The sequence below is a fragment of the Pseudopodoces humilis genome, chromosome 1 (assembly GCF_049639895.1).
Source record: "Pseudopodoces humilis isolate 2021_Gansu_Grassland_sample_001 chromosome 1, ASM4963989v1, whole genome shotgun sequence".
NCBI lineage: Eukaryota > Metazoa > Chordata > Aves > Passeriformes > Paridae > Pseudopodoces > Pseudopodoces humilis.
The window spans coordinates 126,432,885-126,577,063 of record NC_142200.1 but is presented as its reverse complement, the minus strand read 5'-3'; the positions used below and the strand labels follow the sequence as shown (position 1 = coordinate 126,577,063).

The 144,179-nt window shown below is 38.4% G+C and overlaps 2 protein-coding genes across 9 annotated transcripts; one reads left to right on the top strand and one right to left on the bottom strand.

Moving 5' to 3' along the window:
- The first annotated feature begins 10,484 nt into the window (after positions 1–10,484).
- On the top strand, positions 10,485–63,787 carry GLCCI1 (glucocorticoid induced 1). Its single transcript, XM_005518827.3, has 8 exons — positions 10,485–11,016; positions 30,075–30,226; positions 38,063–38,149; positions 45,837–45,953; positions 47,897–48,049; positions 53,972–54,182; positions 59,691–59,811; positions 60,868–63,787. Exons 1-8 carry the CDS (start codon positions 10,569–10,571, stop codon positions 61,214–61,216), a joined length of 1,638 nt encoding a protein of 545 aa, XP_005518884.2. The 5' UTR covers positions 10,485–10,568; the 3' UTR covers positions 61,217–63,787.
- Positions 63,788–70,542: 6,755 nt separating this feature from the next.
- Positions 70,543–142,054, bottom strand: ICA1 (islet cell autoantigen 1). Of its 8 annotated transcripts, none has more exons than XM_088060186.1 (18): positions 141,953–142,054; positions 132,102–132,148; positions 130,300–130,338; positions 127,998–128,169; positions 125,976–126,048; positions 124,784–124,907; positions 122,408–122,606; positions 99,135–99,260; positions 98,854–98,952; positions 92,728–92,822; positions 90,680–90,729; positions 87,143–87,205; positions 86,985–87,026; positions 84,540–84,572; positions 82,968–83,243; positions 78,123–78,218; positions 76,282–76,417; positions 70,543–70,770 (listed from the first exon to the last, which is right to left on the bottom strand). In XM_088060186.1, exons 3-17 carry the CDS (start codon positions 130,314–130,316, stop codon positions 76,296–76,298), a joined length of 1,587 nt encoding a protein of 528 aa, XP_087916312.1. In that variant the 5' UTR covers positions 130,317–130,338; positions 132,102–132,148; positions 141,953–142,054; the 3' UTR covers positions 70,543–70,770; positions 76,282–76,295. The 8 variants fall into 8 exon arrangements, with proteins under 8 accessions (XP_087916312.1, XP_087916321.1, XP_087916305.1 ...); XM_088060195.1 differs by lacking the exon at positions 70,543–70,770 and adding an exon at positions 131,864–131,913 and having other exon boundaries at positions 75,493–76,417; XM_088060179.1 differs by lacking the exon at positions 70,543–70,770 and adding an exon at positions 75,493–75,655.
- Between the last annotated feature and the right edge of the window lie 2,125 nt (positions 142,055–144,179).

Sequence of the window (144,179 nt, the reverse complement as noted above, 5' to 3'; positions counted from 1 at the left end):
TAAATACCATAAAAATGTAGCTTGGAAACAAATCTTTGCAGAATTGCACACTGCTATAATTATCTTTTCACAACCAGGATTTCACCCCTGTTTTTAGGATAGTGATGTAGATAGGCATTTGCATTGCTGCAAGTCAGAGCTGTCTCTATCAGGACAGAAAAAAGGGGATGGAGAAGTATTTATTTTCATACAATGAAAATACATACAATGTATGTGTACATACAATGCCAGACATAATAGGATCACAAGTAACTAATAGGTAAGAAAACAGTTGAAATAAAATTGGTTAGCAAATATTTTGAATTTAATTTCTTAAAGGTGTGAGAATCTCAGACCATTTCTGATCAGCAAATTCTAATTTTATATAAACCAAAAAATTACCAAATACACAAAGCTTGAGCCCACTAGATTGCATAACTTATAAATCACTTCAGAAGAGTTAAGTGTGAAAGGTGATATGAAAGTGTGAGTTGTTAACCACCGTCACAGCTGACTGAGCGTTTTGTTTATTCACTTACCAGATTCTGCTTTGGGAGTCTGTACCACAACTAATTAACCATAGTGCTTATAATTGTATAAACAGAATATATAACAGATCTTTATGATATATAATTAATTCTGCCCGTAAGGAAAGCTTTATAAGTCAAACTATGTGCTGTTGGAGAACTGCCTCTTTATGTTCTCCCTTACAAGGCAGGTATATTTCCCTGCCAGCAGAGCTCTGGGAACATTCTAGAAAATAATGTTCGTTAAGGCCAGCCAGGTGTTTTCCTGCAGACTGACTACTGGGAGCCCCATCTCTGAAGCTGAGGTGGTTGCAGCTGTCTCTGCTCCTTCCTTTATGCAGACTGCAGTGAGAAAAGGCACTTTGGTACAGAAGATTTTCTGGTTTTAAAGATCAGACTCAATTGCTGTTGTCATGCATTAGCTATTTGTTTAATCTTGAGTTTTGTCAGCCTTACTTTTCAGCATTTTTTTGTGTATTAAGTTCCAAGCTAAACTCAATCATTGCTGCAAGACCAGAACAAGAACCCAGACAAACACAAATAATTTGTTTTTGGATTATGATCCATGAATAAGCACCACTCAATATGGTTAGAGGATGGCCGTTGTTCCATCTGCTGTTTGATTGTCCTTCCTGTGTGAAAAAAAAACCCCAACAACAAATGGACACACACGAGTTCAGACACCTGATATATGAAGACCTTTCTTGAAGTGACAGAAAAGACAACATCCATCTCTAGGACCTGTTTGATCAAAGGGGTGAGTCATCCTTACATCAGACCTGGAGCTTTGTGTGTCCCAGGCCAGAGCTGGCTGCAAAATCTTGAAACACCAGGCTTAGGAGAGCTAAAAGTACTGTGAAAGCCTCCCCTAGACTGTTTGCAGAGAAACCCTATCTTTGTAAAATGCTAATCAGAGCCAGCAAATTTCCAAGCATCCCTAGATGAGAAGCTCATCCACCTAGTACTCTGCTGATGGTCTAGTAGGAGATCTATTTCTAAAGACCACTGTGCCTTGGGACATCAGCTCACTCTTTAGACATCTTAAATGTACATAATAACAGAAGTTAATATGAAGATGAGTTGTTTGCTGGAAAGAAAAAAAAAGGAAAGGAAAGAGAAGAAATGAAAGAGTAAGCAAAGAGCAGAAGCCTCCTTGATCTAGCCTTGATCTGGCTGAATGGGAGGCACAGGTTCACATTACACTCCTTTGGAATGATAATCACACCCTTCTTTGAGGCTGACACACCACTGGGAGGATTATCTTTGCAGGGCAGCCCAGATCCTTCTCACTGATAAAGCTGCTGTAACTGAAAAGTATTTGGCAGAACTGTCACCATACACACAAACAGAGGAGCTGAGTCTCCTAACCTCAGAGGCTTGGTATGGGGAGTAGTCTGCATCAGCTCCCATGCCCTCCAGATCAACTCTACAGATCACCTATGTAACTTGGAGAAGAAAACACTGTTTCCTTGGGGAGCTTTGAGGTGGTTTCCAAACCTTTTCAGGTAACGTTTTCAAGGTAACAAGCTTTTCTTCACCCATTGCTTTTCCCACCCACTTCTTCTTCTGTCTCCTTGTGAGATAAGAAGTCACCAAAAAAATTCTTTATTGCTTTTCTTCCCAAAAGAAGATATATTGCTTCTTCTACCCTGCATGATCAACTGCAGTTATTACTCCCTTTTTCTAGACTTCTATGAGTTATGTCACATATCACCATTTTCCCAGATACATTTTCTGTTTAACATTCCTGTCTACTGGTAGAGCCAATACTATACTGGAAGGTCTTGCCCTTGAGACCTTTCATCATGGACTTATTATAAGTGAGCAATTACATTAAAGAGTTCAGTTTCTGCAGGATGGCACTGATTCCCACTGTTTATTGGAATGTTCTATCTCCACCAGTAGTGGTTACATTGTATCTCAAGCACCAGGGAAATAATGCATGTCTACATCTACCTGGCTGGCTAGTAGAAGTTTGAATTTCTTCAAGTAAGGTGTGTGCTTTTTGTCTTTTAAGACTAAAAAGAATCTGAAGCAATTATCCAATAGATGTGCTTCATTGGAGCTGCTCTGATCTCTCAGAGAAAGACCTCTCTTTATGGCCAAATAATGCTTATAGATAGCTTTGCCAAACAATGCTTTTCTTTCCAAGGACCCATAAATCTCAGAGTACTTTTGAGAGTAATAAATGTTGCAATAGTGCTGTTCTTGATTACAGGCAAGACTATAACAGCTCTGACTGGTAGTGATTCCATAATTATATTTGATTACAGACAGGCTCTGTGCAATGCAAGGGGGTTATTTGTTGCCTTCTATCAGTCCTGGATTCCACTGGAGACCAAGAGCGTGCCATGCCAGCATACACAGCTTACTCAGCTGCCTTCCTCAGAGCTTTGTCACTAAAGCATAGCATTTAATAGCAGGACCTGTGATAGCTGGGTGTGCAAAACCCTTTAGGAAACTGTAATTTAGCCACTATGTAGCTACATGAGTGAAGACCACTGCCTAAGAGGATCCTGAATTTCAGCAGCCCCTGAGGACTTGACCTTGCATACTTCGTAGCATGCAAGAGCTAAAGTTACTCCTGCCTTTATGCCAATGACAGTAAGGACCAAAGTGACAATGAGAAATAAACTGTATCTGTAACACTGTCCATGCTTTCTATTACTAAAGAATTTTAAAAAAGGAAAAACTCCATTAAGTCAAATAGCCCTCCCTCTGTCAATGAATAATAAAAAAAATCATGCCTTACAATTTATTCTCCAGTGCTTTGTTTATTTGGTATTAAATGACTCATGGAATAACGTTTCCACCTCTTCCCATGGGAGATTATTCCAGCTGCTGAGGACCTACTATCAGCTCCCTTTCTTTTTTTCTCTTTTAATGATGCTGAAATTTTGCATTCTATTTTAGTTTGGGATGTAAAAGAGACAAGGGAAATTCACATCCCCAAACTGGCTTTAAAATGCAATTAAAGCTGTTGACATGGACTCAGAAATCCAAGGAAACATGCAATTAAAACAGAAATGCATCATATTTTTTACTTAAATACCATGCCACCTCAAAGGAACACTTTTAAGCTAACTGCACACTTCCTTGTTTTTACAGGTTTATTCCTTATTGTTATGTAAATGCACTTTTGTTGTATGTAAATGATCATTAGGCAAACTGTTAAAGCCTGTTTTATAGCTGTCACACAACCAACCACATTTACAAATAAATATTTGTTTCTACAGGCAAATATATTACCTGCTTGGAAATAATAATTATTTCCAGCATTTTGACTCAGTGCTGTGACTCTATTCTGGCCCCACAACCTGTTGTATGCACAGAATGGGACATTCTTATAAAGAATACCTTGTTTATAGAGTAGCATACCCTAAATGTGTCCCTCTAATGCATTTTATAGTTATTATTCTTACCAGGCTGCAAAATCTATTTAAAAAGAGAATATTATCCTGCTTTGAAGATGTTTACCTCCCAGTAGTAGCTGTGGAGTCCACCATGTCACTCAACAGCATCCCATTTGGCTGGTAAAGGAACGATGATGATAAGTTCTAAATAAAATCTAGTGCAGTTTGTTGTGCAAAGAAAGAAAAGTCATGGTGAACAAGGCTTTATTTGTCAGAAACAGTGAAGTAAAATAACTAGAGTGGTAGAAACAACCCAGGCAAGGACTCTCTGAAGTGAAGGTTGAAGTTCCTTAACCCTCAGATTTGCCTTTTAAACCAGTATTGTCAAAATGTACCCTTATTAACACCAGCACAAATCTCACAGCTGTGGTAGGGGCATTCATGCTTAATGCAGTTCAAAAAAAACCAGCACAAAACCAGACGCAGATCAAATTAAGAAATCTTAACAGAAAGATGTCAGGGACTCCACTATCAGGCATTTATTACTGTTTTAATGGATCGTAATGGTTTCAAATCTACCTTGTTAAGGGGATGCTGCTCATTTAAAAAGTTAAATGTCATATAAATCAAAGTACTATACTGTACATTTGTGCTAATATCCTTAGCAAGGTAACTGCTCACATGAAATTGTGCTTCTCCTTTCTTTTATTATATTGGTGTGAATGGTAATAGATATAACAATATCATTATATTCAAATTGCTACCAGCATTTGCTTACTGTTTCTACCTTTTCCATTAAAGATACTATTGCTGTGCACAATATACACTACCTAAGTACTCTGAAAACACATTTTTTTCCTCACAGATGGTTCTATGATGCAGCATGAAGCTATTGGAAGGAATAATTACTTTTATTATGTCAACACGAAGTGTTGCATTATTTTGCTATTATTATTATTATTATTACTATTATTAATAATAATAATAATTTTTAGACAAGAGACTGGCAAGAGAAATTATAGTAAAGAATTGCCAGAAGTGTCATTGCATTTGACATGGCAGGTTATCAGAATACCAGCCATTTTATCTGTGTTTCAATCAGTTTCACTTTGGAGAACAGCAACAACACATACTTGTCCAAAGGTGTCCTCATACCAAATGCCTAAAAATGGAAAATAGGGAAAATAGACCCGCAAAATCCCTCAGCTCTTCATTTGAAAGGACTTGGACTTAGTCCCAGCTGGGCAAATCAGACTTTTTTCGAGATGATAAACTGGGGAAGGGAGATGGAGATGGTGGTTGAGTCAAGTAACCAAACTCAGATTAGTACTGTAGGGCAGGATTGCTGCCTGGAGAAAACTCAGCTTCCCAAGGCATACGGTCTGACATGGTTAACTTGCTAGCTAAAGGAGAGTGTTGAATGGAATTACCTGTACCAATGAATAGAAAGAAAAACTGCAGACTAAATGCAGAGCTGGAAGGAAGGCTTGGTGATTTTTGCTGTGTGTTGAATGTTCGCCTTTATGTTAAAGCAGATGCCTAAGGGATACATAATTCAAAAGTCCAAAGTGGTTGGCCTATTTTCCTGAAGAAGAGAATGTAGCAGTAGGTCTGATTCCACATGAGATAAGACTTTGTTATAACAAAGGTAATGTTAATGGGCAGGTTCTGGTTTAAGTGAGTTATTCAGTATCACAAAAAGACTTCTGACAGATAGGAAAAGAAAGACAATTATCCAAAATGGTATTCAATTTTCTTAAGGGAAAATCTTACAGCTGGCTCTTATTCTCTAGTTTCCTGGCTTGTTCATTATGCAGTCCTCACTCCTAGTGACAATCCTTTGCACTGAATGAAATAATGTTAACAATAGCATTTGACTAAAAAGAAAGTACTATAGTACCTTCTGGCTGAAATTTGATTGTAAACTTGATTCTGAAATTTTCCAGCTTGTGAGAATTCATAAATACTAAATTTGACCTAGTATAAGTACTGTTGGACCATAGGTCTACCAGCCCTTTACTTAATGCACTTTCCCCATATCCAGGAAAAAAAGACATGAGAAAAAGAAATCTAACACTTGACCACATGCTTGACCCTAAAGTGGATGATCTGCATTGTTAACGTAAGTCCTCAGGAGTGGGTTTCCTTTTGTTGGAAAGGTAACTTTTGTTGGAAGATAACCCGAGCACCTAGAGACTTGAAAGTGATCATGAGTTGGAAGTCTCTAGTAAGAGACTAGTAAGAGACTAGCAAGAGACTAGTAAGAGACTAGTAAGAGACTAGCAAGAGACTAGTAAGAGACTAGTAAGAGACTAGTAAGGCCAGCAAAGCCAGCAGTGGGGAAAATTATGTTGTATCAGCAGCTCTGGAGAATTCAAGGGCTCAAATGGATGGTAAGTCCTAAAAGGCCGAGTATAGAGAGTGCTTGGCTGATCTGAGGGGATCATACCTGTGCCACTGAACATTTGGGAGCTGTGAGAAGATGGAGTGTCATTGATGAAGGCAGTGTCTCTGTCAAAAATCCTTATAATAAAAATACTTCCTTTTTTTTTTCCCTCATTACTGCCTTATTCTAGCTAGAACTTTGAAGGCAAAACAGGCCAAAAACTAAACCAACATCTCCACAGCTTGAGACATATTTTCTAGGAAAACAGGCTACTACTGCTTCAGCAGAGCTGCTCAGCTCCAGATAGCAGTTGCATTTCACATGGGGGCCCTTACTACGGGTGATGTTTCCATTCCTGCCTAGAGATGCTCCAAGTCCACAGAGGCAAGCCTCAGTTTTGTCTTGTGAGAGCTGCAGTTTGGGTCATTAGGGGTTGTTCTAGATTTTGGCCACAGATAATGCTTTCTGGTCATCCTCTCTTTCAGAATGTTGCTGTGATATAAGTACATCTTCTTGTTATTTCTCTCTTCCCAAATGTAATATTCCCAACTGTATTTCATTACAAATAAGTGAAACACAGGGAATGGACCTGAACATACATGAAGATAAATGCACCCTTTCTCATTACTGTTTTGTATTAGATGCTGTGTGAATACCTCAGAGGCAGTCACAAAGAACTTGATTCTAAGTTGGAGAGAGATTAGAACTTGATTCTAAGTTGGAATGGAGAAAGGGCAGCAAAGAAAACATAGGCAGAGGGAGATAAGAGTGACATAAAAATAATGAAACAAGCAGGTAGATACACTGGGAGCAGAGTATTGATGGCCCTATGCCCTAGTAGGAGCCTAGAAACAAAAGGTATGTCCATATTTGAAGAGTTTGCCCTCTCTAAAACCTTCAACTAGGAACAAAATAAGGATTAGGCTTGCATAGTGTCTAATGACTGCTTAAAACTTCTCTGTTTCCATGTCTCATGGCACTCATGTATTTACATGATCTGTTTCTGACCTTAAGAGATGAACCCATTATCAACTGATAATAGTAGGAGAGAGGTAACTTTGCTTCACTCTTGCCTGCTACTGCTATGCTCCTTGAGTTCACTCCCTTGCTGTTGTGCTCTTGCTGTGATGCGTAATTTCCACTGCTCTAAGGATGCCTCTCCCAGAAGCTGTGTTAACAATGTCCCTGTCTCCCAGAAGGATTTAAGTTTCAGAAATACCTGTTACCTCCAGTATAAACTCCCTTAAGCACATGCCAGCTGACAAGGTAGTTCCTTCAAGTGGAAAAGGGAAGTAAGAAATGCCTTTAACATGGCTTTTGGAAAGTTGAAAAGGGTATTTAAGGCAAGCATGGGTTTTTGAAAGATATGAAGATTCTGATAGGAGCTCAGTTTTTACTTCACTTTCCCTGTAATATCTTATTGATATTATAGAGCAATGGTATTCCCTGAGGAAAGTACTCTGGAACCTAGATAAAAAACAGTGAAAAATTTAATAGTTGGTATCCTGCTTTAGAATACAAAAGAATACTCTCTTCATCTTTGCTGAAATCACTGTTTCCTAGGGACATGGCATGGTGTTGTAACATGTATGTTAACTCTAGCCTAGAAGGAATTAGGATGGAAATAACTTTTTGGGAATTCTCCCCAGTACAGCTGTTGATGTGCCTGGTAACAGTTTGATTGAAAGCAGTCCCAGTGGATCTTTTCTTCTCTGGCTGCTGTGAAAGCGAGTGAAGTGATGATTCAGTTTGGACTGTATGGCTGTGGCACTGTCCTCAGCTTGTTTGGAAAGGAGGACTTGCTACTGATATTTTATGCTGACATACCCTGTGGTTTGGGGGGTGTGTGTGTGTTCTTGTTTTGGGGCTGGTGGGATTTTCTTTGTCAGACATTTACCTTGTCTTTATGCATCTATTCTTCCTATCCAAATACCTTGCTTGTTTGATGTGCAAGGACGTGGAAATTGTAAAATTTGACAATTGTTATATAGTATGTAAACAGACAAATTCAAAAATTATACTAGCTCATCCTTATTTTAGTCTGACATAACCCTTAGCATTGGCAATAGCTGGAATGTATCAGCTATTGTTAGTCAAAGGTGTACTTTCTTTCTCAGCTGACACCAGATGATTTTTGGTCTGTAAGACACTACTGTACCAGCAATGTTATCTGACAAAGGTACAGATATAAGAGAACATGCTTACTGTTTAAAACACTACTGATATTACTGTTTGGCAGATGGCTACTACAGGTGAATGCATTCCAGTCATTTTGAGCCCAGTGCAGTGAAGCAAAAAAAAATGAACTAGATGGACTTCATAGCTGTCATTAAGCACAGTGCAAAATCCTTGGGGGAAAAAGTCTCTACAGCCCAGTTTTAGAAACAAATTTGGCTCATGATAGCAGAAAACAAAAAGACTGGACTAATGGAAAAATACATGGTTGCTGATTTTTCTTAAAATTAATTTATACGAATGGCTCTGTTGACTGAGCACATGTTCACGTGGATGTGCGGTGTATTATTCCAACCCTTTCTGTAACATAACCACGGTGACTGTGTCACATGGTGCTAGTGCAAACAAAGTCTCGCTAACAGACCATGAATAGAAGCATTTTCCGAGAATACGGTTTCTCATTGGGACTATCGACTGATTCCTGTGCTACCAAGGGGATAAAGACAGCCATGGACAGCTTTGAAAGTATTTAAGTGCAGTAATCTGAAGTGTGCAAAACAAAAATGAGTGTTGGTTATATAATCAAAAATGGTACAAGGGATATAGTTAATTCTGTAGCACTTTTGATTACTGATTGGTAGGTGGTATCTAAAGTAAGAAAGTATATCTTGTTAAATATTCTATGTATATTCCATGTTGTTTTTGTTCTCCTAATGTTTGAATCTGAGAGGCCATCACAGAGCCGACTTCCTCCACATAGCAAGCCTCCCTGCATTTTCCTTCCTTCTCCATTAGCATCCTATTTTTATCAGATCCAAAATAAGCACTGTTTTCTTGATGGACTCTGCTCAACTTATCTTTCTGATTTTACAGTCATTTATTTTCTTAGCTGTTAAGCTACTCATCCTAACCTTCGTTTTTTTCTCTCATTGTCTCAATTCATCTAATGGCAGCTCTTTTTTTCTAGAACAAAAGCACTTTCTAAAAATATCACTGTAAAACTTTTTATTTTTCTCTTAACATTCTCCAATAACTGCTTTTTTTGATGTATATTAGGAAAAAAACCAAAATTCTATGTACACTTGTAGGAGATGATAAAACCACACTTATCTAGACTTTGAAGAGCAACTCGTTTTTTTAACAAAAGTAAAAATATTGTCAAGGTTCGATGGACGTGAACAGACTTTGTTGCGAGAAGTTCTGGCTGTTTCTGAGCCTTCCCTGCATGGGAGTGGAGTAAGCGGGAAGAGGCCGACAGTCTTCTGGGAATAGGGACAGCGCAAGATTTGGTCCAGAGCTCTGGCTCTCTTAAGCCAGTGTTAAAAGTAAAGTCCATTTGGAACTCAGGAGCGCCTCTTGGCCCTTTGCCCGGCGCACCCCGGGGCTGTTCTCCCTGCGCTCCCCGGACAGGCACCGCATCCCGGCGCGCCCGTGCCCGCCCCCGCCGCCGCCACATCCCACTTCCCCCGGCCCGCCTCCCCGCCGCCGGCCACGCCCCCGCCGCGCCGCCCGCTCCCATTGGCTGAGAGCGATGAGCGGCGGGGCCCCTGGCCAATGGACCCCGCGCTGGTGCAGCGGTGGCGCCCAATGGGCTCGCGCGCCCCCCGCCCCTGCTCGTCGCGGCCGGGCGCCGGGGCTGCGCGGTGCCATTCGGAGGGCGGGCGGCGTGGGGAGCGGATGGTGCTGGTGGCGGCTCCAGGGCTCCGGCGGGGACAGGGGCTGGAGCAAGACCTGGCTGCAAGCGCCTCCCCCCCTCCCCGTCCTTTCCGCTCCGGCTGCGTGTCCCCTCGTCGTGCCCTGCCGCCGACCGCCCTGAGCCCGCAGCGCTGTACGATGTGAGCGGCCGCTGGGCTCGGCAGCGCCCCCGGTGCTCTCGACGCTGGGGCGGGCAGCGATGGCCAGAGCCTGGCGTGGAAGCAGCAGCCGCGGTCGCCGATAGGAAGCGCCGGGGGCAGCTGGGCAGGCGGCGCGGAGGCTCCCTAGGGCCGTGCAGCGCTTGTCCCGCCCCCCCCCCTCCCTCCACCCCTCCCTTCCCCCCCCCCCCCCCCCCCCCTCCGCGGCCGGTGCATGCGGGGCGCTGGGGGCCGAGCTCGGGTCCCCCGCAGCCACCGGAGCGAGTGACCCGCGGGGGTTTTGTGCATCCCCGCCATGTCCTCGTCCAGCTCCTCGCAAACCCCCCCGTCCCACCACCAGCCCCCGCCGCAGAGGATGAGGCGCGGCGCCGCCGGGTCCCCCCCCCCCGGCACGGCCGGGGGCCCCGGTAACGGCGCCGGGGGAGGCTCGGCGGGGACCAGCCGGCTGCTCCAGCCTATCCGAGCGACCGTCCCGTACCAGCTCCTGCGGGGCAACCAGCACAGCCCGACCCGGTCCCCCTCCGCCTCGGTGGGCAGCAACACGGGGCCGGGGGGCGGCGGGGGGGGTCGCGGCGGAGGCAGCCCCCCACCCCCGCCCAGCGCGACGCCGCCGCTGGCGGCGGCCAGCGGCGGAGCGGAGCCGGGCAGGGTGAAGGGCAGGCAGCGGCGGTCGCCGGAGAGCGGCGGCAGCAGGAGGAGCAGCTCACCTGAGAGACGGAGCCCCAGCTCCCCGGTGTACAGAGGTAAAGCACTGGGAGAAAGCCGATCTCACTTCCCTGCCCCACGGGGGTGCTGGCCGGGCTGGGGCCGCCCAGCCTCCGGGCACCCTGGGCTCTCTTTTCCGCTGTCGGACTGCGCCCTGCCTCTCCCCCGGGCCAGCTGGGGTGGGACACCGGGGGACTCTGGGACCGACGGGAGGAGCCCCGCCGGAGCCTTAGGGAGCGGGTCGGGGGGCGAGGGTGAGCCCTAAATCCCCCCTAGGGCAGGTGTCGTGCCCGGGTTTGCACTGCCAGGAAAGGGGGGGGGGAAAGCACTTCGTTCTGCTACCCTCCAGCGGGATGGGGGGAGGCGACCCCTGAAATGTCATCCTCCTTCTCGGGCAAGGTGAGGATCCTGCTTGGGAAAAACGCCCCCGCGCCGGCCTCGGGAGGAGCGGAGCGGGGTCGAGCCCAGGGGCCGCCGGCGTCTCCCCTCCCCGGGGGAGAAGCAGTCTTGGGCTCCGGCGGCGGTGCTCTTGCCGCTTCTAGCACTGCGCTCGGGCTCTGGCAGCGGAGGTGTGTAATAGGGAAGGGAGCCTAAAATTAACCCGCTTCCCTGTCTCCAGCTGTAACTGTCTAGTAGGGGTGATAATGATTTAGATTCATATCTGGGGTGTCACAACCCAGTTCTGAAGTGTGTGTTAAAACCAAGCCTCAAATGCTCTTCCTTTCTGCAGAGCTCGGTTTCTTAAGAGACTTGCATTTTTGTAAGATCGTAGGTTAAAAAGATGTGATGTTTCCAAGCGCAGGCTCCAAAACAAGGAAATTCCCGTATTGAGGTGCTTGAAAACAAGTCTCTCTCCTTGTGATATTTAGTACTGAATCCTTGAGACAGTAAAAAACTCTGCGAACCAAAACCTGCTACTAACCAACCCTCAGTGTAGCCAAAATAGGCCTGTAAAGTTTAAAATGTAAAATTGATTCCCAGAAAGTCCAACTTAACCTGTGTCAGGTTGTCTGTTAAATTATTGAATGTGTTAAAGTGGCAGTGGCCATCTTACCTCCCCCACTCCTTTCTGCCTTCCCCCATCATTCGAGCAGTTGAATGAATTGGACTAAATGCACTTTTTATGTTGTCCTGCTGTAGCTATCAGGTATCGCACATCATCTCTTTCTGGGAATGCTTTCTGTGGTTCAATACCACTTGCTTTTTCTGTCTCTTCCATAAGTCTTACTGTTTGTGATTTCTGTGGCAAATTGTGGTCTGTGTTGAGTGTCAGCATGTGTTGTAGCACTGGAATCTTACCTTCTTTCCTCTTTAGTTTTTATTTGTAGTAAACCCTTGCTGTCTGTAGTATTTGCAACTTGGGCAGATCTGTCATCAGAATTGTCCTAGGTCAGGGGCAGCATTTTACAAATGAGCAAAATGTCGCTGCCAGTTACAAATGAAGTTAATTTGCCCTATGCATCTGCTTATGCAGATGACCTAATTGGTCGTGTTATAATCTGAAGAGACATTGTAATGTGTTTTTCAAGAAGACACTATTTCTGCAGAGGGTTTGGCATGCTTGAAAATGGAACTGAGCTTCTGTGGTTTTGATTCATTCAAGCTTTATTTAAAATTTTAAAGACAGTATTTTTCTGACTGTGTGAAGCACTAAATGTAGATTTCCCTTTTCCGTATTAAACCTTTGGAAAATGCTAATGGGAAACTAGGAAAAAACGAAATATCTGTGTGTATGAGTAGTGATGGTGCTCATGATGAGCAGTAAATTACTTAATTATGGTAACCCGGAGGAAAACATTGTAGTGGTGCAGTGTATAGAGTCTACGCTTAAGGTGTATTGAAGAGGGAGGAATATGGACAGTTACCTGCAAACCATAAAAATACTGCAGAGCTGTGAAATACTTCATTAATGTGTATGCATTTTTTATTGGAGGGGAAATTTTAATTTTGGAGAGTGGTTTCAGTCTTCTTCATCTGTGGGCTATTTTAGTCTTGATAAATCAGACTATAAATTAGTAGTGAATGACTTTTCTGTCATTAAACTTGTTTGAGCTTGCCTCCTGGTGAACTGCGTCAGCAGCACACAGAGCTTGATTTGGTTTAATGAGTGCAGTGTATAAAATCATAAACAGTCCATCGAGAAATGCACCCTGTAATCTGTATGCACTGCAAAGAATTCGTTCCCCCTCCTCCAGGTCAAGCCAGCTGCTGCTGCAGAAGCTGACATCCTTTAGCAAATCCTGAATGAATGAATGAAAACAACGTGATCGCCCTAATAATGACCACAATTGCACACGTCAACAGCTTTATTTTACAGAAATACAGGCACCATTTTCTAGCGGGTGAGAGTAATAAGATACTCTATTTCTTCAGTCTTGCAAATGAAAAAAGGTTACCAAACCTCCCCTTAGTTTGCACACCCCCCCAAAAAACTTGAGCTCTTTTTACACAATTTGGAATATAGGTCCATGCCATGGGGCAGTATTTTGTCTTTGTTTCCCTGCTTGTTCTCAGCATTTTAGTACATGACATGTGGACACTAAAAACATGTTTGTAATCTATATAGTGATAATAGTATATAGAAAATTGATTGATGAACTAGGGGACTATTGCAGTAATAATGGAGGACTTGAAAAAATTTAAATGTTCCATTTTCAGACATGGACCATTTTGCTGTGGCTTGCTAAACAATGCTACTCCAGCTATTTATAGTTGTTATCAGTATGCAGGTCTTGGGGAAGTGGCTTGATTAAGTTTTTTTGTCAGTTTTTCAAAGCCATTTCCCTCCCACTGCTGTAAAATGTGAGTTTAGGCTCTAGGTTTAATCCTGTTGTTTTTCTCACCAGTCCAGGAGATGTGTTTGTCTTTGGCTCTGCAGTCTGACTTGGATTGTTTCACGAATATGCTTGTTCTGGAGCTGCTTATGATTCCGATGGATAGATGTTATTCTCTTAAGACACCTGTCCCTTCCCTAACTCCTTTCAGCCTTTTTTGGTATAGATGCCTTGAACTGGCTATCCTACTAAGCCATTTTGCGTGGATTTTAGTGATTTGCTAGAGGTTCTTTAATGAAGGAGATTTTTGTGAAAACACTCCAGCTTTGAGCCTGTACAGGTCAGAGCAACTACCATTGCAGGCACTGACATCATTACTACATGAATGAAAGCAGCACGGTCTGTTTTTTCTCCCATCATCATGTTTTCTACCCCTTCTTTCTAGTATACTGTAAAGGTTTTTGTTCTGTAGCAGCACCCTGTGTTTTTAGGACTGAAACTTTGAATAATATGATATTTTTCTTTTAAGCAAATTTGAGGATTTTTTAGTTGTTTGGAAACCATCAATACCAACAGTATTTGATTAGTACTGTTACTGAATGGGTGAGAAATTGTGACTGTTAAATGTATATTTTTAAGGTGCTGGAAGAAGAGGGGTAAAACCTGATATCATAGGATAATCTGCAGTGTGCAAGTCTACACCTTTCCTCTTTCTTGAAATGTGTTCATTCCTTACTTGTAGATATTTTTTATAGTGTGTGTTCATGTTTTGGAGAGCTGGCAGTGGAAAAAGCATCTGTTTGAATATAACAACACGTGATTTTCTTAGAGGGAATATATCTGTTAGATCTCTGAGTGCATAAAAGTAATGTCAACAGAATCTGAAGCTATGTGGTTTATGACAAAGGATATTCCGGTAATAATCCAGAAAAGCCAAACCCTTGGACATGTCAGCTAAAACTTGCTACTTGTCTGTGGACGCATCTTTTAAAGAAAAAAGCAAGTTGTTTTCCTCCTTGCCTTACCTGGATAAAATCAGAAGTTTCTGCTGTTATGTAAAGTAGCTTGTATAAATATGAGAGTGTGTTTCCTGTTTAGTTTCTTTTTTTCATGATATATTAATATTTTGTATAAAGGAGGGTGTATCCTTCTCTGTGATTCGAACTCAACACTGCTCTCACCAAATACTTTGATTTTTTTCAGTGTTAACCCTGGTGGTACTGTAATATTATGCTCCTATATTTTTCTAACTTTCACTTAGACATTTTATAGTACAAACTTTTTTCTATTCCATTTCCAAATTTTAAAGGCAAACATTAGTTTTAAGGACATATGAAAAATACTGTATTCAATTTGGCTGTTAAAGGTTCCCAGTGTCTTTTACTTCCCAAAATAACTCCTGAAGATTTGCCAGTGTAAGTGAGAGAAAGAAGTTGCAAAAGATGAAAAACAACTGCATAACCCAGTTCAGTGTAAGAAGTACATATATCTACTTTAGGCTAGTGGAATGAGGAGTGGAGTAAAACAAGAAGTATTGTTGACCTATAGACTTGTAAGGGATATCAATATTAAAAAAACACCCAAAATTTGTACTTCAAAAGGTAGAACTATTTTAATATCCTGGATTCCAACCATCCAATATTTTGGCATCATAAGCATTTATACCAGAGATCAAGAGGATCTTTCCTTTATTTCTAGCAAATGTAGGTAAGGAAGTAATTTTTGTGACGCTTCCTATTTCCTGATCCCTTAATAATAGCAGTATTTCCATAATTGTATGGTCAAAACAGTTTTGCTCCAGCTTTGTCCCTCTCTCTTCCCAAAATAACTTTCATTGGAATATAATATGATGACATAAAAGACGCTGGCTAAATTTGTTCCAGTTGTCCTGAGCTCAGAGCCTTTTTAGTTACATGTTTTAACATGACTGTAAATAAGAATGGTGTATTAGATGTCTTTAATGAATAATGCTTTATGAAACAAGTTAATTGAGCTCCTTTCAGGTGTTAAACTACAGGAAGGAAAAATAGGAAGGTATTTTCTCTGTTCAACTTGAATAATATTGTAGCAAGGCTTTAGCTTTGAAGACAGAACCTCCCTATTGCATGGAAAAAAAACAGCTTAAGAAGTATATGATTTTACCTGTTTTAAATCTCTACTTGACCTTTAATTCTTATTCTTTGGACATAAGCAAGTATTAGTGTGTTACATACAGCCGAAGTGAGGTTACTTGCCAACGTCTGTGTATAGTAAAATAGTAACAAATACTGAATTTGGTTTCTGAAATTTGTGGTTCCTGTGTTTTGTTGTTTTCATTCCCATGGTGGTGGGGTGAATGGAGGTTCTTAAAATGTATTTAAAAATGCAGGGAGGGTAGATCAATGGAGTGAATCTTAGAATCTTATAAAAAGGGCAGTGTTCACCAGGTCTAGACTGCTATATTGCAAAAATTCACAATAGAAAGCCAGTTATTTTTAAAATGGGTTGTGTGTTGCTACTCTATATCATTATGAAAAAAATAATAAAAATAACCAATGCAGTAATTCTGAAGTTTTAGTTAAGTCTTGACTTGAAAGCAGTAGTTGTAACAATGCGAAACGGATTGGAAATAGAATATATGCTCCTCAGTGTTTCAGTTTAAGTGACTATATGAAATACATTTTAATACCAGTTAATTAATTATCTTAATCTGAAGAAGAAAATAATTTTTTTAACCTCCAGTGAAAAATGAAAGTTCCTGTTTAAATCAGGAGACAGTTACTTCAGTAGAGAACAGTGTTGCCAGCACCTGACAAAATAGGTAGTTCTTCATGGATTTCACATATGTTCTCGTGAAGTTGTTAAAATAGTAGAGTTTAAACATCAACTAGCATTTTTAAGTAAGTATCTTTTATTGATGAAAAAAATGACCCTGTATTAAACATACATAACTGGAAAATTTTTCTTGAGAATTTAACTGTTAATGATCATCATCTTGCTTTAGTGTTAGTATTTAAATACATGTTTATGTTAGTCTTTCAGTCTAGCGGTCTCCCATGTAAATCTGTAGTGCTTAAACAATGGCTTAAGGCATTTTCAGGCAAGTAAAATGTTATTTACATCTCATCATTAGAAGGGATACATCACAGCAACTTGTCAGCCTGAAATTATGCCCTTTTCCTTTGTGTCACCATTTTTAATGTTTGGGTAATTGCAGAATGAAGAGCATTGGAGATCAGGGTGAAGGAAAATGGGTGTTTGTACTTAATAATCTAATTCTGAGTAATGATTTTCAATGTGCATTCACTTCCCCAAAATTAGATAGTCCTTCAGTTATGCTTTATTTTTTTTCCCCATCTGATTTGACTCCGAAGCTCATTACTATACACATTACTATACAACTATACATTACTATACAACTAGTTTTGGAGATTAAATGCTAAAGTGTAGAAATAGTCCCGAAAGGGATCAGAGATTTCTGCAGTGAGCAATACCACACAGGTACCATGACATAGTATCATGACACAGTGTGTAATAGCAATCCTTTGGAATGGCGAGTCGGGCTCTGGTTCTTACCTTTCTGAAGCTGAGATCCTATCCATGGGAGCCCTCATCCATCGTTGAAACTGAAAAACATGCGCTCTCAGGAATTCTTCCCAGCTGTGTGAGTCTGGGCTTAGAACCAGAGCTGTTCTGTTACGTGGCCCCCTTGGATTGCCTGGTGATAGCTTTGTTCAGACAATGTCTCCTGTTAGTAGGACAGAGGAAGGCATGTAGCTCCTGGAAGTCTGGCTTGGAAGGAAACACAGCCAGGCCAAGGATGGTTGTGTTGGGGTGTGCCCTCTCAGCCTGCTCTCTCAGGCCTTGTAATACAATGATGATGCTGATAATAATAATGTTTTGCATTGTAATACAATAATAATGTCTCTGCCCTGGATGTCTTCATTTCACTTCTCCTCCTTTAGTATATGCACTTCCTAGCTGCTGCTGCTGCTGATTCTTGCCAAACTATTCACCCTGTTAGATTAGTTTTCTCTGACAGGGAATAAAAACACCCAGAAGGTGTGAGTGTCTACACTCAAGCAGTTTTCTGCACAAAAAAATTGTAAATGGGAGATTAACCTAAACAGTTGGTGTTAGGTCAGTGAAGATGGTTGTGATGAGAGGTTTTAATTTTTTGTAATAGTAGATTTCTTAATTAGCTTTCCATATTTGATCTTGTTGCTTTGCAGATTGTGTATACTTCCCAGTAGGTCATAAAATGTTACGGACTTGAGATTTTAAACCTTAGTGCAAGGTACTGTATGGTTAGACCTCCTTATTGAGTGTTGCATATGCCCCAGTGATAAATGATGCCGCAGATGTTGGTATTTCTAAGGACTTGACTTCCACTGTTGCTGGTGTTAAGCTGAGAAATAGCTGTTTGCAGTGGATATTCTCAAATACAAATGAGTGATAACAGCATTAGTTCTTATATGCCATTTGTTTTGCACAACTTGAAACTATGCATTACTCAAACTATGCATTGTTTCCTCTTTAGGAAGAAAGTGTCTCGTATTTTGCTCGTAAGAGCAGTAGATAGTAGTCATGATTTTTGAATAATGTAGTATCCTCTCTAGAATATTTTCTTCTCAATCTACTGTGAGATAATCTAAACAAGAATAATAATTTAAGTGTCTCTTTCCTTGAACACAGTACAAGTTACCTGTTTGAAGAAGGCTACCTTCAGCCTACTTTCCTGTGCTCTTGCCACCAGGCATTAAGCAGTATTGTAAATGTGCTTCTGAATTTCAGGAGTTAACACTTATTTCTATCAGGTCATGGCAAGATCACTGGCATTCATACTTGAATTTGAAACTAATTTCTGTAGCTAAATTAATTTTTATATTATAAGTATTAATCTGTTTTTTAGAAATGTTTTGTGTAACAGTAATTACTCAGTCGTGAGACAATTAAATGTATGGCAATGTGGGTATGCTTATATTATGTGCCTTTTAATCTCAGGTGTTTTGGTGTATAGTGCCTATTTTGGAGTTCTGAAAGAAATAATTAGTAAAGGTTGGCTAGCTGGTTTACCTGGGTATCTACATTTTTTAAAAGTCTTCATGGTTAGGAAAAAAACACAACGATTTTAATGTCAATCCTTAGGCTGCAGTACCAAAAAAAATTCAAAACTCTAATAATTGTTTGACATTTGTCAGCATTTGGAAACCAGGGTATCATTCAGAAATAATGTGGTCTTACCAGGAAACAAGTTTTGGCTATTCAATGTTCAATTACTAGCTAATTCAATTAATTGCAGTCTGTGGAAATTACCCTGTAAATACAAACCCCACTTCAAATTATGTCATGCAGTCAGAGGTTGGCTATTGGGGAGCAGATTACCTAAATGCAGGTATAAAATCCCAGGTTTGTGAGCATATAGTTCTCAGGGTTAACAGTGCAATTGCTTTTCTTAGATGAAGTGCTGTACCCATGCTGGATCAGAAATGTTGCTGGATAAATCTTGAAAATTTTACACTGTGTTCCCATAACTCAGGCTACAGAGACAGCATGTAGGAACCAGCTTTACAAGAGCTATAAATTTCTGCAGGTATTTAACACGATCTCAGTACCACTCCTTTTGCACACCATGGCAGAGCTCCCTAGCCCAGTAGGACTAGAAGATGGTGGTGACTATAGTAGGTATCAGAGTAGTGCTGTCTGTGCTCTGGGAAGGTTTGGTGAGGGTCACATATGGAGTCAAATTCAGTGCTGAGTGTCAGGTAGTTGTTCTTTCTGGAGTCTAGAGCCCTGGAAAGTACATTATGAAAACCAAGTGGCTTTGCAGCATTGACTCTGAACTAGATGTTACACCTCCATATTCAGCATATATTATTCTAAATCTTTGTTACATTTGATATCTTAACTTTCTGCTTTTCAAAGCAATGAAGATTTGAGCTGCTCACTGAAAGTTAAACCCAGATTTACACTGAGTGTCCCGGAACAGACTTTGACCAGTGCGACTCTAAAAATACCAGCTAACTGCTGAAGAATGCAGAATGAGACTTAGGTTTACATAGTAGCTGGGAAGCTGCCAGGTTAAAGGAGAAGCTGTCTTCACAGAAGCAAGTTTCTGTTCAAGGTCTTAAAATCTTCATTCTTAACTGATAGCTGTGTTTGCTTAATTGTGGCAATTGATAGTGGAATGCCACACTTCCTTTCTCTCATACTCAAATTCCTCTGCTGTTTCACCGTGAGTGGCTCCTTTGTTGTACCTGATACCCTGCCTTTAATAATCATCTTTGCGATGTTTTCTTCACCTACAAAGAAACCATAAAATACATTTGAAATACTTGCTGTTCTTTTCAAAGGGAACAGGAAAAAGGCCTAATCTGGAAGAGAAAAATTTCTCATGGACAAAAATGTAATTAACTCATGTAATGTGTATTTGAGAAATATCCATACAAGGAAGAGACTGGAGACACATACTCAAATGTAGGATATTGTCCACATGGAAGATCCATATAAACTTCGGGTGTTGCTGTAGAAAGAGAGGGTCATGGTTTCAAAACAACTTGTTTAGGAAAGTGTGTAGTTCATATATTATTTAAAATATTTTGTAAAACTGTTATATAGATCTACCTTAATTTCTTCCCAAGAAGGAACTAGGCTATTTATTTAGATGGTTGGAGACTCATGATTTTGTTTAGAAGTGTGTATAGCCAATAATATAAAGGATGCAGGGAGATCTTCTGACTGCAAGGTTTATAGTAGAAACTTAGACTGGCCACATTGAAGGTAGGAATTACCAACTGTAACAACTCAAAATTTGGGAGAAGCAGAAAAAATGTGTGTGCTGGTGCTGCACATAAAATAAATGTTAGATCTAGCCTTTGTTTAGTCATGCAAATTTGCATGCATATACAGCAAAAAAAATCCTATATAGAGGTTTCTTTAAAATTTGTGAATTTGAAGTAAAGTAGCTTGAAAATTTGACTAAACGGGGTTTCTCTGCCTTGAATACAAAGACAATCTGTTTCAATAAAAAATGTTAATACTATTGGAGTCTTTTAGATGTCAGAAAAGTTCAAGGATGTGATCTGCTTGCATGGACACACCTTGAAAAGGCTGCTTGGAATAATCAGAGAGCCTGCAAGAAACAGCAGGAAGAACTGAGGAAAGAATGTCATGTTACCAATCAAAACGTGAACCTTAGCTGAGAATTGTTAAAACATGAACAGACTAGGACTTTGTATGCTTCAAGACAGATAATAGAAACATGGAGATTGAAAAATGAGGAAAAAGTTGTAATCATTTGTTATAAAGAAAAAAAGATCTGAAACTGGCTAACATGTATGGTTTCAAAGTCAGCTCCAAGGAGTAGTAGCTACAGTCTCAGAGGAAATAACACAGATATTTATTCAATACTTTGCACTCACCAGAAAAAAGTCTTAAGAAATCACTTTCCATAAGGATGGTGATTTTCAACCCAGAAAGATGAAAAAAACCTGAAATTGCAAGGGACGAGGATAATTTGGAATTAGGAATTACCAAGACTGTGATAAATACAGGTTGCATATTTCAGTAAAGTCAATTTAGAGATCTCCATTGCAGGATTCTAGAAAAGCCTACTCTGAAGTTGATGCCTTCAGATTTCTGAGGCAGTCTTGTTAGTAGGAGTGACATCATTTGAGAATAGATACCTCCTGAGTATAGCAGGTACATCATCGTCAATGCTGATGTTTAAAACATGTTGTGTGCAGTTCTAGAGTACAAAGAACTATTGGTGAAACTTTTGAAGAATTTTGAAGGGATGGTGGAAACCAGGGAGAGATGTTAAAGTGCAAAATGAGCTTTCCAAGTGGTGTCATGCTAACCTGGTTGTTTTGATGAGAAAACTGCTCTCCTTAGATGGGAAGTAGATCTTATCTGTTTAGGCAAATTTTGAAATTAGGGTGATGAAACCATTGATGAATATTGAGAGGTTTAATTAGCACACAGGAAGATTATGCAAAAAGAGTTTAAGAACCATGGGAATTGAAGTAATAAATTTAAAATCTAGATTTAAAAGTAAAAAGTGGAAGTTAACATATGTGGGGTTGTACTTGATGAGAGTATCTTTTCCTCAAAGGAAGAGCATCTAATTTGAAAATTCTGTAGGGTGGAGTTGGATGATGGTGAGATCTCTAAACTGCCAACATGAAGTAACTAAAGAACTTGTGGGCACAGGTCTGGTCTTACATGAAGAGCAGTCAGCCACACAGGGGCTGCTGAGGCATTAAATGGGGTACTGCACACCCTTTTGGTGCTCCCCAGTTCAAGTATAGTAAAGTCAAACTGGAGCTGACTCAGAGAAGGACTCACAGGTTAGGAGTTTAACTGTGTGATGCTAGAAGAAACATGAATTAAAATACAATTGTTTTGTCAGAATCCAGGTGAGCAAGCAAGGCAGGGAATGAGTGGGTGGATTGGTTTGAGAGTGTAAATACTTATATATTAAACTGTAAGAAGACTTGAAACCATCGGGACAAAAAAAGTTCCTGGGTGATTTTTCCAATAGGAATTGTGAGGGCAAATACCTGCTGTAAGATGGACTTTGTTTTGAAGTGATTATGTGTTGTGTCAATGATAGCTGTGAAGTGGGCTCCAAATTTAGGAAGTTGTTTCTAGGCCTTTGTTTCTATGTCTTAACTGATAATAAAAAGATAATTTATTTAATCATCGAAGTTGAGCACTTTCATTTAGGGAATCAATTTTTATCTGGTTTTTCATTTCTATGTTTCAATTTTTTTTTCCAGAAAAATTTATTGTTCTCGTTTAGTATAATTTGCTCTAGCTAGAGAATGCTTTCTATCTCTAATAATTGGTGATCATTATGATGGCATTGTATAGCTTCTGTGCATTGATTATAGCTCTTTGTGTATTTTGATTATGAAGATGGTGAGTTGTGCCTTCTGATTTGTTTTACTCATTATTATGTCCAGCTGCATTTTGATGGAAAGAAGAATTAAAGGTTTATAAAACCTTCACTTTCTATATCTTATACACATCTTATAACAACAACAAACAAATCCATTCAGATCATTAAGTTTATTTGAAAAAAGTGTTCTTCAATTACTGAATCAACTCTGTCTGTTTATAATGACCTTCAGTATTTTAATTATTAATATACTGGGAGAAAAAATAACACCCCAAGCTTTAGTGCTGTTCTTGGTTTCCAGTTTGGTTCCCAGTATTGGATACATAGAATAGATGATTCAGCAGATCTAAATTAATGAACTAAAAGGAGGGAAATTCACTGTATCTGCTGAAGTACCCAGCAGTTAGTGGATGGTTGTTTCAGTGCTTTTTCCCAAGTACTTAGCTGCTGAGCTCAAATCGAATTTGTCTTAACTTTCTAGTACAAACACTTTTTAGATACTTCATTAAATGATACTAAGTTTAGGTATTTGTGTATTATTTAAATTTGAAGTAATACTTTTACAAAAAAAATTATATCCTAAAAGCATGAAATACATAAAAACCTTAAAGGTTTGGAATTTGGGGTTTTTTACCTACTTGTCATCCTGCTAGAAGAGTGCAAGTGTGTAGGTTACATATGTTGAACAAAGCAGGCTTTTGTGACATTAAATCCTTCAGGTCCTATACATGCCAGCAGTAATCCTCGTTAGAAGAATAGTTTAGTTTTAGCGGGCTGAAACTTTCTGCCATATGGTTTGTTTACTTTTCTTTTGGCGATTAGAGCGTTCTTTCTGTGTTTGATCTCTAAGGATAATGTTGATTTTAAACAGGGGAGTTTTGCTGTGAACAAAATCTGACTTCTGAAAGATATTCATAGTCACATTTTACTTGACCTGTGGTTGAGGGGAATAAGGGATATGAGGCAGAGACCTTGCAGAGATATGCATAGGCAACTAGGACTTTCAGCCAACTGTAGATCCAGTGAAATACGCCTAGAATTCATCCATGTGTTCAACTTCCTCTTGTATCCATACTAGCCTTGCCACTGTGCCTTCCTGTGTGGTTAGGTGAGCAGAGCTGTATGTCCTTGAGAGTTGTGCATGAAACCTCTGTTATGGAAGGAAATGCCTTAACCTATGGGTTGGATTCGGTGAGTAAGCAGAAGATCTCTTCCCTTTCTAGATGACTTAGTCATAGCTATAAAAGATAACTCAATATAGTTGATTCCTAAATCCCTTACTGTGGGACAGTGTGTGTACAGTTTTCCTTTGATGGAACAAGCTGGTTTGGTTTTATGTTGTTTTCCCAGTATAGGTGATGTCCTATCTTGATAGACTTCTGCTTCTTGCAGTTCAGTCTGAATTCTCATAAACATTGTCAAACATTTGTCAAAACCAAATCTGCCCTGACTACCAGGCTCTAAAATGATCTGTGTGGAAGACTGGCTCCTCCTTTTTTGTTTTTTCTTTTTCCTCCCTGAGGAATTCTGGATGTAGAAAGCGCATGGACCTGGACCTCTGAAAAGATCTTTGCTCTCAAGAAGTAGCCTGCTTTCTGCTTGTTCAGTTTTGGTTGTTGAAGCCTTGGTTAGATTATGGTGCTGCTCTGTGCTGACTTTTTTTCCCCTTCAATTAGGATAGTGAGAGGAAATTAGAGTGGATTGTGTCTCTCTTTAGAATAGTAACTTCAGAATGTCATCCCTCTTCATTTTCAGTCATTCTCTCACTTGATTTCTAAAGATAGAAACTGGGGAATAATTTCTGAAGTTGATACAACCGGGCCAAAATCAGTGTGGTGCACATAGTGAAAACACATTTTAGGGAGCTGAATGTAAAGTACTTTAGAGATGTATCAGAAAGTAACTTTAAAAGACTGTCTCTTCTTATATTCTCTTAGAATTATCATTTTGGTAGCAAAACACAGTACTGCCTTTTAAATGTTTGAAAACACTAGTATTTTGTTTTGTTTTAAGCTATTAAAGAGATTAGGCTATTTAATTTGAAATTATGAAGGAAAAGTGCGGTAATTTCACGGTTTTTCTTTTCAATTACATAAAAGGATGCTGTGGGGTTTTTTTAAGATCCTACTTAAAATCTTATTTTTTGTTATTTTGTATGAGCAGTACATGGCGAACAGCATGCTCTTTGTTGCTCTGCACCTTTCTGAACTATTAATGCAGTCATGCAGCCAGTTAACAGATTGGGTCAGAAACAAGTCTGTCAGTCACTGGCAACTGGGAAATGTCTTTTGAGCCAATAGATCTCTCTGCTTCTCTGGAGTAAAACTTCAGGGGACCCCAAATCCCTTGTTAATCTTTTTCATGAGAGATTTTGGCTCCAATTACAAGAGAAAAGCCTTCTTGAGAATGAAGATTGAAATATTTTTTTAGAGTGGCCTCTAAATCCCCATTATTCAGTCTTTTTCCTGGCAAAGTCATAGAGACAAGTTCTGCAAATTAAACGTGCACCAGTTCGACCGTCTACCTACATAATCAGAGCAGGAAAGACTAATCAGATACACATTCAGGTATCAGTACAGTGTCATTATATACTTGCTTAAAAAGCAAACAAAAAAATAAAAAAAAACCTCCCTTGACCAGACTCTTCAGAGACGGAGTCCTCTTGAATCCAGAAGTCTGCTTTTTTGGTACTCAGGCAGTCACTGTCCAAAGTAAGCAAGAGAAAAGGTATCCCTTTTTCATGCTTTTACGAGGTGTAACAGGAGAGAGGACTTTTAAGTAGGTGAAGGACAGTCATCAGTAGCTGCTGTGGGAAATGTGACCTAAGTGATGTCAGGCCATCATTCTTATGGGTCACTGTGGGCCACCATTCCTTCATATTCAGCTTTTCATTTCTAGTTTTTCATCCTAAACTGCATTCCCACATAATTCATTATTTAAGAAGCATTCACACAGACACTTCTGCATCTCATTGGGTTAGTAGATTGTTGTAAATTTGCTGTCATATCTGGTAGGAATGTCCTAGAAATATTTGATGCTATTTTATGGTGGTATATGCAGTCTCTGAATATCCTTTGGGCCAGACTGTTTGAACTCTGACTTCGTGGCTCTTGAAAATAGCCTTAAGCAGACTAGGATATCCATCAGAGGGAGTCTTCCCAAGAGTATTTTTGGAGAAAATGCTTTTGGAGTTGGTATTTATTTCCTAGATAAAATCTGAAATTCTTTAGGAATGGATGAGTCCTAAGCTTGGGACTCATTTCACTAGTAGCTGGTGACCAAAAGGTTGTGCAGGGTGCTAGCAACTAAACTAGAAAGAAATGACATCTCATAGAAATTTATTGTGGAATTTAGTACTGATATTTCATGGTGTCTCGAGTTATTAGTTTAAGAAGAACTGTAGAGAAAAGAAATCAAGAATGTTGTCGAACCTTTTGACAGCACAGTGTCATGATTAGCTGACATCAATAATGAGGTGACAACATTAATACTCCTAGTTTTGGAGAACAATGAATTTTATTTTTATTTCATGTTTTTCAGTCAGTTTGAGAGGAGTTGGTGCTGTCTGACATTCTTAGGATAATTTAAGTCCTTCAAAATCAGTTATATCTATGCGAGTATGTGAATGGAAAAGTTCTGCCCAAATTTTAACTGGATTTGCTAGCTGTTGAAAGAAACATGGGAAGAGAAGATGTTGACAGATGAGCTCTGGTGGATTGAGCTAAACCAGTTTTTTTAGTATTAGCAGTGCTAGCTATCAGTCTTGCTGTTCTGTTGCAGGTGATTTTCCTCATTGCACATGTGGCACAAAGCTATTTAAGCTAAAAATGGACTGTGAACATGGCTTTCAGATTATGTGCAGGTTAGCTGCCTCTATCCTAGATGGGAAGGCAAGCTCTTCATTTTAGAGCTGCAGCAGATGGTTTTATTTGAGCCCCATGTCCCTTTCAAAAGAGCTGTTGTGTTAGGCTCTTGCTGTCAGAGAAAAAACTGTCAGAAAAAAAACCCTTTTTCAGTCAGTCTAGGTGGTATAACTAGAATTCTCTTTGCTCTCAATGCAGCATGCAGAATCGTGATTTCATGCAGGTTATTTTAGTTGATTCCTGCTGGGAGGTATGATCATGCCGAATTTTGCCAGCTGTAGTATTCAGGTGGACCTTTGTGACATTTTGTGTAACATTTGTAACTAGAATGGTGTAGCAATTTGTCCTAAATACATGCCATTAAAACTTGTTGCACATTTTAAATAACACATAAAATCACAGGATATTCTGAGTTGGAAGGGACTCACAAGGATCATTGAGTCCCACCCTTAAGAGAACAGCCAATACAGGGATCAAACCCACAACCTGGGCATTATTATCGTCATGCTCAACCAAGCCAACCTCGGTGGTCATGAGGTATCTTGCCTTGCTGCAAGTGTATGTCTTGCTTTTCTAATTTCTAGATAACTTCCTCAGGTAGTGTTACACTGCTTATATGCTGTGATCTTAAGTTTGCTTATTCTGGAGGTAGAGCTTAGTTTCATATGAGATGTCTCGCTTGTCACTGACTAAGACAACAGAATCCTTTGATTTAGCACTGCAGTAAAATCCATTCATACTTGCAGAGGATAGTGTCAGATGCGTTTTAGTGTGAAACTTGGATAAAATCAGTCTATAACTTTACAGATTTCTTAATATTGTTGAAGCCTTTCTGAATGCTGAAGTCTGACAGCTATCTTCAGGAGCTGTTGAAGCACTTCAGGTATTTTGATTCTCAGAGAAAACTGGAGCATGAGGTTTCCAGCCAGCGAAAGTGATTTGGGCTGGGGAAGGATATTCATGATAGTAGCATCAATATCTCATTGATAATGAAAATTTGGGAAGAAGTGTTATATAGTAGCTCCCTAGAGTAGTGGGAATCCAGACATATGATGAAGTGAGAAAAGCAAGAAATAAACCCTGAGAGCAGTTCTGATATTTAAACTGATCTGATCTGCCACTGTTGGGGTCCAGTCCAGTGATGCTCTCCAGGGCATCCCATCATGTTTGAGTACATTACTGTACATGACACTTTGTCAAATGCTAATTTGCAGAAGTTCCTTCAAATGTCGTGCTTATAGAGCCCTTCTCCTTCATTTTTTACGATCTAATAATGCATCATAAAAGATGAGGAGCCAAAACTGTTACTGAACAGGCCACAGGGCTGCTACTGTTCTAGCACTCCTGGTGGTTTTTGCCCCTTACGTTGTGCCAATTCTGCCGTAATGGGGAAAACCCTCTGTTTATGACTTTATGGGGTTGCACTTTAGTTTTCATTATGTTTAATTCAGTGAATTATTTTGCCAAGTGGATTCACACATCTATGCATGCCATCTCAAAGAAGATGGAAGGAGCGCAGGTATGGTGGAATAGGGATGGCATTAAATCCATCTCAAAAGAGATGGAAGGAGCACAGAGGTGAAATAGGGATGACATTAAACTAGTGTTAACTTGAATTGGTTTATGTAGTTGAGAAGTTGTTTGTTTCCTGGAATTCAGAGAAACATTGATGAATGTGATTTGGAAACCACATATTGAACTTTTTCTTCTCTCAGCTTTAAGGCTTGACAGTGTCTTGCAGTCCACTTCCAAGGTGCCTGTGGAAAAACAGAACTAGTAATTTTTGGTGGTTTTTGTTTCTCTTCAGTTTTAATGGTATCATTTTAGTTACTAATGTTGGGATTTCTGTTGCCTTTCCCCTGGGTGTAGAACAAGTTACAACTTCAGCTAATTGTCTGGTTGTATATATTTTGTTGTGTACTTTGGGCTTGTGTTTTCTTGGGATTAGTCATTACTTCATCGTCTTCAAATATTGTCTTGAGCATTGCTTCTGACTTGTTTTAAAAGGTGTTTTTTGAGGAACTTCCAAAACTTGGGTTGAGAGAGTAGCATAGTGCCATAGCATGACAGGGAAGGTTGGAGGAATTCTTTGTAGCCATTTACCCATGAGGTACACTTGTGTTTCCATGCAAATGTAAACACTAGTTTAATTTTTAAAATTTGTCATCTCTGTTTTGGATTTCAGGCTTCTTTTAATAGTTCAAGGATCTTTCTTAAAATGCAGATTTGTCACAATTGGAATCCTATAAGGATGGATCTGTTTGAAATAGTAGGGATTTGATTTATAGATATGGCAGTGAAAATAATTATAGTATGAAAGGCAGCATGATATATTATGTCATGTCCAATTCACAGCATTATTTAAGACTCTTCACCTAAAATGGGTAGCTAATGCAGTGTTTCATCAGGTCTATATTTGTGTAAAATGGTCTGTTTTATCATTATTGTCTTCATATATCATACTATAACCATACTGTATTAGTGCAAGCTATAGCCTAATTGTACTGAATGCTGTAAATCACATTGATGATGGACTCTGCCTTTAGAGATCCATCAGTTCTAGGTGATACACAAATAGAAAATACTTGTGGAGGCCAGTGGCCATGTTTGGACTCGGAAGTCTGCCAGCAAGTCTGCTCTCACATTCTGAGCAGTGAGTAGGCTTTAGGTGGGTCAGATCAGTGCATAGCACGTGACTAACTTGGAAGTTATCTCACTTGTGAATTCCTTTTAGTAGGGATGAGTGAAACAGACAGTAGCTGCCTTGTAGGGCTTAGGTTGGCTAATGTGAAGTCTAGAAAATGAGTATATGAAGTAATTTTGCCTGAAGAACAAAGCAAAGACAATCCAGAGAGCATGCCGTAAAACCCTTCTTTCCCACATCAATCTCGTGAATCACCCTGCACTTTGCTCTCCAAATGAAATGCAAGAAAAAGTGTTCCATGATCTGGGTGTATGGTGAGAGAAGTACAGGGAGGAGTTAAGGACTGCAGGCACAATGATGAATGAAAGCAAACAAGGCAGGTGCTCTGGTTGGAGTCGCACTCTCAGCTTGCTGAGGCCTGCAGTGGGATCTTGTAAATAATATGAAATTGATTTAAGTTATGAAATAATATGGAAAAGAGAATAAAGTGGATATGTGTCCTCTTAACAACCACAATTTATGCCATGATTTGTATTTTAGTATTTAGAAGGCTGAGCAAGCTGACTTCAAAAGTGCTATGCTGTATTTTCTATTTCTGCATGTCTGACTTTCCTCAGTTGCATCATCACTGTATTTAAATTTGCTTGATGTTTTTTGCTGATGTAAATACATAGCATAAGTAGCCCAGCTCTTTGCAGGTATGAATACCTGAAGCATTGGGGTTTTTGTAACTGTTAAATTTTCCCTTTTCTATTTGTTTTTCTCTTTTGTCTTACGTATTTTTGCTTTGATGTGATGGCATTCTTTTCACCTTGGCATTTAGACAAAACATATTTCTGATATGTTCTTGCCGTTATGTGTCATAGCTAGCTTTTAACATTTCACGTCAAATTTAGCCTGACTTTATTGTTGATTTTGTTCTGGTTTTCTACAGTGGACAGGCCAAAATCCCAGCAAATCAGAACTTCTGGTACCATAAGGCGAACTTCTTCTTTGGACACAATAACAGGACCTTACCTCACAGGACAGTGGCCACGTGATCCCCATGTACACTACCCTTCATGTATGAAAGATAAATCTACTCAGGTAAAAGCTGTAAAACAAGACAACAAAGATGTTTCATATAATTGATGTCTACTCAATTTAATTCTGAACAAATGTGGATTCACTTTATTAGATATGAAACCCTAAAATAAGTTACAGTAGTCTTTTTTTAATTGGTGCTAATGCAGTAACATGGTATGCGACGATAATATTTTTATGCTTTTAGAAAACAGTTGTTAAAAATAATTTTCTCATTGTGGGCAGATCTATTGAGGCTAAATAAGCAGATATCAATCTCAGCCTTTTATCTGGTTTATTTTGAAGCTGCTATATTCAAAATTGTGCTGTTACTTAAGAAAAGGAGTCTGTATAGCAGTAGCTAACAAACTAAAGATTTTGCTAAATCATTGTAATAAATCTGTCAGTTTCAAAAAACTCTGTGTGTGTGGGGCTGAGGGAAGGCCACTGAGATTATTCATGGCCTGATACTCTTGTGATAGCCTTAGATTCTCTTTAGGGGTCTGTCCTTAGCAGGACCCTCTGGCAGTCTGCTGGGGCATTCTACTGCTCCAGTGCTCTGACTAGAAAGGTGAATGTTCTTTCTTGCCTGCTTCCTCTTTGTGCTGGAGCTTGTTGCCCACAAAGATGATCATTGTCAAACATATTAAAAATACATAATTGTATGTATTGTACCCCTCCCCAGTTATTATCAAAGGAGCTGCATTCTTGTTTTTTTCAGTAGTGCTTTTGGGGTTTGGAATAAGCCATCTGAGTTTGTCTTCCAATCTGAATTGGAAACTAGAAGAAACTAGCTTTCTGTTATATTTTCAAACTAACAGGCCATGTAGGTTTGGTTGTTAAATCAGTTGCTTATTTCTTGTGCCATGATTCTGATCCATAGTTATCATGGGTCTTGAAATAGATTCTATGATTATAGTCTTCTGTGTAAGACTGAGTTTTTCAGGACAAGTTAGAATGTATATAGAAGTTTCGTCATCTCTAAAATATGGTGTCATGCAACACAGGAAGCCCTTTGATTGGGTAAAGATAAGCACAGAATGCTTAGAGAATTAAAAATAAAAAAAGGGTCTGTATGTTTCAGGAGTCTTATTTAATGAATTTGAGAAACTGATGATTAAAATGTTCCAAGAAAATTTTTAGAAACTGTAATGAGGACCCTTTGGAAAAGGCTGTCTTCATATCCTGCTTATTTTGAAATGAGACAGTTTTAGCCAAAAAACAGCAGTCATATTTACTATCACAAAAGATCTACCTAAAAAGCGCTTAAGCCTGGATTTATTTTCAAGATGCCTTCATTTCACAGTTCTATGACTTTAAGGTTTTTGTGTTTTGAAAGCATAATTTCCATTCAGGAGATTTTCAGTAGCATGCTTTGTAGTTACTGTATTTCCTAACCACTCTCTCAAAATACATATCCATATCAAACTTTACAAATACCCTTATGAATAGAAAATTTAGAGTATTTAAACATTCACAAACAAAGCTTTTAACTGGTTACGGAAAAGATAAACAAACTATTCTATAAATATTTGAGCTCCAAGTATTTGGCAGTAAAATTGCTTTCCTAGTGAGCTTAAGTAAGTGTTCAGGTTATGTGAATGTTCGGCTGTCTCCCTTTACCTCATTCAGAAACTAAAAATGGAGTTTTACCTTTTCAGCATAATCAAGAGTAAAAGATAGGAAAAGCGCAATGAAGTATTATTTCAAAGGGGTAGGAGCAGGGAGATCTGAAGGTTTGCATTTGTGGATATCTTCCAGCAAGGAATTATATCAGCTGACTTTTTATTCAAATGGTGCCAGACTCGAACATTTATCAGTGCTTAGGTTGAGTCACTACTTTGGGACTATGAATATGTAAAATGGAACAAGTGTATTGATACGCCTTGATAGTGATTTCCAGTTGGAGGGCTTTTTTTGTTTGGTGGTTTTTGTTTGTTTTTTACCCCCAAATAAAATGCTCACTAGGGAGGCTTGTCATATGTTTTGGTGTGTGTCTGGGATTTTGTTGTTTGAGCTCTGTGTAGTTTGAAGTATATCTCATTTCAAGAACTAAGGATGAGTTCCAAGTTGTTGATAGGATTCATGCATAGCAAATTAAGTTAAATAAAAAGAAGTTAATGAAAATCAATAAATGATTTTTCTGTATGAGTATGTTTAATTGGAGAAAAAATTATCTCTTATTTTACTTCTAAATTCCTGAACAATGCTGTCAGTATAACTTACATTGCAGGTGGAATAATTATTTCTCTTTCAAGGGTATATTTTGTTCCTAATTAAATGTTAATCTAAAATCCAAATTTTGTGCTGTTTGGTTGAGGTGGTGATTATGGTTGTTCCAAGTTTCTTAGAATTCTTTTTTTTTAAAAAAAGGGGGTTTTTCGTCTTCATGGTGGTCAGATGAACCTTTAATGAGCTTTATTCCAAGTCCTTGTTTCCACTTAAATTCTTTCAACTTGTATATAATACTCGTGAACAAAATGTTTCTTCATAATAATAGAAGGGAGGGAGCAGAATTTTGTTTGGTTTAGTTTCTCTCGTGTCTTGGAGAATAGGAACTACAGTTCTTACTTCTTTGTGCCTCTTACTTGCCCCAAGTGTTTTGACTGAAAATGCAGAAGAGAAGTGAGGTGATTGTTTGGTTTTGGAAAAATACACTCTAACACTGCATTGTGGTGTTTGCACAATTCAGTGTTTCTCAGAATTCTGTATGTATGTTTGTGTGTATATGTGTGCATATGCATACAACTAGCTGATCTTTAAGGAGCAGCACGTTTTGGATAATCAGAGGTATGCAATTTTATTTAGTAGTGTTTTAAGTATTTCAGAAATGCAGGTAAATTTCCTATTATAGGAAGTTACTTGTGTTGATATACTTTGTGATCCCCTTCCTGAGTTCATCCATTGTCCTACTTTCCTCTCCTTATCTGAACTTTTTTGAAGGCCATTTAAAACTCAATATAACTTCTTTCCCCATTTTTTCTGTCTCTTGGGAGCACTGATGGAACAATTTTGTACACCACTTCTTGATGCTTCATCATTTAAGTCTTTCCCCCTTCATAGTGTAAAGAACAACTCATGTTGTAAAGGCCGTGTCTAACCTTGGAATCTTCAGAAACATTTGGATGATTATCCGAGTTGGTAAATATAATTATTTGGCAGTAGCTAAGTAATTTAAAAGATTTTTATAAAACTAAAAAGGAGAGATTAAAAAGAAACGTGATGTTGATTTCATAACAAAAGTATTGCCAGTTAGTTTGCCATGTAGTCTTTCTCAGTCTAAATAATACAAAGAAACGAACAAATGGCCTAGTGGCATTTTTATTATACAGTGATTTCCAACTGATGATTTAGGCATATCCAGCAATATTGGAATCCAGTTTTTCTCATTGTATGTGGAATTAGGTATGGAACAAATGCAACTGAAGAAAGTTTGCCAAATGCCTTTCAGAATTTTTATTTTTCTCTTACCTAGAGAATAGTGCAGAGTTTCTAGGCTGTGTTTTTCTTATAGGTAGGTCAAGGCTTTAACGTAGCTAGCTCTCATTAGACACTTGTTTTTTTTTTTCTTCTGGGTAGATTTTTTTTCTGTAAAATTAAGTCATAAACAAAGAGGCTCAATTCCATGAAGCTTTTTTTTTTTTTGTGTGTGTTAGTTGTAATTGATTTTATGGGATATTTTAGTGATGTATATTGTCAGAAAGGACAGGGAATATGATATGTGTCATAGAGTGTGAATTTGTCATTCTAACTTTATTTAACCTGTCTGTTTAAGAGTCATCATCTATAGTGAAATTGACTTCTAACTCCTTAAGTAGTTTCTCTTTCTAAAGTTTCTAGATGGCCTTTGAATGCTTTAGAAATACCTGAAAACCCATCAGTTTTTATCTTCTAGTGCTGCTATTTGGTTTCTTTTGAATGTGGAAAGTTCTTCAAAAGCTCATTGCTTCCCTTGTAAAGCATACACATAATGTAGATGTTCCAGAATGCAGGCCGGATGTAGTAATTAGAGTAAAGGGCTGGCAACAAATGGGAGATATTTAAGGTAATACAGTCTTATTTTAGGTTTAAGTAGGTTGGTATGCTATGCAGTCATTCTGATCTAAGTGGAAAAAATGTAGGTGTATGTCCCTGGCATGGATGGAAAAGCAAGTCAGGATTACCAAACGTGTTGATCTCTACAAGGCTGGGTAAGTTAGAACTAAGGCAATTGTGATTTATGTGAAGACTGAAGAATGCAAACAGATGTTGCATTCTGAGCGTGTCCTATCCCATGTGTCAGCTGAAATGGACCACAAACCTTAACATCTTGAAAACAAGGGATCCATGTCTTGCAGGTGCAGCATTATCTAATGTTTTCAAGGATCTCCCCCTAAAATCTTAGTTTCTTGATATGACCTTGCAGACTAATCCTTTTTCATGAAGGTCAGTACATCACTTCTGTGATGCTCTGAATGTTACCAGTTTCAGAGATAGTGCCTGATGTCTCTTACTGTGAGAGGTACTCTTTCTCTCTGACTTGAAGCACAGTAACTGTTGTTTTGTTTGTGTTTCAGAAATTTTTCTTCTAATACAATTCCGAATTACGTTCTGGCTTTGATATTATTTTCTTTCGTATGTTTAACACTTCAGAAGTGCATTTTCAGCTTCAAATGAAGGCTTCCATTGATAAGCCTGTTTTGTGGAAGTTGTAAATAAGATGAGAAAACTATTTCCATGAAATGTGACAGCTTGTGGGTGCTACATACCCCCATCTTACTTGTGATCTAAATGACAGCATTTAAGTGAGGTCTTCATACATAAGCTAAAGTTAGAAAAGGAGAATTTCCACTTGAATGCAACAGGTGTGGGGGCACTTCTGTTTGTTTTTTAAAAGCTTTTGCTTGAATACATGACAATACATAACATTGACATTACAAACCTAAAATTATCCTTCATATAATGTGGATTACAACATATTGCAAGCAGCAATTTTCAAAGTTTCAAGAAGACTTGCAATAATATTCTAGTAAGTGCTTATGTTGTATTATTTTTATAAAGCTTTTTCTTTTTAAAGTTTGCCTCTAAATACCACATAAATATAACACTTGACTTCATTACTGTGCTAGGAACATCATAAAATGTCTGCAATCTAATACTGCAGGTAAAACTGGAGATCACTAATAGTCTCCTCACTGTATACTGTGTATGTATACTTTGCAGGGTTGTATCTTGACTTAGTTTACCAGGGGCTGAAAGCATCCATGTAGTCCTTGTCTTAAGGGAGATACTATTTGAGTGAAAGAATGTAAAAGCATTCTTGAACAAGTACAAAATCTAGTATTAAGTGAATAGATATTTTCTGATTTTTATTTTTGACTTCAGAGTAAATACTCTGCACTATAAGGATTCTCACATCTCTCTCGTAAAAGCCACTGGTATTGTTGATGAAGGTCTTCAGGGGTTGATCTTAGTTTGGGTTTTGTCCTTGCTATCTGGATCAATATCTTTGTTTATTAAATATACAACCAGGCTTGTGTGTTCTACATACTTGTTTTGTTTTTTAACAGTGTACTTCTCTTTATTGAGACAGTCACTTTGAGTTTTTAGATTGTTGATACCTTTTCAGTTTATTAAGCTGTAGGTGAAAGGATATGAGCTTATAGTGATTCCTGGTATACCCTTCTGCACTACAGGTAAGTATTTAAGCCCCCAAACTGCCTGGTTCTGCTTCATCCTGGTGTTCCCCAAATTGTGGAGCAGTGCTGTATTCAGAAGACACTGTTGTTGTGTGGGGGTATGGTTCCAGCTGTACTTGGGATATAGTAAAATATTGTGAGAGCAATTTGAATTGCAAAGTAAATTGTAACAGATTGTGAAAGCCTATGATTTTGAAAAAGTAAAAAATTGTCCCCATATTCACTAATTCAGTAGAAATCTGCAAGCCATTTCAATGTTTTTAAAAAACCCAACGTTTAAACCCAACAGAAGGTCTTCCACACAAATTTCAGGGAGACAGTAAGTACCCAGTCTGCAAAACCAAGTTATTATTTAGAAGGTGGCTCTGTTAAAATGCAGAGCAAGCAGATGTACAGACACAGATAGCACATGCATGTGGCAGAGGCTCTGCTTTGGACCAGGAGAGTTAAGTGCTTCCTGGCTGAGGAACTGCCTTGTCTTTCACATAGTTTTAAGTAGCTGTTTTAATTTTTTACATTTTGATTTTATTCTTTTTTTTCATAACCACATTATCTTCTGGTTTTTTCTCCAGACCCAAACAGAAGAGGGTATTACATGAGAGTCATGTAATAAATACACAGAACTCTTAGCTTTTCTCATAAGGATTTATTTTTTCTTTTCTGGGGACATGCAGGAAAAGCTTCAAGACTAATTTTTTTTCCATTTTGCTTTCTAGTCACCCACACAGCTTGCTGGGCCTTGGGTTGAAGCATTATTGGTGGTGTAAAAATAACAGAGAAAAAGCCCCACCAAAACCGTGGAAAGTGCAGGGCTGGCAGAAAATACAAGAGTGTTATGTAGGCCTGTGCATACAGAATACATTAAATATTAGCACTGATGAGTTACGTGCTGGGCTGTAGGCTCTATAATACCACAGCAGTGTGGTGGTTATGAAGGTGCAGCCCGTGCTCTGAAGTTACAGTTCTGAGCTTGATAGTACCATGGCTGGCCTGGCCCTGGGGGCTGCTGCCAGCTCCCTTTGCAGGGCAGTGAGGAGCTGTTGGTGTTGGTTTGATGGTGCTCTGCAGAGTGGGGCCCAGCCTCCTTCCTGAGCCAAACAAGCAGTCTCCATTATCCATGTGGGTACAACAAAAGCTTCTAGATCCTAGATAGAAGCAAGAGTGAGGAAAGCTGTGGAGGAGGAGGATTTCAACACATGAGAACAAGTCCCACAGGCGTGTGGATCCCAGATCCTCTTTGTCCTGTGGGCTGGGGTTTTGTCTCCCTAGAAGAAGTGTTGGCAGTGGTCCCCTCCCTTAAAAACCACAATTGTTGTTTTCAGCGGTACAGTTTTATTTCTTGTGTACTTAACTGTGAAGGATTCAGCTAATACTAGTAGGAGTTGTTGGGGGGAAAAAAACCCCAACATAAACAAATTTATATTTATGTGCATATAGCACTGAGTTTTATATAGTTCGTATCCCGAACTCTTCCTGAATTTTGGATGTTTCCATTGTTCCTGTGACTCTCTTGTTCAGGAATTTTGGTGGATAACCTCAATTTTCGTAGTAGCCTTGTGGCACATCAGCATAGTAGTTGAGAGTTTGGGCTTTCTAATGCTTCTCAGTCTTTGGGGTTTCATTTTAGCTCCTACATCTAAGGACAGTCCCCAGACTTCAAGGCTTTGAGATATGTCTGGAAAAGGCCTGCCTGTTGCTGTGCTGCTCATGTAAGTTGGTCCCAAAAATAATAAAAGGTGTATCAAGCTCTTATCAAGTCACAGTTAGCAAGAGGGGATTGGTTCTGTGGTCCAGTGGTTGAAGATGACAGGTAGGAGAAGTGAATCTTGGCTTGAGTTTGTTTCACACTTTTTTTTAATTGTGTGGTTTCTTAAAATGTCCACTAAGTGAAATGTAGGCACGGATGCCGAACCACAGGTGGGAGCAGCCAGGTAAGGTTTTTTGTCAGACTTCTGAATTCTTCTTCGGTTCATGTGCATTGTTCTCATCCTTTGTAAATGCAAGTTTACAAAACTTTTTTAATATTGCTTTTTATTTATTGAGATTATTAGTGCTGCATATCAGATTCTGAAATTTATTCACGTAACTCTGACACTGCCTAAAGAGTAAAGCAGTAAATTTGCCAAAGTTTTTCTTACCTGGAGAATTCAGTACAGTGTATTTTCTTTTTTTTCCCTTCTAGACACCCAGCTGTTGGGCTGAGGAGGGAGCAGAAAAGAGATCACATCAGCGCTCAGCATCATGGGGAAGTGCTGATCAGCTGAAAGAGGTGAGAAGTTTTGCACAGTGGAGCCTTTCAAGTTTTGATAAGGCCAAGACATTTTTTAAGCCCTATCTGGAGTCCAGGAAACTGCACCCTTTCCCTCTCCTCTTTTGCTTTTGAAACAGGTTTTACCCCCAATCTAAGAGTTGTTTGAAGAGTGATTGTTATTTTATGCTTGTTGGACTTCCTCCCTGCATACTGTGAAGTATTGGTTGTGAAAGAGTGGCCAGAGCAAGCATTGAGGAACCTTGTTGCTTGCTTTCTGTTCAGTGTTATCTTAGTTAGCTTTGTGACCTTTAATTTTGCTCTCCTGAAAAACGCAAAATGTCACTATTGCTATGCTATGTTCACATATTCTTGCTTAGAAATTTTGTTCAAATTTTAGGGTGGAGATGTACAGGACACTACTTCCACAAAAAATGTGTTGATACAGTAATGGTATGAGTACTTGAAATGCTCTTTAATAATAAATATTTTGCTGTGGACTACAATTGTGACTAGAAAGACCCTACAAAAAGTAGATTTGCATCACAAGAAAGTAGATACAGTAAAATGGTCTCCAGGTCAGTTGAAATGACAGTATCTCAGTTTTTGTCCCAGTGCCTTCCATTTTGTCCGGAGTTTGAGTAACTAAATCTGTCCAGAATCTAATAAGAGGCTACATTTGGCCTCATGCCCCTGTCAGGAAGGGTGTATCCTCTCTTCAAGAACTGCACTTTTCTTTTTAAAAAATGAATCTTGCAGCATGTTCCCATGAGGTGGAACTTTTCCCTCATACTTTGGGCTTTTTGCATATTCTTTCCTGACTCCCTGTTGAATAGAGCATTCAAAAATGAGAAGGAATGTATAGGTTATCTGAGGAGAAGTTAAAAGGAAGTATTCTTCTTCTGGACAGCCATTGATAGAATAGTAGAAAGAGTGATGCAAGTTTGGCTCTAAATTCTAATTTATTATTATTCAAATTTTAAAAGCACATTTGACATACAGAATAATCTTGCAGTCCATTGGTGGCAATAGCCTTATTTTTAAAGATGAGGTCCTGGGCCAAAGGGAGATTGATCAAAAGAGGATTTCCTGTTCCCATCTCACCGAGTACGTCTTGGGAAACCTTGATATATTGGTACATAGGCCTTCAGTTGCCTGGATGGCTTCACCTGCAGCTGTGAGAAAGCATTCAGAATTGCAGATTAAGTGACCAGATATTAGTTCAGAAGGAGTTTTGTGTCTGAGAAGTTTTGGCTTAAACCGTACCTACCAGCACAAAGAAATTAGAATACAGACAGGAGTAAAATCTTTTTTTCTAGGATAATGTTTCCTTACTTTTACTGGGAGACTATCCTTCATACTCTGGCAGTTTCCTATCAACTTGTGCAGCAAGCAGCTCTTCTTCACCACAGGCCTGTCTGTCAGTGATAGGGAACCCTTCAGCACGTAAGCAAGTCTCTGCCATTTGATAACAGTCATCCATTGTGCTGGGTTGCCACCCTCTTGGTGTACTGACCACAAGAGAAAGATAAGAAGTGTGTGGCCAATGTGTTTCACAGTTCCTTTTTCTGATAAAATGCATAAGTGGACAAAATAGGTTCTGTGGAAGAGAGTTGTTTCTATCCAAACTTTGCAATGGTTGCTCACCTCAAAACCTACCCTTGTCTTCAGTGTACAGTTCTTCACCTTCCTCTGTTTTCCTTTAGCCAGTTACTCAGGCCAGTTTTCTTACCTTTTCTAGTTCCTTGGCTTCATAACCCATGTCATTCTGCATGCATCATCCAGCTACTATTCATCTACTCTATTTGAGCTCTTACTCTCTTGACTTCCAGCTCCTTGTCAGTTCTGGCTTTCCATTGTTTGGCTTCTATTTTATCCCTTTCTTTTTCCTTTCCCTCACGTGTCAGCCTGTATGGTGGGTGTTAAGTGTTTGTTCAATACCAACAGTATCTGTATACTCAGTTTCTTTGTGCCACAGTAATCTGCAGTTCCTGGAAGGAGAAATTCCCTGGGGTGGTTCTATTCAAACTGTAAAGCCCACAAGACACAGAATTGTTAACAAATGCAGCTGCCAGTTCCAGATATCTTTCTTGAACATGTGCAAACTGAAATTTTTGCCAAAGCTTCACCAAATGTAAAGATTCTTCCAAGGGACTAGAGGAGCACATTTTCAGCATAAAGGACCCTCAGGCAAATGTTTGGCTTTTTCATCCAAAACAGTGGAAAACAGAACTATGCAGGTAAAAAGCTTAAAGTAAGGTGCTTTGGCACTTAAAATGGTAAAATCTCTTCCACCCCACTTTCATTTTAAATCACATTCTTAAACAGCCCAACACTTTTACTGAAGTCTTGATGGGCAGGAGATAGAAGAGCAGAATGTTGCATGGTAGACATTTGACAAAGCTATGGGCAGCTGAAAGAGCTTAAGTAATGGAAATAAAAATGCCACCTTTCCCTGGGCAACTGCATTTGTTATGTGTAGTGTAGGTAATATTATTCTTAGAATTTTGAATTGTTTCCCATAGCATTCAACTGTAAGCAAGTAGATAGCTGTTTGCAGTTTTCCTGACTTGTTTTAGCAATTTGGATTCATGTTTTCTTGCTTCACAACTTAATGGATGATCTCTAGCTTTTTTTTTTTTTTTAATATGTTGGTACTGTAAACTAGCTAAACACTTGTGCAATAGTTACTGGTTTTGATAAAAAAAGATGGTGTGTTTAAGTTTAAAAAATATTTTTTTCCTTGGCTAATTTGAGTATTATTAAAATTAAATAAGTTTATTTCATATAGCTGGTAGCTTTTTTTAAAGATCTACATTGTAAAAAGGAAAAGTGAATGTGTGGTTTTAACATCCCAAGCAAGCAAATGAATTCAGAGTTACCACTTACAGAAAGGATTTCACTTTGGGTAGTGAAACTTACTTTGCCCTTAATTGAAATAGGTGTGTGTCAAGATTAAATCTATCTAGCATGAAAATAGATATATTTGCTTTCTTGTAGTGAGTCTATTAGAAAATTTCCTTTATCTACTTTTGAAGAATTTGTTTATTCTGAAGGGCTCTATTACTTGATTTTAAGAAGTTGCAAGTGTAACTTGTATAAGATGATGTCACACTGCTTTACCATTATTTCTGTAGATACATGTCTTAACTGGGAGATAAAGATTGCTATCAGTCTTTATACTAGGCACTTTTCAACCTGAATAATTAGTTTGAAATTCTGTTGCTGTTGTTCAGGGACATTTTTAGTTATAGCTTACCCTGAACTGGAATTTACCCAGAACTGGGAAAATCCCTCTATTTAAAAGAGGTCGTTTTCGCTTTGTATAGGTTTTTAAAGACATATTTCAGACAGCTGATTTTTCACTTCCCTTAAGCAGCTCACTATGCTGTATCTGTTATACAGATAGCAGCAGCCCCCCATTGGAAGGTCCCTTTTGCTCTAACAGAGTACTTGAAAAGGACTTAGGAATAAAAGAGAATTGAATATGAGAGCTGGGATGCCTAATGTGCTTTCATACACCAATTGAAAGATTGTATTCAAAGGTTTAGGGTGAATTTCTAATGCTTGTTTTGCTCTTTGACCTACTGGTTAACTCGTTTATTAAACATTTCATTAATGAGATGCAGCTCACTCATTAACAAGGAGTTTGTGGCTTGATCAGCAGTAGGAAGTTACAGTGCTGTGTAGGCTGAGCTGTAGAAATACAGCCTGTTGACTGGTAAATATTAGTCAGTGTTTGGATAGGTATAGTGGGATATGTCAGGTTCCTTCACATTAGTCTGTGTCTAGGTCCCTTCAAAAGGGAAAAATTGCCAGGATATTCAGATTATCCTAATGTTGTAAAGAACTGACCTAATTTGGTTATTTCTCAGTTTTGTGCCATTAGTTATATTAGACTCCATGCATATCACAAGTGGCTTAGACAAAGTTCATATTATTTATTGTACAACTTAGAGCTACAGTAAAAATATATTTGTAGGGGGTTTTCCTGACTTGTTTGTTTAACAATCCTAGATTGTCATCTTACCTTTGGCTGACAGTAAACCATGAAGACCAAACAAACTTAGCACCCTGAATGACTTTGTGTAGGTTTCTGATGCACTGCTCTGTTTTCTCAGTGTTTTTTGTTGGTGGGGGTTTTTTATAAATTACTTCAAAATAGGTGAAAAGTCTTTCCACTGCATCAGCAACATTGCAGAGAACAGTCACTGGAAGAGCAAAAGCTAAAATTTTCTTAATTTTTTTGGAAATGTGCATAGATTTGTGCTCTGTTTTCTCCCTTCATGCAGTCACATGAGAGTACTTACCAAATGTGAATTAAAATATATCTTTTGAAATTTACTACCATATATGTTCACATATTGAAATGTGGTAAAACAGTTTTAAATAATAAATGGCATTCGAACATTGGAAGTAACATTCAAATTGAGTTTACTCCTTGATGAATTCCTTGATTATTTTTTTTAAGCTGTGTTTTACTTTCAGTTGTATCCTCTAAGAAAATAGCTGTATTTTCTAATGAGTATGTTCTGCTTATCTTCAAGTTAGGTAGGCAGGGGGAGAGCATTTTAAATGGTATACTAAAATAATTCACATGTTATAGATCTAAGTGCACGTATGTTCAAGGCTAAGGCTTAAATGTCTTCAGTAAGTAGGTGCTTTAGGATACAGATTAGATCTTTTTCTGATGATTTACATATGTTCCCTAATATGACTGTGTATACCCCAGTCACATTCATGCTCAGTACTTGGGCGTGTGAGGGAAGTGGTGTCCCAAACCCTTTCTGTTCTTAGCTGCCTGGTGAAAATGGAGTGGTTTGTTACTGCCCTTTGGTTTCTGCAGTGTAGCACATGGCTCCTTTCCTGCCACTTCCTTGGCACCATTTTCTTTGCTCAGATCTGGTCTAAACGCTGGATCTTCAAATGCCTGTGTTCCTGGTATCACTCACTTGGCCCCATTTTTTTTTGCACAACAGACTCCCTAGCTCATATTCGCTGCATCAGTTGAGTGCCCGAGAGACAGGATCTGCTGTTTCTTTGAGATAATTGGTAAAGCAGATGCCATCAAGGCATATGGCCTTTATGTGGATTTCAGACTCTTTTCTTACTCCATGAATTATATTTGTTTTGCAAGAATCACTGTAGCTCACACTTGTCTGTAGGTCATTTTGCTTATGTTTGGTTCTCTAGTGGTGCTTCTCTGCTGCCTGTACTCATTAACACTGCCAGCTTGCTGGTTGTCTGTGTCAGCCAGCCTCTGTCTCCTAGATCTGCAGTATAAATAGGAAATGGCAGATTCCTTTTCATATGCCCATTGTTACTTTCTTGTTTTCTTGTCCAAACGTAACTACCATCATGTCCACATCATGGACAGCTAGGGTCCTGCAAGTTCAGGGCTAAAGACATGTGATCTAAGAAGACACATCTGTTTCTTCACTGGATTGTTTGTTGGGCTTAAGAGATTATATCGGCTCCAGATACAGTCAAATCAACAATTTTCCATCTTCTGTTTTTCCTCAGTGACCCAAGCACTCTTTTATTTGTTAGTGTCAAGAACCTACTGACTGCCAAAATACACATACTCTTGAGGTGGCTTGAGAAAACCTTAAATTCCAGGGATCCATTGATTCCTTTCACAATATCAGAGCTTCAAGGTTTTTGGCTACCCTAAAACATACCAGCCTATCAACACTCTCCCATTTACAGCTTTCACTATCCAAATCTTATAGTGAGAGGCTATGTCCTCAAAGATTTGCAAGCCTATTTGTGACAGAAATCAGTCAGCCAGATCTCTGAGGTGGTATTGTGTAGATATTTTCTTTTCATAGTGTGCTCTTGAGGAAAGCTCAGAAATCATATTTCATTAAAATTAAACAAAATAGTCTATTTAACTTTTTTACTTAGGAGGAAGTGCAAAGAATCAAGGAGAGGCAGTAGGAAGGAAAGATTTATATACAGCACTCATCTTGCTTTCTGATTATTCTTGTAGCCAGCCATCTCTGTCCACAGCTGTCTTCCGACTTGGGCGTAATTTTTCTCCTCTGTTTTTAAAGGTGAAGATAAAGATTATTTCCCATTTCTCCCCATTCTTCAACATTCCAGTATAAGACACAAATATTTGTAATATGTGTATATTTACCAGACTAGTTACCTGCATGATTTTTCATCTATGGAGTTAAATTCCTAATTGCTGTTACTCCTACAAGGAAAAGGGGGCATTTCTAGACAAATGGGTTTATTTTTTTAGAGATGAAACACCTCTTCAGACTCCAAAGTTTCTTGCAACTTGATGCTCGAGTTGCGCCTTTGATCAAGAGTTTGGTGTCCCAGTTCTCTAAATGTAGCTCATCTGTGTAAGTAATGCAGTTGTATTATGGCTCTGTTCTTCTGGATATATTCAACATACAGACCCTTTTGGAAATGTTGAGCTGTTTGTCTGTTGTTTAAAGATAAAAGTATTCAGCCATTTCTGAGTAGCAGTTCTCCAAGTATGGGTAACGAGCTGTGGCAGAACTTTATATGAAGCCTTAAAGATAGATTGTTCTTCTGTGAGTGCTACCAGAAACAGCACAAAGAGTTCACAGCCTGCAGCAGAGCTCTATGCAATCCTCTTCACAAAGCACTGTCATCTCTGACACTGTGAAGAGTGATGTGAAGTGATTCTCTGCCACAGAGTTGCTTTGCAAGAGTACCAGTGATATATTTAACTTCTTGGAAATAACCAGAGTGCATGTACTTGTAAGTTGTCACTCAGAGGTTAGTTTCCAGCTGATGTATGAATTCCATGTGCATTCATTCTCCTTACTTACCCTTCAGGTTTTTAAAAATTGTATCTCTAGCTGAGTTAAAAATGAAATGGGGCCGTGCATGGCCTTATATTCCAGTGGGATTTGAGCCTAAGGGAACAAATTATCCAGTTTTAAGGTAGTGTCTGTACCTGTTGTGTGAATTTGCACATAGTCTAAACTTCTGAGACAATGTTTATAGAGGTAAGTACTCTCTTTCATGTAGAAGTTTCCCAGGAGGAATGAATAAGTAGAGGAATCCTGAAATGAAATTCTCTGGTTTCTTGTTAAGGAGCAGGTCAGATGGATAATGGCTTTAGTTGCATTTGACATTTAAAATATGTAACTTTTGATTAGACATCTTTGCAGCAGACAGCAGGAAAGATAATTCCATCTGCCTGAAGGAATCTGTGATAATTTTGCCTGCGAGGAAGTGCTATTAAATGTATTAAATAAGGATTTTGAAATGAACAGTGCATTTTGAATGCCAGTTGTTTGTGAAGGTTCTTTACTTTTATGATGAATTATCACTAAAAGGTTTTGTTCAGGTTTAAGATCAAACAAATTAAACTGTAGGCTTCAAAGCCCCCAGTTTAAACCAGTTATAGGTTAGAAGATGCTACAAATTGTCATTCTGACTACTTTTATTTGCATCAGATATTACAGTGCTTGTGTGTAACTGAGGAAATTCAGTAAATAAACTTAGCCTGTTGTCATATTCAGGTTGGTGAATAGGGCAGATACTTTGGAGTAAGTACTTGATAAGCAGAAAGAGGCTTTAATGCTCATACTTCAAGGAAAAGTATTCCCATATGCCTGTAAAATCCTCCAGAGAGGATAAAAATATCCATGATTCACTTTGTGTGAAGATTTGAACAGTTATGATAACTCATTCTCGCTTCACCTGAACTTCTCTCCAGCAGATTGCCAAACTGAGGCAGCAGCTTCAGCGCAGTAAGCAGAGCAGTCGTCACAACAAAGAGAAGGAACGTCAGTCACCTCTCCATGGCAACCATATAGCAATCAGTCAGACTCAGGTAAGTGGGTAGTTCCTTGTATTAACAGCCTCCCACCTTATCTGGGTTGGCTGAATAGCCTGCTGAGCCTTCCCATCTCTCTTGTGTTTGTTCTCTTGTGTGGTACACTGAAATGCTTAACAGTCTGACACTGCTGTACCTTCACTGGAGTTTATCTGATGGTCGTCATATAATAAAAGAAGGGTTGCACCAGGATAGCAACTAAATGTATGATGATGCTGTAAAAGTTGTGGGCATGGCCAAATAAGGCTGTGCTTCTAGGAATGCATACTTGCTTCCAAGACTAATTTTTTGTGGTAAACTTTCAAAAGCTCCTCTGGAAGATATGTGCTTATCAGTTTTGAAACCTAATTAAAAAATAAAAACAGAGAAATAGAAAATAAAGGTGCAGTGGATGATGCCCAAATCAGTCATGATCTAGTCATTAAAACCTGTCAGCAAAATTGAAACACAGTTACAGTTCTAAAGCTCAGGTGAGGTTCAGCCAGTATCTTCATAAATCTTAAGGCACTTGTAGAAGGCATTTAACCATGGCTTATTTGTGAGTGTAGATATTTGAGTCCTGATTATATTTTACCTATAGTAGTAGATCCTTAACTTGGATTCCCTGTTACCAAAAGTTCAGTCTTGAAACATCTGAAATGTTGGTTCTGTCCCAGTAATTCCCAAGTACATTTTTGGCTTTCTGGTGTTCTATAGCAGCTAGTTACAGTGGCTGTTGAGCTGTGATGGCTGATTCCTTACATTCCTTCTGTGGGGATAAAACCATGTGGTCATAACCTAATGCACAAGGACAGTAGGAATTTGGTGCTCTTCCTGAACCTGTTAGCGTTTATAACAAAGCATCCTACTACATTTTGCATAGAAAAGGGTTTTGCTTTACATCTCAAAGTAGGCTGTTGCAAGTACCTGTGCCATTATAGTCACACAGAAGACAGTCTTTGGCATAGATTGAAACCCACATAGGACATTTGCTGTGAGGAAACACTCTTTAGTGCTTGGAGCTCACCTTGTCATTGCTCATGTAACATTTTGGTTTCTCAGGAAGATGTTCTCTGATAAAGCCATTTTGCAGGCAGTATGTTTTGGCAGTCAGAGAATGCTTGCAGGCAAATCACTTGCACCTTGGGAGCTGCACAATCTGCAAGATTCCCTTGATAAGGATTCAAAAAAAAAAGTTTACATTTTGTCTTAAGCATCCTGTTATTCTGTGAGCAGAACACACTGATTGACATGTGAGCACTTAATGGCTGTCAGTGTAGCTGCTGCCAAGGTGAAGCTTTTAAGGTTGACAGTGCAAGATTTGTGTGCACTCTTCTGAATGTTTCCTGTTGGTGACAGAGCTCCACTCAACAGGCTTTTCTGAAAATCATATTTGTACTCATTTACACACTTGTTTCTTAAACTCAAGATGATTTATCTTAAGACCTTTGGCATAAAGTTCTGAAAAGCTATAAGCTAATGAAATTAAGGGTTCAGAATGAATGTTTTATTTTTCATTTGCTAAAGCCAACCAAAAGAGAGTAAAAGTGCATTGAGTGAATATTTCAGTTGAGTCATTAAGCTTTAGGAATGTAATGAAATGCCTTTTTGATCCCAGTTAAAACATTGAGCATCAGGGCCCCATGTACTCCCCATTCCCCCTGTGGTCTAAACTGTAGTTTGTGCCTCTGGAAAGTACATACACCTGTCTACTTACTACCAAGCAAAGTCATAGAATGATTTGGTTATACAACTCTTCTTTGAGTTAAGTGGAGATGATTTTTTTGGCTTTTGATTTATGTATGCATTTATTTTTATTTAAATTCACTAAGTAAAAAATCTCTTCTAGATGGCAAAATTAATACACAGCTTCTTACTTAGTAATGTTTTTAGTTTTGGTCTCAGACCTCTGCCTTTATTCTGTTTTCCATCTTTAAATCATGTTGCTGTCTACCTTCTAGGCTTGCATTTCCAGATCTGTCCCTATGCCACTGTCAAACATTTCAGTGCCAAAATCAACTGCTTCACGTGTGCCGTGTAATGTAGAAGGAATAAGCCCTGAACTGGAAAAAGTATTCATTAAGGAGAACAGTGGAAAAGAAGAAGTTTCCAAGGTAAGCATACAGTAACATGTTTATGGTTGTTATCTCTTTGTAATCTATAAACATAAGGAAAACCTTCCTCTTGAGGAACCTCCCTTGTGGCTGAAATTACAAATAATTTTCTTCAAAGAACTGTTTGAAAACCTTTTTTCAGTGTTTTAGCATGGTGGAGGTTTTTTTGTTTTTCTTTTTTATTTTTAAAGGGCTTCTGGCCAAACCTACTTTGTTTAGAGTGCCCTTTCTGTAGAGAACGTGAAAGTTTTTGTGAGAAATACAAGTGTTAGAACATTCAGATGCTTCAGGCTGCATTAATAAGTAATTAGAGATGGGAGATTGTTATATTTGCTTCATTTTGCACTCTTTTTCTTGAGCAAGATGGAAGTTCCCAATGCTATGCTCTTTTTTGGTTGTAATGGTTTTTTTTCCATACAATGAATGTGGACCATTTTACTGCCACCAAACCTCTGTGATCTGTCATGGGAGATCTCTGTATGGGAAATACTGCCAAATGGGGCAGCTTTGCTTTGGAGCATTGGACTTCTCATTGAAGACTTGAGTGCTTAGATGACGCTTAAAATATGAAATACGTAGTTTTCAGCCACTGTTTCTAAATAGCCAGTGAAAATTTTCTGCTGTGGAATAAAGTACTCCAGGGTTTTTTCTAATCTTCTCCAAGATGCAGGTACTTTTCTCATGAATGGTTATGTAATAGCAATTCAGTATATGAGTCAAGGTATAAAACTTCCATCAGAGGTTTAGGATTCTGAAACCTTTTATTTGCAGTTCTTTGTATCAGTAGTAAACTTAAAAAGTTTTGGGGTAGTCTTGGCTTCTCCAGACACCTAGTTGTGTGGACAAAACAGTCTTAAGAATGAAATACTGTCATAGTAGTTTTATGCTAAGTTTTCTTATCCCTTTGGAAGAGGTGTGTATTGTACCAGGGGAATAAGGAAAAGAAAACAAAGAAACATGCAAACTGAAAGCCCAGCTCAATAAGCCGTATTGCAGCATCTCCAAAAGACAGTACAAAGAAGTGTGTGTTGTAGTGGCACCACTGATGTTGCTATGGCTAGAGTTGTAATCTTCTCTAGTTGAAGGATATTTCATTTATCTATCAGAAAAATCATCCTTGTAAATGTTGTCCTTGGGTTTTAACAGCTTATTGCTTGGGATGCAGAGCTCCCCTGTGTTACTGAATGTACTGACACTGATCCAGCAAAACAGTTAAGCACATACTTAAGTGCATTGTTGGATTTGGGCCAGAGGTGCTCGTCAGTTTACGCAACCAAGGCAATAGTGAACCCTTCCTGCAAACATTCAGCTGGCAAGAGCTTCAGACACAAAAGAAAGTCATAAATCAGACATTGCCCTTGAAGTCAAGTCCATCTTTGTGGGCAGAGGATTGTTTCCTGCTATGTAACTGTTAATTTCTGTTACGTCTGGTCTTGTGGGACCTGGAGTGGGACTCCTAGCGCTCTCTTTGAGAATACAAAGTCTTAGTTTGCTTATGGAGGATCAGAACAAGATGATAATTTACTCAGTCTCACTGCAGATGAACTTTCTCCTAATACAACTATTTAGCTGTGTTTTAGCCTGGGGAAGTGGGGGAAGCTAGGTTAAAGGCTAGGAATTACTGAACAAAAGATTATACAGAGGAAATCAAACTTCGCTGGTTCCACTGCTAGTGAACCTGTTTGTTTTTCTTTCCGTTTTCTGCCATTCTTTCTTGCTGTAACATTTTGTATTTTAGAAACTATTTTAAAAGCACAGCAAAGATAGTTTGTTGCTTTAGAATATGTCTTCTATCTTAATTCATGCTGATTTAGTTCTGTTACTTCTTTGAATTTTTTTTTAATCTTGTTTTAACATCCTAATGATGATTAAAATTTTAGTAATGAAAGAAATAAACCCAAACCACTTGTGTATTGTCACGTTATTTTTTGTGTTTCATAAAGATAACTGAGGATTAGGAATGTCTTTGTGTCATTATCTTTTAAAAATCCAATTGACTGTAAAGTTTACAGAGATTGCATAGTAGTCAAAATATTTAAAATTCATTCATTAATATTCATTCTTTGCAGTTTAGCCATAGCTGTACTTTTACAAAAAATTCATCTTGCTTAATTACCTGAAGGTGTTTTGTTTTTGCTTTCATAAAGCTAACTTGTCCTTTTTGAGTCACTTCTTAATCCCCTCTTTCTATTCAAATTTATTAATAAACTTTTAATTCATGTTCTAATGCATCTATTCAAAATTCTTGGATATATTTTCCTTCCTTCCTTCTTTTATAACTTGCTGATTTAACTCTGACAAGGTGTGATGGTGTGTCTCTGTTCTCACCATAACTTGTAAGGTGAAATCAGCTTTTTGTGAAGTTGTTGCAGGCTTTTGTTCTTTGTCCTGTTGTGATTCCATAACAACCATTGGTGACTGAGGTACAATAAGATGGACTTTTTGTAGGGATTAGAGGATAAGAGGTGTTCCCTCTTACGGCATACAATAGTGGAAGTCATGAAAAGTGCCCTGTAGCAGAGCACAGACACGTTCGTAGGCCTCCTGTTAGGAAAAACTTTCTACTGGAACTATCAAGTATACAGAAGTAATTAGAAATACAGAAATTTTGATGGACTATCACACAGCATAAGTAAACTGATTACTGTGCTCCTTGTTTGATTTCTAATACTTCTGGAAGGAGATGGCAAGGTGGTTTTATGTACCTCTCTGGAAACCTAATCCTGTAGTAAAATGACTTATTTTGCACAGGTGCAGAGGATCATTACTTAAATCTTCATAGCCTTCTTCTGTAAACTGTTTTTTTCCCAAGTGTTCCTTCCTATGATACCTTGTGGGTTTTGCACTTGCACCTTATCCTATGCATTGATGGCTTCATTGATGCCAACAGGAAGAAGCACTTTCCTACACTGGCCTTTGTGTTCCAGTCCAGGGTAAAGTTTTTAAATCAATAGCATTCAAATGCTTTTGCTCTCAAGAAGTTTCCTCCCATACAGATGTACAGCTTGTGAGGACACTCCCATTGATAATATTATTATAGACTGGTAGCATTCCTGATTCTAAGTAGAGTTTGTTGGGTTTTTTTCCCAGCAAAAAAAGATTGATGCTGAAAACAGATTGGTGGATGTTAACAGTCTATTAAAGAAATGCATTCTTGTCGTCAAATGGAGCATTTTCATACCTTTGCTGGGAGATTAGAGCAGCATATAACTGTGTCCAAGAACACACATCCCATAGGGATGGACAAGTGTCCTGTCAGAATGTGTTTGGCATAGGGTTAATACATGACTGGACCTACTTGAAAAAACTCAAGAAATAGCATATAGAATGCAGTAATTTCTAGTTGTTTTGCATGCACTGGGCATTATGGAAACTAATAGGTGTACCAAATTAGTTACCCTATCTCTTATCTTGTAAGGTTGTGAGAACTTCAGTTTTGGAATAGTTCAGACATGACTCATGGAAAGTAACTTCAAAAGTGATTTTTTTACATTGGTCAGGTTTGAGACATAAAGTTTTTAACAAGTTAAATACTTCTAGTTGATATTTTCATGGGATTTTTGCAGTTTGTCAGCACTGAGGGAAAGACAAATACAAAAGCACAGTAATCTGAGATACTAACTGGCATTTTCTATGCCTTAAATGTTACTGCACTTGTAGAGAATGATAAATATTTAGCTTTTCCTGCTTGTGTGTGTATTTAGATATGTGTCTAAAAATATGGATTACTTTTGTACCTCAGGCTTTAGTTCAGGGGAGTTGAAATATGTCATGTGGGATATACTTCCTGACTGTCTGATACTACAGTGTTCCTCCAGGTGTGGAAGAACATCTGTGTTATCCTGGAGTCTTTAATTATGTGATCACTTACTGTTTTTTTTTTCCCCTCCCTGGAATCCTTGTTTTGCCTGTTATGTAGCCCATGGTGTATGCCCTTAATGAGCAGCTGTTTGGTGTTTTTCTTTTCTCCTCCTTTGTGTCCTTATGCTTACTGTTACACTTTGCATTGAAGTTAGAAATATGATTTTTTTCCTGAGATTTTACTCTTTTATAATAGGATTGTGTCTGAAATTTTGTTCACTTTGCATCACAGTTATGTGAGAAGAAAGATACTATTTACAATTTGTGGATGGGGAAACACAAATCCATCAGGGTTCTGTAGCTTAGTTCTTCAGGTAACTCAAGATATTGCATTCCATTTTAGGAGTTTAGAATGCATCTCCTGTAGTCTTTCTGCATCTGTTATTGCAGAGGACTTTTGCAAATCAGACCTGTATAAACTGGGCATCAAGAGGAGATTCTATAAAGGACAGAGGTTGGTTCAGTTGATCCCCTGACGTCTCACAGAATTTTTGTGGCAGAGAGGGAAATAAAAATGCTGTTTTGCATGGCATTTTTTTTTGATGGGGGTTTGGTTGTTCTTTTTTTTTGTGGGGTGTTTGGTTTTTTTTCTTTATTGGTTTGATTATGATAATTATGAGACTGCTTTCTTTCTACAGCTTCAGTCTTGTTTTCTCTCTTCTGTCTGTGTAACAAATGCTACAATGCTGCAGGTCTGCCTTGTGCACTGAATGAGTCAGGGCCTGTTGGAGGTGATGGGAATAGAACACCAAGTCATGTTGTAACACAAAGACAATGTGAACTGAGCTGTTGGAACAGACCACACAGTTGTGCCCAAACCTTACAGCATTTCATGGAGCAACTGTAATGTTCTCTTTATAGTGTGTTTCTTTGCTCTTATTTGAAATATGAAATGGTATTAACTGGAAGGCTCATAAGAAGAAAATTATCTTCCTGCTCTGCTATGTCTGCCTCTTTGTGTAATGTGTGGTGGTTTTCTGGATAGACTGTTGCTGAAAAGGGGAGAATGTGATACTCAGCCATTAGGTGTCATGTCCTCGTTGCTAGCAAAAGCGTTGGGTTGAATTTTAGGCTCTGGAACAAGCTGTTACAGTTTTGGAATATATGCGGAAGAGAGGCAATAAAATAAAAATGTTCGCTTGAAGTGAGAAGGAAAAAGACATTAATTTTTTGTAGCTAGAACATTTAAGCTGTTCTCTGTGGTTTGGATGCAGTTCTCGTTGAAGTGAGAATAAAAATTGTTTAAATCTTGCTGACATTTTTTCCCCTTCGCTTCTAAGCAAGACTCCAGTTCCCACTTGATTTCTTACATTTAAAGCAGCACTGTCTTTATTAAAAAACCTACTTTTCCATTGGGAAGGACAAGTAAATAGAGCGTGCCAATCTACTGCTGTGAACACGTCTATGCAGTATGTTGCAGAATGGGATACAGGATCACCCTGGCCAGTGCCAGCTAGGGTGACACGGGCAAGCGGAGCTTACTAACTTTGGCCCAAGACAAAGCTTGTGAGCCTTGTTACAAGCCTCTGTGTGCATCATCTATGGAAGGATGGAATGTAGGGGTGCGCTGGAGAATTGCAACTTACTGGCAAAACCTGGATGGTTTCCTTTTATAATTGTAATTCAGTTGGTTGTTATGGCAATAGTATGCCATTGTATTTGACATTTTCTACTTTCGCTTTTATCCAAATGTGATCTCTGTCGGGGTACTTGTTTTTGTTTTATAATAGCAGTGACCTTTATTGAAAATTGTACTAAATATAATTAGTGAGGGAAGTTTGCTTTTTTAAACTATTGCAAAAACCATAAAAACATAACACTGGCATGTGTTAAAGTGTGGATGTTAACTTTGCATTGGGGCACATTGCCCCAGTACTCCGTGTAATTAATGTATGCTGTATCCATTGTACACTGCATTATTTTCTTGTGTGAGATTTTCCTGTTCTTTCAAAAATGCCAAGTTTGTTCTTTTTAAGGCCTTTGCTTATGATTGCTACAGGCTGACATTGCTTGTGAGTTTGATCTTTTCTCTGTAACAGGAATTGCTTGTTTCTCTTGCAGCCTCTGGATATCCCTGACGGTCGAAGGGCACCCTTACCTGCTCACTATCGTAGTAGTAGTACCCGAAGCATTGACACTCAGACTCCGTCTGTCCAGGAGCGCAGCAGCAGCTGCAGCAGTCACTCACCATGTGTCTCTCCCTTTTGCCCTCCTGAATCTCAGGATGGGAGCCCCTGTTCAACAGAAGATTTGCTCTATGACCGTGATAAAGGTGAGAGTAGAGTGGCCTGCCTTTACCTATGGGAGGCATGTGATGTCATGCTTTTACAACTACCTTCATTTTACTCATTACATCAATTTTTGTTTTTGTTTGATAGCTGTGGAGGGATTGAGGATTTATCTGAAAATTGGTTTTGTTTGTTTACATATCTTTTTCCCTCTTGTTTGTGAAACTTCACAAACATCTTCCATAAATACGTCAGAGGAGCACAGCAAAGAGTTAACTATTTATGAAGATTCTAATGTGAAGAATTCAGACTGTAACATGTTTACATTTTAAGAAAGGTTTCAGGAAGGTTTGTGGTGGACTCTATCGTAGGTGGGTTGCTTGCTGTTCAAAATGGTGATGAAGTTTTGGACTGCTAAGAGCTCTGCTTCTGAACTCTTACATTCCACTTGAAGCTATTTGGTGAGAAGCTCAGTTACCTGTTTGAACAACCTAGTGGAGGGTAATTACTTCTCTGTGTATGCTGCATAACAGCTCAACAGTTCTAAATAATTTATGCATTTATCAATGTCCTGCATTTTTTTCAAAGTCTGTAAAATGTTGTTTAGTTTTGTAGTGGGAGTACAACTGGAGTTTCAGTAATTCAGAGTTACTGACATACTATGGAGTACAAGACTATAAACACCATTGTAAAAAAGACTGTTTTTTTTTTAAACTGTTTAGTAATAAAACTGCCCTTGTGCTTCTGGTCAGCTGGCTGAAACATGGACTTCAGTATGGAGGATGTAGGATTTGGGTAAATCATGCAAGCCAAGAGGAGTCAGTTTCACAGAGGAAATTAAGATTTCTAAGATTTAGCATATATTTACCAGTGAGCTAAAGATAATAGTGTTTTGTGGATATAAGTAAGGTTAAGTGTTTTTTTGTAAATACTATCTGTTTATTAATAGTTAAAGTAATTTGGGAATAGGATTGGGAAAGTGTGCAGGAGAAATACTAGCTTTTCTTGTTGCCTGGAAAGTATTTTTCCCCATCTTGGATTTAAAAGGAAAGAGTGGAAAACAAATCCATCTGCCCAAATCCTAAGCTGGGGGTGGGTGTGTGCAAGTGTGTAAGTTAACCACATTAAAGTAAAAGTCTTAGCTCAATGTAATACTTGGCTATGCTCCAAAAATAACAGTGGTATTAGCTTGCCCCCACCATACTCCTCTTTCTTATACTATGCATATGAATTTTAATATGTTGTCAAGACTTAATCACTGTAGAAACATCTACTAAAGTATTAGAATGCAAAAAAATATCTTGACAGGTAAATTGGTTTATATATGTCCTGATAACAAATACAAGTTAAAAAGCAAGGAAATTAATAATTCTTTTTGCAGTCAGTACTCTGTTATCACAATAATGGGACTTTACTGGCAGTAGCAAGTGAAGACAGTTTGAAATAGTGCATCTAGCCTTTGTAATGCTTTCCAAGGCTTTTTATCTCCTCCCTTGGATTTTTTGAACAGCTGACTGGAGTGAAATTTATGAGTAGATACTTATTTGTGGATTTTGGTTTTAGGACTGGATTTAATGCTAGGCTTGTATCAGAAGTCTTCTCCAGGAGAAGTGTGTAGGCAATGATGATAAACAGTTTTTTAAACCATAATAATGGCATTTAAAAATTTAGTTTAAGATATATAATACTGTGCATAGGAAAGATAAAAGCTTGAACTTCTCATCACAACTTAATTCTTCAAGGGCAAGGTGAAAAGTAGGAAAACATGTAGTAGTTTTCTGAGAGAAAGTAACTTGTTCGGAGTTTATAAAAGTATAGTCAGAAGGTTGCTTTTTGCTCTCATATCATCTAGGTACTACAAAGCCAGAACATTGTTCTGAATGTTACTTCAAAATAATTTAATTATAGATAAATGAGGGATATAGGCAGAAATTACAACATAATAGCAAGTTTTAGGGACAGTTTATTACATTTGTTGTGGCTTTCGATTGCTCTACACAATAAAAACTTGGGAAGGTTTTCACGCCTTCCTTTTAAAGGCTTTTGTGAGCTAGAATAAAACCAACGTCATTTTTTTGTGAGGCCTTTGAAGTTTGGAAATATGCATTCTGTAACCAAATGTAGATGTTTTGATGATGTTTTCTTGTGACTTTTCTAAAGGTTTAATTTTCCTCTTGATGGAAATAACTTGGCTTTACCATTATAAAGTGGAGTTATCAGTGTTATTAATGGTTGTGGGGTGTGTTGCTGAATAGTAAAGGAAGGTTAGTTTGACTGAGAGACATAAGCAGTGAGAGGAGCCAATGCTCTGTACAGACACAGCACTGCTTTATGTTTGTAAAGCATCTTTTGCTTTTGGTGCAAAGCTGTGCTTTGGCCTGAGGCCCTCCCAACTGCCCTTTGGACTCCATCAACTGTTGGGTTTACCTTTCTGCAAGAAGCTGTTAAATAATTGAATTTTTCAAATGCATGTGAAAGATAATTTTCAGAAAAGACCCACAATATTGCTCTGAACAGAGCAGTGATACTACACAGTATTGGTTAGAGCAGACAAGGAAGAGTTGGGAAAGAACGTATTTTCATGGCGCCTGGCTTTATGATTTTGTATTAAAACTACTGGTTTCCCTAGATCTGTTTTGTGATACTCTGGTCCATGAAACTGTAATTCAGTAGCCTCCATAGCATCCTCAGCAGCTGTGACTGAGGTGAAATTCAAAGGCATCTGAAGGTATAAGCAGATGAAATCTCGGAGGAGTTTCTTTCTACAAATACAGATTGTATACCCTGTTCTTCAGGGATTTTTATTAGGTGCATTTACACAGCATTTAGTAGTCCCACTGTTGCTAGCAGGCTCTTACATGCTTGTTAAATTCTGGGCATCTGATTCTTTAAAGGAAAGTTGTTAGTGAAGTCTTTGGATAGTCTTATTAGTTATTTTTGAACCTATCAAAAGTAATCCCAAGGCTCACTGGCAGTTTCTTGTTTAAGTATAGTCACTCAAAAAACTGTTTCATGGATTGTTTTTTAGTTAGCCTCTTTTGTTCTAATATGTGCAAGCCATAAGTTCTGGTATTAAAGTTAAAATAGTATTTTTTGTGGTTTAATGACAAGCTTAAAGTGTTTTCTAGATAACAGAGTATCTGTGTTTTAATACATGTCCAGAAGTTGATGTGGTAAGGCTCCATATTGTCTGCTGTGCATTTGTGGCAGCAAAACTCCCTTTAAAGATTCCATGATCAGTCACTGTCAGTGGGATGGAATGGGATGGGTGGGCTGGGACGTGCCACAGGGCACCCCTTGCTGGTGGGATGTGAGGGCTCGGGGGCCTCAGAGGGCGGCAGAGGCGCATGTCAAACCCCTGGAGAGCACACATGGGTTTGCTGTGTCGTCAGGGACTAACGACAGGATAGTTTAGCACTGCACAGCTTACAGGATGCACCAGTGGAAACTGGCTTAAGCTGTGAATTCCACCTCTTGCCACTTTAACTCATGGCCTGTGTTCCCAGTCCCTTCGCCCAAAACCCGGCTTGTATGTGCGAATCTCACAACCACACGTGTTCTTCAAATAGTGTGTGCTGTGTGTTTGGTCAAAATGAAAATCTAACAACTTCGTAAGCTTTAAAAGAAGGGAGGGTAGAGAGAGATACTTGTTCAGCAGCTGTCTTATGTAGAAAGTTTCAGCCAGGCAGGGCTAACTAAACCAAAAAACTTGATTGAAAGCTGAACTGGCTAGTAGACAAGACTCTTAAATCTTCCAAGAACTGACTTTGAATTCTGTTTGATTCTTCCGTTGGATGTACTGCCATGTTTTTCCACTATTTGGTGGAATGAACAGTAGTATATTTTATGTCTCTTTTTTAAATAGAAACTTGGATCTTCAGTTTTAAATATTAGAAAGAGGAAACAAACTGTCTGAGTTCTGTTAATGATTTCTGTGTTTGGAATGAGTGGTGTGTGCCAACAGTGGAAACATGCCAGCAGGACCATCATGCTCCCAACTTGGCAAATATCTGTATCGTCTCTAAGCATTTTCTGCCTTCGTAGCTAACACCAAAATTTCTGTAAATAGAAGTTCTGTATTCACTGTACAGCAGGAAAGAGCTGAATAATCAATGTGCTACTGAGGTTCACTTCAACTTTTCTTTTAATCTCATATCTTTCATAATAAATCTTCAAAGGGAAGTGTGACATTTGAGTTGATTTGTTTCTTGTTGTAAGAGGAAGCAGAGATGTTTCAAAACATCTAATGATTAGCCTTTGTACTTGAGTCATGATAATATAATAGTTTTTGTGTCTTTGCAAGCTGTTAAAGACAAATCTGTCCACTTTGGTGAGGTTAGATCATAGTGCTTGAAGCTTGGGTAGCTGAAAAGGCAACACACATGCACAATAGGAAAGTAAACAAAGATTATAAACTTGAGTTTAAAATAATGTACCCCACATTAGTGGAAAGACTTCAAAAGAGCTGAAGCAAGAGCAGGTATTTCTCTCCAGTTAAGGTGCATTTCTAAGTTGGTGGGTCCTTGTTAATTTTGCTATTTCATTTTTTAATTGTAATCCTAAACAGGGAATAGGGAACCAGTAATACTACCCTGGGAGAGTTGTTGCTCTTTGAAAAGATAGAAGCCACTGCAGAAAGCTAATTGTCTGTGAATAACTATTTCTGTACCTGCTTTATTTCCTTAATGCATTTACTATCATGTTGTCAGCATGACTGTTTAAAGTTAACCTTTTCATAGTATTAATATTTCAAACTTCTGTGCTTCTGTCATTACCAGACTTGAGCCTTCTCTCATAATTCCTGAGAAGAACAAATAAATCTGCCTATTGCCTTTTGTCCTAGATCTTCACACCTTTAATTCTAAGTGTGTCTGGAGTTATGAAGAATATCTGTATCATATAGCCAGTAGTGATGAGAAAATTAAACTGTAGAAGTTTCATTCTAGATACTAAAATGACATACTAAATACTAAAAACACAACTGTGAAGCAAGACAAGACATTGCAATGATGAGGTAGCAGTACCTGTGTTACAGATGTGATTTATTTCATTGCAACTTCTGAGCTGTTTGTGAGACTAATGAGGTCAATATTCCAGTGAAGAATAATGTTTTAAAATAAGATACAAGCTGTATACACACATCTTTAATAACACTGTTTATACAGTGAGAAGGTGTTTTATCATTACCACTCATAATTCTTCTGCATGTATTATGCATATTACCTTGTTCATTTATGTTTTTTGAACTATGTAATAAAGAATGTATTTGTTTCCAGGATCACAGCTCTGCTTTGTTCCAATTGCAGTGTTCTGGATAAAAATATCCTCCTGTTACGTGTTGTTATACAATAGATTGCTGCTGCACCGAAGCTGTTACTCAGAAGAAATGTGCTATACAAGGGTGTTAGAAGTAGCCTGCAATAAAGGAAGCGTTGTGGTAGAAGCAAACCAGCGTAGTGGCTAAATTGTGAAAAAAGGCATCTTGTTTGGAAATCGAATTTAATTAAAAAGCACTCTCAATCTCTAGTAATATAACTGCTTTAAATTTTCAGACAGTGGGAGTAGCTCACCGTTGCCCAAGTATGCCTCATCTCCCAAACCAAACAACAGCTACATGTTCAAACGAGAGCCCCCAGAGGGATGTGAGCGAGTGAAGGTCTTTGAGGAAATGTCGTAAGTAATGCCTTTTATATCAGCTGGTATCTGCAAAGCAGTAAACCTGTTTACTGAGCCTATTCAACTGCAGATGAATAAACTATTCCAGCTGATGGGTTTTTCAGGAGCAAACTATTCTTATAGTTTGTGCAGAAGAGAAGTTCAAGTGTTTATATTGGTGTGAAGAGAAAATGGAGTCTTTTACCTCTTTGTGCATTTATGAAAGGCAACAAAAATCCAAGCAGGAAAGATAAGGTACATTAATTTCCTAAGCATTTATATAAACTTCTTTCCATGTATTTTTTTAACATTTTAAGTTTTCATGGCTTAAGCAAAAACTCCCCTTGTCATAATTATCAGTTTCAAGCATAGGTTGCATTTTGATGTGTATAAAACACAGAAGATGGAATGAAACATGTGAAGTGTTCGTAGATAGTAGTATGCTTATGGCATAGATTTTGCTCAATATTTTTACTGAGCAAGAAATTGGAATTTAAACTCTTGGACATCACGTCTTTTTCCTCTAGACCCAGCAGTATTTGAGCACAGCACATGCCGTTGAGGTTGCATGCTAAGCTCCTGTGGATGAAAGAATTAAGGAGGGGACATTTCTTGCTCAGCATTCATTGCCTGCTGGGTGGTAAAGGGAGAAATGTTGGGTTGTGGAAAAAGCCTCCAGACAAATTATGGAATATGGGAAATGAGAGGTCTGTTTTATGGAGGTCCTGAAAGGAATTTAAAATGACTAAATATATTGTTGCTGCATCGCTTATCAAAGAAGAATTTGTGCCACTCTAAATTAACCATGGCATTTTCTCATGTGCATATGTACTACAGATTTTTCGTGCTGGAAGGTGCATGTTTGTCCAGTAATTACCAAGTCATTTTTTGTGATGGTACTATTTTTAATGCTGTGGATCAGTTAGCTGACTACCAATATGGAAGATGTTTGCCCCTCTGTCCAATTAATCCCATTCCTTGTCATTCACATTTTAGCAATGTATAGAACCACAAAGCTCATGATGTGAAAAACATCTCAGCTGGCCAGATACATAATCTTTTTTCTCGTTGTAGGTCTCGTCAGCCTGTCTCAGCCCCTCTCTTTTCATGTCCTGACAAAAACAAGGTTAATTTCATCCCAACCGGATCAGCTTTCTGTCCTGTAAAACTTCTGGGCCCCCTCCTTCCTGCTTCAGACCTGACGCTGAAGAACTCTCCAAACTCTGGTCAAAGCACAGGTTTGAGCACCCTGACTGTTGAGCAGCTTTCGTCTCGGGTCTCTTTCTCATCTCTGTCAGATGACACCAGCACAATGGACTCCCCAGAGATCCCGGTACAGCAACCGTCCCAGCAGCAGCAGCCGCTTTTGCAGGAAATTCAGACTGAAGACCATTCCTCTCCTCAGAGCTACGTGTTAATCTAGAGCAAGGTGGAGCAGGCCTCTGCCCCGAGACAAGGAGTGAGGAGATCCTGGTTCAGATACATCTGCATGAGGTGGCAACCTTTCAGAACACCACAGAATACTTAGCAGCATTCAAAAAAAAATCTCAACACTGTTCTTGGCAGGGACAGAATCCATATTCAGCATTTTTTTGTGAGAAAGCAGTAATGCCTGCAGAGTCCATATTACATTAAGCGTTTTAAGTGGAGACTATGCATTTCATAGTACGTTTGACCCGATTAGTACTGTGTCCTGTGTTCTGTTTCAAATTCTACAGTATAAATAAGCTCTCTCAATATATATAAAAAAATCTTGCCTGTCTGAATAGAAAATGTCTTGCTGTGTTGTGTCCTATGGAAAATACTGTACTTCAGGATTATGTTTACAATTGATCCAGGTGTTTATGTTTCTAACTTCTGTAATACACACAATGCAAAAAAAAAAAAAAAAAAAAATGGCCACAGCAGTTGCACAGTGCCCACCCTATGGCCTAGCTTCAGGTACTTCTCTTGAAGTGTAAACTCAGGTAACTTGGAATGTATATCATATTGGAATATAAAATATTTTACAGCTACAAAGCTAAAGAGGGAACATCACTCTTTTGCCTTTCTTTGTTTTATGCATTATATTTCCTCATTACATTCCACTTTCTTGGAATAAGTGCATTCAGATCCAGGTGAATGATGACCCTGGACATGGGTGAACATGAGGAGAACCAGCAAATCTGTGATGTATATCACTTTGTCATGTGCTTACAAGTAAAACAACTGTTGCATTTACTGTCATTTCAATAGATGTAAAATTGTGGCATTTAAAGGTTTCAGGTGTTGCTCAGTTAATGACTGTTAAACTGTTGCAAATAAAGTGTTCAGTACTAGGCTGTACATGAGAAACATTCCACGTTGTGTGTGAGAGGATTTTGAAAGACAAAAATGTTTTTGTTAAAGGACAGAAATTCTTTCAGGTTTTGGGGGGGGGGGGGGGGTGTGGGGTGGTGATTGGGGATTTCCTCTCATGGTTTTTGTTGGCAATTAAGGATGTGAAATGCTACTGCTACCGTCTAAAAGTCAAATTAATGTTTAGTTTCTCTTTTGGAAATGTTCATTCATTTTCTGATTGGAAATAGATTTTCAGATTTTGTTGAGCAGTGTTAGATGAGCAGTGTTTTATTTATGTAGTGAGTAATTGTGTTTGGATGAAAGTCCAGAAGTAGCAAGTGGGTGTTCTAAGAGGGGTGGGGAAAACAATAGTTTTAAGTTCATGTTACTTAAAGCTTCTCCCATAACTTTCAGTTATGTAAGCTGTGTGTGTAAAAGTGTGCTTTTCCCCCTCCTTAAGTGTGAATAAAAGAAAAATCCATGTAAAATAATCCTGGTTTTGCAGGCTGGACACTTTCTCAAAATAGTACATGGCAGGATTGGGTTTGTGGTGCTCTTCTGTTGTACTAGAAAAAGAGGAGCATTGCTTTCAGAGATAATTTCCTGTGATACAAAGAGGACCCCAAAGGCAAAATAAACTTGATGTTCTTGCTCCATTGCTTTCAGCTCGGCGGAACTACGTTTATGCTGTCTGCTCCTAAGAGAATAAGGTTCACCTTTTCCAGGAATTGAAGAGATTAGTAGCCTGCAGCTACTAGGAGCATTGAAACATGCTCTTTTATGGTTTTTTTCTGCTTTTGAAGATGAGATTGGAGGGGGATGAGAGTGAGCCACCAGTAACTACTCACTAGATACGTGCTTTTTTTGGAGATAAAGCATTGCTTCCTTTTTATTACTGAGTTTTTGTTAATGCTGTCTTACAAGGTGGAATTCACAACCTATAAAGCATCCACTGTTTTTTGACTCCCCTTGCAGAAAATGTAGGAGAGAGGTCTGTCTCTAACCATTTTCATGTGAAAAGCTTCCTGAAACACAACAGCCATCTTTTACCCTACTAATCTCAGGCCTAGGTGAAAACACTATATATTTTATAGACTGAAGATAAAGGGGAGAAAATATTCGTGATGTAAGTATCAATTCCTTTTAATATTTTTCTTTCTAGACTAACATTGCAATATGATGACCTTTTTATGCTCTGGTTATGTCCAGATAAGAAATTGTAGTCTCAGTTATTGTAGGTTACCAGGGGATATGATGAGTGGTTTTTAGATCAGTGCTGAACTCTGTACGATATTTGCAATGCCATTACATGTTCTTTATATTTTTTCCATGAGAAACTAAATATTAATTAAAATGCACATTTGTTCTTAGCAGAATTGAAGGTTTTGAACCAAATGTGTTAAAGCTAATGCTTTGCCATGTAAATTTCCCAGCAGTTGTTTATCTCAATTGTATTCTACATCCAGCTGTAGAAATTTGTCAAATATTGTTTAAAGTTTTGTACATAGTTGTACTGTTATTTCTAGCCACTGTGCTGAACAGTATTCGAGTTATCACACAATATTGCTTTACACAAGGAAATGTGTGGCTTTTGTTTTGTAATTTTTTCGGTATAGAAGTTCCTGTGTCTTATTTAAATAAAAATTATAGTTAAAAAAAAAAAAAAAGTGGTGGGGACAACACACAAAAGCAGTGGTTCATTTATTTGTTTTGGAAACTGTGCATGAAACACCATAGAAGGAGATTAAATTTTAATATTGTTCCAAATTTACATCTAGAATAATGCCAACCATGTATGACTAGTGTGCTATGTCTTCTAGAACAAGATAATCTCTTATCTCTTGATTCTTTGCATAATGCTGTACTCACAAGCGGGGAAAAACCCTAAAAATAGCTGAATGTTTAAATATGCTTTAAATAGCATACTCTGTTTCTACATAGCACAGAAAAAAAAGTCAGTTAAGAATTATTTGAAATTGTGTATCTGCTGCTTTGTTTGTGGTATGGCTAATTTCAAGTTATCTGTTGAAAATTATGAAAGCCATTAGATGTTTCACTATGTGAAACTAAACTAAACTCCTAAAGGATGTGGTATAAATCTACTGACAGTCTTGGTTTCTTGTTGTTTTGTATGACTCAAGTGATTGTCATTTGACTTGCAGAATAATTCTTTCCAGATGGGGGTGAGGGGGAAGGAGGAAGAAAGAAGGATAATATTTAAATACATGTAAATGCTCCAATGTCAGTGTTTACTGAAGAGCACAGTGGCAATAACCATCAAGAATGGATTAATGCTTATTGTTATTCAGTCAGTGGAAATTTTAAGTTTTCAGCATCCCAACGATTACTAGGTTTCTATGTGACAATGTTAAAAACATTTACTGGAACTTAACTAAAAGTCCTGTGCAGGGCCAGAAGCTGGACTTCAATAACCCTTCAGTACCCATCCAGTGCAGGATGTTCTGTGATCCCACCCACCTATGAGAATGCTTGGTGTCCTTCAGTCAGAAATTACTTCATTTCAGCCATTTCATCATCAGCTTGAAGGGGTTCCTAGGAGTAGCTTTGTGACTGTCCTGTCCCCTAAATGGATTTGGCTGCAGGAGTTTCAGGCAGTCCTTGAGTGGGAGTTTCTCAGGAAGTACTTTGACAAAAGTGTGTAGCTTGCCCTGCAGAGATGCGATGCAGTTTGTGTCACAAGGGGCTTTTAAGCATCCCCATGAACCTAAGCCTTGTCTGGTTAGTCACATTTTGGAATTTTTTCCACATAAGCTATGTTTTATGTGCTGTGTATAACTCACTGGTTTTATCTTCTCCAAAGCCAAATCAAGGAGTCTGAAAAGCACTGAGAATGGAGAGCTAATGAAATAATTTTGCCTTGAGTTCCTGTTTTGTGAATTAAAGATCTTGGCTTGAACATATATTTTCTAGTAATTTGTGGCTCTGGAAGTGAATGCTTCAGAGACTGGAGGTCTATGTAAGGAGGGCCCTTGGCTGTGTATGCTGGGGTAGGGGACAAGAGTGAACGACATGCTTCTTTTAGCAAACAGGGTGCTATCTGGGAAGTGATTTCTGGCTTCCTGACAGATTAGCTCTTGGGAAGGGCCAGATATTGGCACAAGGATAGAGTTTCAGAATCTTCACAGTATGGAAGTGTAAGGAGTAACATGAACAAGAGAAATTGTGATGTCAGCCAACATCTCTTAATTTATTGAGTTGCAAACAAACACTATTGAGGCTTAGCAAACCAGCTCCTCCTACCCTGGCCTTTCTCCAGGGTAGTGGATTGGGACCTTCAGAGGTACAAGCCGAAGAGTTTGGAGATAACAGATAACCAGTAAAAGTTTGCATCAGTTACTGCTGTAGAACAGTCATTCTCCCCCTGTACTCGGCACTGATGAGGCTCCACCTGGTGCTGTGTCCAGTTCTGGTCACTCAGTTTGGGAAGGAGGTTGAGACCCTTGAATGTGTCCAGAGGAGGCAACAAGGCTGGTGAGGGTCTTGGAACACAAACCCTGTGAGGAACAGCTGAGGGAGCTGGGGTTGTTTAGCCTGGAATAAAGGAGACTCAGAGGTGATCTTACCAATCTCTACAACCCCCTGAGAGGTGGCTGTGGGCGGGTGGGGGTTGGTCTCTTCCACCAGGCAATGAGAAGACACAGTCCTAAGCTGCATCAAGGGAAATATAGGTTGGATATTAGGAAAAAGTTTTTTATGGAAAGAGTAATAAAGAGTAATAAAACTACTGGAATGGTCTGCCCAGAGAAGTGGTGGAGTCCCCATCCCTGGATGTGTTCAGATAAAGACTGAATGTGGCACTTGGTGCCATGATCTAGTTGAGTTGTTGGGGCATGGGTTGGACTCAGTTTTGAAAGTCTCTACCAACCTAGTGATTCTGTGAAAACAGCCTGCCTTGCTGTGCCAAATACAGCCAGGAAAACACAGATTTGAAGCAACTCAGCTGGGAGGAAATAACCACATGTTCTGTCCAGAACCTAAAGTGAGGAAAAAGTGAATTAAAGCTGGGAAAGCACATGCATTACACGTACAGTCATCCATACTTGGTACTTGGCTGAAGGAAGTTGTTTGATCAAAGACTGACATGCAGTTAAAATGTGTGTATCTTGTTTCTGTTTGCATGAGTGTAACCAGTCCTGGAAAACTCTAGTTTGAGAGAGACTGTAAAAGGCTCAGGGAAGAGCTATAGGAATAAAGTACTGGAAAAATCAGAAGGCGGCTGTGTAGGAGCTCAACAGGATTAACTCTATGGTTGAAGATTGACTTAATTTCAGTTAGTAAAGACCTAAACATTAGAAAGGAAATACTTACTAATGAGCTTTAAGTTTAGCAGACATGGAATATTAAGCAGTAAGTAAATGAAGGTAGATGAATTCATACTAAAAATGTGGATTTGATCTAGCACTAAGTATAATTAATTACTGGGCCAACATGCAAGGGAGGATTTTTTTAAGTACTGATATGTTTAAAATTAGATGATTTTACAAAGAATGTGCTCAAATAATGGTTTTTAAAGTCTTACTAACTTGTGATTATTTGGGGCAGTTTACGTTTTGGTGGTGGAGTTTTTTAACTACCCTAAGAATTCTTGCTTCACTAAAGAAGCACAGTATATGCTGCAATATTTTCAACTAGGGTGTTAACACATCTTTTAAAACTGTCTGGAATAGGTTTTTGAGGGTAACTTTTGGCTTCTGGAAATTTTTGGTGTGTCAAACAATTGGTGAATGAGGTCTCCAGTAAAGTAGAGGTAGCTGAGTAGCTTTATTAATTCTTTTGATTTTGGCACCTCCTCTATAGTGCCATAATTATGAAGAGGTGGTAAGAAACTGGAGAATAGAAGTTGTCTTTCTGGAGTGCAGCAGGTCACAGAAATAATGTGTTACTCAAGTGGGCTTGAGAGGAGGTAGGGTGTTTCCTTAATAAAGGCCACATTGGAAGTGAGTGAACAAGGAAGTTAAACTGGAAATTCACTTGATGACAGGATAGAAGAGCAATTAGATGAAGCTGGATAGAGTGGTGACCCTATTTTTAAGAATAGTTGAAATTTTATCTCAGGTTGTAAGAAGTTCTCATGGGAAATTTTTAGGCTGCCTTGATCTGTAGCCTGGAAGCCTAGGAGAAGAGAAGGTCATGTAATCTCTTCCCCCTGTTGAATTAGATTGAGCTTCATAACAAAGCACAATGAGGCTAATAATTGTGCCTGTAGAAAAGTAAGGGGGTGTGTGTGTGTGTGTGAGATTCTTGTGTATGTGCACAGTGAAGTGTGTGGTTAAAGTTTGCAGGGATTTGCGCAGCTGCTGGTTGAAAATAGGGTTTGCTAGGGCAATAGTAATAGCCATGGTAATCTACTTCTTGTACCTTTGTTTTTAACTTTTATTTCTCCAAATAAGTAGTAAGCAAATAGCATCATCTAAATCCCAGACTGCCAGGCATAAGTCATGTTAATTAAAACCAGGTGTCCACCTGCTTTCTGCAGGTGATATCTGAGTGCTCTTGAGATTTTTATGGACAGAGATCCTTTCTCCAAGGAGGAGAAAGCTGAAAGAAACTAGGCTTCCTGTTAAAGTTTGGTGTCAAAAGGTTGGGTGATGCAATTACTTCCTTTCTGAGTTTTATTTGGATACGAATTTCTAGTTGTGCCGTATCTCTGGGATACAGAGGTTTCTCAGAGGGTAACAACCTCCCTTTCCATAAGGTTGGACTAGCCTTGGGCTTATTACATAGGGAAGTAAGAACTCATGAAAGATTTAAAAAGGGTGTCACCTTTGCAAACTAAATACTGTTATTAGGAAATGGGAAGTGGGGGGAGAGAACCGCTTAAATCTGCTTTTGTGATTCCTTTGGATTCTAATTCATTGTACATCCTGAGAATGCTGAGAATCATTCATTTTTATTTCAGTTGTTGAAAATGCAGGAAGCTTCAGATGTAGCTTTCCATCTCTGTGACAGTACAGAGATGGTACCATGCTACATACTCTCACTGCATTGGTTATATTTTAGATGGGGCATGTAAATGTATTTTAAAGATTGTCACTTCATTCAGCGGCTCTTGTTCCTGAAATGAGTTTGGGTACAATGGTGGATCTGGTTTTGGTTCTACTGGAGAATTCCAAGGAGATAGTTTAAACACTTTCTGAATAGAGTACCTAAGAAATCTCTTCTCTTCTAGGGAGAATTTTCTGGTTTTCCTCTTCTGCAGGAGAACACTAAACCTTTGGAGGTAGGGGAGTGATGAAGATGGGAGCAGTCGGTCTTGCACTTTCTAAACAATTGGAAAGCAAAGGCAGCACAGGTCCTTGATTTGTAGAGTGACCTTGTATGTCTGTATTGATGCATACAGGATGTTCCTTGGGTTAGGAACACAGCAGATGCCTTAATACTCCAGAGGAGTATTAGCCTGGATAAATGTCATTTGTTCTCTAAATCAGGCCATCTGAGATTGCAATATGTCCCTTTGGTTGCATCCTGTCTGAAAGGCTGTGAGTGATGCTCTGTATCATGACTTGGTATTCATTCAGTAAGTGACAAAACGTACCTCCAGACTGGACAACAAACTGGTACTTCGGTCTGGCCCAGGGGCTTTGTGGCACTGGCTCTGTCCTGTGGGTGCAGGTGTGCCAGAGCAGGAGCTGTTGTCCATCTCTCAGCCTTCACCAAACTTCGTGGAAGTTTCCATTTCCTACCATGGTACCTACAGGCTCTGCTGGCCCCTCCCGCATGGGAGTCTCATTTCCACCATCTCTGATGACTGGGAGATGTTACCTCCTCATCGCAAACCAGAGGAAAAAACCTGTAAACCTGGACTCCTGCAACTGTTGCGAGTTCCGGCAGCACCGTGGTGGTTTACACTGGGGACAGGAACATCATTACCTGAGTCACAGCAAGACTGCCCCCAAGCTACTTGATGCTGTCATGAGTCAGGTGTTTGGCGTTTTTTTTCTTATAGGCCCTGGCGCAGAAACTTAAGCACCTTGATAGAGATTCTGAGGTTGCTGATGGTGTATATATTGGATTAATCTTCCCTGAAGAAAGGCACTTGTTTCACTTTGGCAGTTGGACCTTGCAGAAGGGAACTTGGTTTGTATTGGTGCTGCTGCACAGCAGGACTTATTTTGAGGCCGTAAAAGCATTTTCTTGTATCTTGAAACACTTTCATTTTTTCACTTGGATAACAACCATAAAAGAAAACAACATGATATACCTCAACCTCAGTTAAGCCCTGCATTAAACACTTCACATGTTTATGGGGAACAGAGAGGGAACCAAAACCACTTATAGACAAGCTGCACTGTTCATTAAAAACCACTCCAGGACAGACAGCTCCAGCCTTCTCCAAATCTCAAGTAGGAAAATGATCATTATGGATTTTTAGTGTTTTTCAATTGAATTTAATATCTGCTAACAGGATGGGCTGATAAAATGGCTGGGGGCAAGAGAGGGGCTGTAAAGCAATGTCAGTGCAGCCTTCCTGAAAGCCTGTTTTCTTTTTAATCATATTTCCTTTTATACTTTGTTTTGGCACCACTCCCATGGCTTAAACTGCAAGCAGTGAGATGGACCTGCACACTCTGAGGTCTAGCCAGGCTTTGAAGCACAGCACTAGTAACTTATGAACATTGCAAAGGCTGGTGAAACCAAGCTGCCTCCAAGGAGACACGGGTCACTTCCCTTAAAAATGAAAGCAAAAGCTGCAAAGTGCTCAGTGCTGGAGGGGAAGGGAAGGTTAAGAACTAACAAAAGGAAGATTTTGTTCAAGTAAGGCATCTTGTAATCATTTCCCTACATGAAGAGCAGCAATGGCTGTGAGCAGCTTGCACGTGAGCTTGGCTGTGGTTTGGTGACAAGTAGAGGTGATCATGGTGTTGCCTGAGGGCTGTAGTAGTGCTGCTGGCATCTCCCCACTGCGCAGCCTCACACACCTCTGTGGCCTCTGCTGCCTCAGACATGTTTTCTATTTTTTTTTTTTTTGGGGGGTAGTGGGGGGAGGGTGGCAAGGTTTCAGCCAGATCAGTACCATTGCAGGCTCTTTTCCAGCTGGAAATGACCTGCTGGGACAGTGGTGGCCCATGTGTAGATAGGTTTGGGATCTTACAGCCCCAGGCCCTGGGCAGGCTTCTGTGACTTCAGAGCACAGACTGGCATTTTGGAGGAAGAGCCTTGAATTGCTCCTGTGCCTCTGGCTCTTGCAACCTTGGCTGCCGAGTCCAAATGTGGGGAAAACCTTGCAGAAAAGGCTGGATCAGCCCAAGACCCAGCTGAACCACAGACCAGAAAAGTCCCCTCAGGGCTTGTCTCACTCTCTGTGTTACCTTCTAAAAATCTTTCTGAAAGTCAAGCTCTCACCTGCCACAATGAGGACTTCTCTTTGCTGTCAAGCTCTGGTGTTCTGAAGCTCTGGTACTCAAGTTCAAGGCAGGGATGATCATGGGAGTACCACAGAGGCTGCCGAAACAGTCCAGAAAAATAAGCAGTTGTAACAGAAAATTGGCTCATTATTTCAATTTCTGTATTTTATGTCAGGGGTTTATTCTGAGGATTGTACTTGGAATAATAGGAGTTTGGGCTTTTTCTTTGTCGCATCCTGCTCCTGGTACATTCAGCATGCTTGTTTCCTGCAGCCAGCTGTTATCCACCCACCTAGATGGAGACAGGTTTGGATGATTTAATTGTGTAGCACTTTTAAAATTGTTTTTTACCTTGCTCCAGCCTGTTGATGAAGCAAGCATATGGCTTCTATCCTGGGGCCTTTCCTACTGCCATTGTAGCTGTGGAAATCCAAAATAAAAGAAACACCCTGTAGAGTAAGTTTCTGGGATAGATGAAAGACTTTAAAGAGAAGACTGGCTGTAACTTCTTTTAACAGCTTAGGTAGGTCTGCTCTCTCCTAAAACTGCTTATCTACTTTTTTTCCTCATATTTTTTTTGATATTCCCTATCCCAAAAAGGATTCCAATAGCAAGCAGTGAAAATAGCTGGCACATAGTGTCAGCCAGGCTTCCACCTCCAAGCTGCAGCATACTTCTCTCAATTTAAATTTTGTAGTTTTTTGCAAGCAGCCAAAACTTTAAACCCACTAAGGATTAATTACAAGGCTGGGCTCATCAAGCTTTTGCTATGGTAGAACAGAGTTGGTAGTTGATGCAGCTGCTGGGAACTGAACACTGCTGTCTGGCAAACAGCGGCCTCCACACTTGTCATGGACTTAAAGAATGGTTTGAATTGGCAGAGATCTCTAAAGGTCTTCTAGTCCAACCCCTCTGCCATGGACATTTTTTATGAGATGAGGTTTTTCACAGTCCCATTGAACCAGACCTTGAATATTCCCAGGGCTGGGGCATCTGTCACTTTCCTGTTCCAATGTCTCATGACAAAACAATTCTTTCTGATGTGCAAACTAACACTCTCAGCTAAAAACGTGCCTCTTATCCTTAGGCCCTGATAAAGTCTGTCTCAGTCTTTCTTACAATCTGTATATATTGAAAAGAAAGCCCCACAGTAAAGTCTCCCCCAGAGACTTCTGGATCCCAGGCTGAACAACCCCAGCTCTCAGCCTTTCTTGAAAGGACAGCTGCTCCAGCCCTGTCCGACTGGGTCTGTGGCCCTCCTTGATCCACTCTGGCAGGGAGAGCTGCTGTGCTGGCAAGTACCTTGTCTCACTTAAAGGAGGGGCTATACTGGTTTGTAATTATTCAGTGAGGGGAAAAGCCAATTTTATGCTTGGGAGAGCACTGTTAATGAATAGCCAGGTAATGGTCTGGTTGCCTGCAAGGCCTGTCCACCTTGGTGCTGGGAAGCTGGCTGGTTACCCAAGGCCAGACCTGCTGGAGCTGCAGGGCCTGTTTGGCCATGGTGCCCTGTGTGTGTGCCCTGTGTGTGTGCACTGTACTGGGCTGAGCACATGCTCAAGGAGGATGGCACCCCCAGCAGCTCTGTGGTGCTTGGTTGGCCAGTAAAGTGCCAGACCATCTCAGCATTTCTGCTGCTCAGCTGAGGCTAAGCCCTCTGCTGCTTGGTTGTTGGCAAGCCTGGTGGTTGCTCTGCTTCCTGCCTCCCCCATATGGTGCCTTGTTTAAAAACAAGGCATTTACAAGGAGCAGAAGTTGTAAAAGTAGGCTAACTAGAGGGGGATTTGCAATAAGTGTTTGGAAGGAAGCTTGAAGAAGTGAGGAGGGACCCAATACTGGCAGCTGTACCTATACCATGTTCATTCTTGCTGCTGCTCTGACATCTGATCACCTTTGAGAACTGCACTGAGAGAAGACAGGATCTTCCAGCTGCCCTTCCTGTGCTCTGGGGCTGCTTGATCCCACATACCCTCAACAGCAAAACTGGGCAGTACACCTACCACTCATCCCTGGCGCTGCTCACCCAGCATCCCCTGGCACTCACAGTGGGATGTGATGGAAGGATGCAGATAGCAGATATGCAGATAGAGGCCCCAAGAAAAGGCAGCATGATGCCAGCACCTGGGTGCTGTGTCCTCACATCAACCTCCTACTCCGCTGAGCCTTTTGAGGCTCAGATCCTGTCAGGGCTTGTAGGCAATGACATTTCCTGTATTTCCACTTGAGGCAAAGCTGCTTGCTGATTACCTTGTTGCTCACGTAGTCCCACTTTTTCCTAGCATGTGCAGCCCCTAATGTTTGAAGGGAATTTAAAAGGATGTTTGGGGACAGCAGGTGGCTCTTGTGGGCAAGTGGTCCTGCTTCAAAGTAGTGTCATGCCCATGCAATGTTGGGTATGGAAACACCAGAAAGGAACAAGGTAAGTCCTATTCTACTCCGTTGAAATAAATCATGGTCATTTCAGAAGGCCAGAAGTTACTTTACAAAAAGTTACTTGTTAGTTTTCTCTATGAGCTGTTCAATTGCCAAGGCCCACAGTCCAATTCCTCTGAAGCAGCTGCTCTGAGATTTGTAAAAACCTCGAATCATCAGAATCAATTACATCAAATTTAATAAACTTCACAACAAAGACAGTTAATCAATTGCTACTATTGTCATCTGCCATAGGGGTTCTGCAGCTGTTTTTATTTTAAAACAATCCACTACTGAAACAGAATATGCAACTGGAATGAAGTATGTTAAATCAAGATGAACACTGTGTGTAGAAAATCAGTCTGTAATTTTACCAGGATGATGAACTGCCCTGTTGTCCCAAGCCTGAAAGCACAGCACAGACAATCCTCTCAGTGGCACTGGCCTGGGAGTGACTCCACAGCCCAGGCTGCTGACAAGCACATGCCAGACACTTCTTTAGCAGTTAGTAGGTGTTTGTAAGTCTTTGTATCAATAATGTCTATTTGCAGGATGGTAGCTTTCCTGCTCTGGTTTTCAACTTCAATAAATCTTTATGATGATAATGCATTATATGTGGGGATTTATATTACTTTTCTCTAAGCAAAATCAATTACATTTTAAATACCTCTGGCTTGTTTTTTGTTGGTTTTTTTTTCATTTGAAAGTGTGAAAAAAATTGCATTGCAAATGATTCAAAGCTTAAGTAATTTCAAAATTTACGTATTACAAGAAATCAGTGCTTAATATGAACTACTTGGTACTGCAGTTTGTGTGAGGAGGAGGGAAAAGAAAAAACCCTGCACCTGTGGTTTGCCTTGCGTGAAAGGGATGATCCTTTCCTCCCTAAAAACAGGATAAGGATTTAGAACATCATTAGTTGAACCTCTGCAATGCTCTTAATTGTCCCAGTCAAGACAGGTGTTTGGTTTTTTGTGCCTTGTTTTGATTGTTTTGGCTTTTTTTAAAATCCAGGAAGAATCTGTGGAAGATCTCTGGAAGAATCTAGAATCTTGTGACCTAAAGAACATATTTTTGAGCCTTAAAGAACAGTTAATTGGCTGTTTTGAACTCAATACAGTCTCTTCTCTGCTTTTCACCTAACTGCTTCAGCTGCTACAAAATGCTGGAGTAGACTGTCCACAAGTGTTTTAGAAACTATCCAGACAAATGTAATCCACAGCAAATTTAGCAACCACAGACTTGCTTAAAGATGCAAGAATCTGTTTAATGACTCTGTGGTAACCCAGCAGGGCTGAAGAGCAGCCTGGCTCTCCCTTGAGTGCCTGACACTAACATTTTTGGCATTGCAGATAATTACAGCTTGGGATGAATAGGATTTTGGGCAAACAGTCTGTGTTATGAGTACAAACTAGCCCTCCTAAGTGTAAATGCACCCCAATGTACATGTTAGGTATTTCCCAGTTAACCCCCTTTGTAGATGTCTTATTTGCTGCCAGAATTGCAGCCCAAAGTTGTGAATTCAGCCCCCTCTTAGTGCTCAAGTAAGTTACAGAGTGCAGAAAAGGCAAAGAGCAAGGAGCTGCCGAGTACTGAAGAGTAGCAAGTGCTGTGGAAAGAACCAAGCTTTACCAAATTCCAGGTCTTACACACCTCAGAGCCCCAGCTGTGCAAAGAGAAGATCAGAACATCTTTTCCCACTAGACATGAAAATCTGCTGCTAAGCATCTGAAGGACTTCTCTGGCAACAACTTTCGAAGTACTTTGACACTTCCTGGTTAGGGGATGGGATAATGAACATGATGGTTGGAACAGGGGTGTTAAAAGCTTGCTGAGGGTTGATCCCAATTAACTCTGGTCAGTCCAACCTCACATCCACTGCTAGCATGTGGCTTTTTAGATGGGAGGCACCAAATGCCCATTACTGCTGCTCAGTGCACACATCCAACAATGTTCTGTTGCACTCAAGAAGTTGGCCAATTCAGTGAATTTGTATATTTTTACAGGTATTTTCAGGTAGTTAGTTACCTATTAGACCATGAAGCAGGGATTAACTGAGTGTACAGATAGCTGGCTGTGAAACACTTCACCAACTTAAAGTAAAAGGAAAATCAAGCAAATTAAAAAAGGCTGAATATAATAAATTGTAAGTACATAGGGCTTGTGCTCTTAACTGGCTACTGCCACATCCTCAGGCTGCAGCAGGGGATCTCCAGGTTGGATATCTGGAAGAATTTCTCCACTGAAGGGGTGGTCAGGCATTGGAATGGGCTGCCCAGGAAGGTGGTGGAATCACCATGCCTTGAAGTGTTCAAAAGACAACCAGACATGGCATTGAGAGCAGGGGAACTTTGTTCCCAAGTTGGACTCGATAGTCTTGGAGGCCATTTCCAACCGTCTGTGATCCTTTCCCCCTTCTTTTGCAGGGAAGTGAAAGGACACCACATTGAATTTAAATTTTCTCACAGCGTTTCCTACTGGAGTACTATTCAGAAACAAAGGGTTCAGTACTGTCTACAAATTGGTCATCTTTATCTTCAGATACTTTTTATGTATCAATTCAACAGCACAACAGCATTCCAGTGGGAATAAAGTTGTGGTTTTTGTCAAAATCATTTTATTAAAGAGTTAATGTCACAACAAGCTTAAAATAACACATGCTTCAGAAATAAACTGGATGAAAAATTCTCAGAACAGAAACAGAGATGGATTGAAGGCATGGTAAAGCGTCAGTTCCAAGAAACTTCTGCAAACAGGTGCAAATTCTGTTGGTACAATGGAGAAAAAACTCAGAAAAAAAAGCCTCCTGGGCATGACTTCTCTTTATGTAGTACAGTTTGTCAAAGAAGTTAGATTGGAAAGGGCACAATTTCGATGGCTGCACAGACCCAAATTTACTTCTTCAATAATTAGCTCCAGCACAGGTTTTTCAACTGTGAGTACTAACAAAACAAATTTAGTTGACATCTTAACATAGCAGTAGCAGATATACTATATACATGATAGATGTTTGACTCATGCAGCCTCTTCAGTTACATGATTTTTTTTTTAGTTTACTCAAGAAACATTATAAAAAAATAGGTTTCCAATTTGTATTTCACTCCGGTGTTAGCTCCACATCACCCCAGGCAAAGACAGTGTTGCAGCAGACAATCTAATTTGGCAAGAAATCTGCCCTAATTCTTAACCTCATTTTTGTAAGTCCACATAGAAAATAAATGCGAACTCTTTATACAAAACAAGAGCAAATAACTGTACCTATAGAAAAGGGGATTCATTCCCTTTAGTTTTATTATCATGGCACATTATAATTTCACAACAGCATACTAATTTTCATTTAGTTTTTTTTAAACTCCAAAATAGTGTTGATGAAGGGAAGAATATGAGTTACCAGAAGCAGCTGACTCATGCATTAAGCAATTCATGTTCTTTATCAGTTTTCCCAACAGCATCAGGATTGGATAATGGGTCAAGGTCAGCAAACAGACTGAACCAAGCAGTCAAGTCTTTAGGATTCTTTGTAGATTCTGGAAAAAGAAAAAAAAAAAAAGAAAAAAGAAATGCACAGACTTGTCAGCTGTTTTAAAACAAAACTGACTGAATGTTTGACTGAGGTCAAACAAATGCCATGCTATTGTTTAATTTATTACCAAGGACATTTCTGACAAGAAAATCAGAATGGGTGATTACATATTAAAACACTATCTTTGTCAGAATATAGAACTTTAGGAAAATGAGTGTTTTACATGTCTGCTTTATATGGCTCCTGTCATGATAAGTACAGGAACCCTTCAACTAGAAATAGAAACAATCTCACTGTCTAGCTTTGTTTTATGAAAGGCATTTGAGTGTGCCCCTGCATTCCTGCAAACAAGCAAAAGGAAAGTGAAGGCAAATTTTACTTTCAACCTCTCCTACAGGACTAAATTCCTTTGCCTAAATCCAATTCATGTGACTGTTCAGTCTCCCCTGCATGCAACAAACAAGGTCATTACTCATCTGGAATGAAGTTTTAATGGGAAGGCATTGGCTGGAGAGAGAAAGAGAGGAGTTGTATTTGATAAGCAGTCCCCAGTACAGCTTCTAGTATAATTCTGATGGATATACACAAAATGTGAATAGGGAATATATCCAATAGCAACTGGACTACTGCACCTCTGGGTCCACATTCATATATGTATTTCACAGTGGTCTCCTGCCCACTTTCATTTCAACGGGGCAGATGTTCATGTTAAAGCAGGAACAACCTGGCTGCCATGAAGAAGATACATCTCCACTTGCTTTGTTTTTGTGGCCCTATGCCCAACATGTATTGCAGTGACTGTGAAATAAGATATGCTCTTCTCTCAGAGAAATAATGGCACATGAAAGCTTTCTTTGCAACACAAAGAATTTACAGACAAAATAGGCTCTGCCAGGTATGACACTCCTCTTGGTACCTGCCACTTCCAGAACTACAGGTTCCAAATAGTTGGAAGCCATTCCTTTTGCTGGTGCCAGTCCTGTGGCTGCGTAATCACACTGATTTTCCAGTTTCCAAAACACCTTAACCCTCTTTTTGTGTTTTCTGCTGAGCTCAAAAAATCTCAGGGGAAGGAGTACACATCACTCCTTTCTTCTGTATTATCAAATGTGAATGCACAGAATTGGCTACAAACTGGCAATGGAATTCAACATAATTCTGGTTCACTTATCCAGAAAATCCTAGTCAAAAATCAGCAGGCCTTTGTCTCAGTATATGGTAGGACTATGCACTCTCAGCTCAGTTGCAACAACTAAATTACATTTTAAACAGATGATTACTGATATCATGTATATTTTAAAAAAAAATTGCAATTAGGGCTCTTCTGCCTTATCAACAGCCTGTATTTTAGCCACAATGCTAAATTTTAGAGCTTAAAAACATTGTTTAGCTCGAAGTGCATGCAGATACTAGTCTGTGTGACTCAAAATTAAAGAAGGTAAAAGAAACTGTAGCTTCCACTCCTTTGTTATACAATAAATTACTCTTTTGACATGCTATTAGCACTAAGCCTACCAAAAATACACATACACACATACCATACACCTAATCAAGGTGAAACAGAGTAAGCAGGGAGCACAAGATTGAGCTGTAGCTACTACAAAAATAGGTTTTCTTACCACAGTAACAGAGAGGACATGAGACGTTACACAAGATACAAGAGTTAAAAAGGAAAAGCCAAGTAACTGAAAAAAATACATGACTATCACCTTTCACAGGTGTCTTGTCATCGTTCACATTCAGGCTGTGTGGTTTCTGTGCTGGCTGTGGTATTGACGGTGGGCTCACACTGCTGGCTGCCCATCCTAAAATTCAGTAATACAGCAGCATTAGCATGAGGATTACTCTGTTAACTCAAGCACCCCAGTGTCTGGCAGCATCAGACAGAAGAGCAGAGTATTACGTTTATGGCCATTCATATTTGTCCTTGTATACACAAAGTCAGCAGTCAGACCTGCATAGGAACAGCACCCTTTACAAGAGGTATCTGCAGATCACTTTCATGATTTCCAGATTCAGGCAACTATACTCTTTTCAAACCTTTCATCTGGCTAGAAAAGATTTTTGTTTCTCTGATTGAATCACAGTTAATACTCATTCACAGAAAGGTCATTTCAGTAATCAAGTCAAGCAGAGCTGTAGGGAAAAGAATCACTCACATTTGGGTGGGAATACCACATATAATAAACATTTTTTCCAAGTCCAAAGACTTTCATTTCATTCATTGTTCCAGACAAAACCTTATTTAGAGACCCTAGATTTTTTTAGTTAGCTTTGTAGTAATTGTGGAAAAAAAGATAATTCATTGCAAAACACTGAAGAATTAAATTCAAGATTAATTACTTCAAGTTAATTTCAAACTACATTTTAATGGAGTATTTATTTTTGCTCTTTATTTGAGAGAACAGAGCAACTATGCAGGAAAAAGTGAAATAATTTTTTGTTCTTACATGCATATTCTATATCCACAAAAGAGTAATGATAAATACAGTTAATGAGGCCAGATGAACAGGCTGGCAAAATGAACTAGGGGTAGTATACTACAGAAACACATTAGGAAAAAAACGAAGTATTTTTTGTCCCTTGCTTAAGATATTTAAATGTATGTCCTTTATTATATTTAGAGGACTGGAGACAGTATTTCAAATTTAATTAATATATCCTTTAAGTCTGGCCTGGTCAATTATCCATCTAATTTGGCAGTATCACAAACAGTATGCTCATCTATGCACTCAGTTACCATTTCCTTATTCAGTTTCTTTTTTCTACAAGTTCATGCTTTCACATCCTTTTTAACTCTTTTTGTCCTTCCTTCCCTTACTTTCTGCTGTTCTGGGAGCCCTGTCAGATATTGGCACCCAGCATCCTGACATGTAATGCAACAACCACATCAATAACATCAACCCTGCCTCTCTCAGTAGATTATTCTCATCACTCTCTGATCTTACCTTGCCTATAAAAGGTCTAAGGCACAAGCTGTGTTATAAAGAGGCAAGGAGAGTTTTTCTGTAAAATCACATGAATTGGGAAGGAAATTTAAAGCCACAAACATCCTCTGTATCTTTAAGGAAACTAACCAAAAACTTCTTCAAAATCTGGATGTGGAGTGCTCACATGTATTTGCTCTAGACAAAGGTCATAAAGGCTTGTGAGCCAGCCTGTGCCCTCTGAAAGTGAGGCTTTAGAGTTTAATCTTTCAAATAGGCAAATCTGAATGACAAATAATGGAAAGCATGGCATTACCCCTTCAGAATGACATACTTCCCCAGGCATTTTCTCGGCTTGTGTTACAAACAAGAATGGCAGAGGACATTATACACAACTACAGTAGACCGCAATGCTTTTGTGTGCTTGGACATGCATTGTGAGAAAGTGTTTGATATGGCAATGAATGACAACAGGTAAATTCAGCTGCTTAAACAAAGAGGGCTAAATCCTAATCTGATAGAAATGAATGGGAGCTCTGCCAGAAACTTTCTGTGCAAGTCCCAGTGACTTCAGAAAGATCAGGAACTGGGGCTCCCTGCGATATCACTGATGTCCCTTTACACTGAAGTGCTTGGCAGGGCAGCAAGCAAAACACTTCAGACCAGTGAACTCCTTTGGAGCCCTCCCTCTTTTTGAATCCCTGGACTAAGGCCTGGTAGGCAGCACATGCGTGAAAGATGCTGTGGCCTGGCTGTCATTTAATGAACTGCAGGTAGCTCAAGAGCCACTCAGAAAACAAGAACAAACTAACAATAGCAACAAAAAATCCAACCATATACACTCCAGAAAATATGTGATGCTTTCATAATGAAATTACTGGTCTATGAAGGTACTGGGAAAGACTGACACAGAATTTTTATTAAATACTTTCTTTACTTGTATTTTTTGTGAGCTACAGAGAACAACTTTGCCTTTCAAAACCAAACCGCAGCCTATCAGTTTGAAAGCTGTTGTTGGCCCTAAGCCTGTTTTGGTTTGCCTGTTTCACAGGATGACTTTGTTACGTGACCAGACCAAAAGGTTATTGCCAAGACAGCAAGGAAACAAAACAGCTTGCTGTTCAGCAAGCATCTTCACCAACGTTGCAATGATTAAATTTATAAATGATAATGGTAATCTGTGCATTTTCTTACTAACTAGAATATATGCACATGTAGGGAAGATGAAGAGGATCCTCAGTGGTATGAATAAGTAAATGAGGCCATAAACATCATGAAAAGAGAAAACCAATGCTCCCTCTGAAAAAGTAGAAAGGTAACTGAACTACAGAGCTGTGTCTGGAGGAGAATCGAAAAGATACATTGGGAGCATGCTTTGTTTCTATTATACACACATGCATGCACACATTTATATGTATTTTAAGCCAGCACCTGGTAGTCCCATAGCAATTCAGAGTCCCATTGTGCTGGATCCTGCCTATAAATACAGCTAGAGAAAACTCTGAGCTGGGAATTCCTGACTATAACAGTTTATAACCTGCATAGCATTGTGCCTGTTTTACAGATTAAGATCTGAGGCAGAGAGAAAACAAAGCCCCAAAGATTTATGAGCATGCTTAACATAAAATAAGTAAGTAATCCCACTGAAGTTAATAGAAAAGTTAATGTGCTTAAAGTTAAGCATGTGAGTTTTAAGAATCTTTATGATCTTAAGGCCAAATTCACACAGGAAGTATGCAACATTGAGGCTACAGTGTAGCACCTCACATTGAAAAATTATTAAGCAATCCTAACAGGGGAAAAAAAACCTGCAGGACATGTATCACAAGTCCCCAGTAAAAATATAATTCATATATTCTAATATTTACAACTTGTATGTCTGGATATGCTTATCTCCAGTTACTATTTAAAAAAACAACAACAACAAAGGTTTCTCTTTCTATATCTAATGATAAGGTCAAATTCTAAAAGAAATGTTGTGAAGTGAAATAAAATGTAGTTTAAGATTAAAGCTGAATTTTTACAGGATATAAAATGGACCAAATTTCATCTTCTGTTAAAAAACAAGAAACAAAAAATTTGGAAATATTTAGAAAGATAAAACAAAAAACAGAACACTTAGAAAGATTAGTTTCAGACACAATCATTCAGCTGATTACCCCTGACTTTTCAAATGCCAGTACATCAATTACCACAATCTTCTGCCAAAACCTTGGAAATCAATTTGAAAACATGCACATATTTTACCTTTTATTCTTTTTTATTCAAAAAGGTTTTAGCATACCATATTGACTGGAAAGGATTTTCCATTTCTAGTATTCCTTGAATGCAACATTACTGAATTCTGATCCTGAAGTCTCTAGCACTGCACCCAATGCCAGTGCAAATGAAAGCTAACAGCAACCTCAGAAAGGATGCACAACTCTGCCTGTTATTTATACCTAAAAAATACTTTTCCTTTAAAAACACATTTGCATTTAAGAATGGAAATTACACGGGAATGTAAAATATATTTAAAAATATGTAAAGTTGTGGAAAAAAAAATCAATCTCATAATATTTCTGTTGCTATTTTTAGTAATTTGCTTAAAAATCGTGTACCTTATGAAAAAATACATCTAAACCTGTGCATCATTACAAATGTCATTCTCCCACTTTTCATCTAAGTTCTGAAGCCAATGAACCGAGGTGTCTTGCTCCAGGGGTGCTGTTAGCAACTGTATTAGTTCTAAAGTAAATATGACTTTCTTATTCCTGCCAAAATGTCACAGGTTATTTTACATCATGTATGACTCGTCCAGTTGCAGGGGTTCCAAGAAATAGTCTCCAGGATAGGATCAGCTTGCTACTCTTTCCTATATTGCTCCTCCCCAGGTGAGATTTAAATGACTTGGGACAGAGCCCAGAAAGGCAAGGTCCTCTCCAGCTTGCAAAGCCTTACAGAAGACCCAGCAAGGAGGACCCAAGGCTTTCCCCAAGGCCAAAGCAGCAGCAGGAAAGCTCTGGCCTAGTTCCCCTCTTTTCCCCAGCAGTAGCTTGGAAAAGCCAAGAGAATTAACTGCACAGAATAAAGAGGAGAGAAAGAGTTGCATCAGTAACAAGCCTGCAAGAGAAATCTACCTATATGGCTGCTGAGACAACCCATTCTGCCTGACCCATATCCCTACATGCGATGGTATAGGTTGCTTGAGGGGGTGGGGAAAAAAAAAGAGAATGCAACTGATTTTCACTACATGGTTTAAAAATAGTATCCCCAGACAAAATACAGTAATCATTTTTGGTTCCTTGGCCCCTTAACAGAGACAGCAGTTGTGATTTCATCAGTAAAACCCACTCAAACATATTTTCTGTTTCAGGACAAAAAAAGATCTCAAAGTTCTATAGAACATTTCAAGAAATTCAATGAAAACATTCAAGGCAGTAACCCTGACTTTAAGTTTTGGGTATTTCATTCAAACACTGAATGAGAAGGGCTAGAAAAACAAGTAAGTTACTCATGTCTTTTTTTCTCCAAGCACAATTTCTGCAGCCAGGGCACAATATAAACTTTCACCACACTTTTACATACCAGAAAACCATACTCTAAACTCTAACCCAAACATACTGACAGAACAAGATGAGCTCTCACCGTGTAAAGATGACTGCAAGTCATTCATGTTTTGGTCTAGCAGCTGTGAGGGCAAGTAGCCTGATGGTGCTGGTACTGCAGATGATGAAGTGTTCTCCCCATCTCTAGCTGATGAGTGCATGGTGAGATCAGCAGCCTGTCCAAAAACAGCTGTCCACTCTTTGCTAAATTCCCCTTCATCCAAAGAGGAGGCGTTGAGGATCTCATTTAGTAATACCATGTCATCCTTATCACCAGGTTCTGGCTCCAAGGATCTCACAAACTTTTCCTTTGAAGCTGTCTCAGAACAAGAGAGTCAAGAGAAATAAATTTTTTTAGACAAAGTAAAGAAGGAACTTTTAAAAACATAGCCAATTTAGGCTAGGAATGTTAAGTGAGATGGAATATTTTTGCATGAATATTTGTTTTCTTTTTATACTCAATTCTTTTGGACATCTGGGTTTATACCTTATGCAACAAATAATTCCTTCATTATCTTAGATAACCTCACTGCTGTTAAGACTCGCTTCTCATTAAAAATACTACAAGTATGCTTAAAAATCTATTAAACATAACCAAATCATTACAGAGTCTAATATTTGAATCACTGGAAAATCCTACTCTTATGTTGCTTCTTGAAACATTTTATGAAAGTCTCAAAAAAACCCCAATTATAAACTAAAAAAAAAAAAAAAAAAAGACTTGGGGATTTAAGATCGTCCTCATGACCTTCTGATCAATTCTTGAATTATTGCGGTATTTTCCCATAAAAAAGGTTAGTCTATCACACAGAGTGAGATTTCTACACTGATCAGTGCTGTAGTATTTTTTTCCTTCTCATAAGCTGCTGAGAAATAATTGGGGCTCTCTTTCCTTCTGATTCCCTGTACTAATTTTTCAGCACCAGAACTGCAGCAGAAGAAGCTCATAGATTACTTGAGTCACTGCTCCTTAAAAACATTTTTTTCCTATTTTAGAAATGTTAAATAGTTATATATAACACATGAAACTGGGAACCAGGATCATTATCCTTTTTCAAAATATTTTGAGAGTTAAAGAACTATCAAGAACCCCCAAGTGTTATTTTACTTGGAAGCATCTGGAGTTCCACTGTGGAAGTCTGCAGATCACAAAAATGGTGGTTAACAAGGCTGATAATGTTACATTCCTGAAGCCCAGATCAGTTCATCTTAATTATGCTTGCCTCAATCTTGTGGTAAGGCACAGAAGCAACTTCAGTTTTCCAAAGTTTGGGTAGATCAGCTGAACTCTCCAATTTGTATTCAACTTAAAAAACGCTTTTAACCCTTTTGGGCTGGGATAAAAGATTGACAGTAGCAAGTATTTGCAACAGGCCATATTAACTGAAACTCAACAGCCTTCTCACAAAAGTTTCCTGGTAACAGCTGTAATAATTTATAATGAAACGGCAGAAGTTGAGTCATAGGAGGAAAAAAGCATAATACTGTGTTTTAAAATAGGCTCATGCGTCAGCACACACACCTACGTACTAAGAAACAAATAAACCAACACACAAAATTATTTTATTCATTACTTAAGTCAGCTGTGAGATTCAACTCCTTTCTAACTCACATTTTGGTATACCTCTGTACTCCCTGACAGGGCCTAAAAATCAGAAATAGAAACATTAGAAACACATCAATTCTCCTGATGTTCCCCCTAGACTATAACTAAAATACCACAGGAAACAATTTGTTTTTATGAATATTCAGGCTCTTTTGCCATCTTTAGATGAAGAGCAAAGAATATTAACATTGTCCAAGTACCTCCAATTCCCCGAAGTTTTTCAGCAGGTAAGACAAGGGGGTAAATCCTCCCATAGGGGAAACACACCTGCTATTTCAAAGGCCCTTAAGAGCTCTGAGCTCTGTGGGGCACCACCACCTCCAAGCTGCTCTCAGGAAGCCCCTTCATGAACTTGCAGGGGCAGATGCAAAGGGAGCAGCATTTGTAGCAGATCTGCTACGACACAGCACCAACACCACATGTAACCACAAATGCCCTGAACGGAACAAATGCAGCAGCACAGCTCAGAGCCAAGCTCTGCTTCATCTGGGGAGCCACATCTTGATTTTAGGAGCAAGTACAACTATAAAGTTTTACATGTGAAGAGCAGTCAGGTTTTGCTGCAGGGTGTATGACCACCAGAAATCTGAGGAGTGATACATTTTATGGCTCAGAAATCTTCCAGGTCTTCCTGTGGGGACTGTGCACCCGTGGCAGGGCAGGACAGGGTGTGTTCAGGCTAAGGCTGCCCTGAGTAGGCAGCAGCACCAAGTTTTACTCTTGTTTGCAATAAAGGTTATCTAGAAACCAGTCTTGCTTACCGAGATATTACTCTTGTGGTATCTCTGCTAGATTTCTAGAATGATAGGGACTTTCTCACTTTACCCATAAATCTTCTATTATTTCTTTTCCTGTTTCTGTTTTTACTGCCCATTTTCAGTCAAAATCCTTCCTTCTGTCTGCACATGCTGCCCCAACCTTATAAATGCCTATGAAAAAAATCCAAACCTTCCAATAAAACACTAAAAGAACAATCTGACTATATTCTTTTTGTACTTGTTTGAACAAGCCTGTAGCAATGCTCACAATTCCTTTGTAAACATACCTCATTTTGCTGCTATTAAAAAAAAAGGGAAGAGAAACTAAAAATATTTACAACAGTACATGATTGGCAACACATGATAAATACAGACTTCCTTCTGAAACACACATGAAAGTATAACCTCTACCTATACTGCTTCACTTAAAATAGTACAATATTCATAAGGCTAAAGCTAGCTAATGTGTAAAATTTGGGCAAATTGCTGATATTTTAGCAGTGCTGTAGCCATCCTTAACCGATGCAGACACCCCCACAGCAGTTTTTGTATTAATTCAACTGTTTAAGTAACGAAAAAAGTGTTCTAAGTGACACAGCTAAGCTTGTATGAGCAATAATTGCATGTATTATCTGCCTCTCCACTAGGAAGGCCCAACAAGGAATGAAACTGAGAAAGAAAACCAGAAGAAAAAAATGCCACTATCAGACATGCACTGATCTTTTTTATTAACCACAGAAAATAAGTCATTTTTACCTTATCTATTCAGCAGATTAGGGCTGCTTCTGCAGACAGCTGAGGAACTTTCCTGGTGCCTGCCTTCATGGGTGATTCCCCACATAGATAATTTCCCCCCAGTGTAAGACACTGCCCATGGCAAATCCAAAGTCAAGGTATTTGCAAATGTCCTTACCTACCATGAAGGCAGTGTTTTAAATACCAAAATGCTCTCAGTTTGATTAAACCACAGAAAGGGATTTTTTTTTCTTTGCTTCATTTGAGTTGCCACAATTGTTTTGGTTGCTGAAGTTTTTTTACTCATTCTTCTGAGATATGAGTGAAAAGCAATTGAAAAATTATAGACAACACTGACTTCTTATGAAAACTTAAAAAACTTTAACCCAGATATTTCATATGTTATCTGGTAAAACAGCACTTCCCCTTGGGCTGTCAGGGATCTCACAGAAGTGTAAGGACAGCACAGTGGATTCAATTAACTTTCTGTCTGAAAGAACACCAGTGCTTACATGATTTTAAGAAAACTACATTATTTGTTTCTGATATGTACATTTTTAACACAAAGTCTTGTGGTTACTAGTGTATTGCCAAGAGCTGTAGCACAACAACTAAAAAAACAAAATGAAAAATTTGTGAAATGTTATAGGAGGTGTAAGGTTTACAATGGAACCTATTTCAGTTGCACAAATAGTATATAATCCAGTCTACCTAATCTTGAATTACCTGGTATAAACATTTTATCCCCAGTAAGGTTTACTTCATATTGTAACATCAGGAATAGTGCCTCTGCTGAGTTTCCTTTAAAACTATTTCAATACTGCAGCTATTTAAATACAGCTGCAAAATTTCGTTCCACCTTTCAGACTTTGACAGAAATTAAGATCTAAAATTAAAAGTACACTTGGCTATTATGATTGAAAAGCAAATGAAACAGACATGCACAGTCATATCATACCAATTTCTTCAGGTTGCAGGTCTAATAACTCATCTATAGCACCTAAAAAAGAAAAAAAAGAACAAATAAAGAAATAGTAAAAGCCACAAAGCAAGATCTGCAGTACATTGACAATCAGTATGTAAACATGTAAAGATAGTTTTCTTAAGTGTTTTCACCTGAGTTCTGCTTGTGGTTACAATGTCCTTGTAACGTGGAGATGACATCCTTGCCATCATCAGCTGTAATTGAGATCCATAAACATGTCAAATTGCACTTGGCAGGAGACCATGCTTATAAACAACGCCACTATAAGATCAACATGCAATGGTTGTTGGGATTCATGTTTTGAATGAGTCATGTTTAAGATCAGCCTGGTCACAATGAATGGAAGGTCCAAGGTACATGCATTTCAAAGTGAGGCAAATTTCTGAGTAACAATCTGAGGGAGATCTTGAGTCCCTGGCTACTACACGACCCTCTCCAGGCTGAGCACACCTAACTAAGGCAACTGCAACAATCAGTCCTCCAGAAGCAGAGAAATTTATTTTAGAAGCTCATACTTAGGCCAGGAAAGCACAAAAAGTGCCGGAACCTTGTCACTCTCTGAACTGCCTTCCTTACAATATGTTCTTCCTCATGAGACAAACTCTGGGAACAGGGAGGAAGAGTCATCATCCAAGGTACCCCAAGTCAGGATGCAAGTAACAGCATCTCTTCTGCAGGGAAAAAAATGGACTAAGACCAACAGGGAGTCAATTGTAGAGCTGAGAGATATAGGCTGTTAGAGGTGACAAAACACAGCTTAAATTCTCAGCAAGCTTCTTAGATGAGACATGGAGTCAAAACAATCATCTAGATGCTCTTTATCAGTGAAGAGAAAGGTACCTCCCTCAGGTGATTAACCCCATCTAAGACATATAGCAAAACATGAGGGATGAGTTACTGCTGAATATGCCTTTTTCTCCCTTATTAACTGCTGAGGAAGTCTAGCTACTAGACAACTTAGTCTGCACAGTATTGCCAGACCTGGAAGGCCCATCTGCTCTGAGCCTCACACAAGAGGCTGGAAAAGTGAAATAGAATTCTATTGTGTGAACAGAATTTTATTGTGAAATAAAAACTGAATCCCAAACCCTTTTAAGAGAATTGCCAATCTCTCCCAAGAGAATCTTCAAGGTGTGTTCAGAACTACATGAAACAGAACAGCTTGCTGTTTGCATCATTATCTTCATAAGGCTTTGCTAGGACAGAAATGTGCTCCTAGCACGTGAATCAGCTGTTCATGAACCCATGAGCACATCTGATTATACTCTTTATAGATATAGACAGGAGAGGGATAAACACACATGAACAAATATACTTGATGCTTTTATAAAAGCACAATGCACAAAGCTAAAGGGGAAAATCCCAACTCTTAAACTGTCTGGCAGAGGGTTAAAAAAAATCAGAAAGAGATGTTCATGACAGGTGGGATACGGATGGCCACAGTTCTGTAGTGAAAAAGGTAGAACTGTTGCCCAAAGCCTGCCTTGGTCGAGTGGTAAACATGATGGAGCCAATCTTAAAGGCATTTGTAGTATGGTAAAGGAAAATGCAGAGCAAATGATAAAAAAATGGAAGTTATGAAGTAGAAGTAGTTGGTGAGAAAAACTAAGAAGCAACATAGCTCTCTCACTAGAAGCACTGTATCTGCATGACTTTAGAATAAACAGGGTAATTTAAGAAAAAAACCCTTAGCAATGGCACAGACCTGATGGTGTATGAAGATGGAAAAATTTAAAGACCAGTTAGAAATATTTCAAAACACTTCAGTTCCTTTTAGGGGTGATGAAGAAAGAGACAGAACTAAGTATTTATACTATGGTGAAATATTTTACAGCCTGTAAGTAACTGAAATTCTAGAAAACATCTGCTAGAAAAATGTAAGTCAGATTTTATACCCATATATATTAAAGTATCTTGTCAAAGATATATCTAATTAATTGCAAAATAGGTGAAACTTCAAAACACCGGGAAAGTCCTAATATAGTGTCTTTATTACAAAAAAACACCCAAACAACCATAATTAAACAGAGTGACTCAAATAACTATGTTACCATGGGCTGGTAGATCACCATTACCCGCAGTTAAAAGATTAATGGAATGCCACTCAGTATGGCATCCAGCAAAAGAATGTGAGCATAATAAATGCTTCTCTAATAATTTAATGTTTATTTTATGGAAAGCAGACCTAGTTGAAAAAAACCAGCTAATTTAATTCTTTGATAAAACTTTGAGCTTTTTTCAGCAAAGATATTTGTTTAGAAACAACTTCACTTTGCACTGCACAGCTTTCCAGCTAAAAAGTTAGCACTGCGTAACATCTATAACAAACATACTGAATGGATTAGGAATGTGATAACTAACAGATGTCAAAAACACGTTGTTAGGAGAAATAATTGCAAAGCAGAAGTGTTTCTAGTTTAGATCTGCAAGACTCACTGTTTTATCCATTGCTAGTCAATGGCTTTAGCAGTCATCTGGAAGTAAACACAAAATCACTCTTGAAAAAAATTGTGCAAACAACTAACAGACTATTAGAGGTGGTCAGTCAGTTCACTCATTTGGTTTCTGTAGTCAGAGCTGGGAGAATTTAATAGCTGTAAGTTACATCTCCAGGATTAAGGAATATAAGCTGTCCTGTAGAAAGGACAAATGAATCCTGGAAAGCTATGACTAAAAGGAACTGAGTCTTGGTAGATAATGCATTCAGTTACGAGCTTCAAACTTGATGTTGCAGCAAAATGGGATGTTCTTGGATACAGAAACAGGAATGTGAGTTTAACTTCTAGAAACATGACAGGTGAGAACAATATCAGAAATCTTTTGCCCAGCTATGACTTTCATATTTGAAAAGGGATTTTGTAAAGTGGAATGGAAACAAAAACTTCAAAAATAAAGATGAGATGATGAGTTCAAGACATCAATATGATTAACCCACTGAAATAAAGATGTGAGAATAGTCTTGACTTTCATGTAGTACCTTTTAAGTACCTTCATGAAGGAAAAAATATATTAAGATTATTCTCCATTTTTTATTAAACCATTTATTATTTAACCATTAATTAGAAAAAGTTAGAGCATCTTGAAGAATTGCATGGATGACGATTCCACTTTTTACAGCACTTCACCACCCTCACTGCAAGCACTTGATTCTTAGTATGTACTCAGAATTTCCCTTTCTGTCACTGCTATCTATTCCCTCCTTTCTTTCTCAGTGCGCTTCCAACTGGAGCCCGGCTGTGTCACTGGGTAATAACAACACATAAGGTCATTGGCAGCAGCTAAGTATGATCTTGCCTGGCTTTTGGGCAGAAGTTCCACGGAATTCATCAAGTTTTTCACAGACTATAGTTTAATGACTGGAACAAACTAGTGAGCTAAGTGGCACACTTCCTGTCTCACCTACTAACCTGCAGATCCCTTTCTTGAAGGGTACATGCCCCATATAAGAATTAGGCTTTGGAACATAAGATATTTGAGCTGTCTGAGAAGGACTGAATGAAATGCAGTGGGATGTAACATGTAAGAGATTAACAGATTCTCCTGGGCTTTGGTTTTATGCACTTGTAGGGATTTGTTGGGTGACGCTAATACAGGAAATAAACCAAACCACACAAAAAAATCCAAGTGTTACAGCACTTATGGAGTTATGATAACATGAAATAAAATACCTGAATAGTTTGATTCCTTGGTATGGCTCTCCTCATCTAATGAAATCAACCTTAATTTGAAAGAATAAGAAAAAAAATTGGAAAAATAATTATAAGGCTCTAAAATAAAAATACATTTCCATCTTTTTGGTCAAATCATTACAGATTCATATAATTAACAAATAAACAGTAATAACAGATGGACTCTTGCATTTGCTGGTCGGTTGTTACCTTTTATTGTTTCACTGGCAGGTCTGTTAGAAATGAAAATTAGATTGAACTAGCAAATCCTATCAGCTTCCATTATTAGTCTGACTTAATCTCTACTGAAAAGTATTGTGTATTCTGCATTTCCACATTTGGTCTTTCCAGCTATCATGAAGAAGCTACAACTGTTCCCCAGCCCCCTTCCCCTTCTTCTCCCCAAGAATGGAACCAACCACTTTGTGCCTCTCTTTTTAACAGCAACTAATTAAAAATCAAGAGTCAGGACAGTTTTGCCCCACATCAGCAGATTTCTAAAATAACAGATATAGCAGCGTTGATGAAAAAAAATCTCTCAACAGGGTAAAAAAAAAGGTGTAGTTTACATGCAATTCTTATACAAAGGTGATCTCTTCAATGAAGAACACATAGCTTCAAACTGCTATTACTTTGTGTAAAGCCATCCAAGGAGTAGGGACTGAAGCAGCCACAGGGCTGGTGGTGGAAAGGACTGTGTGGGCACATTCCTCCTATCCTCTAGTGATGGGACAGAAAAAGACACCTCCCCAGCTCTTGGGGGTAGGCCTGTGGTAGAGGAAAATTAGATTCAAATTCTAGTATAATGAATGTTTACTGTGAATGGAAAGTTCATGAGGATTTAAAAAGCTTTGTTTTGTGTAATTCTTCTCGAATCTTAGATGTTTGTTTATGGTTTTAGGCAGCAAAAGGGTGACATATTTTTTCCCTCACTTTTATGCCAGACAAGGACAAGGATAAACCATAAATAAACAGAAGTACAACCATGACATGGCATCTGATGCATTTCCTGGTAGGTGCCAACGCACACATCTTGCATAAATCACACATTCATCCTAGAACTTTATATTCAACACTGAGGAGAGAGCTATTTATTAAACTCTATTACTGTCACATGAGAGGCAACAGATGGAAGTAAGTGCTGTGGAGACAACCACCTACCAAATAGTACTTGGTCAAGTCCTTTCTAATATCAACAGCAACAAATCTGACCAATTTATAAAGTGGTAAAGGTAAGTGGTTCTGAATCTGAACCGGAAAAATGACTGAAAACCTGAACTCCTTAAAAATTATTACAAACAGCTAAGCAAAATCCACTAATCAGTCAAGCTGTTCTCTGCTTTTTGACAACTGATCCTTTGTTGGGTGCTTCATTTAAGCAGGGACAGTCAAAACAACAGGTGGCAGCAGGATTATATCAACATTGTATCTCCTGGCAACCAAATCCTGACGGTCAGGTAGGGAAGGGATCGCATCTCTTTCTCCTGTTCTCCTCTCCCCATAGCAGTCCATTCATAAGTCTTTCTCTGCTCAGAGCTACAGGTAACTCAAAACTTGACAGCATCAGCTCACTTAGATGTACTTTATACTAAGTACCTACTGCTTCATTGGATTACTAACTGATGCTGTATACATTACAAAAACTAATTGCTGCTCGGAGCAATCAGTAATCTATATCCTTTTTCCAGGTGAAAGGAGATGCTGCTGAAAGGAGAAATACAATGCTCATATATCTTCTCCTATGTATAGCTGTTTACCATTTCTTTTAATAAAGAAAAAAATGAAGCAAAAGCTGAAAAGAAATAAAAAGACAACTAGGAAAGATGAAAAACACATAAGGGTTTTATGGGCCTTTTTAAAGCTCTTAATTTCACAATAAAGTTTATTAGCCTTTAAGATTTACACATTACAAGATTTCAGGAATCTTTGTATTGAGTTAACCAGTAGAATTAGACTAGCTGTCTCTGTATCTCTACTGTCTCTAGCAACCAGGAAGCAGATTATAGACAAAATACTTATTATTTTGATATACAGGACATGTGACTTACTGACTCTGCTGATCTTCTGCTGAATTGGTGCTCCCAATCTGCTGGTCGTCCTTTTCTGCTTTTTCTGTTAGTTTATTCACAGGATCTTGCAAGCTCTAGATCATAACCATAATATAAATGTAAAGAAGAAAACCAATTAGAATCAGGGAAGTGTGTCATTTGAGACCAAACCTGCTTATAGAACCAACAGAAATCAAGCAAAAATGGTTTTACACTACATCAAAACTATATCTGACTCAAACAAGCAGAATTAAAAGTGTTAGAAGATACTCATTCAAATTGAGTCACACTTTATATAAGAAGGTAACACATGGCAACTTCTAAACTCATGTTCTGTTTCTAATATTTCTAAACAATTATTTCTAGGTAAATATTTCCAATATTTCTAAGTAAATCTATCTATGCCACGTACAAAACAGGCACAGATGGCATGTTTCGTTGCTGTTTTGGGGATTTGCTTTCTTTTTTCCTCCTTATTTTCCCTTTTTTAAGATGAGAAAAATGAGTTCTTTACATCTGTTTGTTCATCATATACTGCTTCTTTTCTTATTTATTCTCTTTTTTTCCCCTACACAATTATTCACACAAACTTGGCAACTGCAGTGGTAGTGGAATGATCCTGCTTGTATCCTGAATATGAAAACAAGGTTTAAAATGTTGGATGATGGTTTGATAAAGGCCGGGTGTGGTATTATGAAACCCTACTGTCCCTCTGAACTCTGAAAGGCTCCAAGATAATGACATGCAGTTTCATGGTCAGCATTTTTATAACCAAAATTTGGAGATGAGCACAAGCCAACACAAGCATTACAGACTGACTTTTAAGTGATAAATACAGTAATGGTTGTCACTCTCATGCATTCATTAGAAATTCTGATTAAAAAAATTAAATAAAAGAACACAGTAATTAAGTAAAGCAGATGTTAAAAATGTAAGTATTTCTATCACTATGAAATGGTTTCACTGTGAAGGTGAAAAAAATTTCCTCTTTCTAAAGTCCAGCTCAGTTTCTGAAAAATTTAACCATGTTACATGTGAATAGTCTTGACCATCTGTAACTATAACTTTTATTAATGTTGCCCGGATAGTCAGAGTAGTGCATCTCACCCCAACTGCTCCTCATGCCTGCCTGCCCCCCAAAAAGCTAAGGGTAAAACAGAGAAGACACCTTCCATACAAAACTTAAAACCCACAAAAATGTAGTGGTTTTGCATCTGGAATTTGGATAAAACAGGAATGTATTTAACGAAAAAAGTAAAACAAAAAATCAAGGCCTAATTGACTGAATAAAAGTTAGGGTGCCCAGGCAATTTGTCACAATAAAAGCATTCCCAGACACGTTACATGTCCTTTTTGCAATGCCCTGTTAACCAGGACAGAGGAGTCCCCAGAAGGAGCATTCCACTTTCTGCTTGGTTCAATATTTGTCTGTATGAGAAATCTACACTTCAGTATTTTAGAAACTAAACTTCTAGATTTGTCATGTGCTGCAGCTGCTTTTTTTAACCCCCCTCTCAATTAGCTAATTCTACATAGAACTGCTGATTAATTTGTCATAAGCAGCCTCAGCATTGCAAACATGGTCAAAAGACAAAGGTCACAAAAACAGCAATAATAAAAAAAAGCACTAAAGAAATTAACCTTATTCTGTAGTTGCCACTTTTTTGACACCGTTGTTAACAAGAATCACATGTGCACTTCTCCTTGGATGCTGAATAAGGACACTAGCCAACTCAGCTAGATAACCTATGTATGAATGTCACCCTTTACCTGCATTTGTATTAGCTATTGATTAGACTGCACTTCTTGTGCTATTGAAGTTGATGGGAATTACTCCATTGACTCCAAGAAGTCCTGGACTAGAGTTCAAGAACACACAAATATCAACTATACTTCCACAAAAGTGCAGTGTAGAGAAAGAAAGCAGCTCTGCATTATGGGGGCTGTGCTGCTTTGGGCACTTGAACTACCTTGGACATGTTCACAACAGGACACACAAACCACTGAATTAGGAGGTGATTGCTACCAAGTATAGCATCTCAGAGCTTGCTCCAAGGTTTTAAAGGTTTTGGACAAAAACCCAGAACTACTTTAACCACTGCCCAGCTATACAAGTTAAAGAAAATTACTAGAAGTAAAGTCTGCATATTGCATATTCACAAAAAAAAACCCCAAAACCAACAGGGAAATAAGCATCCTTCTTTAAGGACCTATATTTTCAGAAGCTTCCTGTGTCAGTGTTTCAGGAAATCCATATTTAAAAGGACTGTGATCAAACCACGGAAACAGCATATAGAAATGGAGCTCACAAGTACCTTGGGAAGGAAACAGCATGATAATAATGGCAGTTACTATTTCCTTTATTAGAAAAATAAACACAGCTCTGAAATACAGCTTTGGTTTCAATAGCGATTATGATAAAATTGTTAAAAATTAGAAGCTGTATTTTGATGCAATAACTCCATGTAACAACTTCATTTAGACTTAAAATCAGATACCAAATAATGAAATTATTTTCCTCACCCCTGCCTCTCTCTACTCTGCATTCTGAGGTTCACTACAAACTGAGGTAACTTTCCAAAAAGATTTTTAAAAGCTATAGAATGAAATGAAACTGTTAAACTGTTAAAAAAGCCAGCCAACCATTTTCTAAACATGAATCCACAGTAATGTGATCACTGCTGTCAGCAGGCATAGAAATAAAACCATAATATTATCTTAATTGTTTCAGGTTGCATTAGAAGAAAGGGGAGAAGCCTCGCCATCTAGAAAGCATAGTGATTAAACAGAGTTATGACAACACAGCCTGAGTTCAGACCAAAGTGAGCACATTTCAGCTGGACATACCCCTGACTTGGCTGCTCAGAGCACACAGATGTAACTCCACAGCATTTTTCTGGCTGCTCATGTGGACTAGAATGGGCTTTGTTGTGAGCTACACCATGTAAGCAGCTTAAAGTAGGCTCCTTGCATATTTAGAAACCTATCTTCCTAGCTTCTTTAACCTCTCTTTTACTACAAAAATCAGATTAAGACCTTACACACTAGCAGAGCAAGTTCACAGTCATTCATTCTGCCTGATGTATCCATCTCTAACACCAAAAGTCACCCAGTGGTATTTTACCTGCTCTCAGTACTCAGACTAAGTATCCAGGCCAACAAGAGATTCCTGCACTGTAGAGTTAACTCTGGCTCCAGATCAGGCTCCATTTCTGACTGCTTCTCACTCACTAAATTCCTTCACCTGCATCTGGGCTGCTTTCAAGCAAAGCCAAAATCATCTGGATTGCACATAAAATCTGCCCTCTGCAGTTAAATCACCGGTGTTGACATTGCACTCAGCTCACCGAACAGCTCCTCCCAAGTGCCTTGGACATCTAATGCACTCCTTGACAGAAAAAGAATCAAAGCAACACAGCTAAGGGCAGTTTCAGGAGCCAGGCATACATTCCAAGATGTCACAACATTTATGAAAAAGTTCAACAGCACTGAGGAGACAAAAACTTTAATATATTTCACTTGGGGGGAGAACTAAAGAGGAAGAGGAAAAGCAGGTTGTCTCAGAATTTCCTCCCAGACATTGATCAAGGAAAGAAATACCACACCTCCCCAAAACCCTTAGAGATGCAAAATCATAGTCTTGTCTATGAGTAAAGTCATTGTCTGACAAACAGAAACAACAGGACACCAGACTACAGCAGAGGTCAGCAGTTGTTGTAGTACCTGTACAGTGTTGTAGTACCTGTTTGGACAGAGTACTCCAAGGGAATACTCCATGTAAGGAGCTCAGGCAGCAGTATTCCACTTCACACAGAAATAAATAGATGCACTGAGATTTATGCCTTTTGACTCCCTTACCAGGGCTACTATTATTTCTAAGTTAATACAGACTCTTCAAGAAGTTTGGTATTCTAGCATTTAAATTTAAAAAATGCAACTAAATATTATTTAAGTAACTAAGGCAAATAAACAGAAACTAGAAAAAGGTATTATTCATGAAAAGTAGCCCCTGAAATAAACTTGAATTCAGTTGATATATGTTAATTTCAAGTCAATGAAACCTTAACAGCTTTACCAAAACAGCAGCCCATCATCTGTAATATTAAAGCGATGGACACAGTAACAGATACTTTTACATCTCTAAACACAGAGTTGTTAGCACATTAATAATCATCTTTCATCGAGCATAAAACTCAAGAGTTAGGAAATACAGCTGCAATAGCACAATTATACTGCTCTCTGCACATACCCTGAAGCAAAGAAAGCAAATGGGCTGCTTTTCATTAAGGGAGTTTTGCAAACATCTCTAAAGACAATGTTTTCTGTCCAGAAACAATCCCAAGAGATGTTTCAGAGTTTCTTTCTTGACATAAACCTGGTACACAAATATATGTTTATAATACAAAATACAAATAGCTGTTTTCTAGTACATGGCACCTCTTAATTTTTCAGTAAAACAATCTAAGTCAAATATTAACTTGCATTAATTTCTTATTTTAAAGTAAAACACTAATCCTACATTCACGTATGCTTAGTTTAATTCAGTTTAATTTGTATGAGCAAGATTTTGTCTTTCATGGAATCATAAAAGACAAAAATTATTTGCAAGCACCAAATTCAAAATTTTCATTTAAGAAAGACCCCTTTTATGGTATCAGGCAGGGAAAAAATAGTCTAAAAGAAGTAACTTCCAGTGAAATGTAGAAATGGTCACACTGAAATATTTTATGGATATTTTAATCCAGAATATATTCTGATTTTACATTTTAATGCATAAAGGCAACAACAGCCATGGCATCTCCATTGGGTACATTTTTAGACCAAAAGTTTCTCTATCAGAAACAACACTACCTTTGATCAGCTATAGCTATCTACCATACTTCATTAAAAAATAATACTGCATAATCTCAATGTAAAATTAGTTTGCAGCTGCTTTTTAATATACAGTTACTCTGGTATGAACATGTGATATGACTGGTAGGGATCAGTTCCCTAACCATAATCACCTATTGATATTCTACACCCAGGTGTAGCAGAGGTGAGATGGGACTTGCCACACCCTTCAGAAGTGACAAGCAGAACTCACTCAGCCTAGTAATGCAGATGAAGTACCAGCAGACATCTATTCTCTTAGGCAACACAATCTCACCAGATGCAATCAGCAGATTTTGATTTAATCACCTTAGCAATCATTTAATGTAAACAATTAGAAACTAATAGCTGGGGACAAGAGATTATGGAGAAGACTTTGGTATAAAAAATAACCCCCCACTCTAGAGACTGAAAGAAAAAACCCCCTGATACTAAAAGCCAGTAACACAGTCTTACTCCCAAGCAGCTGTCTTCTGAAAGCACAGAATTACATGAAATCCTGTTGTTTTAAACTATCTCCTGATTAGCACTATTTATCAGCATACATATCAGTGCAAAAATGGGAAATCACATCTTCTCAGTGCAGGAGGTGAGCAATATAATTGGTTAAGATTTTCATAACAAAGGCTGCATCCTAAACACACTTGACTATTCCCAGCCATTTTTACAGTTACTTTTTGCTTCAACAGAGTGCTTGTTACATGTGTGGGTTCAATATAGATGGTATTTCTTTATCATAGATTCCCAATCTAATTTCAAATTTAAATCATGGTGAAACGTTCCACAGGAGGAAGTTCGAAAGGTACAATCCATGCCTAAACGTTTCTTATCCTCCATCACAAGGGTACACCAAAACAGGTGCATTTTCTTTCCAAGTGTAAATGTTATTATACACCTTGAAACATGCTATGTGTTGTTCAAATAATCAAATTTTTAGATACAAAACAGCATGAAGAATAAATAACCAGCAAATACAGGCTACCTACACAAATTAGACTGAAATTGCTTTGGATCAAAGCAAAGATAAAAACATCCTCAGAAACCTTTTAACATCAGGAAGGTAAGAGAAGAGCCCACCAGCATGTGTGGTCAGAAAGATATGAAACAGAAAACCTGTATTTAAATGAATAGATAAAGCAGGGATACAAGTGTCAGAGAATGTATGGCAAAATTATCAGCATGTGCTTTCTACGTCCTTGTATAATCTCTTACTGGTTATCACTGGGCAAACATACATATCTATATATTCCTTACCTTTAACATAGTGAATTCATATGGCTGATAACCTTTGAAACTTTCATGGATGGCTGCCATCGTGTGTGAAGTTTTTTCCCAAAAATGAAGCAGTGTTGTCTGTAAGGCAGGGTAAAATTTCAGTGCTGATGTTTACACAAATCTGTTCTCAGTGCAAATTTCACATCTTCCCTCCAACAATAGCTACATATTCTTATGGTTGAATATTGCCATGGTAATGTCTTAAAAAGCCACATTAACAGGAAAACATTCTTTCAGAGGTCAACATTTTCCTTGGATACCTGATATGTTGTTAACACATGAGAAAGGAGGTTGCATCTGCTTGCTCCCAGAAGATCCACTTTTTGACAGACATCAGTCTTCAGTTTGTCGAAGTTGAGTTTTGCATGTCGCACTTGTGCTTGAACCTTTACACAAAGGGACAATTGTTTATGTAGTGATTTTTTTTTTCTCCATTTTTAATGAAAGAGCAAACTAATACAACCTCTAGGGAGATCAGACAACAGACTTACAGTTTTATTTTTATCAATGCCACTGAAATTAAGATAGACTGGCTGATAAATAGTACTCTTACTATCTTCTCTATTATTGCTTTTAATAATATATTCAGTGAAGAATTTTTGTTTTCTAACCCCTCTTTTGTATGATAGATATTAGTATAAAACATACATCAAGAACAATTGGAAAAGATACTTACATTGGTATCTCTTTCCAGAAAGACAAATTCAAAGCCTAACCAACAAATTTGGAGCTAAAAGTTTACTACACAATATACAGGTGCACAGTCAGAGACATTTCTGTGTACCTATAGTAAGAGACAAATTAAACTGACAAAATTTAAAGTCTGTCTGCAATGATACAGCACTTCAATATCTTCGGACTGCTACAAAAATTTCACTCATTAAAGTTCTCCTTCTAAAACAGGAGTGCCCTTTCTGTTTACTACTATCAGAAAAATATACATCCCCTTTTCCTAGGAACTAACAATTTCAGTTTCAGGGGTTTTAGTTTTTCTAATTATTTTTCTATCACCTATTAAGTACATACACATGTACATTAAGTACATATACAACACCCTGTTCCAAAAACTGTACATGCTTGACAACAACACTGACATGATTTGGTATCAGGGTAGAAGGCTGATGTAGGCATTTAGTATCCAGGATTTTCCATTTTTGTGACAGCTTTGCACACCACCAAAAATTATATTAATGAAAAACATTTGTTTAAATTCTGTAAACAAGTTTTGTTATAGTTTTCTTCCAATGGAATGGGAAACAATAAAACCACAAAACATAATGAATCTCCTATAACTCTTTCATCATCAAAATAAAATATTTACCAAAACAATAAAATGTTTCACAATGAAAACAAACCATTTTATCATGAAATAAATGACACATTTCTTTCCTTTTCTGGCCTAACTTGGAGAATAAACCCATTTTGTCCAGAATACACAAACTCAGTCAAAGATTTGTCAAACTTGTATGCTCCTGATCTTCAGAAGTGAATCTGGAACTTTGTAGCAAGTGCCTTGTGCAGTAAGAACAAATACACACATATCATAATGCAATCTGAAATGTTATGGTTGCTATACTTCTGCTTTCATTTTCCCAAACTCAGATTATACAACCTCCAACCAGGCAGAAAACCAGCCAAAGATTTGCATCACAAATTCATCATATGACCATATACTCATACAAATTGTGCGACTCCTGGATTGCTGGACATGTGGCAACTTTGTTTCACTGATCAGATCAGTTCTGTTTAAGCAATACTACACATCAGCCTAATCTGTTAATAAGGAAGAAACTATTACAATTCAAAATATGTCATAAATGCAGAATATTACAGGTGAGATTTAGAAAAGGATGATGCCAAAGGAGAAAAAAAAAACCAAAACAAAACACTTTCTTCTTTTAGTAAAGAGCAGCGCTAATCAACATTTACAAAATAACTCTGTGGTTACTGCATTCATCCAGGAAAGGAAGTCTTCCAGGATAATGCCACCAAACAGTGAACAAATCTTGAGTTCTGGTAATAACAACCAAAATGTCTGACTGGATCCAGTACTCTAACCACACGAGTAAAACATCTCACTGATGACTTGCTTGTTGTCTTTGCATGTTGAAGAGTTTTTTTTTTAAAAAGAGGTGTCTCCAGAAGATGGAAGACTTCTTAGGTAGTTAGGAGATGTTTTAGTGAGGTAGAGACAGATCTGAATTTCCTCAGGAAGGAGAAAATTGCTCCAATGGCTTCCACTTCTTAGGCAAGCACAACAAATGCTATAAGCTATGATACAAAAAGCAAGAAGCATCTACTACCAAGATATTTACAATAAGGTATGGGATTTCATGAAAAGCCCTACACTGAGTCAGAGTTGCACTAGCATGAGCTGAGGCTGCCCCTTAGTTTGGGATCCCCAAGGACTGCTACGCTTCTAGCTTGTGCCTGATGGAGGCCCAAGCAAGGCACCATGATATCCATGCCAGGAGTGCCATCATAGACAGGCACAGCTGTCTAGTCAAAACAGCATGTGGGTAAAGAGCTTATGGACCTCCAAAACTGAGCAGCACTGGAGCAAGATAGGAGCAGTGGCAGGAGAAGTGTAGAAGCTTTATCCAGTGCTGGATAAAGACATTTGTCCAGTATTAGGTCCTCAAATCCTGTATTTCCTTTAGCTGCAAAGTGCCTGAGAGCACAGTTACAACTTCAGTGTGAAGAAAATGATGGGGCCTGTGCAAAAAGGAACTTCTAACTGAAATCCAAATACAGGATTACACACATCTTTTTCCATAAAGAACTGCTGCAATGGGTAGGGATTTAAGTAAGAGATGTAGGGTTTTCAAAAAACTAATCTCAGTTACAGCTATGAAAATCCAGAGAAATTCAACTGATGTAAAAGTGTCACAAATATAACTATATTTTACAGTGGCGCAGCTGAGAACAGAATCCCCTTCCTACTTGGTATATCACAGCACTGGTGAAAGCACAGTAAGAAGAGCTGTAGCTTTGTAGACTGAAAGTCCAAGAAAGCAAAGAATGTTAGTTCTGGGGAGTATAAATACTCTGCCAGAGATGGTGAGCCACAATTTAAAAAAAAAAAAAAAAAAATGAAAGTAGTACCAAATGTAATTATGAATTCCTACTCCACCTCAAAAAAAATCCATAAAACCTGTAAAGTTTGAGTTGCAGTCTTCCTGCATACATTCTTCAGAGATGTTTAGCAAAGAACAAGGTCTGCATTTATCTTAACTGAACATGTAATTAGTCTCTTAAAAACTAAAGCATTCATAAAGAGAAGGAGGTGATCCACAACACAGTGTGGAATACAAACCCTTACCTTATGTTTATCATGCTCATACAGATGATTCAAGATATTTAATGCTGTGTTACCAAATGCTACACACTTCTCTTGCCAACCAGGAAAGATGTGATACTACAAAAACTATTAAATTAAGGATGATTTTAGGTTTCTCTGGTATTTTGAAAGTTTACTGAGCAGAAGTATTCTCCTTTTTTCAGCAGCAAGTGCAGGACAACCAAGGAAGAACTCCATACACTACATCAGCATGACATTTAGCTTTTTATCTGCGCCAATAAATGCATTTTCAATTGAAATTATTATTAGACATCTTTTAAGATTACTTGTTGGCTTCAGGAATTAGGTATAAAACCTTAGTGCTTACAAACCATAATCTACTTAATACCAACAAGTTATCAGAACCTTTGGTTCTCTGCTCAAGGGAAAGCTTTTATAATACATATTAATCTTCTTCTCCTTTCTCTGCAATTACTCTCTAAGACATGAAAAACAGGACCTCATTGTTGTCTCAGTACTGAAAATTTTTATTCATACATTTAAGTTTATTAAAGCTGAACATTGAATATTTCTTGAAAATCCTGGTCTGAAAATGGTCAGGATTTTATTGACCCAAGGAGAACCAGCTTGATCCAAACACAACCTGAACATTTGATGATGAACAAGCTTCTAAGCATCTGAAACTATAGGTGCTAGATGTAAAATTTATATTATACAAGAAAATTTTACAGTACTCTTGACATAAAAAAAATCATTACTCTTTGTCTTTTTCTAAGCAGCAACCTGGACCAACCTGCTTTTAATTTCCCAATGCAAACACCTAAGTACAATTTTCATAAAGAGCACACAAGAAAACGTAAATTCGGAAAGCAGTATCTTAGTCAATCAACAGTTTAATGAACTATTAGATGCCAGACAAACCTGAAATAATTTCAAAGGACTGAAATGTTACAATCCTAAATCCCGAGGGCTCAAAAATCAGATTCTAGAATGCTTGATTGTAAGGGCAAATACTTGCTAACAGTTTCCTAAGCAGTATCACAAAATGAATCAGGTTGGAAAGGACCACAGTGGATCCTCTGGTTCAACCTCCCACTCAAGCAGGGCAATCCCAGGGACAGGATTGTGTCCAGGCAGTGAATATCTCCAGTGACAGAGACTCCAAAACCTCTCTGGGCAACCTGTTCCAGTGAATGGTCACCTGCACAGTAAAGAAGTTCTTCCTCGTGTTCAGGTGGAATTTCCTGGGCATCAGTTTCTGCCTGATGCCTTTTGTCCTGTTGCTTGGCACCACTGAGAAGAGCCTGGTCCATCCTTTTGGTACCCTCCCTTCAAATACTTAGAGACATTGACAAGGTCCTTTCTCAGTCACCTCTTCCAGAGTCTGAACAGGCCCAGCTCCCTCTAGCCTTTCCTTGTAAGAGAGATGCTCCAGTCCCTAAATCACCTTTGTCACCCTCCACTGGACCCAGTCCAGGAGCTCCATGTCTCTTTTTCACTGAGGAGCCCAGAACTGGACACAGCACTGGCCAGTCCAGGTGTGGCCTCACTAGGGCAGAGCAGAGGGGCAGGATCATCTCCCTGGACTTGCTGGCAATGCTTTGCCTAGTGAACACCAGGATACCATTGACATTCTTGGTCACAAGGGCATTGCTGGCTCATGGACAGCTTGTTATCCATCAGTACCCCCAGGTCCTTCTCCACAGAGCTGCTTTCCAGCAGGTATTTGGAAAACTTCATTCGAACAGAAAAATTTTAATCTTCAATCATGCTAACATTTAAAAAAAATTAAAAAATCCTGTGACCCAGTTAAGAAACTCTATTCAATATGTGCATTTACTAAAATACAGATTTGCCATGTACTTTCAAGGAGTCTTTACGTTGTCTACTGTACATCTGTGTTGCTACTTTCTTTCAATCTTCTATAAAATGCAAAATGTATTTTCAGTAGTAGCCTAATTTCAGGGACAATTCATCTAGTGAAGCATCATCTCCAAAATTATGTTGGATAAATGTACTAACTCACTTTACATACAGTATATTTTTGTCTCAGCATTTTCAGCATAGAAGGAGAAACAGATGCTTTTAGTCTAATTTGTCACCCAGCCTCTCACTTACTTGATCTGAAAAGCATGCACAGTGTGAGTATAGGCTGGAAAGAGGGGGATAAATAAACCAAGGGGGAAAATGCCTGGAATATAGTAAACCCTCCTGTTTGGGGCTCTGGGTAAACTCTACCAGCAGATGGAATCAGCGCAAATCTTTGCATTAAATAAGTATAGCACCTTCTGGCATACCAGATCATTGTAAAGACTACATGAAAATGAAATCAAACTGTAGTTTGAGGACCAAGTATTTACCATAGAGCACAACTTAGAGCATTTCAGCATATGGCACAGAAAACATAATGAACTAGATTCTCAATTCCCACAAATTCTAGTAAATTCATACGTTGAGTGGTGTTTTGATAAGGAACACCCATGACACTTTTGCATAAGCATAACTAAGTACTTACTGGTTTATTTTTCCCTTTCTTTTTAATTCAAGACTGATGATGCACAGTCAGAGAGCAGAAAAGGTACTGTTTTATACAAAATAATGCCTGTAACTAAACTTTTCCACATACAAGGTACACACTTCCAATGCCTTGTGTAGTATGAAACCTGATTTCTGTGTGCTTTGGTATATTCTACATTTTGCAGACTATACTTTGACTCAACTTGTTCCCTTGGGTTGGAATAGTATTTATAGCATTCATTAATCTCTGCTCCATCATTTTTTAAGAACAACACATAAAAACAATGGTTAAAGAGGAGTGGGCATACTTCTGTTCGTCTGCTTCAAGGTTGGTTATTAAAATCTTCATTTACACTCTGATGAGAAACACTGGTAGGAATTAATTTTAGGAGATGAAATTTTCTAAGTGAGCCACATCTAGCTAAAAGGGAAAACTACTTGGACAGTATAAACAGATACAAATGATATCTTTAAGTCTGAATGCGAGCAGATGTACATCACATTTTTTCAAGAAATTAAACTATTTTTGAAATTTGAATTAAGAGAATTTTAGGGCAGATCAAATTCCAGTAACACATTTCTTAAATTTGCCATTTTGGACTTAATGATAATCGTCTGCACTTGTGCAAAAGCCCTATGCACCACACTCTATTAAGCTTGATTAAGCAAATTTGCAGTCGTTGCAATTCATATAAAGGACTTAATCACCATTGTATGTCTACGAGTCTCAATCTGGAAACCAACCAAACACCTTCTATGGAAGGTGTCCCTGCCCATAACAGAGCGGCTGGAACTAGATGATCTCTAAAGTCTCTCCCAGTCAAACCACCCTATGATTCTATGGAAAGTACTCTCTGCCTTTCTGCCATAAAAGAACAACGGGTATGTCAACTTTGAAAAAGCACTTATGTTTGTGTTCTGAGGTACCTTAATCATATTGGCAAATTCATGTGGAGAGACAGCAAGTAAGTGAAAGTTGAATTAAAGATGTATTAGGTCAGTTGCACTGCAAGAGAGAAAGATTCTGGAAAGGAAGATGGTACAACTTTCTGATGTCCTAAAGTGGTAGAAATCTCCCATTACATACAGACTTGGACAAGGCAAGTGTATGACAAGATAAAAGATAACACAGAAACTTTTAAGCCACCAAAGGCCATTTTTCTAATGGCTGAAACATTAATGATCAGAAACAAATAAAATATTCCACTAAAACACAGTGATATCCAACATAATCCAGTGAAATCAATGCCAACTGAAATGACTGCAAATACCTGTTAGAATATTACCTGCCATAATTACCCAGAGATTTTAGATTTAATTGGTCATGACATTCCTGGAACTCAGTGTAAGCAATAGAAGAAGAGTGCTAAAGTACACAAAAGAAAATTAAGACAAAAAAAGAAAAAAGGCAGAAGAAATGCTATATTGCTGTATAACAAAATATAGATAAATGCATCTTAACATGGATTAATATAACAGGAGCTGCATTTCCCTGTATTTACTGGGACTGGATCATGTTTCTCTGCCCAAAAGCTCAATATGAAACATCAACAGTCTACAAACAGAATGACGATAAAGTCACTATAAGCTGATTAAAAGTTGCAGTTTTTTTCATTTAATACTGACATTTTTGATTCTAGTCAGAACCATCAAATCTCCATGACTTAAACATGTATTTTGCTCTCCTTATGCTACAAGAATGCTTACGCTACAAGAATCCTTATGCTATGAAGAGAAAAAAAATGCTTTGATGAAAAAAACAGTAAAAATTCACATTATAACCAAAATGTTATTCCCCCAAAACCAGCATATTTCATGCAAATTTTATCATTCAAATGTGCTACAATTTACTTAATTTATTTTTTTTCAGTATGTTAAAAACATTTTATTAGAAAAATTTGGTATCTGGGGATGACAAAATTTTAAACTTCATGAAGCCCCAAAAAGTGTATTATATTTTGTCCAATTTTGTGATTTTCAAATGCCCTATTAGGACATGGTCTATGGCAGTTCTTGAGGACAATCATTATGACTCTTCAAAATTTTCATCATTATTTTGGCTCAGTTTTTACCATAATTTGTCCCTGTGCACATCTCCCGTTGGTCATTCATGCCTAAGCCAGCTTTGGGAAGCTCCCCAGGTTGTCTAGAAAAGCCTTTCTAGAGAGTTGCTGTGTATTTCACCAGAGAGGTTAAAGGCGGTACAAATAAGCAATGAGTATCGCAAAATACTACTTCTGCACTTACCCCAAGGCATGCCTTCCACCCACAAAATTATACTAGGTGTGACAAGCTCAGGCCTTGACATCCACCTTGTTACCTTGTGGCCTGTGTTAGTGAATGGAGATCTAGCAGGCACAAGAAACTGACACTAGAATTCACTTCCTATTACCCTGTTTCTCTCCACTGGACTATAAAGAGAACTCTCGTTGATCAATTTAGATGTAGACATCTACAGAGAACATGTCTGAAGTTTTTTGATAAATCCTCATCTAAATGACATCCAGAAAAGGATTTCCTTTATTGCTAATAATAACCATAAGTATTTGAATGTATGCCTAATTTACCTTTATAATTCATCCAGTATAAGCTTCCAAGCCATGATTCTTGATAAACTCCTGATGAAAAGTCTCAACAGCTTATGTATTGTGGTCTAACAAACTTTTCATCTTGTCCTTGTTAAATGAGACAGGCTGACTTACAAATACATCTTAAGCAGCTTCTTTCCCCTGGTCCCCGTATTACAGCTTACACTTTTTGATACTCTCCTCTCCAGGTTTTCAATCCAGTGATGTGGACTGTGATCTGTGCTTGCTCTAACTGCACCAAGAGACAGCACTGGCTTTCAGCTAAGCTACATAAGCTTCATATTTACATAAGATCTTCACAAAAACTCTTGCAAAAAGCTTTCAACTGTAGTTGTAGAGCTGCAATTAGCAGTTTGCTGCTGTGAGGAAAGAATTAAATATACAAAAGCAATGAAATTGTGATTAAATACATGAAATAACTCTTTAATCTAGAACTTCAAACATACAGTTTTGTTGTTTTTATCTCCAGTCACTGAAGATGAGGTCTTTGTGCTCAGGATACAATTATATCACAGATGAAGTACAACTACCACTCTCTGTTCTCTTCTTTGACCATAGAGCTTCACTCTTTTATTTTCTCCTGCCTATGTAACTTTGCCCTATTTTCTAGCTCTGTTATTATCATCTCATTACTTTGGGTCAGAGGCATGTTTTTCTTCCTGTTTGAAATTCATGTCTGTGGTCCAGGTCAAAGAGAATGCCATGTTATAGAACAATGTGCTTAATGAGCTTTGCTGCAATTTTTACTTTAACAGCAACAGAAAAATCTAAGGTAAGAAAATATATTGAATACACTGAATTAACTACTATTATTTTTAAATCCAAAGGATTTTTTCGAAAAGATATACAAATATCTACCAAAGCACCAGACCATGGATATACACCAGGACTTCTCTGTGGATTTTTTTTTTTTCAGTAGTGTATGAAATTCAGTCTTTGTGTCACATTTATGCCACATTTCCCGCTTCAGTTTTTCAGTATTTGGTCTGTAAAAATTTTACAGCCTTCAGCCTGTTGGCTCACACACCATGCAACTCCAGCCTGGCAGTAATGAGTAAACCATGGCCAGAACTGCTTGCTTCACAACCACTGACAGTCAGCAGATGTGAGCAATTTTCTGAACCCTGTGAGGATATAAGGTTATGGCTGGCTTGAATATTCTTCCTTTTTTCCCCTCCAAAAAACAAAGGTTGGTTGTACCATCTTCTGATATATTCAGTGATGGTTATCACAGAAATTGAATAGCTCTCTCCTTTATGCAAACACATAGACATTCATCATACTCCTTTCTCTCTTTTTTTTCAAAGTGTCTCACTTTCTTCACAGCCTTGTGTTTATTCCTGCTGTTTCATAATGTACCTTTTCCAACTCTCTTGTGTCTCTTTAAGGATAGGAAAAATGAGAACCTCCTCACACTTTATGCATGTGATTCCATAAATATTATACAGGGACATGACTTTTCACTCTGTATTTTTCTTCAACCAAAAGCCAAGTTGGATCTGCAAAAACAGATCAATTCAGGCTTAGCAATGGGGAAAAAAAGGGCAGGCAACAACAAAACATCTGACCAAATATGTAAATTAGTTTCTGTAAAAATGATAGACGAGAGTTTGCCAGGGCAGGAAAAAAAAAATTAATAAGGAGGAGTATGATGGAAGGCCATCATACCACAGATACAAAACTTGTAAAAGATGAGACTTCAGCCAACACAGGAACCAGAGGGCATTATACTGAATAAGCCATTTAAATACAGCATGAGGCAAGGGGATCTTTACACAGCATCTGTGTCTGCAGGGCAGGTCTTTGATCACAGCCATGCATTGGGCATTGCCAGAATTTATATTGGTTCAAAAGGCAACTGGACAATTCTACAGGAAAACAAACCCCATGTCCTGTGATGTCTCCACTGGTCACAATACTAAAAGAAAACACCACTGTGTATTTGCTCTGTGCAACTCCCTAGTTGCTACCATTGGACACCAATGAAGAAAGATGATGCACAGACAGAGGATTTTTGTCTGAAGAATAAAGTAACCCTGAGGCACATTTGCAGGTTAAAGGGAGTTCGAGAATTTTCTTCCTGGATTCAGACCTGCACAGCATCTTCTTATGTCAGAAGAACTCTCTATTCTGTGGTCTAAGGTAGCACAGATACTTCAAATGAGCCTTTCCAACATAACACCTGTGTAACTTCAGATTTTCCACTACAAAAATTCAAATTCATGACTTACGTAATTTTATAACTGTTAAGAGTGCCAGAGTGCATTCAAGCACTGCCTATACCCAAACATGCTTAAGCATCAGAAATCACATGGAAATGTTTCACATATTGTAACTGTATGACAGGTTGTTAGCTTTACATTCACACAGATTCGCCTGGAGAAGGGATGGGGGCAGTTCTGAGGTGCTCCAACATTTCTACTATTACAGCTGCAGTATGGAGAGAAGATCAGATCTCAGTCCTTTCAAAAAATTTTGTACTGCCTTCTAAAAAGTCTACATATACATTAAGACCTGAGCTTTGAATTTTGGAAATCAATTGCCAAAACCTACAGGATTTACCTGGACAAGACTAGCTTGTCTTTCACCATCCACCACAAACCTCTCTTCTTTCAAGTCCCAGAGGGTTGTCTGCCAAGTGAAATATTTAGTCATGATATTTAGGTGAGGACTGGAATACTAAACAGTGCTATTGTCTACATGAAACGTGGAAAAATGTATATCTAACTAATTTTTCCCTCTATTTTTTAGAGAGTAGTTTGCTAAAAATAAATATTCCTGAAACAGCCCTGCTTCTGGATTAGGCATTTCATCAGAACAGATCCATCAACTACATGTACTCTAAATTCATATGAAAAAAAGTTGTTCTGCTATTCAATCAACAAGATGTACTAATTCTAGATGTCTCAAGAGAATGTGTTTTTTTCCTTGCCTGTTTTAACCTTTTTTAATGCACATTTGACATATTTTCTTCCCTACTGTCAGTACTATAATAGAGCAAAGACATGGATCCAAACACCGCTTAGCAGGAGCAAAATTTAGTTACATACAAATTAATTTTCTCTGAGCCATGAAAACTATTTGTGGCAAGTAATACAGTGCTCTATACTAAATAAAAACATTCTAAACAGCTGCCCTGAAGCAAAAGAAATATACTTCCTCCCCCATTATTAAAAAGTAATTTAGTCCCTTCATAGGAAAAAAGCCTTAAACACCACAGGTTGAAAGGTACAGCCCAATAGCAACAAAAAACCTCTGAAGTTATTTTTCTATGGAATTACCAAGAATTAAGGTGGTATTTTCCTCCTCCTTCCTGATTTCCTCCCCTCTAGCACGGCCGAGTGGAGGCAGACACAGTGTGTCATTTTGGGTGAGCAACGCTTCTGCAGAATCCTTTCCACTTATCCAGCAGCTGGACACAGCCCTGATCAAAATTACATCCACAGTCCAGCAAGCTCACCCAGCCAAAAACTAAAGTCTTTAGCTTAAAGCCTCACAACAGCTTTCACAAACAGAACACACAGTGCAGACCCAGAATGTGAATCCAATTGCTTAAAATAAAACAATTACAACAAAATATACAAAGAAATATTCACAGAAAATACATCAGCTTAAAAAAAGTTCTATCAAATACAGTGTGCAACTGACTCTCAAACACATGATGTGGACAGCTTCTGTAATTCCAAGCACTATTTTCCGTAAAATGAAGGAAGGTCTGTTAAATTTAAGAAGATGAAAGCAACAACAACCTTCAATTTTTCAGAACTGCACTCAGAGTCATTATAGAAATTATGATCACATCACAACATAAAAATTCAGGCAAAGCAAAAAAACATTTCTGAGTCACCTCATTTCAAAACATTCAAGAGCTTTTGAGCTCACAGACCAAGAAATGGAGATATGTTACTTTACTGCAGGTTAGCTAAGCTGCTTTTAACAAAAAAATTTGAATTAAACTGATGCTAAGTGTGTTTACACAAGACTTATTTCAAAACAGGAGTGGTTTACTTGAATTTAAGTTTGGGAAAATACATATTAAAGCTAAACAGATAAATGCTATGCTCAAAACACAGTTACACAGAGTTCTGCACCACTTCAGCTTCATCTAGGCATCACTCTTCAGAAAAGCAGCATCTCTGCACAGCCATGCATCTTCCCAAGAAAAAAGTCATAAATACTACTGGCTTTTCCTTTCCAAAAATCTTCCCCTACTCTTCAAATACATAGCCCCACACTCCTTACATGTTGCCAAGCAACTTCTCTATCTCCTGCCTGTGCAGGAATAAATCAATTCCAAATGAATGTGTCCACACATCATGCAGGATAGAACCTGGCCTCAGCAGCTTTGATCCAAAAAGCTGTAGCTTGTGTTCCCAATAAAGGTTCAAGGGGAAATAAAGGGATACAGCCAGTAGCAGCATCCCAGCTGACACTACTGCTGGCTGCATGAGGCCTCTCCTCCTCTTTTATCCAGTATAAAGAGAAACTACTTATGGTCAATATGTTTAACTTCAAACTGCATCAAAGGAGGGAGTTCTAATGCAGTGAGATATGGGACAGCTGAGAGCTGGAGTGCACACAGCCTCTCCTCCCAACTCATTCACACAGGGTCGTTACAGGCATAAACTGTGTATGAAAGCAGCTCCACCTCTCAGAGCTTATACCTCCTGGCAGCTCACAGATTATCAGTGAGCAGAGAACACATTGTGCTCCTGAAACTATCAATATGGATGGCTTCCTCACAGCTATTGTATTCATTTCTACAGTTGGATCAATACGCAAATTATTTAAAAAAGGGAACAAACATGAAATTACAATTTAAATGAAAGGAAGGCAGTAAATATATAACTTCCAGCCTTGTTAAAACATTTGGGTTTTTTCTACTTTAAGAAGCCTTTTAAAGGCATGCTTCAGCTTTCTGTTGGTAACAAGTTTCAGTACTGGTGCAACCCAGAATGTGTGGTTTACTAGGCTGAAAGGAAACAAAGACCAAGAAACACTTGTTGACACTAGCAGGGACCTTGAAGCAAGGACGTACAAAGAAAATATTCATGATCCGCAGACTCTTACATTGAATAGATAATTACATTCATCTAAACAGCATTATGTCAGAGTTTGGGGATAGATTTTTACATCATGATCCCCAAATGTATTTCCAGTAGGGAATACACATCTGTCAGTCTGCAGACAGGAGTCATTACCACCACAGCGTGCCTGGACGCACCCTTCCAATCCGCAAACAGCCGCATATTTTCACACCTGGACACACATCCTCTTTAGGGAAGAATATGGATAGTCCCGAAAACTTAGAACTACTGAACTCTCCTCTCCTGAAATGACTATGAGGGAGCTCATAAAAACTCAACAGTTCTTTGCACAGATGCAAATAACTATATATAGTCTGAAAACAAAGAGTCGCATTTTATTAGTATGATTCAAGTCTGTAAATTGCTAAAAATTATTGCAAAGATTTGTATCAAGAAGCAGGCCAACCAAGACAAATGGCAAAAACAAAATAATCATATACAAAAAATATGAAAGATCATATACAACTCTAAAGCATGCATAACCTGGACTAAGTGTTACAAGTGCTGAGAACTGCTGAGCTTATCATAACTCAACTGTGTTAATCACATTAGACAACCTGAGAGCAAAAGATGGTTGCCACACATGGTACAGGGAGGAATACTGGCAAGTGGAGAGCAATTAGTCAGCCCATGCAGGAAACTGAGACAGTTAATTGCTGATTTTGAACACTGAAGACCAGAGGTGATATAAAGAAAATCGTAATATAGCATAAAATTAACTTGTCTACTATGCCCATGACTGTATTCATCTAGTAATAATACAGTTCAGTTTATCTCAGATAACACAGATAATCTGGAGGTCTTCTTGACTCCTTCAGGTACAGTGTACTCATAAGGAAAAAGTATAATTCATATTTTTAGTTTCTTTGCTCCAAATTAAATTCTTCAAGGCCTGAGCAAGATTGTTACTTGAATCTGGGTCTCCTCTGAGCAGGCAGATGGGAGGAATGAATAAGCTGGAATTAGGTAAAGGGACTTGGAAAGCTCAAATTCAGGTGCAGTAACAATATCCCCACTGAAAGCTCACTGTAAAACAGTGAGCTGGCCTGTATGATCCCCTTAGCCACTGCAAAGGGCAGTGGGATGAACAGATGTACAAACTGCCAGGGAATGGTACTGACACATGTTGCAAATCCTAGCTAAACGTGACATCAATGGTTTAAGAGAGATACCTTTAACAAAATCAACATGATTACCAAGTTCCTTTAATATTCAGTCTCCAGATGCCCTCACTGTCCTAAGTGCAAAGCCACCCTGATTACGGAGCTAATGCAGAAGTCTTGTAAAGTCAAGGTTTTGTGTTTCATTTTCTATTTAACCTTTCAGCACGGAATATAAAATGGCACCCACTAATAATCATGATTCATTTTTAACACAAAGTCTGTTGTAAATAGTCCCATGCATTATTATTGCTATTTCTGGTTGGCGTTTAATATATCAAAAAGCATGGCTTGTTTCCATCAAAACAATTTAATTATATTTTGTCAAGATACAAACTCTTTTTTGAAAGAGTACAAATTTATAAAAAACACCCAAATTTTTTTGTGGTGCTCTTCAGACTCCACAGTGTGCTATTACAGATGAAATAACATTTGAAATCTAAGCAGGGTTCAGGCAGAACCCTGAATCAGGGATGGTGGTATATTTGCCATTTTTTTGGTTAGAACAGTACCTTTTGTTTGTTGGGTTTTTTTTTAATCCTATCTAATTTGGTTTCATTACGTGAAGGAGAAAAATCGAACACAGCAGCTTTTTAATCATTCAGAGCCTATGCAACACACAACTGAACAGCAAAGGCCTTATGAAGTAAAAGCAGATGGACTGCATTATGCATGTGCCCAAGCATTTTAGGAAAGTATAAGAATTCCTGGGCAGTGGCGACCATAGAAAAACTTGGTTCTCTTGTGTAAACAATGTTTTCCCCAACAGCTGTATTCCCCTTCCTGTTTATTCTTCACTTCTGCAGAATTCTCTCAGTTCAGTCACATCTGTATTTAATTTATTTTTAAAAAATATTTCTTAGCTGTCCTCCTAGCCTTTTCAGATTATTAAGGCTGAGGGAATTTTCCAAATCTCATTTCTCTTTTCACAGCCTACTCTGGTCATATTTTTTACACTTCATTTAGGTTCTGAATTCACAAAATGATCCACATGGGTAACAGGCTTTGCCTACATAGACCAGCTTGCAGGGTTTGAGTTTTCATGTAAGCAATAGAAATTGTCTAGGCAATCATATTTTCTTTTCCATTTTCAGAATAATATTTCAGAAAATAGTGTTCAGTTGTTACTATTTTTTTAAATCCAATATTAAATTTATTGTTTACACATTTCTATAATTATTAGACATAAGAAAATTCCTGGAGCTTAACTTTTAATGCACCCCATTTGAGAGTCTTTTTAATATTGGGACCAAAGCCAATTATTACATAAAAGTTAAGACTTAAATCACTTAAATTTTAGAATATTTGTTGTACTCTGTTGAAACATTTTATATCCTGCTATTCAGGTTAACAGAAATTTTTAGGATGTGTCTGATATGTCTGCCTACCTTTTCTCAAAACGTATACAAGTCTGAAAATGTACAAATAACCCAAATTTACCTTTTTTAATTTCAGCAAGGTTACATGAAACAAGGCTATTAAAAAAACTATACTGTATCTGCAGTCTAGCAGACTAATTAGCAGAATAATTTTATTTTACTTTAAAGCCATTTTTCAGAGCATCACTTCAAACTCTTCTTTCATAAAAATAACTGAACAGATGATGAACCATTTCTCAAGGGTAAGCATTAATCTCTGGAAGCAACCATATTCTATAAGCGATACCTCTAAAGGTGATGTAATCTGTTCCAAGAAGTCTGTTTCTATTTTTAAGTGGCATACTCTTATGCTTTTAAAAGGGCACCTCCATCACACATTGTTACTTTGCTTTTAACTCAGTAACAATCATCAGTGATATTTAATATACATGAAATGGCTTCAGAAAATAATTGATTTTGTATCATTATGTACTCTGAGTCATACAAATGGTACTTGAAATGGTAATTTAAAGTTGTGAGACTATAAAATGCTTTTACTGTGAAGAACATTTCTGATAAAGGTTATGTTTTCAAAAGAGATACATCTTTCCTAACTACCTTAAAATGCTTGAGCATTTTGTATGTGAGATATCTTGTAACGTTTTGGTTTCACACTTAATGTTACTAATATGATACTAGAGAAGCCGGAAAGAACATTATAGCAGAAATTCCTCAAAGAAAACATGCTCAGCACTGGAACTCCATCTGCTTTTACAAGGAGAAGATGGAATAATCACAAACAACAGCTACAATTTTGATTGAAGAGCTCTTTTTTATTTGCTTTGTTTTTCATTACCCTAATTTCTAGGTAAATCACTAAATATAGCATTTCCATCACCATATACTTTTATACTAAAAAACCTGACTTCAAAACCCATACTATAACTGCTATTCCCTACCCGAATTAAACCAAACCTGCTCCTGATGGCACAGGCATGTCACAAGAAGTGATATGTGTAGGTGTTGCTTATCATATCGTAAGAGCAGGCTGTTATCTCTATCTCTGCTATCACATTGCAACACTAAGATGTGGATCTCAGAGCGCAGTTTGACACCATCTTACTAATTTTAGAGGAGACACAGCTACCTTGCAGAGAATATTACTGCATCTCCTGGAAGTTCACCTATTCTTCTAGCAAGCAGCAGCAGCAATCCGAATCATTGAAAAGAATAGGTAGGGGCTTTTCTTTAAAGAAGATTTTGAACCAAGACTAATAAAAATCATATCTATCAATGTGACAGAATTTACTATCCCAGATTCCTAGCAGGTATTACATGAAAGCCACCATTCTTTTTTCACATTACAGGGCCACACATCTCATATCCAGCAAGTCTCTAAAAAGCAACTCTAAAACTTTTTAGGAGACTCCGGTCTCCTAAAGCAACTCTGATCTTTCTGACACCTCCAGAGCACGAACACCAACATATGCCCTGTCACATGCAGGGGCCTATATTGTCACCTCTAGATAAACATGCTTTAAGTTTTTCAGATTAAGTTGAAATTTAATAGGAAAGTGTCACCTAAAATCAGAGATGACTACTGTCTAAAACTTTGTTTAGAATTGTTTTTGTGAATTTTTAAAACCCAAGGTTGGTCAACAGTGACTACTCTAGCTGTTCTAAACATCCATTAATTACACTGCTATTTGTAACTACGACAACTTAAGAGTCTTTTATTTACACTATTGTGACTGCCATGGCCAAAGACATTTTTCTTTATGATGCTGGTGTACTTTGCTCTTGGAAAACCAAAAGACTTTCCAGCTTAATATCATCTGCAGATGCAAATAGCATTAGCATATTTTCTCTTGGTTGGCTTTTAACAACTGAAGTAGAACCTGACCAACAAACAGCACCATAAAACTTCTAAAATGGTCACACTCAAATGAATTGTTTTATTATATATAGAAAACAAACTTGGAAAATATATTACACAATATATTATTGTCCTGGCAGGAGGAGAGTTTAGTTTATCTTTAAGTTGTTTTCCATCTTTAAATTCTATGATCCTCTGAAACTTTGTTTAGTGTTCCTTGGCAAAAATATTCTCAACTCTCAGCTCCTGAGAGCTCTTATTTTTCTAGTAAAGTTAAATTCACTTTTCCAGTAATCACTCATAAGGAACTGCAAGAATACAGATTTGCAATTTGTTTTCCATTAAAAGAACAATTTGACTAAAAATGCAAAAATATAAAAAACGCCAACGTGTAATGTTATTTATAAACCTTTGTATTTACTTGCTCTTCAGTTTGCTAGCTTCTAAATGCCTACAGATTTCCTTTTCACATCATTTTTACCAGAAACAGAAATTTAGTTTCCAAGGATGGCAACTGCCAAGTCTGTTCTTATTTCAAAGGCCAGCTTCATATTTGTTTTTTCTCTTTTCCTCAGCTTTTTGCATTTTCTCAACTCTCCAAGAGTTTTCAAAAGTAACAAAGAATTAAAAAAAAAATGAAACAATACTCCAGCACATTTCCACAGTGCCTTTAGGTTTGCTGGGCTGTTTGCAGCTGATGTTAATGGACAGAGGAACAGCAGATGATGCTATAATGTGGTACAGCACCTTCACCATCACACAAGCCAGAATGCCCTCATGCCCAGAAGTGATAAAAGGCAAGAGGACAGCAGTGGAACAGAGTTGTAGGTCCTGAGCTTTCCTGACAGGCTGCAGCAGATATATCTTAGCCATATGTGCTGTGACCTCTACAATGAATACATATACATATACATATAGTCAGTGTTTCCCTTCTGATCTTTTAATCAATAGATTTGATTACATCTTCATTATTTCACATCTATCCACAGAAGCTTTAACTTGTAAGAAATAAGATATTCAAGCAAAGCTTGCACAGGTTAGCCACTTCTTATATTGGTACATGTATAACAACAGTTTAAGTTATTGTTATGTCATTGTAAGTTCTTATTGAACTTTCCTTCTTCCCACTCTCCTTTTCTTTTGACAGATTTATCTTTAAAATGACATTTAAGGGCATTCATTTTGCTTCAAGTTTATCTACACTACAACTAGAAAGGAAGGGAGATAAACTGTATCCAAACAATTCAGCTGCAAGCTTGCAAGTTCTCAGTATCTGCATGCAAACCAAGAGCATGGCACTAAGGTGTGGTGCAGCCTGTCTCAGAGAGCCCAGCATAGCCACTGGTTGTTTACAAAGATACTCCAGCTTTGAAGGTTCAAGCCTCAGAATGAAGGGGAGGCAAATGAGTACGAGAACAATGGAAGCAAAAAACCAATATAGAAAGGACTCATTTCCTTTATCAGTGTAGCATGATAAACAATCTGTCGTGCCTCAGATGTAATTTTCCCATAGTTAGCCTAAAGGTGAGCATGACAATTTTTTTCAGCTCTCACTTCTTGCTTGTTAGGGATGGTACTGAAATGTATAGGTTTGATGAGGAAGTCTTTATTGAATTGTACATGCATCTGAGAGAGCAGAGCCAACTAAAATTGAACAGCACACCCTCCTGTGCTCCTGTAGGCTGCACGTGGAAGGCTGCTGCCTGGTATCATAATTTATCACTACACACTGTCACATTCCTGCTCAGAAAATGCATAGAAAAGCTGAACCTTTTCAGAGCTGGAAGGAGGACACCAGCATTTGGGCCATTTGGTATGAATTCTTACAACATCACAGAACAGTTCATGTTGTAGTGTACAGTCTACAGACAAGTAAGAGACTCAATTTGAGAACTTTAAAAACCGTATCAGTGTGGAGAATTTGGTAAAAGGATATTAGCTCATTAAATTCTGTATATCACAGCACAGTTTAGATGCTCTCAAGGAACACTTCAAACTCTGAACTTGGGATGGAAGACCTCTATAACCACTGGGGTTCTAAGCACTGGACTGTTCATAAAAACTGCTAATAGAAAAAAAAAAAGTTACATAGCATTTATAGAACTCTGCAGGGAAAAGTAAATACCTATTTCCTTAGTTTGACTCAAGTAGCTACAATTACATAGATATCTTCAAACAACAATGTAAAAAGGCTGCTCTGCAGTGTTGTGAGACACTCTGAAAGGGGTAGTGTTGCTAGGTCTTGCATACTTAGACTGATGCCTTAACAGCATTAGAAAATTCTTTCAAGTACCTCATTGTTTTGAAAGAGAGCTACAAAAATGTCAGTGTTTTAACTCAGATTTTATCAGCTCTGAAAATACTGACTCAACTATTGATCTTTTAGCCTGAGTTATTCTGAAGGAGGGTATGAAAAACCCATCTGGATTGATTTAGCTTTGGTCTCAAAACACAAGTACCATATCTGTATACATAATGATACATTAAGAAGTGCATTATAAAAGGCTACATACTTGAAAAACAGTCCTTTAACTGAATGATATAAATACTGCTGATGCACTAGGTGCATTAAAGATCATTAAAGCAGCACTGTTTACTAGTAATAAAAAAAAAAAGTTTACTAAAGTAATACTTTGCATTTTTACGATCAGAAGTCTGAAGAAAACTTCCTTTTAAGTGCTCTGACAGGATCAGCTTCACTAACTACTTGGTGCTGTATCACTCAATATGCAGCTCCAGCTCAAGAAGCTTCTCTCTGGCAATGGTATATTTAAGAACCAAAAACCTTGCATGAGTAATTATAACATCTTTTTCAACACAAAACTAGCATGACTTCTTTAATTGTTATAGATCCAAAATAAGCCCTAAAACCTCAGCATTACACTGCCACACTATGGCACAATTAAGATCTGCAAGCAAAAATAGAAAAAAAGACAATAAAAACTCCTCTACTTTAATTATTTAGGACTACAGCATCCACCACTAATTTTTGTAAAGCACTGTCCTGGGGTAACTTTATGATACTGGTATCCCCAATCGTCTGGTTTATGTTATATATTAAGTTCTGCACCTTTAAGACTGGCTTTGAGAGCAAAAAGCGGGGGAAGAAGAAGCGCGCAGTTTGTGTTAAGGAAAAACATCACTCCCCCACATCCCGCTCCTGGACTGTGGTGTCTGCAGCACGGACAGACAGCAGGACAGAGCTTCTCCCTGGCTTTTAGTTAGTTCTAGCTAGCTGAGGCAGAGGAGTTCCATGGACCTTTGTTTGTTTGTTTTGTTTTTTTTTTCCCAATTTTCTTGGATCTGTGCAAGCCTGCTCTGGACTGAACACCCAGCCAAACCCCGGGAGCTCACGCCTGTGGCCCACCGGGGCCTGGGCCTCGGCCCTTTCCAGCGCTGATAAGAACCTGAGCGAGCCGAGCTACACCACATGAAAGGACTTTTTCTTCCTAGATTTGCCATCCCATCGAACAGCAAGAGGTTTTATTATTTAATTTTATTCAATTTCTGTTAAATAAACAGCTTTTTTCCACTTCTCTCCAAGGAATTTTTTTTTTTTTTTTCCTTTCCCGGACCAGTTGGTGGGGAGGGGCATTTCCCTGGGGAAATCCCCATTTGGAGTTTTCCTTCCTAATTTGCCCTAAACTAAGACAAGCACTAAGAACAAACTTAGATCTTGCCTGGCACAAGCTACCTAGGAGCATTATGTTTGAGGATTTTATTTCAGTTCTGTTTTTTTCCCCAATTAAAAAAGAAAAAGTTTACTTTCTGCAAGTATTAAATCTTCAAAGACTAGTTTGATATGCCTGTTGCACAGATGGGATATGTGGGGAAGTGGATACCAGGGGCATTTCTTTGCTTTGTTGGCTACAAAATGTAGAGCTTTTTGTTCTCTGCATTACAATGTGAACTGAAAGGTTTTCGGTTGGCAGCCAGTTGGAGGAAAGAAATGTTCAAAAAACTTCTTTAAAAAAAAGTTTGGTTTTCTTTAACTATTTGAGGTCATGCTACAGAATTTGAGAATCTTCTTTTATTTTATGACAGCATATAATTTATTTCAGACTTAGAAATATTTAAAAATATATAGTATTTCCACACTTTTGCTACTAAGTTTTGTAAGAATTTAAAAAAAATCCTTTTTCTTTCTGACCTTGAAGCGCAGCTACCCAAGATGTCCAAATTTCCACATCTAAGTTTTCATCTACAGCAGCTCACTGCACAAACCATATGTTATTTTAATTACTTTCCCATTTATGTAATTTATGCTTTACACAGCATTTGTTTTGCAAGAAAGCTATAAATCAGTTTTCTATGACCATTACCAGTATTGCTTTATTCATTCTAACATTCCATTTTTAAGTGTTTTCCTAATAAATCAAACACCATACATAAGCAATCAGCTGAGGCCAAGACCATACCAATTATTTTACCTGCAAGAACTTGCCATGACAAACATTTCCCATAGGGCATAATGAAATATATGTCTGGTGCCACAGGACTTACAGGAATACTCTGCACTGAAGCATTAAATAAAGATTAGATGACTAACTGGGGTACTATTTGTTCCATCCCTTTCTTAATTGCTATTGTCACCACTTTGGTTTACAAAAAATGGCAGTTAGATGCATTCCAGTCCTTTCCTGTTAGGATGGTTTATTCAAGTTTTTAAAATCCCCGATTATCTATCTTTCACCTTCGAAGACTTTTAGTTACAGACTGCTTCAGCCATCAGTTAACAGGGTTTTCTCTTTTATACATTACTTATCTCTCAACCATATACATATATACAGGTACACTTTAATACAATTTCTGTAAATTTTTTTTACCACCTTTACTCAAAGCATGAGCCACTAGGTTATACCCAAGATCCTAAGTCTTCCTGATAGCCAGTATTTATAAACAGCCAACTGTGAACATTATAGATTTTTAACAAACTCGGCTCTAGGGCCTCACTAGAAAATGTAAAGGTCTCATGTGCATTCCTGAACTGTGACAGGATCAGCCTAAATAAATTCTGTAGTCTCACCTGGTAGCAAAATTGCAGCCTACCACCTAGGACTTGTGATTTTGCAAGTCTTTTGGGAGGGGAGAAGTTTAGCAAATCTGAGTGACATTGAATGAAGACTATTTATGGAGAATGCCTCCTTAGCAGTTTTAGTGTTTAGCAGTTGCCAAAGAATCATGCTGAACTGCATAAGGAACCTAAATATAAATTCCAGATTTGCAACTCCTCCCCAAAATCCAACAATAGCGAATTTTGAAAATGTTGGTCTTCAAATGCCCTCAAAATTTAGCAGGAGATACTAGAGCACTTTTGTTATTCTTTTTTAGCTGCAAAAAATCAATACACCCTTCCCCTCTGACAGCAGATGTATCTTCTTCTATTAGTTATTCAGGCATCACCACAAAGTATTCAAAATTAGATAACTTCTCAAAAATATGTATTATTTAAATTCTAAAGATGTATGCTGAAGTTGAATATAGTTCTAAAAAATGCCGTTCCTTACAGTCCGTAAAGAAGAGATTAATTAGGACAAATGGCATCCTTACTGCTTCTTGATTATGCCCTCCTTGGAAGAATCAAGACCATGCTTCACTGTCGTTCATTAGGCAATCCCTTCTAGGAAGCTAGAGGAAACTTCATACCTTCCTGAACTTTTCCATCTGCTTATAAAGATCTGGATCCAGCTCCTGAGACACATCTTTCATCCAGAGTAGAGCTCCTCTGTATTCAGTCCGATACTGCTCCATTCTGTTCACTGTCAGCCAGGTGTCTGAGATGGCCCTGTACCTGAAAGTCTCCACTTCTTGATACAATCTACTGAGAGGAGTACGGAGTGCTAATCTGGGGGAAGGCATGAAGGATAGAGAGGAAGGAGAGGAACATGTTAAAACATGTTGTTCCACAAATAATTAATACAATTCTTGACAGTTTGCTAGCACTCAAAGAAGACATACACAGCCATCACAGTTCCTAAGTGCTAGTGTATGTTCAGATGATTCTACCACATAGTTGGATGTACACATGAAACAGTCATTTTGAATTAATATTGTGTTTGCAACCCTTCTGTTCAAATAGCAACTTTTCAATTACATGTGTGAGGGGAAAAGAAACCACTTCTACTGTGCCCATGTACTTTAGTTTGACAAGCCACTTGTAAGTTATTACCATTCCTCTTCCCCAGTTTCACAACTATAAAAATATACCCAAGGTAATTTATTACTGGGAAAGTATCACAGATGTATCAGGAATGTCATGCTAAACATCACAGAAAGCACTTCCATTAGCCTTTCAGTCTTCAAATGTAAATGTAAATAAATAAGTCATCTGCCAGCTAGGTAATTATCTCAGTTTTTTCCTCTATATTCTTTTTCTTAGTACTGGAACCATTCCTTTGAAGCACATTTACCTTTTGGAAGATCTAGGTAATTATCTAAATGTTTCTTCTGGCAACCACACTTTGGAAAGGCAGTAGGGGACACTGTTGCCCTCCCTATGCCATCACTTCAGCTCCTAATGGGATCTCAACACTAGATGGGATTAGTCCTTTTGCTTTGCTTCCTCCTGCTACTTCTGCTTTCCTCTTGGTTTCCAGCAGCACCTCACTGGAATGGATTCAATCAGTTCCACACCAGCAGAGATAGTTTAATGTGCTAGGAAGTCCCTTGGCATAAGAGAATTTCTAATTTTGGCTCCAGTAGCCCAAGAAATGTCCTCTTGATCTCCAGCTACTGAGCTAGCTATGAGCAAGAAACATAAATAGAAGCAGTCCCAAATTCAACAAGAGTTTGAGGATAGCTCAAAAGAACAAAGACAAATGGTTTTATTTTAATGTGAATTCATTTTAAAAGATGCCTTAAAAATGTACTGAGCAAGAGCTAAATTAATATGTGAATTTACTGTGACTTGTTTTTTGCAGTATCTTTTTTCTCATTCCACAAATTCTTACCCAAATATCCAAAATAAAGTTCAGTTTATGTAGATATGCACTGAGATTTCTATTAACAGTTAAGCCTCATAAAGAAGCAAGTCATCAGTACTTTTGCTCAAAGGTGCCTTACATGAATTTTAAAGATCCCAGTCATGACTGTTACTGGAGGTGCTAATGACCAAACTCTAGCCCAAGGTAAACATATGAAATTCTCAGTGCTGTGTATGCTACACTTTCAGCTGAACAAATGCACTGTTAAGATAAAGCCAGAAAGTATCACAGTAGTTAAAAGCCCTCCCCAAATCCTGTAAAACATAATGGAATAGAATTTGCCTTTGCGAGTGACAGTGAATTTCATACTTTCATAGTCCTAATGCTGTGAAAAAGAGCATATTTACAATGCCATCAGGTAATGTTACTTTTAAGCTTTTATAGCAAACACTGGGTCAGTGAGACATCAAGGACTCTGGCTAACAGCAGGTGATAGTGTGCTTGTGTATCCATCTGGATTCCTTATCTTTCACTTGCCCCTACACAACCTGAGCTCTGTAGAGATCTAGGATCTTCTCTCAGGGGGACTTTACACTAAAGTTCAAGAAGAAGACGGCATTCAGACTCCTCTGTCCTCTGTCTAGTCAAGGCATGAGACTTGATGGCCCAGAAAAAAGTACTCCCTTACTCATTTCCTCCCTTGCAGGACTCAGACACCTCCACAGTGAGCCTGCTGCAGCATTTCTCTGCAGAGTGAGAACTGTCACCAGACGGGAGAGGGACCTGACATCAGCTCCTTTACAACTCTACTGCTGAAGAGGCCATGGAGATGCTCCAGTACAGCTTTAGAACTACTGAGCTGAACAGACACATGGGATCTGAAGATACAGACGTATCAGGTCCATAAGACAAAAAGCAGCATCAGGCAAAATTCAATAAGCCACTAATATTGCCAATACTACAGCAGATTTTGTTGACAATTTTCCTATCAATTAATTCCTTAAACATTTCAAATGGCCAAATGAATTCTGACAGTGGTGAATCAACTACCATTATCACGAGTACTATGCAAATCAGACAGCAATGTTGACCCATATACCTTTGCTGAGAAGAAAAGCAGAGGGCCTTTCCTGTAGCTTGCATCATTTTTCCTGCTCTTGTTTTATCCTGAGAACCCTGTGATCGAAGAAATTTCCCCAATTCATTTTCTTCCTGAGACAGAACTAACAAAAAATAAGTGAGTTGTCAAATATGTTATTTAATTGGTTCCTAACAGCTGTAAAACTGGCCTTACATCAAACAGTCTAAGACACTTTAGATCCAAGCAGTAAAGCAAAAATAAATTATTTTACAGAATTCCTGCACTTAGTAAACAGAAGACCTGATTCATTTGAGACATTTGCTGATATACTTAACAAGAATCACAAAATTCCATCAACACCAAAAGACAACAGGAAAAATGTGCTATTTCTTTCTTAAAAAGAAAAAGTTAGGTTGGTTTTATTACAAAAAGGGCCATCTTAATTGCAATAAGTTTCAGTGTTGGATTTTTTTGGTTCTGTCTGGTTTGGTAGGTTCTTGTACTAAAAACTGCCTCAGCTGATAGCACACTTTTATTGAAGCTAATTTCAAGTTGCACTAACCAAAGCTCATTCATTTGCTTTTCTCTTGCTCACCATTTTTCATGCTTGACTAAATAAAATTTCACATGAAAAACCTAGTACTTCATTTTAAAGAACACTTACTTTCAAATTACTTGGCAAGATTACTTGACAATTTTAACATTCTATAATTCAAACACTATTTCAACTATCTGAAAGACATCTGCCTCAAAGTAACTGATCATTTTTTACAATCAAGTCAGCATTATCAAATTCATTGTAATAGCATAGATTACTTAAATATAAAGCTAGTAATAAGCAAAAAAATTCTTCATCAGCAATTCTCATTAAAAAAACCCAAAACACTATAACAGCTTAGAAAGGAGTTATGATTCCTTCACAAGATCCTTCTGAATTTAAACAAGCCAACAAGTCATGGGAAAAAAACATAAAGAAAGCTTTCTCCAGTCATTATTGCTATCACTGCATTATATCAATATATAAAACTTCAGAACTGGAAAATCTTCAAACAAATAAGCAAATCTGCATTCAGCTGTCTGCAAGGAACATTACTTTTGAATAGGTTGAAACTAGTAGTTCCCCACTTTCATTTTTACCTTTTCACTTGTTCAATGATTCCATAATGCAGACCTTCTTATCATTTTAACTACTGTGTTTGATCATACTTACAACAAATCCTTTTTTGATACAGTTCAATTGCTTTCAGCAACTCCATACATGTTCTCTGAATAGAATGGAACAGCTGATATTGAAACAAAATACACAAAAAATTGTCAAGTGTATGCAAGAAACACTGAGGAATAAAATACAAGAAAAAACTTAAATTTTGTGGAAATTATTAAGGAACACTCCTTTCTTCTTGAACAATGAGCAGTATTTCTGATATTTCCCTTATCAATTGTGCTCTTCTTTCATTTAAGGTATTCACTGAAACTAAAGACTGACCAATCATAACTTCACAGAAGGAAAATAAAGAAAAAATAACTTTGGAAGAAGATCTATAATAAGCAGTTGATAGTTAACCAAACTACTTGTGTTGAAGTTTTTTGTTGGTTTTTTTAGGTGATATCTTTGTATAGATATGAAGAGGTACAAATCTGTTTCTAAAAACCCCGTGGTAGAACAGAGTTATCAAAAGATCTATCAATCAGTCATTCTCTCATGTGGGAATATGCATACTGAATTTTTCATAGACACTGTGAAGTCTAGTGGAACAAACTTGCAGGTATGGCCAACATAGAAAGTTGTTGATTTAAACTGAAAGTTTTACAGGCATAAGCAAATTTCTAAAGCAGCAACTTCCAAAGGAAGTAGAGGTAAAAGAAAAAAAAAAAAAAAAAAAAGCCAATCATGACTATACTTGGAGACTGTTTCTAGGAAACAGAAAAATTACTACTCTTTCTGTCTGTTCATCTAAAACCTCCAGCCTGCAACTTAAACCTAAACTCCACCATATCAGGCATTACACAGGTAGAAGTAAAATGGACCACTGGCACAGTTAGTGCCTTCTTTCAACACTTTGTGACTACAAATTTACACAGGTCTTGTCTTTTAAACTCGGAGTATGACTTGCAGGTGAGAATTTGTCCAAAACATGCTTATTTCACTTGTGTGAACACAAGTTTCCCTGTTTCAAATCCCACCTGAGCTAACAAAGCATCCTTCCTGATGAGTCTGCAACACAGTAGACATGGTGAAGACTCAGCTATGTATGTATAAAATACTGTTCCATACTTCCAGCTTGTTTTACATCAATACTCTTGATTTATAACCCATTGTGAAGACTCTGTAGGTAGAACCACCTGGTGATACATTATTGCTATTCTTGTGTTTGTTGTCCTACAGTCTCCTGTATTTTAGCTAAAATCTAAATAAACTGAGAATCCTAAGTCAATATTTTTTTTTTTTGAAAATGCAGTAAAGGCAGTACAGCAAAACGTTTACCCTCACGTAAGAAAACAACACAAACAAAACTTATATGGACATTAACTGCGTTATTACACTTCCATAGTGCATCCTCAATTTTTTGTTTTGTCTCAAAGACACCCTAGGTCTTCATTTTGTAGAACTTTAACCTGTTTTTTTTCCTTTAGAAGGATTGAGGATACTGACAGTAGGACTGTATTTGTTACACAGCAGGATTCCATCTCCTGGTTTTATTTTACAGACTTTCAGAAGCTTCTTCTGCCATGTTAGAACTCACTAATCTGCTCGAAATCTCTAGAGCAGAATGCACTGTGCACCTTGCTCCTGGGCATACTGCATGTTTTTCTGGTATATGTGGTACTTTATACTTGTATAAAAGATGTCATTTGTACACTCAATAAAATACTATTCAGAAAAAAAACCCAAACAAATCACCTTAAACTGACATAGCAAAGGATAAGGATGATCTCCTGACTCCCCTGCTAACAAAAGGAGAAAATCTGTCCCTAAAACATGAAAATAAATCTGAGATACGTTAAATTCCAAACGAAGAGGGATGTGGGGTTTTGTGTTACAAAATTCCCCTATATTCCCTGATTTTACACAGATACTTTTGTCAGAATGTGGAAGAGATATTACATGAAAATTACAAAAATGTATGTATGTTAATATATCCTATGTACACACATATTAAAGGCTTGGTGGAAATGGAAACACTTTAAAAATTACAAGACATAGAACACACATTATGTAAACATTACAAACCTCTAGTTTTGCATCCAGATCTGCATCTGAAGCCACAACATGTTCATCTTCCTTTTTTCCTGTAACTTTTATAAGGGTTTGTTTTGTTTTCCAGTATTTCTGTTGCATTTTATTGACAACAGATTTTTCTTGGCTTTGAGCATATTGATCATAAAATTCTCTTGGATAGTTGCTAGAATATTAACAAACAAAATTTAAAACTTTAATTGGATGATTTAAAAGTAAGTATAATATACTCAATTAATACATTTCCATTAAGAATACTGCATTTGCATATTGACACATATATTCTAACACGCAGTTCCTCATTCTGCATTAATAAAAAAGTAACTAAATTACTGCATTTTGCATCCTATTGTGATAAATAATACACTGATTTCAATTTGAATTTCTTAACCATGCAGTACTGCCCAATAAGCAGATTCAAAGAATTCTTCCCAATGCTTTCTGAAATGATTTATAGCCCATGGAATTAACTTTTTATTTTGCATAATTAATAGGAGAGTTTCAAGTGAACTAGCAGAGTTGCTTAAGCAGGTAGCAATTTTCACGCCATTTCAGCACTGTTGAGATTTGACACAGTGCATTTTATGACTGGGATTAGACTGCTTTTTGCCCTCCTTTTTTGTAACTGAATAAAAAAAAGAAATAGAAGAACACTCATCTCTTTTGAGCATGCTATGTGAAAGACTGATATCTCACATCTCTATACAATTAACTACATGACAACTGTGCATGTATAACAGGTAACCTTTTCTTTCAAAGATTAGTTTTCACTGACAAGTAATTCTACATTCCTATAGCAGACCTAATAAAAAGTGTAAGAAATAAATTCCATATTCTACAATATTTAAGCTATACTCAGACAGCTTAATAGAAAATATAGGCTTACAATGAAATTTTAGTGTCTTTTAGGAACTATTATTCCATTACTAATTTGTGCAAAAGTACATGCATTTTCCCCTATGTACATACATAAAAAGCTGTGGTACTCTTTCAGCTTTTTAGAAGTATATGGCTGCTAAAAATTGCTATACTGAATACTCCACGAAACTTAAATAGGTTGAGTTTATTTTGAGAAGATACCTTCCACCTGTGGAGTGATAAACTGTGGTTCATTAGCGAGATACTGACCTCTAGTTCTGTTCACAATACACAGACTGCTCAGAGATGCTACCCCAAGAGGTCTTCAGACCCAACATACACAGCAAGTCATGTACTGAGACATGTATCCCTGCCCATGGTAGAGGGTTAGAACCAGATCATCTGTAATCTTCCAACCCAAGTCATTCAATCATCCTATGATCCTCTGATTATATGTATCTATATATATTTGCTGTGAAGTAATACAGCTGTTCTGAAAAAACAAGCCGTTGGTACACATGTTCCCCTAAAGGCTAGCACATCTACCCTATCTAATTACTAGTGACACAGTTTAAACCGAAAAGGAATTTTTTTTCACAGGGTTATATTACTTGCTTTAGTTACTTTTAATCAGTGAGTTAGGTGACAGTGCCTTAATCACCAAAGAGACAGTAAGAAATTAAACTGGAAGTGAACAGGGACATAATTTAAAAAAGCATTTATACAGAGCACTTCATGGCTTCTTCACCAAACTTGAAAAGCAAAGATATTTACCCATTTAACTCTACACAAATATTAGTTCTAAGAGTTTAATTTATTAATTAAAATCAAAATATAGGTCTCTTGCTAAGCAGAGAATAAAGAATATGAACAAAACATATCATGTTTTGTTTGGAATTCTGTACAACCAAGCCATGACACACACTGACAACAGACAGCCTATCAAGCTGGGAGAAGATTATATTGACCTGATACATGCTGCGCCTTTAAAATGCAAAATTTACAGCATTTAATGAACAAAAACCCCCCTCCTGCATTATGAGAAAACATAACATGAGAGTTTAATAAAAATAGCATTACTTTAATAATAATTAAAAATACCCATCAAACTTCTTACAAGGTACTATAAGGGCCTTAGCTGCCTGGCTAGTTGTGTGCTTTGACTTCTACTACAGCAGTGAAAATAACTGAGATCTCATTTCAGTTTTCTTCAAGTGAAGAAAACACCATAATTCATCTGATGTTAACCAGCCTTGAGAGCTACCTCAGCTGAGGTCACCAGAAATTCTGGGGGCATGGTGCAAGGACTAAAAATTAGCTAATAATATAAGATTAATACAGATTCCTGAATTATGAGACTGATAAACCAACTGAACAATCAACATACCAAACACTATTAGCACTTTAGAATAAAAAAAAAAATTATCAAGATGCTTACTATTTATGACCTTCCATGATTCTTGTTTTCTTCACACACCTAAATAAGAAATTACCAGTTAATACAAGTATCTGTAATTTTTAAGTTAAACACTAGAAATCCTGCATTTTTCCCTTCAGAAAAATTACCATGCTGCAGCATCTTGTTCACCATATTACAAAAGAAAACTTTTCAATCTGTGAGACAAATGCTTTCCTTGTGTAACACACACTTCTCATGAGAATCCATTATAAATGGATTTAAGTGCTGCCATCAGTGATGATCCTTCTATGCTAGCAAGTTTTTCAAGCAAAACAAATTTACCAGGTAAAAGTTCAGTGACTTTTGATGAGGCATGCCAAAATTGTCCATACTAAGCATCACCCTCAGTCAAGTTTTTTCCTCCAAGTTTTAGCCACAATAAAATTCAATTACTTTTTACCTTTTTTTTTCCCTATATCCCACTGATCTATTTTTTAAAACACTAGTTACATCGTGTCTTGAGTCAGAAGTGTGAAATTTAATGACCAGATGGTTTTTCTATGAGGGACACCACAGTTCCTGAGGATAGAATATGACTTGTATGCGTTAAAACTTAGGTTTTATAAGTTACTCTCTCTAGCTTGGATACTCAAGTTTCCCACTATACTCTTGAGCTGGCCAGATGGCATGCACATCACTTCCCACCAGTACCTGAGCACAGTCCTTCTAGGCCAAATTTAACAACTAAGTCAGATATTCTTAAAAAATAAGCACCCAGCTTCTCCTCTGCTGCTTTCTGAGAGGACTGTTCTTCAGCACATGGTTAACATGGGAATGGAGGCACTGCAGCAGGATCTGGGTGAGACCAAAATGAAGCTGGTGAGATGGATGGTGCTGCTGGGGAATGGACTTTAGCAAGTAGGGCACAGAATAAACACACCAATGGGCTCCACAAAGGTATGAAGCTGATTGACTAAGGAAAGAGTAATGGAAAAAGCAGCTAGGGAGGTAATGGGGCTGAAACTGGACTTCGGACTTTTTACTTAGCCAAGTAAAAAAGAAAAGGGGCTACAAAGTGGAGACATGGTGTTGGAAACATATCTAGCACAGTACTTCATACAGACAGTGTGGTTAGCACTAGAGGCGAAGGGACTGGAAGAGATTGCAGGAACCCAAGTAAGGGAATGCAAACAACCTGAATGCTTCCTGCAAGCATGAAGCACATGCACTTCCATTTGGAGCTGCATGGAGACAAATCCCAGACTTCTGAGTCTAACCTCTCTGCTGCCAGTACCTGTGAAACTTCCTTGCAAAGTTCCATGAGATACTGCAAGATTACATCAGAGCAGGAATTTTGCCTGAATTGGAATTTTTGTGAAATGTTCTTCAGCACTGCTGGAGAGACCATGAGAAAATTCTGGTCTCTGTCTTCACATCAGAGTTTAAATATAAGGGTCAACAGCTAAAAAAGGAGGAAGAAAGAATCTTTTCAGATTGTTGTTGGTGTTACAGAACTATTGAGACAGACAAGATACAGAATGGAGTGTTTTGCTGTTCTTTCGAGAGCCATAGGCACAGGCACTATGAACTCATTTTCTAATACCTTCATATTCTTGACTTCACTGTTTTCACACTGGTCCTCTTCTAAGTCAGCTGTGAGGATGTATGAATGAGATAAGACCACAGGATTTAGCTTGTATACACATCCATAACTCAAGTTATTCAGCAGCACACTTGGCTTGACAGGAAGCAAAGAACAGCCTATCTAGGTGGAATAACATGTACATTACTTGGAACAGAATATAAGCAACCAGTATGGGGAAAAGGTGTAAGGCACTGACCTTATTCACTGTACACATCCACCTGCTTCTCCAAGAAACCAATGTCCCTACAAAAAAATAAATAGGATCATGGTCAAACAGTTGATACTTGCAAGTATAGCTCATACTCTTTCTTCCTAAACATCTGACCTCACCTTTTGACTCTGAAATCTTCTTAGTTATACTCTTCAAGGCTCTACATAGCACCCTTATGCCCTGAAGATACTCTTTGTGGGAATTTTTACATTCAAAGTAGACAATATTTTCATGGTAATACAATGAGGGCATGCATTTTCTGTTCTGCTGTGTGACAGGATGGCATTTGAGGTGTTTGAGGCTACAAGACCTGCTGGGATAGTGTCCTATGGCAAATCAGGGTGGAAGGAAACAGAAGTGAAGCCTTACCTACACTGCCTGCTGGAAATGGCACTGGGCATGTGATATCACCCAAAACCTGCCAGGAGGGAAAACGGTCCTAGAGAGTTCTAGATAGCAGAGACAAAAACCATGCCAGGGAGATTGCTGTAATTATGCAGTGGCAACAAGCAGCAGCCCAGGACACAAATTCAATCCCTGCACCCATTTTATTTTCAGTATGGGGCTCACTTTTGGTCCTAAATGAGAATTCAGTTTGCAAAGACAACTTAGTAAGTACTAGATTTGAAAAAAGAGAAATGTAGTTGCTAAAATATAACGTGCAGTAAATTGTCTCTGCAGTAATTTAACAGGGCCCTAATTTATTTATATAATCTCTTACTTCATGTGTTGTCACTGTCTGTTCCAAGTCCAGGAACTAAAAAGGGTTAAGATACTGGTTCATCTCTAACAAAGGACATTATTAAAAGCATATGGTTTAACTGAAAGCAATGAGATTTTTTAAAAGAAATACCAAAATATAAGTCTAGTCTCAAAAAGTGAGAGATACTAGTAAGAGGGGACTGGAAATAGCCCAGGGAAGTATCCAAGAATTAAAAGGAACATTTCACAGACATTTAAAGAAGAATCCCTGCAGTCACAGAATGCTGGCCCTGAAGCTGCAGAGAAAGACCAAGAATGAGCACATAACCTCTCACTACTTTCAAGTTTTGAACTCTGCTATGCTTTTAAAGAACAAGACAAATGCCCTGAACAGAAGTAACAAGCCAGTTGGTCTTTGCCAAAATTGACTACAATAGAAGCACATTACACTAAAAACTTGCATCTACCAATAATCTCTCCAAAAAGTGCAGTGAAATTTAAAATTAACCCATGTTATCATACAGTTTTAGATATAAAAACAAGCTCTTTTTGCCACAAGGAGCTGATGTAAGAGACTTTTTTGTTTGATTTTCTTCTTAGTATATCAAAATGAAAAAAAAAAAAACAAAAGTTTCAATAAATATTGTACTGACAATGATTAACAAAAGAAAAAAAAATCACCACCCTATAGGAAAGCATTTGTGAATGTTTGAAGTTTCCATATTTGACAATAGAGTCACACAACACTTGTGATCTCCTTGACAGACTTTATCTTGACAAACAAAAGTGAGGGATACTCTAGATGAGGGGGTGGGTGTAAGAAGCAAGCATACTTGCTTTATTCACACTAGAGAAAGCAGTGCCACGTTACAGGTAACTGTATAAAACCCCACGTTTAATACTGCAGAGTGATGGACCTGAGGCTTCCTGAAGAAGTCCACTAATGAAGAAGTCCAGTAATTTTGCAAGTGCTTCTCAGTGTTTTGAGAGAACCTAATGCTACCTCAGTTTAAGCATTAAACCTGAGCTGGCCCTATTCACAACAAATCTTGGAACACAAGGGACCACAGAGCTGAAAGACCCATTCCCATACAGAACCAGCTGGGGTCACAAGCCCTGCCAAAACCTTGAAAATCCCTAGCAGGTGTTTTTGAGGAGCCACCAAGAAGCCTCAGGATCACTCTCCACAAGCCCGTTTTGCAGACTGATGCCAGAGAAGACAGGTACAGCCTGGACACTGAAATACATCGGAACTGTTTCTAGATTCAGCCTGGCTTCAGGTGTAACACAGCTGAAGTCAGGCAGTGCTCTGCCACAGATAACAAGAAATGCTGAAACCAAGATGGTCCTGCAAACAGCCAACTATGGCAGAGTTTATCTGGGTGGTAGACTATTTACCCACAAATTATTTCTGCAGGAAGCCATAACAGCTGGAATGCACACAGAATTTCATGTTATTTCAGCCATACTCATCATCCTACTGAGAAATGTAGCTGTAACACTGGAATGAAACTTGATGGAGAACACTTGTCATTAGCAAGTGACATTTCTATTCCTATGAAAAATCCTCAGATTCTCTATATTCTCCAAGACTCGTTGAATAAACATGTAAATTTTTCTGTACAAATATAAAATGCTTTCTTGGTGTTTTGTGTGATTAGAATTGCAGTATACACTAGGATTACCTTTCAGCTCGTGTTCCGTACAGCATTTGTACACACTTGCTTTTCTTTTTTAGCTTTAGTACATTTTGTTGCAGCATAAGTTGTCTGATTTCCCAAGAGCTGAACAGCGTTATGAATAATTTTTCAATTTTACTTGTGTAAGAGAAAGATGGTATGAGTGCCTTCTCTCCAAAAGCTACATTGATAATAAACATGTCTGTATATCAGTGTCACTTACATCTCTTCTTCAGTGAGCCTAAATGTAAGAAGTGTCATGTGGCATGGTAAAGTTCAGACCTTAATACTCTCCTAGGTTATGAGGAAATCTGTTTAAAACCCAACCTGACAAACAAAAGCTTTACCCCTAATTCAAGTATCTCTTCTTGTCTGAGCATTGGTTACATAGCTCTTACTGTGATCTTAGCTCAGACAACAGATCACACAGAAAAATATCAGGATGCTACCAGAGGCATCAAACAGGAATCTTTTCAACTCTGAAGACTGTATGTAAAATAAACTGTTGATCTAATCACAGCTTCTCAGAATGGAGAGATGCGTTGAAATCCTTGCAAAAACATTATAAAGTCTGATGTACAGAGCAAATCTAACATTCAAAGATAACCTAGCAGTTATGTAGGATGGCAGTAGATTGAACAACACGTTCTTTTGAGACACATCCAGAAACAAGGAAAGGGAACTAAACAAATAGCACAGTAGAATTCAGCAACCCTTACGTGAAGCAATATGTTCATCAAAACACACCAAAGAGTCTGCACGTTCACTGACAGAACTGTCTTCTGAGTCTACTGTTCTTTCAAAGCAGATAATATGTTCTGTGGTTCCTCAAATCCCAACAGACTCTCCATATCCTAAAACCCTTGCAACTTACAACTTCAAATATGGCACAATCATACATTGCAGTTGATTTACTTATGTCAACAGTTTTATTAAAATGAAGAATCTTCCAATAAACTTTTAATACATTAATAGCACAGTGGTGTTAAGTAACAGAAAAACATTAAAATTAAGGGGTTCTATATATAAAAGTGAAGAGTGAAAGTTTCATTTATGTAAAATACTTTGAAAGGAAGAAAATGTGCCTAGGTGAGGGAATCAAGGCCATCTGCGCCTCCAACAGCTCTTGGCTGACAACCTATCTCCTCCACTCTGCTCCCTGGAAACTGTGATCAAACTGAACCAAGTACATGGGTTGCAAAATAAGAAGCAGTCTCACCGCAAGATGAAGACTAGACAGTGTGCAGTTTTATTTTCTCTGGTGTGTCTACAAACACACAGACCAGGAGCTTCAAATGGTGTTTGATTTTGCCCTTTCCAAGCAAAAGAGAATATAACAGCCTGTAGATCTGAATTATCCATGTTGTCAATGCAGGAAAAGAATGAAAGCTGAAGTCTGGGTCTTTCAGCATCAAGATTATCCACAGACTTATAAGTATTCCTACTCTTAAATAGAAGAATAGCTACTCTAATTCAGCTAAAATGAATCTAGAGTTCAAGCTATATCTATGACAAATGACAAGATTTAATTTTTCCTCCAAAGCTCTTAATTCTCAATATTGATGCTCTAACCCTGCAGAATCATCCATGCTTAGCTTCAAATCCAGGAGTCTTTTCATTCTGTTAGACTACTTACTGATGCCCTTGTTTATTAATTCAAAAAGTTTGCAAATTGGCCTGTAAGTGCTGCATTAGCAGTTCCTTCCAGCCATTACAACTTTTTGTCTAATCCTTTGTCTCAGACTGATCCACAGCTTTGCTACTTATCCTGGAAAGCGTCTATCTTGGAGATTACCCACAAGTTCTCAGGAGAAGAAATATAAGATTGCAGTTATCAACGGAATTACTCTTTCAATCTATTTCAGGAGTTGACACCTAGAAAGAAATTTCATACATTCTTAAATGAAGCACAGGATAAATGGCATCTGATACACAGTGAAGGCTCCTGCTAAATTCATATATTCACCTGGGAGGTGCTGAGAGGGGAAAAAATCATCCTGTTTGACTGCAATTATCTAACTTTAGTGCCTAAATTGCCATACGAGCCTCTCAAGACTAAGTCCCTGTACAGATAGTGAACAGAACCTCCACAGAGCAATGCTGAGCACCTCAACCAGAGCCTCACCACTGTGCTCTGTGCACACAGAAATTATGCTTTTTGCATTAGGCACATGAACTACAAAGACAGATCATGCTGTGAGAGCACTGCTCTATTCCCCCTCTTTTAGAACTAGGATTTCATGGTGGTCTGTTGAATTACTGTGGAGGAGAAAAAAAAACAACAAAAAAACAGCAGCACACTGAACACTGAGTAACACTGTCTTTCGGATATGGCCATACCCTGTTAAGTACCCTGGAACCAATTTTCTCTTTCACTACAAACACTTCTGGAACTAACATTTTTATACATAGTTTTTGCCATTTCCTTCTCCTCTCTACCAAGGCCTATGAGACATCTCAAAACCACCATTTATTCCATTTCATTTATCCATTTCTCTTGATCCTTCAAAGAATTAACCTACTCTACCACACCCCCTACCCCTGCCAAATTTGATGCGCAGGAAAATCCCATGCACATACTAAAAACAACAGAAGTATCAGAGAAATTGGAGTCTGTCCTCCAAGTTTGACCCAATACAACACACCTCTCTTTTTCCAGTCAGTAAACTGTGTGGAGAACAAACCACAGTAATACCAGCAGGTATCTTAAATGACTAAGATTGTGTGATTAGAGACTTGCACTGTAAGAAACCATGATGAAATATGAATGGTTTGGGTCTTCTTTCTGTCATTTGTAGCACTACCCAGGCACCTGTCTGCACACAGTACATCCAACCAAATGAGTAGCAGTACTATCGACACCTGGATTTCACTCAACTTTACAATGACTCTATTTAATACTCTGTGTAGGACATATATGGGTCACATCTATTGCAGAGAGTACTGCCAAGAGTTACTTTCTTCCAAAACACAATTGTCATACTTCTAATTTCATAATACACAATTAATGTTGGAAATTATTCTACTTAAGTTCCTGGTACAGTCTAAAAAAAGGATGAGATCCGGAGCCATGTTTCTTATGCTATCATTTACTCTTTATTTTTCTATTCCCAACTCTGATGCATACAAATTAATAGAAGTGGCAGACAAACTGCAAATTTACACTTTAAGAGTTTATTGCTGACTTATACCAAGAACTGAAGAGTATCAATTAATCTGAACCACTCTGGTTTTCAGTACTTTAGTGGTTACAAGTAATTTTTAGCCAAAATGAAAAAGCTGAAATTTGGGCCTTTCAACATGTTTTTTAAAACATGGCTTTGCCCCACAAAGTGCAAGGACCAATTCAACAGTTAGCATTCCTCTTTAAAAAATTATTTTGTGTCTATTTGGTACTATATATCTGTCATATTATTCCAAAAACTATCAGATCAAACTTATAGGCATAAACGATCTCCTTTCTAGAGGATAAAATGCATTGAAATGATACTTGGAGCTGGGTTGGGGGTTTTTCTGGTTGTTGTTTAAACAGTTGAATGAAAAATCCCTAAACCCAGTGGATTATCTCAAAAACACTGATAAGAATGGCACACGAAGTCACAACAGTACATGCAGTCTCAGAACAAAATATTTCAAATAAATGCTGGTGGACTGCAAGATTGACAAGCAAACAATAGCACTTTCTAGATAAGCTCATTTGCACACAGAACTTTATCATTTGCACAGATGTATTTAACCACACAAAAAATTAATTTTAAATTTCGTTTTCAGATTATACTGATTTTTCATTTGCTTACTGTGGAATAATGTAGGGACAGTACATAGTATCAGTTTCCCCTCAGGTAACATCTTTTGCTTCACTAGTAAAGCACTGCACTTACATTTGTGGAGAACAGTGAGACAACCAGGTAAGCATTGCAAGTACTACATTCATTTTATGGAAGAATAATTTGAGTATAAATCATTGAATGGCAGGTCTAAGCTCAATGCAAATAAGCAAAACTGGAGATATTTTTAATTTTCTAAATGCTGACTTGCTTTGTTTCTTCAAAATTACTATAAAATTGTTTTGTAATACACATCTTTGCTCTTAGTTTAAGAGCCACTATTTGTAAACTTAATAGGTGAATATTATTAAAGAAAATATCATAGGCACTGTACACAGATTATAAGAGACAAGATTGTTTTTCTGACGCACTCTACCTGTAATCAGTCTAGAGCCTTAATATTGGGAAACTTTCCTTTTGCGAAATTATGGGAAAAGTAATGAACAAAAATAAACCCATGAAACTCTTTTTGCATGTATAGTATATTACATACAAACATATAAGGCTTTAGAACTTAAAACTCTAAATGGTAAATGAAACTTCAAATGGCTTTCTTATTTAGAAGCCCTATTTGCTGGCACATGCAACCCTCTCACATTTCTGCCTCCCTCCTGCCTTTTCATCCATTCAGAAGCCAGGAGGAGGCAACACCATTTAGACCCAAAGGGAAACAATATTGGAGGAGGGAACACAAGAAAATAATTTTCTCCAGATTCCCTTGGAGATTATTTCCCATCTGTGGATAAGAGATTCAATTAACAAAACAGCCTTAGCACGCAGAGCAACAACAATACATGGCGATCTCCTTGCGCCACCCTTTGAGTAAACACCACCAGTACAGGCTATATATTCTCAGCAGTCACGCAGTCCACTCAACTTTTATATTACTGCTTTCAGTAATATCCTGCCACTCCAGCTGACTCTTCCTAGAGAAGCGGAGATCCTTATGAAGCTACTTGCAAGATGGACCCAAGCACTGTTTCAGTGACTTGGTACAGACAGTTCTCAAGGTTGACGTAAGCAATTGTGTAACCGGTCAAAATGCCCCTCAGTTTGCCGTGGCTAACAATAGCCACAGGAAGAAGTACTGTGAGACTGTTATTACCAGCAACCCTTAAAAAGGTCAAATGTTTCTAATGTTCTTGATTGTTTGGTTCTTTCTCTAACAAACTTCACTCTCTTGGCTTTTGTATTTTTAATGCTTCTGCATCACGTGGTGTAATTTTGTCTCCAGAGTGATTTTATGGTTGAGAAGCAGCAAAACTTCTTGAAGAATAAACTACAGGGCAATATGCTTGGAGGTGATTTTGAAAAAAAGTATTAAAAAGTGAGGGCATTTTTTGTCTTGTTCAGATGAAATATTAGTACGTTTCTTTTCTGTCAACTCGAACCAACAGCCTTCAACGCTAGCTGAAGACTGAGAAGAGCTGTTATTATTAATTTCTTCAAGAAAAGGTTACATGAGAAATCATCAGAACAATTTAACAATCGTGTAAACTATGGGTAACAGAAGAACTGGCAAGATGGTTGGGCTTGAAACTCTACGAAGCTAGGACAAAACCCCCTAACCCTGTAGTAGGAATTTCACTTTGCTCACTATGCTCTATGATCTCCTTCACCCCTCACTAATAGGAACTTCTAAAAAAAAAAAAAAGTTAATGAAACCTCCCCTTTCCATAAAGTCATAACTGGTCTCCAATCTGCAGTAACATTTATATTTGAATCTCAACTCCAACAAACGATAGAAGAAAGCACCACTATCTAAAATGTATTTATTTTTTTTTTCTCAAGTGAAAAGGAAGCAAATTCCACTGACCAGCATCTAGACTCCAGTAAACTGCTGGAACCTTTCTGGAAACAACAATGTTTCACACATAAAGCTCTGACAGTGAAGAAACTTTAGAAACTCATTTAGACTAAGGTTTGGCAGCATTTAACCACCACATTATCTTCCATGAGAGTCTGTCATGTGCAAAATGTGACTGGTAATACCAGTTATGGCAGTTCACTACTCAAAAGATCTCTGTGGCTTGACACTAAATTCCTCCTTCAGTGGTATTAACATTAATCTTAAACCATTATATTACTAAGTTCAAACCAACAGGCTGTTCAAGCAGCAGTTAAAAAAATTGGTAAAGTCTACATGAGGTGTTGCTGGTCCTCATGCTAAGTACCAGCAAGAACTGCAACCTCTAGATCTGTGCCAGACAGCAATGTCAGGGGATTCTTCAACTCCTTCTTTGAGAACATTGGATAGGCAAAGTGAAAAGAGTGGTTTATAAAAAAAAATCAGAAAAAAGCCCAGAACCAAATGCCACTTGCAGTGCAGATGCAAAATCCAGCCCACCATTTTCTCTATCCAACACTTTGGAAAAGTGATCAAAGAGTTTTGTCCTTTCAAGAGTCTTGCTAGATTAAAACACAAGAACAGTTTATTTCCAAGAAGTCTACTCTGAAAGAAAAGTCACAGCTTCTTTCTGTGATCCAAATGAAATAAAACCTATCCAGAAACCAAAAGAAAGAGGATAACACAGTTAAACATATGGAGAACAAAAGCCAACAAACAGGTGCTTCATGGAAATAAAAGGTCATCTTGGTTTAAAGCAAGGTTTTTAGACAGGGGGGAAATATCACAAACAACCAAACAGAAGAACAAGTCCAATGCCAAGCTTCCAAAATACTACCACAACGTGACTTGGTGGCAGGGGGAAAAAGGATGTAACCTTCAGATTACCAGTCAGTTTGACATTTACACTTCTGAACTAAGGCAAGCCTGAATTACTGCTTTAAGAGGGGTCACACAGATCCTTGAGGCTATCAGCTTTACTCAAAACAGTATGGAACGGGAGATTTATTTACATACGGCACTGAACATATATATAATGATATTGACAAATAAAAGAGAACAGTGCCTTTCACCCCTTTCTGCTGCTAAAAACTGACCTCATGTTTCAAGTAATATCCGATTTTCTTTTTTTGTTCAAAACGACTAGAGCAGCTTTCATGGGTCAGGTGGATGTATGAAAAATAAATCTGATTACCAAGATGAACCTTTCGCAAATTTTAAGCTTTAAATCGTAAATGGGGGGCTCCTGAATTGCCATTTCACTAGCTGTTACTGTCTCGGTGCTGGTTCGAGGTCTGTCATTACCTGACCAGAGGATGCCTTGCCACCCCTCTCTACCCGGCTGGCCTCAGGAGGGGTCGGAGCGCGGCCGAGCAACCTGCGCCTCAGCCCGGCAGCCAAGCCGGAAACCGCCGAGCAGCACCGGCCGTTTCCCTCCCCGCTTCCAGCGGGCAGAGCGCCAGGGAGGATGTACGGGAGGCACAAACGGATAAATGCAATAATCATGGCGAGACAACCGCACGGCGGGAGGGGGAACACAAGGCAAAAGGAGGGACAGATGCCATCTTGTGCCTCGGAAATTTCGCTCTGAACAGGTCCGGCCGTGGATACAACGCTGACGGGCACCAGCTCCGCAGGCCCGGCGGCCGCGCCGCCTCCCTCGCCCCGAGCGGGCTTGCCCGTGGGGGAGGCGGCGCCCACCCGGGGCTGGTACCCGCGGCACCAGCTCTCCCCGCCCGGCCCCAGCACGGAGACCAGCGAGGCCCCCCTTCCCGCACTCACCTTGCGGAAGGAAAGGGAGGGAAGGGCCGAGCCGCAGGCACCGCCACCGCCACCGCCCCTCCAGGTGTTCCAGCGCCGCCGGCGTCAGCGCAGCGAGCGGAGCCGCCTGTGCCGGCGCGGGCGCCCCCGCAGCGGGGCGGAGCCGCCGCCCGGCCCGGCCCAGCCCGCCCCCCGAGCCGGGAGGGCGCGGCCGCCAGGTCCGCGGCGTTTGGGGCGGCCACGGCCAGGTCTTGGTCAAGGCGGGGACGCGTTTCCTCCTGCTTTCCCTGCAGCCCTGTGAGGGAAGCGGCGGGAGAGTCACCCGGGTTGGGGCCCTTCTGGGGTTCTGATCACGGCCTCGACCAAAGCCCCAAGCCTCATGCCTCAGCCCTAGCCTGCTGGGGACCGCAGGTGTCCCGCCAGGAGCAGCAAGGAAATACGAAAATGTTTTGGTTGTCATAAATAGTTGCCATCGAGGTAGTGCAAACTGGAAGGAGAAGGCCCTTTAGGAGGAAAAGGTGGCAGTGTCACGGGGGTCAGGAGAGCATTGGTTCTGAGCTCATGTCGGAATTGGGTCACTGAGGCTGTGTGAGAGCTTTTTGAGTAAAGGAGGTGGATCTGAAGCTGATTTCAGAGCTTGAAATGATGAGTTCCCAGGTGGCCTTTGAAGATGAAGTAAAAGGAGAAACGGAGAGCAGCAAGATCGGGTGAAAAATGATCCCGCTTAAATGGGGCAGTGTTAACTTACCCGTGTGAGGAGAGCAGAGGTGTAAGAGCAACGCAGGGCACAAAAGCAGGAATGGAGAAGAAGTTGCGTTGATAGGGCCCCAGAAAAGAGTTGAAGAAGATGGACAGGAGGAAGCTATAGAAAATGAGAGAAGAGTGGTAGTGAGGCGTCGTTTTCTGAACCGTACAGGGGTCCCAAGTCAGTGTCTCCATGTTTCTGTGAGAGAGAGCTGAGATCTAAGAGTAAAAATGAAAGATGCTTACAGCAACAGGGACTGTGCTGTGAGACAGTGATCGTGAGAAAGACCTGGGATCCTCATGGGTAGAGAGCTAGGCATGCACTCCCTGAGCTCTGAAGTATAATTAACAGGGATAATTTCACACTGTACAAGGAATTTCAGGTGTCATGTGGGAGATTGCTTACTTTCCCTGTTTGGCATTGGTGTGACCACTAGCAGCAGGTCATACTCTCAAGCATGGTGTACGTAGCACAGACGGTGAGTTGACAAACAAGAATGGTTTTATGGGAAGAAATACAGGATTGTTTCCCAGAACTACAGGAACCCTAATAGGATAGTTTTTGTGTTAAAGCAAAGTAACAGGAAGAAAATATTTTCATGGGAGACAAATATCTTTATGGGGTCCTCAGTCTTGCAGAAAAAAATGCGTAACACAGCAGCTGAAAGCTTGGAATATAGGAAACCTGGTGTAAAATATATCATTTACTTTTGGATGTTATTCTGTAAACACCCTCCAGCTGCCTTGGTATTCTAGAGCTCTCTTTAGGGCAAATATCAAAAGACGAATTTTAGGGTGTGGTTATCTGGTTTATTTTAGTTTCCAGTGAGATTAATCATTCTCTGGACAGGGGTTCCCGTGACTGAAAGAGTAACAGCCTGAAGTGTAAATACTTGCATTAGTCATATTGCCCCATTAGTCAAATAATTTCCAGGTATTACTGGTTTTGAGAGAAAAAAATGTTCATGAAGTTCTTACCTTGCCGAAGGGAAGTGGTGCTAATAAGTGAAAAAAGGTTTCTCTGCAGTGGATGAGGATCTGGGATCTCTTCAGTTATGTCTGGCATTGGGTTTTGGTAGCTTTTAGTTTCTCAGTTAACATGAAGACTACATTATGTCTTTTAATAGTATTTATATGTGCAAATCTCCTAGAGGTAGGTGTAAAAAGAAAATCTCACAGGATGTAAGGAATTACTTTAGCCATTGCAGGAGCAGAACCAAGACAAAAAGATTTTTTTGGGTAAATTTTCAAGTATTATTTTTCTTAGTTACTCCACAATAAGGTAGGAGGGGAAATAGTCCTGAATAAACCTTGATTCTCCAAAGAACTGTATTTTTGTAATCATGGAACTATTTTATGCCAATATATATGTATGTGTGTGAATATACCAAATATCAGGATTTAGGCTAGCTCGTTTCTCATGCATTTTAGGACTACATCCTGCAAATTACAGGCAATTATTGCATTATCCATTTTAATGTCTCAAACCATTAGCTGAGATTAC

What these genes read in the sequence shown, in the direction of transcription:
- GLCCI1 (XM_005518827.3), top strand. Translation starts at nt 10,569, where the DNA reads ATGTCCTCGTCCAGCTCCTCGCAAACCCCCCCGTCCCACCACCAGCCC. An exon ending in GTGCTGATCAGCTGAAAGAG is followed by an intron (nt 38,150 to 45,836) that starts GTGAGAAGTTTT and finishes ACTTCTCTCCAG; the next exon opens with CAGATTGCCAAACTGAGGCA. An exon ending in TAGCAATCAGTCAGACTCAG is followed by an intron (nt 45,954 to 47,896) that starts GTAAGTGGGTAG and finishes TCTACCTTCTAG; the next exon opens with GCTTGCATTTCCAGATCTGT.
- ICA1 (XM_088060186.1), bottom strand. An exon ending in TGCTTTTCTTCTCAGCAAAG is followed by an intron (nt 122,607 to 124,783) that starts GTATATGGGTCA and finishes GCCTTCCCCCAG; the next exon opens with ATTAGCACTCCGTACTCCTC. An exon ending in GCAGAAGATCAGCAGAGTCA is followed by an intron (nt 90,730 to 92,727) that starts GTAAGTCACATG and finishes TTTCAAATTAAG; the next exon opens with GTTGATTTCATTAGATGAGG.